Source organism: Rhinolophus hipposideros (assembly GCF_964194185.1).
Source record: "Rhinolophus hipposideros genome assembly, chromosome: 6".
NCBI lineage: Eukaryota > Metazoa > Chordata > Mammalia > Chiroptera > Rhinolophidae > Rhinolophus > Rhinolophus hipposideros.
This window is the reverse complement of record NC_138052.1, coordinates 70,900,304-71,004,726: the sequence shown is the minus strand read 5'-3', so window position 1 is coordinate 71,004,726 and position 104,423 is coordinate 70,900,304. Positions and strand designations below refer to the sequence as shown.

Genomic DNA, 104,423 nt, shown 5'->3' with positions numbered 1-104,423 from the left:
AAAATACCCAGGCAAATGGAAAAAACCAGGACAAGGACGGAGCCTCATCCAAGTCCAGCACTTAAAGGTTATTAACAAACAACAACCAGTGCAAGCTACTGCTTTTCTCTTTACATTAACAAGGAGTCTCATGAAATTTTATTCAATATCAAGGGTACAGACAAGAAACAAGTTTCAGTTAAACAGAAATACTGCAGTAATTACTGGCTTGGATGGCTGTACTTGAGGTTGTTCAGAGTGCCAAGAACTATCTGGGTTATCAGCTAGCCAGTTTTCTCCGTTCTTCAACTGTTTGCCATGCCAAGATCCATTACTCCTAACTAACATAGAATGAGTGTGAACAAAGAAAATATTTTATTCTTAAGATGCCAGAGAATGTAGAACATCTTTTAGAAGTAACAGAAGTTTCAGTCTATAAATGGCTTACTTATTTCCACAACAGGTTTACCTCCAACTCAACTTTTAAGCCTTCAGGATTTTAGCTTTAAAACAATGATTTAAACAATTTTCATTTTAAAATGCAAATTCCCTGAAATGGAACAGCTCAATTGTATTTGATAACTCTGTAGCACCCCAAATTCATTATATACATTTAATGCATAGGTCCCAAAGCTGCACCAATATGATATACATTCTAATCACATCAGTTTAGTGAGATACTGGTCCCTCTAGATAGTCTACAAAACAATGATTCAGCAGGTTTTTTTGGTTTTTTTTTTAAACCACAGTCTGCTTTAGGGCGCTATAGTAGGCACCACAAACAGTTGAGTTTTTAATTTAACCAAGGTTCTTATTAAGAGTTATTAAATTGACAGTGATTGAGTATATTTGTAAAGTATCCTCATCCTTTTTTCAATTCATTAGGAGGTGTGACTGTAATCAGAATAACAATAAAAGGACTGTTAAGTGCCCTGGAAAATTAAAATGATTGGATTTGATATGGCTGCTAATTGCCCATAGTTAAATAGGGGAGAAAAGTGGGGAGGGGAAAGGCCGTTGGGAAGCCTTTCTGATCCACACCAAGTTTCATACAATTATACATACAATTGTGTTTAGGTACAAATTCACAAAAACAAATTCAAGTTTTTGGACAGAAGCCAATTATAAATTATTTTGAAGTCAAAAGTAGTTATCACATCTTCTAGATTCCTCTTAAAGCCTACTGAAAAACTTCATTTCTTAATTATATTTTAAACCTTTAGGCCTTAGTAGGCTGGTGAATAGCTATATTTCTATCAATACTAGAGAACTGATACATTACATGAAAAATCATAGCAAGTCATTTACCAGAATTCTCAGAGAAATGCTTACCCTATTTTACACGGCACCTGTATGGAACATCTGAGGAAAATTTCTACAAAGGTAATTCAGTAGCCTAAGTAATAACATACACTATTACATTTAAACCCCAATAGTTCCTGCAAGCAGCCTATGAGTATGACAATGGATTCATTAGTAAAATTTCAATTATCACTTATTATCAGTGTTATGCCCAACAACTTTAATTAAATCACTCACCTAGAACTTTGATTTTTAGGATCTGAAAGAATCCAAATAACTGTATTTGATACACTTATGAGCAAGTAAGACTCTTAAAATCTCCAAAATTAATGGGAAATACTTGTCTGATGCTTATGGTGGGCTAAGGTATAAAGCACAACTTGTTAAAAGATGGTGATTGGCAGAAAACAATTTCCTCTATTTTCTAGTGATCCTGGAAGAAAAAAATACTGCTTCAGAATATGGATCCACATGAAGATATATCTGCCAATTCAAATGTCTATCTCTAAGTCCCCTCCTCCTTCAAAAAAAAGATGGATTAGGGCATGCATTCTCAGTAGGGGCGATATTCCCCCCAAGTGGGACCAAAAAAACCCTCACTTTTTTTGTGTATAAAGCAGATACAATACACATACAGTATATCTATATTAAAATTTATTGGGGTGCTATTAGAAAAGTCTAAAAAGGCTTCCTGGGGAAGGGTGATAATGCGCTTTGAGAAACAGAAGTAGATCTTAATCACATGCATTTCCTCTCACCATCATCATTATGCTATGTCAAAATATCCTGTGGCATTTTTGGTATTTGGAGTTTTCATAAGAACAACATAATAAGTATCTTAAGACAATACTCCCAGAAATAATTAAGATTAAGAAACTTATGATCAGCTCTAAACACATATTTAATTATGGCATCTAAGAGGAGACTTATCTTTAGAAACGACACCAAGTTAGGAAAATCAATAAACATATATCCAATCATAATTACAAGTACAATTTTAACATCTGTATTAAGAATTACATATTTGAGACATTATAAGTTGGCACTGGCAGCTGAGTTCCAAAATTACCACTTAAAATTCAAAATGAAAATCTGTAGTCTTTTCAGAAAGCATTCCCTTTCTTTATACTGTCACAGGTGACTTACCCATTTACTGTAATATTGTAGTTAGTAAACTACTTTGTCATTATGAAAAAAACTATGATCAAAGATCATAATGTAGTTCTGGAAGACTACACACTCTTTCACTATACACAGTATATAATAAAACAGGGTACACTCTGAATGGCAGTAACATGCAATGATTTGTAGAAATGTTAATGTAGTTTCTGCTACATCGGGTTTCTGTGTAGGTGTTTACAGTTTGGGAGTTATAAGGACGAAAAGAGCAATTATTGAATGCGTACATAGTAAAGACACTTGAATGCATAACATAGTTACCACTGGGCATTAACATGGAATTTACAAAAAATAAAAAATTAATAAGATCGACCTATATAAACTGATAAGGATGGGCTTTATTTTTTAAAAAAATTCTTTTGAGGACTACAAATTACAAAGTAAAAGCAGATCACTATGTAGAAACCTACTGAATACATTTTGCCTGTGCATAAAAACTTTCATTTAACAATTTCACCCTATTCACAATGTTATCAGTAATAATGCTCTTCTTCATAAGATTACTATATACCGTTATTTCAAATTATGCTACATGTTACTCCTTCCAGGTGAACTAAACACCAAATTCTTGGCTCATAAAAATGGCACCTTTGAAAGGGGCAATTTCCACTCAGTCTCTGGTGGCATTATTCCAGGCTAATTTCTTTCAATGATCAAAAAAAAAAAATACTTTCAAAATGTTCACTTTTAACATTAACTCTGTCCACCAAAAGTGTGGTCACATTTTGTTTTCCACTGACTACATATATAGATGGGTGACAGCAAGAAAAGAAAGACAAAACTTAAAAGGCAACCATTAAAATAAATGGATCAATTGTATAGAACTGGTATTTGGCTCATGGCAATTAAAGAAAAAGGCAACTAGGGTTAATAGCCAGACGCTTGAGTCATTAGTGAATGTGTTAAGAGAAAGAAGCTGGTCCTATGTGACCAAGTAGGAATGTATCATTATCATTGTACTCCATTCTTTACATCAAATACCCTAAGCCAGTAGGAAATACGATTTATATTTGGAGTCCCAATTAGAACATGCTGATCACTTAACATTTTCAACAATATACTGGGTTTAGTACAGTATTTCCTTTCCTCACACTATTTCATGAGTCCTTTCCTATCAATCTAAATGTATGACAGTGTTAAATTCGTTAAGTGACAAGACTTTTCTAAGGTACAGAGAAAATGCTATGCAAAGAATACCCATTTGTTTTGCCTGGAAACATATAAACTTAATGCAGAAGTTTCTCAATGGGAAAAAGCTCAACTTCCTTCTTCCCACTACTTCTGCCACATACAATTTCCCAAAGACCTCACTTCCAAGCTATTATCCATGGCTTCACTAAGGAATGAAAACCACAGAGCAAACAATTGAGGTCAAGGACATCTGGGGTTAAAAATGCAAAAAAATATTAACATGTAAGCAATGGTCCACATACTCAAGATTAATGTTAATGAATTCAATTACTGTATATGAGAGTTTCATTGATAAGGAGGGCTTTGGGTATACCAAATTATCACACAAATCATTGCCTTTTGAGAGTTTGGATACTTTTACAGTTTAATTTGCAAACAGAATTTTTATAACAAATTATTTTTAACCAAATCATATCTTGAAAACTGTTTATATAGAAAACCCAGGGAAAACTGTTCATTGTGGAAGGCCTTAAATTACATTATTACAGTAGAAAATACAGGAGGTAGAAGATAACTGAAAAGACTAATGCAACATTAGATTCAAATCTATAGCTCCTGTAGCTACTTAAAACATGGTTTTAGAAACTAAACCCAACATTTCCAGTAACCATAGAAACAGTTAAAATAAAATTTGCCATGAAAGCCCTTATATCATGCTTGATATAGGGAGGTAGGAAGATGTAAGAACCAGGACACATGAGACATGACATTTTATCTACAACTCCTGTTTGCTTTACTGAGGGTGTAGTTTCAAGATTCAGTCACCTTCTTCAGCTTCAGACTCAGATTCTAGAAAAGGGGAAAAATGCAGTCAAGCATTATATCATATCAGAAAGCAAAAGTTCCCATTTATAACTTTGAAGCTTTTTATTATAATTAAGAAATATTATTAATAATGTCTTACTTATATGAGGGAGCTATTCAAAAGTCTTCATTTATAAGTCTCAAAATTCATCAATATTTACTAGATATTCTCAAAATTTTCAAATTTCCTCCTAAGAATGTTTAGTATTATGGCCATCAAAATACTTCAATAATTAAAGTCTAGTTTTTCTCACCTGCCTTAAAGTAAACAAGTATCTGCAGGTCTGTCATAAATGAACAAAACTCTGTAGTCTAGGTACTAACTGGTATCTGAATGAAAGAAGGCAGCGTGTGTGGACACACTGTATGGCCAAACTAAAACTATTTCTCAGGTTTACCAAACAAACTGCATAAAGGAAAAAAGACTTACCTTCTTCAGCATTTTTGAGCCACTCAACAAACTTCTTCATTTGCTCAAGGAAGACACTTTTCCCCTTTGCAACATGTGCATCTTTATACCACTTCAGAATGGGCTCTTCACTCAGGACTTCAGCTATAAAGAAGAGAGAACAATCATTACATTCAGGGGGTTTTCATAGACTTCTCTAACTCAGCAGAGAAGGTGCAAATACCTGCAAGGCAAAAACAGATCCTACTGAAAAATTAAGTAAAACCAATTATTTTTGTTGCTTAAAAAATAAATCTTTAAAACTCTCTCTTAACTGGTTCTTCAAAAATTAATTTATAAAGAAAAACAGAAAAGATAAAATGAGAGCCATACATTAAAAAACTTTTATCAACTTGTTAAGTATGAACCTACTACTAGAAAAAAACTTAAGTTAGTGATTCTCTCAACTGAAGGCCATTTTACCCCCCTCGGGACATCTGACAATGTTTAGAGACATTCTTGGTTGTTTAAACTGGGGAAAGGTGCTACTGGCATCTATTGGGCAGATGTCAGGGATGCTGACAAACACTGCAATGCACAGGACAGTGACCTGCAAAAGAGTTATCTGGGGACCGGCCCGGTGGCGCAGGCGGTTAGAGCTCCGTGCTCCTAACGCCGAAGGCTGCCGGTTCGATTCCCATGTGGGCCAGTGGGCTCTCAGCCACAAGGTTGCCAGTTCAATTCCTCAAATCCCGCAAGGGATGGTGGGCTCTGCCCCCTGCAAGTAACAATGGCAACTGGACCTGGAATTGAGCTGTGCCCTCCACAACTAAGACTGAAAAGACAAGAACTTGACTTGGAAAAAAGGCCTGGAAGTACACACTGTTCCCCGCCCCAAAAAGTTACCTGGCCCAAAGTAACAGTAGTATCAATGGGCCCCAAATAACAGTAATATCAATGTTGAGCACTGTTGAGAAACCTTGTGACAAATGACCAGAGATATTTGATAAGATAATTCATTACTTTTTTCAGGTATTAAAATGGTCCTGTGGCTTTATTAAAAAGAAAAAAAAAAATCCATGTGCTTTACGGCTCCATACTGGAAAAATTAGGAATTAAAGATTTCTAGGATTTATTTCTAAATAACTTGAGTGGGAGGAAGTAGGGGTTGAAATACTTTCAAGAAACCTAACCATAAGCTGATAATCACCGACGCACAGGGTACTTGGGAATATATTACCCCATTCTTTCTTTTAAAAAAATTCTGGAATGGGAGTAGACCTCTGTTCTCAGTTTAGAATATAGGAAGCAACAAAATCATTTATGAAAACTAGGTGATAGAAGTAATACATGTGTATACAAACTACAATTACTGGGATCGAGGTTGGTTTGATATATGCAGGAAAAAAGCATACTCACCAACCATAGTAAATTACTGCAATGGGCTCTCTCCCAACAGAAGTCTTATCTGTGTTAACCACTTCAGAGCAGTGTTTTGTTTTGTTTTGTTTTTGAAATTGGAAATCATAGAAAAGGGAACATTAACTGAAATAGAGTGTTTTACAGAAGCATTTTGAACTGGTCTTAATAGACAAGTAAAACTCCACCACATTGGGTAGTGGGGTAGGTGAAGGGATGTCGACTTCTCACAGGCCAGACTACATACAGAGATGGAGCAGTGTGGGGAAGAGAAATGGTAGAATACAGGAGGCGAAGTTTGAAGCTGCATTAAAAAAGCTTTAGATTTTAACTTATAAAGTTTACAAGTGTTGTGATATTCATGCACTAAAAAGCACCCAATTCATAAGAGACAACTCAGTTCTGTATTAGAGTAAAATATTTCAGGGAGCTGATGTTCAGACAGCTACTCGTTGAAGTTATTTTTAGTATTCTAGGACTTTTATTAAATGTATTCACAAAATTGAAATTTAAAATTACCTTTATAAAAAAGCACCACTATTTTCTGGAAGGCTTTCATGAAATGAATGTTGTCATAGCAATACTCCTGAATCTTCAGTAACAGAGTCAGCTCAGACTGACCTTGAGTAGTGAAGGCAGCAAGTAGAGGGCTGTATTGCTTTTGAAGGGAAGAAGAGATTTAGTTATTCATTCTGATGAACATTCATTACAAAATTCCTAAAATACAGAATATAACTCATTTTTTACAATCACTGTGAATTATATTCTAATTAGTGGAAATGAAAAAAATAGTAAAGCAGAGAAATCTAAGCATCTAAATCAAATAAGCAATATTGCCTACATCAAGAATTCCAGAGATAACTGTCAGTAGAATGTTAATATTTTAGAGGGAAAAAAAAGAATGCTCCTATTTTCCAATATTCCCTCAAAAGCAAACACCAAATCGTAGGCTCAGGCTACTTTTAAACATGTATTCGTTTTTAACCTATAAACCAAAGAAAGCCCAAGTCAGGCTTTTTAAAAGGTTATGCCAATATTAATATGTTGTTTATTTACTGATGGGTTATCCCCAGGAACCACAGATGTTAAAAACCCTCTTAGAAAATTACAGTCACAGTTCCCTTATCCCCATTTAAAAGCACAATGATGTTTCGTCAAGGCACAGTTCTAATACCTTCAAGTGCTTGATGGCTTGCTCTGCTACAAGCTCCTCCTTTTTGTTCCATTCCACAGTGCTCATTACACTGGACCAGATTATTCCAATGACAACAGGTTCTGGGATGTTGTTTTTTTTCATCTCCTCCTTGACATACAAAATTATCTGCAAAAGAATCCAAATTTAATAAAACAAATCAGTTTTGATATGTACATACTCCATACATCAAACTTAGATGTTAAAGTATAAAAACACCTTTCCATGAAATCGTCAATGAGCACGTTGTCCCACACATAATCAGAGTTTTTAGAACTGGGAGGACAGACCTCTACTTCAAACCTTATTTTACGCATAGTTAAACCAGCTAGGAAAGGACTGAGATGGAAACAGAAGGTCTGTAGACTTGCACCCTATAAAATCACCAAGTGTTAACTCACTCTGGTGAAATACTTTAAAGTTTCTCAAATGAGTAAAAATTTTCTTTGCCAGAAACTCAGCCATATAAAAATGGTTTAAACAAAAATATCTTACATCCTTAAATGGATCACCACGAGACATCTGTTCTTGAAGTTCTTTCTGGAGTTCCTTACGAGCTCCTATGGTTTGCTGATTCCGAACATATTCTGAAAGCTCTTTCAAGCCTGCCTCAGTAAAATACTTTGTGAAGTGTTCAACGCTTTGTTTATTGGCAGGGAAAAGTTCCTGAAAGGAGAATTTACTCTGGTTAAATGGTCTTTAAATCAGATTAACAAAAACACTTTCCCTCTCTTCACAGATTGAAAATGACAAAGTTCCCCTATTACACTTTCCTTAAGCACAAGAATGGAAAAAGAATGAGTTTACAAACCATCAGTCTGTTATCCATGCTGACTTTCCGAAGACTTGAAGCTACTGCATTGATATCTTTTTCATTTATCCATGATTTAAAGAGCTTTACAGCAAAAGCTGCTGAAACCCCTGAAGAAGAAAAGAGCATACTTAACAGAAGTTCCTTCCTGGATTTCAACCACTGCATCTCCCCATTTCCTCCCTCCACAGTTCAACCACATAGGATTACTCACTTTACCTCCACACTTACCCCTCAACTTCCTCTGCCACTGCTTATAATTTCACTCCAATTTCTCTATTCTACCATTTGCTAGTTGTGTATTCTTGACTAGTCAAGTTATTTAAACTGTTTTCTAATATGTAAAAGGAGGGTAACAGTTCTTACACTTGACAGGGTTGTATTAAAGTAATGCATGTTAACTAGTCAGTACTCTACGTAGCAAACAGCTTTCTTTTATTATTGTAAAGAATAATTTAACTATGAAAATCATAACAAGGAGGGGTTAGCCCCATGGCTCAGGTAGCTGGAGTTCCGAGCTCCTAACAGGCTCCTAACGCAGAGGTCATCGGTTCGATTCCCACATAGCCCAGTGAGCTGCGCCCTCTACAGCTAAGACTGTGAACAGCTCTCCCTGGAGCTGTGAGGGGCCCTGTGCCAGCATGAGTGGACGGCAGCCACCGTGAGCTGCTGTGAGTGGCCGACTGGCCGACCTGATTGGTGACTGACTGCCTCAGCCAGGGGAGCACAAGGCTCGTAATACCAGCCTGGGCCAGGGAGCTGTGTCCTATACAACTAGACTGAGAAACAACGGCTTGAACCAGAGTGGGGGGAGGAGGTGGAAGGGGGAAAAAAAAGAAAATCATAACAAGGAAATTATTTTCCTTTTCAGCTTGACATTTTCCCCAATGTCACTTTCTTTATTAAAGATGTTCCCAAGTCTCCCAATTGGAATTAATCTCTTTCTGGGTTACCATGGAATTTTTTTACTTTATAGTCACGTTGCATCTGGACCCTGAATATTTGCTATATGCCTAAAAAAAACCATTAACCCTGGATGCCAAAGATATACATTAAGCGTCTAATGAATTTAAATGAACCTATTAAATTTAAGGATAGTTAAAAAGGCTATTACGAGTCAAATCTAGATAAACTATGACTTTTCTATCAGTTCAGCTTTCATGCTCTCATCCACCCCACCCTCAGCCAACTAAAGACCATCCTTTACTAAAGGTTAATTACCTTCTTTAACCAAATTCTCATTATAAAGGCTATTAAGAATGGATGCATTGAGTGTTCCATTAGCCAGAAGAACACCAGTCAACATAGCCAGCTTGTTCCTCTCCGACTCTGAAAAACCCTTTAAGAACAGCAGCAACTATAAAAATAAATAGTTAAGGGTTAAAAGAGCAATTGCACTGCATAAAGAGAAGCAGTAAAATATACTTTAATTGGTTAAAAGTGTTGGCTCTGGGGTACCATCCAAGTTTGTATCTCACTTACAATACCCACAAGCTGAATGATCTCGGGAAAATTAACCTCTGTGCCTCAGTTTCCTCTCATATAAAATGTGGATAATAAATCTTGCTTCACAGGGTTTTTCTGAGTATTAAATGAGTTAATAATTAGAATAGTGCCAGATAGTTGATGTTACTATAAACATTACCAGATTTTCTGTGCACCTATATATAGAATATCTAAGACTCAAAAAGCAAGTATGTTAAATTTCTTTTTCACTGTATTTAGCTCTGATCCTCATACATTAAAACCCCACTTGATTTTTACAGCCTTCTGCCACTTGTTCAGACACAGAACTAAGGAATTGTATACAACAAATTCCACTAAATGATTTACCCCAAGACTATGTTTCAAAGACAGTCTAACTAAATATTTAAATGCATCAAATCTAAACAGTATGGACATTCCACAAAAAATTAAAAATACAACTACTGTATGACCCAGTGATACCACTTCTGGGTATATATCTCAAAAAATTCAAAACACTAATTCAAAAAGATGGACACATCCCTATGTTCACTGCAGCATTATTTACAATAGCTAAGATATGGAAGCAACCAAAGCAGCCATCAATAGACAAATGGATAAAGATGTAGGTGCACTGATGTTCATGGCAATGTTATTCGCGGTGGCCAAAACATGAAAACAAATGTCCTTTGGTTGATGATTGGATAAATAAGATGTGGTACACATATATAAACAATGAAATATTACTCAGCCATAAGAAAACGAAAAAATAATGCCATTTGCGACAACATGGATTGATCTTGAGATTATCATACTAAGCAAAATAAGTCAGAAAAAGTCAAGAACCGTATGACTTCACTCATATGTGGGATATAAACTAAAAGCAACAAATGAATAAGACAAACAAACAAAAATTCACAAACACAGACAACAGTTTAGTGGTTACCAGAGAGTAAGGGGGGAGGGAGTGGTAGAAGAGGGTAAAGGGGGTCAAATATATGGTAATGGAAACACTGACTCTGGGTGGTGAACACACAATGCAATATATAGATGATGTATTACAGAAATATACAGTTGAAACCTACATAATTTTACTAACCGATGTCACCCCAATAAATGAAAGAAAGGGAGAGGAAGGAAAGTAGATGTGGTACATATAGATAATGGAATATTGGCCATATACAAGAATGAAATCTTACCACTTGTACAGTATCGATTGACCTAGAGGATATTATGCTAACTGAAGTAAATCAGACAAAGAGACAAATACCGTATGATCTCACTTATATGTGGAATCTAAAACAAAATAAATGAACAAACAGAGCAGAAACAAAGTCATGGATACAGAGAACAAATTGATGGTTGCCAAATGGGAGAGGGGTTGGGATGAGTGAAAAAGAGGAAGGGATTAAGAAATACAAATCAGCAGTTATAAAACAGTCATGGGTGTAAAGCACAGCATAAGGGATATAGTCAATAATATTGTAGTAACTATGTATGGTGCCTGGTAGTACTAAACCTATCGGAGGATCACTCTGTAAGTTATTTAAATATCTAACCACTATGCTACACACCTGAAACTAATACTGAATGTCAACTGTAGTCGTACAACAGCCTAGCCAACTGTCCCTTCGTGTCTTTCCTTAAGGAAATAAGAGTTTGTGAGATTGTGCCTTTCTGGGACTCTGTTCCATCCTTGTGTTTACACCTTATGTCTGTCTGGTCCCCAAAAGATGGTTTGCAGCCAAAGACGGGTAAGATATCTCACGGGAGATACAACCTAAGCCAGGCGGAACCGAGTGGGGACCCCAAACGAGCTGCCTTGGACAGGTATGGCAAGGGGCCTTGCCTCCCCTTCCCCCTGCTTGGGAAAGTCTATTGCCCGCTCTGGCTTTCCCTTTGCACTTCTCTCAGCAGAGTTGTTACAATGTGAAAGACTTGATACTGAAAAGGTACATACTTTAGGTACAAAACATCCTGGGACCTTGTGCTTCAGCTGTTTACAAAGGGTGATTGAAATAAACATTTTCTGTTATGAAGTCTGAGCCTCACAGACCGTGTAAGAAACAAGTTGCTTTCTTGTAGTTGCAGACCTATCAATAAATAAAAACCTCCAGCCGGCTTTATTCTGGGCTCCAGTCCTCTGAGACTGAGAGACCCCTGGCCTTCGGAGAGATTTAACTGCATTAAGTCTGTTTCTTGCTTAAAAACTTAACCCAAACTGCCCCTTCTCGCACCCTCACTGTCCTTGTTGCACGGGACGTGCCAGTCAACTGTAATTGAAAAATAAAAAAATTTAAATTATTTCAAATCTGTGGCAGAATTTGGATTTAACTCTCCCTGCTTTGACCTCAAACTTTTGTTCTCCACAAGGCATATTGCTCTTCATACCTTTTTTACTTCATCTTCAAAACCTTTCTCCAGGTATTTGTAGCGCCTGATTAACTTGTTAAAAACCTATGAATAGTAAAGAAATTTAATTACTTCATATGTACAGATGCAGAGTCCTAAAAAAGGATCTAGGTCAGGGCCACTGAGATCTTTCCTATAGTATCTCTAGAACAGGAAGAAGTGAACCTTCCACTAGACATTAACAGTTTACAAGCTGTTTTAACCAGCTTGGGAAGAGTCTGTCAACTCCCAAACCCAATAGGTTTTTATTGACAAATGTTAAAGCAAAAAAACTAATTATTGCTCAAATACAGGTCATTTACCCATTTGTAGGATATTAACAGAATAAGATCATAAAATATAGTTCTACTTTCCTAATAACATAGACAACGATATCTAGGTTTGCTGCACTTGAAGAATTCTTTGCTTGACAGTAACACAAACATAACTGTGAAACCTTCAAATGAAATTTTGATTGGTAAGTTAATCATCCTATAACTCATTCACCTTTTAAAAAGTTATATGCAAAAGAACTCAACAATGGAAATCACGAAAAGGAACTGATTTTCCTTTTCGGCTTGATGTTTTTTCTTAAAAATGGATTAATTTCAGAGTGACAAATAGGAAAAGAAGAGCAAATTCAATTTTTTTCACTTTGTTTTCCTCAACACATTTGAGATTTCCAGTTCATCATATTGCACCAAGAACGTCATCTCTAAACCTTCAGTTCAATTTCTTCAATCTTCTACCTGCAACTTCTTAAAAGTAGACTGACTACTCCTTAAACATTAGTCAGATCGATAGTCTAGCTAACTGAAATAAATATATAGTTTCATTACCTGTGCAAATGCTTGCATGGTCTCCAGGTCTTCTTGTGCTGCGAACACACAGACATCTGTACGCATCATGTCATCTGCCAGTGTACCACCTGGGGCTAAGGCATATTTTACAAAAAATTTGCAGTGACCTTCGTTTAAAATAATCATTTCAATCTTACTTTCTGTGAGGATTCTCATTATAAAATAAAATGATAAAAAATTCTAAAAGATGGTTTGAAAGCAAAGTTAATTTCTCAGCAGGAATATGGCCAGTAGGTTCAATATGTGTGAATAAAGCGATACAATTTACAGGAATAACATAATCCACTTTAGCAACTCAATAAAACTCCATGCATTAACGATTCAATCAATAATGCCAAATCCATTACTGCAGTGTAGATGTTCAGAGTTGGTTTTGATATATAACTTTCCACACAGAAAACAAAACACCCCTTCAAGCTTCCAAAGAGGAGTATAAAAATCCACAAGTTAGAGACTTATCTTTTAGATATGTTTATAAGTATGGGTAAAATGATGTCTGATGTATACTTTAAAATATGGGTGGGATGAGGTGGAAGGAAGTTGGTAGGGGCACAGACAGACAAAGATTCTTTTTTTTGTTTTTGTTTTTTTTTGTAATTGTTTGACTCTGCAAAAATCAGAAGGCACTAATGGACAGCCAACCCATCTCCACGGTGCTCTGAGTGAAGACGAGTCAGCTTAGATATGTGATGGACTAAAATCCCACTACCTAAGGCTCCAAGCAGTGAGAGGAACAGCCATCAAATAAGATTCTTAATAACTGTTGAAGTTGGGTAACAGACCATTTATTATACCATTCTCTCTAGGATATATTTGAAAATTTCCTTAGTAAATGTTTTAAAAAGGATTTTAAAAACAGGCTTATTGATAACAGGATTATGAACAGTAAATAGATATCTTTCATATTTCTTACTATAAACTGATAGTACAATGAAAGAAATACTCATCTGACTAAGCATTAGAATGTATGAACATAAGTTCCTGGTTCCACCACTGAGCAATTGTTTGACTGCATGCAAATCACTGAAGCCTTTCTAAGCCTCCATTCTGCACGTACACAAATGGAGTTCTAATTCTCTTAGCTTGGCTATGAGGGTCAGTACAATATTATCATCATTTGTATATAACTAAGTAGTACACTGTTAAGATATTCTGACCTGTTGAGGATGAGAGTAAGAGTACCTTACAGCAGCACTGTGCAACACAGAAATATGTGAGCCATATAATGTAATTTCAAATCTTCTAGTAGCCATATTAAACATAAAAGGTGAAATTAGTTTTAATATACTTTAACCCAACATATCAAAATATTATGCTTTTAACATTTCAGTATTCAAATTATTATTGAGATGTCTTTTTTTTTTTTTACATTGTCTTTAAAACCCAATGTGTATTTTATACTGATAGCACATCTCAATTTGTTTGAGACACATTTCCAAGTGATTAACAGCCACACATATCTAGTGGCTAATGTATGGAAGAGTGCAGAACTAGAGTCTTCAGGTATACAGAAGTATTTCATAAGACAGGACAAGAGGTAGGGGTTTCTCCATTAACTAAGACTATTCAAACATAAGTTGTGGGAAAAAACACCACACCATTGTTTGGGGATGTTGTACAGATTTAGGTTATCAGGAAAAAAAGTCATCTCCAAATGTTATGATTCTGTAACAGACTTTAAATATAAAGCTGGACAGGGCAAGGCAATCTGCTTACTATGATTTGGGAGGGGAAAAAATGGAAAAATCCTAAGGGGGTAAAAATAAAAAGCAAAACAAAAAGAAAGTTACCCCAATTTGATAGAATCCAGAATATGAACTATTTGACAAATTCTAACAGTCTTCTCCATACCGCACATCTCTCACAAAACCCAGACACTTACCCAGCATTCCACCGGCCACCAGAATGTCAAAGAGTGTTTCTGCATATCGGCGGTAATCAAGTTTTGCTCCAGAAGCATCAAGAAACTTTGCTACTGCTTCCAAATCAGTACCAGTTTCAGTTAAGCCTTGAATAATACAGTCTTGAAACTGAGTAGGGTCAAACCTCTCTTTTTCATCTGGAGGGGAAACCCCCCAAAACAGTTAGTTTTAAAAGGCTTACCAAAATGCCAAAAAACCACCACCTTACAAAGTTATAACTACCCGGTAAGTTAACCATATTCATCACAATTTCATTTATTTCAATAGCTGGAAAAACCAAACACAAGCTAGATTACCCAAGACTTGGAACACTAGCAAATACAACAGGAGACTAAACACATATCTTTTGCAAGTTTCCCCTCTGCTAGTGCAAGGCAGGAATGCCTAGTCACAAGAACTGCACAGCTTTACTTCCACTATTTTTTCACGTAAGTCTTATAAGTGAGCTAAATAAGTTAGTGTGTTCCTATTGCCAGGAGACAATTTCTATCTGGAAAACTCTTCCACTGCCTCTGGGCTTTTCTGAAATTTAGGACATCCTCTAAACCTCAGGTCAATTTTATTCCTGAGTGAAATTTTGTCCAAACATTGGAGCTCTTGATTCTTTTCTTTAAATGACCGTTAACACTGTGATTTTTGTTTTTAATCACTCCTTTGGTACCATTAACATCATCTTTAGAAAGTATATTTATTGGGTATCCAATATATGACAGAAACTGCAGTAAATGCTTTGTTTGGATCCTTATAACGACTATGTGAGGAAATTTTTTTGTTCCCATTATTTAGAAGGAAAATTGAAAGCCAGAGAAATTAGAGAGACTATATTGTGTATCGTGTAGCAGCTAAGAGCAAGGGCTCTGGAGCCAAACTGCCCGATCCAAATCCTGGTCACCATTTAACTGTCTGAGCAAGCAGTCTCATTCTTTATGCATGAAATTTTCCTACTGTAAAATGGTGATTAAGAGTAGTACCTATTTCATACAGCTGTTGTTAATTTTAAACGACATAATCAGAACAGTGCCTACATACTCATTTTATTGAGTTGCCATCCCACACACTATGATAGGGTTTGATTTCTCTATCTAGGTTAGATGCTATCTTAATTTTCACACAGCACTAGGGTGACCAACTCCTCCCTGCTGCCCAGGACTTTGTTTTTGGCACTGAAAGGCCTATGTCCTGGGAACTCTCTGCAGTCCCAGATAAGTCGGGATGGTTGTTCACCCTACTCAAGACCCAATCATCAAAAATTAGGAGGATGTGAGTGATCTCAATCTCTGGAAGCAGGGATGTGATAGCTCTTCCTGATGCTAATAATAACAAAAGCGTGTTTCCCTGAAAATAAGACTGGGTCTTATATTAAGTTTTGCTCCAAAAGGCGCATTAGGTCTTATGTTCAGGGGATGTCCTCCCAAAAAATCATCTAGGGCTTATTTTCCGGTTAGGTCTTATTTTTGGTGAAATGTGGAACTACTTGATACTGTATTTATATAAAGGTGATGCCAGTAATACACATATTCAAGAGGATACAGACTTCTCCCCATTACTACTAAATTGCTCTGGTTTCCAACTTCTGTTCCTCTTGAGAAAATCTACTCGCTTAAATGTAAATGTATCTGCAAAGGCTAGAATCAAATCACTCTGGTCTCCCAACTACAAGGTGACAAGACTATAAATAGAGATTACAAAAGCTTCTGTAATATATATCTTGAAGTGTCTACTCAGGTTGGAAAAACAGTTTGTAACCAGTAGCTGACCCAGTTCTGTATTTCCTCAAAATCTCCTATAAGGTAAGGTCAATATGTACTTTTGAGCAATAACAAATGTTTTGGGGAAAATATCAAGCCCAATATAAAATATATCTGAGACCACATCTCATTTAACTTTGTATCACTAGTGCAGTGCCCTGCTGCAGAATTCGATATTCATCTAAGTGCCTACTACTACAGAGAAGTAGTTCATAAAATTCCAGTACTTTTCTTACTTTTCTTACTAAGCCTGTGAGAAATATTTAATTTCAAAAAATTACAATGTTTCATAATTAACATTCATGGGTGAAGTCTGACTTTTCTATCACAAATCTTCAATTTGGGTGAAGTTAGTGATCACTTTAGGAGCTCTTTATTTTTTACAAACTAACCTTTTCCCTCAAGCAAAAATTTGCTGAATAAAATTTAGCTACTGAAATTGCAGCCCATACTTAAAAGTACTTAGAAATATTAAGGGTGTGTCTGAAACAGTAGTCAACAAGAAATTCAAGTTCCTTCCTGATATTTTTCTCTTAAAAGTTTTAGTACTGAGCAATTGGCCAGCCAGAGGAACCAAGATGTAAAAGTTATCCTGCAGGTCTGGAGAGATGTAATTAAAACAAATTATTTACCTCTTTTTCTGGTTTTAAAACGCTGGCCTGATAGCGTTGGCTTTTGCTGCTTTTGATTATTCATAAAAGACACCCTAGGAAAATAAAAGTAAGACCTTAAAAACATCAGTGCCATAACATTCATTTTAAAAATAAAGCATCAAACCTTGGTCTAGTCCCGTATAAATCAAATTGCACACACCCTCAGCCTGACAATACACATGGGCAGGTAAAAACAATTACCTTCACTTGAATGAAATATTCAAAACCTGCATTCCTCCCTACAAAAAACCCTTTCAAGATGCATGGTGCAGGACACTGTTAGGTGACTTGACAGCACCAGTGACTGGTGGCAGGCAAATCACCCATCACGGACAGCTGTGTGGTCTCTTCCTCGTTCCTCTTCAAATTCGCCAACATCTTGCACTACTTCTAAGCCGCACAGAGGCTAACAGAGATGACCACCACAGTCAAACGCGTATGTCAATTTTAAGGCACTGTCAAAAGGCGAATCCCTTCTTCTGAACGGCCTGGTTCTGACCACCACCCTACCCTCCACGTCGTGCGGGTGACCGACTTCACTACTCCCGCCTGCAAAATGAAGTGGCAGCAGGCCTGGGCTCCGCTGCCCCGTACCCTACAATCCCGGCCTCCCGCAAGGGCACGTGTCTCCTTACCCACACCCTTCCCGTGCCTCCGGCACTAGCCACAGATAACCCGCCCCCGCCCGGGCTCCCCTCGGTCAAGGCAGGGCGCCTAGGGGCTGCTCCTCGGCCCTCCTTCACTGACCCCGTCGCCGGCGGTGGCGGCCGCCGCGATGAGCGGACCACAGGAGCCGAGGGGCTTCGCGCCGGGGGCCCCGCCGCCCCGTACATCCGCCCGCCCTCCAGCGAAGACAGCGGCGGTGGAGGCGGCCGCAGAGCTGGTGGCGGCTCCTCCGCCCCGCCCGCCGGAACCCCCCACGCGTACATCACCCAACAGAGGCCACGGCGGCTTTGTTACCCAGGCCGGGCAGGGCCGGAGGGGGGGCAGGCTCGGCCACTGCCTCCGCCTGGCGCCGCCGCACATCCCGGGGCACCACGTTCCGGCCCGGGCCACCCCCGCTCGGTCTCCCTGCTGAAGCGGCGGCCCGGGCCCTACAAGCCAGGCTCCGGATCTGGCTCGGCCTCATGCGGCGGCCTCCGCTGGGGCCCATCCAAGCCCGGCCGCCCAGGACCTGCCGCCTCCCTCGCCGTCTGCCCCGCAGACAAGGGGCCGCAACCTCGGCCGAGAGGAGCGGGCGCCGCGCCTTACCGAATTTAAGGCGAAGAGAAAAGAGCCAGAAATTCCCGATGCGGCGACAACTGCGGCGGTATCTCCTCTTCACCGGAACTAACGCGAGCAGGAGGAGGAGGGAAGAGATGCCACCTCCGCCCCGGCGGGTATCCTATCGCGAGACTTCTCCCCCTGGCGCCCTGCCCAGCCGCTCCCAGGCCGTGGACCTGAGCCTCCGCCTTTTCCATTCCTCGGGGCTCGGGGTGGGAAAGTGGGAAACGGGAGGAAGCAGGAGTTTCAGTCCTTCTGTATGCCCTTATTGAGATCCAGGTTTCCCGGACACTTCTCCTCGACTAGCCTGTCATTCTTTCGCCGCCCCGTTATCGGGCCTCTTAGCACATGGAGGGGTTAGAGGAACGGAAGGCGCCGCTCACCCCCGCCAGTCTCGAGGAAGTTGGACACGGCTGCCCCACTCCCTTCCCCACCGATTCCCTCCTCTGGCGCCGGAAGTGGAAGCTGGAGGGCGGGGTGGGGAGGAGGGAGGCTCGGGCCTTCAGTGGGTAAAAGCTGCGTTTGGGTAAGGGGATTCGGCCTGGCCTGGCCTGCGTTCCGAGCTGGGTTGGTAGAAGTCGCGCAGACTGAGTCCCACGTGGGGCGCCATTGCGGTGCGGGCTGGGTGGCGTCGGGCGCTCCTCTCTTAGGAGCGAGGGAGATCCAGGTAGAGGGTTCTGGAGGAAATTCTGCCCTCCGACTGTGGCCACCGCTCCTTGCAGTCGTTCTCTCCTGAGTATGGTGGTCGTGGGAACTTGGAGAACTGAATCCCCGGGAGAGCTTTTAAAAACGCTGATTGCTGGACCTCACCCGCAGAGATTATGAAGATCTGGTGTGGGACTCAAGAATCAGCATTTCTCACAAGTTCCCGGGGATCCCTGTGCTGCTGACCTAGGGACCACACTTTTGAGAACCGCTGACTTGGAGGACGGATCATCAGAGAGCTGGGAGACAATAGGAGAATGTGTGTGAAAAGCACTGGATGTGATAGTACAAATAGAGATGCACGGTGTCTCCAGGATACAGCCTCTTGTTTTTATTCTGTTTCTACTTCAGTCATTTGCTTCCTTACTCTTCTCCTACCAGAGAAAAATCCCAAACGGTTGTCCCTAAAAATCATCTTCCAAATGGATCCTGCTTCTCGTTTATCAAACATTTTGGTAAATTAGTCTATATAAGTTGACTTGTTTTCCTTAGTTATCTAACCTCTGCCCCCTGCCTCTCCTAACTTGATGGAATATTATTTTCTCAGTCCTTTCCTGAAATTATCGCCAAATCCAGTGATTCTCTCAGTCCTCACCCTCTTGCCTCCTCTGAGCATTTAAGGTGTTGGTACCCATCTCCTTAAAACTGCTCCAACTGCCCTGGTTACCTCTCCCAACGCTCCTTTAGATTTGCTTTCTCCTCTCTTCTGTATTCAGACCTTTTATCTTCTTCCATAATGCTTTCTTACATGTATCAATTTCAGAAATGTTCAGTCCTGTAGAGAATTTTTGTTAAGAGTTTATTTGAGCCAAACTGAGGATAAGCAAGGTTTCAAATGCTCCTGAGAATGACAGTTTTGCAGTCTTTTATATTTTTGGAATTGAGGCAACGTAAGAAAGATTACATGAAGGTGGGAGAACGCAGGGTGGGGACTGGATTGCTGGATAGTTAACAAGATTATGTGCTCTCTTGAGGGTGGTTATACCTTTGAGGGGTCTGGAAACAGGACTACTGGCATTCAAGGGTGTGTTAACCTAGACACGAAAACAATGGACAGGACTTGCTTAAAAAACCTTTTACTAAAGAGGCCTGGGGCATGACTACCCGCTGTGATTTGACCAGTTAGGAATTTACAATCAGATCACCCTGTGAGGTGAGGTTACTTTTGGTTAGATTTATTACCTCTTTTTTGTCCACACAAGGTAGTCTCATACATTCCTAGAGATTTAACTTTTATTTCCATTTAAAAGATTCCACATTTATCTAATTAAATACTTGTTGAGTACTGATTCTGTGTGCTTCCAGGCTGAACAGACATGTTGGAGGAACCCAAAGAGGGTAGTGTGACTGGAGCTTGATGGGAGATGAGAAGGATGTGAGGAGCAGAGGGAAGTGGCCAGAGTCAGATCTTTTAAGTCTAGCCTTTTCCCCAAATTCCTACTCCACATTATCTGGTATCTACACTGAACGCCAAACTAAAAACTCTTAGTACTGTTGATTCCTCTTCCCCAAAACTGTTTTTCTCACTCCTGAAGTTCTGTTAAGGATATAATGTTTCACTAATAAAAATACTAACTACTTTTATGTACCAGCTATATGGGTCGTGCATTCTTCTAAGCACTTTATATATTAATCTTATTGCTCAGAATTACCCTGTAATCTAGAAACAATTATGGATGAAAAGAGGTTCTACGGAAAGTAACCTCACAGGGTGAGCTGATCATAAATTCCTAACTGGGCAGGTCAAAGATAAGGTATATCTTTGCCTTAAGAGCCCTGTCCATTGTTTTTGTGCATCTAGGTTAACACGCTTTTGAAATAAACTAACGACCCTCAAGAAAGCACATAATCCAACTATTTTATAATTCAATCCCTACCTTGATTTCTCCTACCTCCCTGTAATCTTCCTTATATTTCTCCTTAATTTTAAATGCATAAAAGAAACTGCAAAATTGTTACTCTGTGGAGCATTTGAGATGGTGCTTCCCAGCAACTGTCATCAGTTTTGGCTCACATAAACTCTTACAAATAAAATTCTCTACAGGTTGGGATTTTGCCTATGTCCAGACTATTATGAACTCCATTTTATAGATGGGAAAACTAAGGAATAGAGAAGTCAAGTAACTTACCCAAGGTCATAGAGCTAGTAAATGGAGGAGCTTGATTCAAATCACGTAATCTTGTTCCACCATTACGATACACTTGCCACCGAGATCTTATTTATCTATTCAACAGATATTTATTGAGGTAAAAGGCCACTAGAGCTATAGAGCTGACAAGTTAGATCTGTGCCCTCACAAAGCTTATCTTCTATATTTGTTGCATTTCTCAATTCTATCATCTTTTTTCAGTACCATTTTGATTTAGGCTTCTATTACCCTTAACTAACTGGGACTTTTGCAATAACTTTCTAAGTGTGCTATTCCTTTCTCCACACTTCCAGAGTAATCTTTCTAAATGCAGCCTGAGTCACTTCTCTTCAATGTTTAACTGTCTTGGTTTGTACTTGAGACCACCCAGGGATAGCTCTGACCAATGTTTTCCACCTTTACTTCCCATCACATTACTGGTTCTTAACCAATGATTACCATCCATTGTGGGGTATGCAGCAAGCAATGTTGAATGAAAACTATATTTTAGTTAGCAGTTTATTTCCTTTAAAAATTAAAGCAGATTGAAGATTATTAAGTTCATTCTTACTTATTTGCATATATGTTCTTGGAAGTGAGAGAGGGAGTGGAGTTACTGGGAATTGTACATGGCAGGCAGCCTAGCTTATCTATGCTTTTGGTGTGCCCACAGGAGTAGGTGCAGTGGGCTGGCATGGGAAATGTAAGGGTGAAATTCAGGGAATCAATAACGCAGCTGGATTTAGCTAGTTTGCAGTTGAACTCACTGCATAGCTCGCTATCTAACCACCCATAGTTAGTTTGTTTGCAGTTTGATCCATCCTGACATTCATCTGTTTTCTCTTTGTTTCTCCCCTCACTGATTAATTGAAGAACTCTGCTCCCTTTCTCAAGCAAACCCATACCTCGTTAATTAACAACATCTTAACCTGGGAAAGAGCAATTTCTTAATCCTCAGGCGCCCACACACTGGAATCCAATTTACAACTTCTTGCAGTTTTTACTGGTGACACATTAAAGTCCCAGGCTGCTATGGCCAAGTCCGAGTCTGGAGTCGAGATAACATCGTCTTCAAACAGAACAGACCTCAGGAAGGGATGTCAGCCCCCAAACCTGTCTAACCAACTCCGTCTTTCCTATATAAGAAAAAGCTAACCTGAAGTTAGTGCAGCTATCAGACTACCCTGGCATAGAAATCTGCCAATAATTCTCTCTTACCCTTCTGTCTCAGCAGCTGTCCACTCTCAGACTGGACTCTGCCCCAGCGACCCCACCCCCACCCCCCACACACCACCCCTGGTGTTTCTCTCCTTACTACCCGCAGCAGCCCTCATCTTTGGACACTGCCATGGGCATTCTCTCTCTGCCGTAACTTGAATAAAACCTTTCTTCACTATCCCACTTTATAGAGTCTTATGTGAATGCTTTCATCTTTTGTGAATGACTAGGGGTTAATTCCATGCCACAACAGGAAATGTTTGTAAACTGTATCATGGCAGTAAAGATTCCACACAACTGAATTCTAAGCTTTAGTCTGACTGGACACACTGTGTCTGTTCTCTCCTTGAGAAGTCCTTCCCTCATTTTTTACTGTTGAAATCCTACTTATTATTTCAAGCCTTATCTCAAATACTACCCTTTCCCTTAAGCCTTTCTTACCGTGTTTTGCTGAAAATAAGACCTAGCCAGATAATCAGCTCTAATGCATCTTTTAGAGCAAAAATTAACATAAGACCCGGTCTTATTTTAATATAATAGTAAGACCCAGTCTTATATAATATAATACCATGTTAGATAAGACTGGGTCTTATAATACCAGGTATAATAATAATAAATATAATATAATACCGGGTCTTATATTAATTTTTGCTCCAAAAGACACATTAGAGCTGATGGTCCAGCTAGGACTTATTTTGGGGGAAACACGGTAGTCTTAACTATCTTGTTATTCAATTCCCGCCTTGTTTTCTCCCACCTTCTTGTCATCTTCCTTACATTTCCCTCCTTAATCTCAAATGCATTAAAGAAACTCCAAACTGTTATTCTCTGAAGCATTTTTCTCAATCTGTTGAGATCTTGCTTCTGGGCATAAGCATGATCAGCTTCAGCGTCCATTTGACTTAAATTTTTATAAAACCTCTCTACAGGTGTCGATATTCTTACACAGACATATATCTTTTTGTTGGTACCCTTGAACTGATTGGATTTCCCGGAAATGTATTGTATGCCTACCTGATAAATACCTTACTAGTGTAAATGATGAGCTTATGGAGCAGAGGGGTAAATCAGATCTTTGGGGGAACTTCTGATAAAATAAGGCCCAAGACTACATCAAATTTGCTTTTGTTTTGTTAGTGCTATGCAAAATTTCATCATTTAGACTTCAGATCTTAGTTAAGAATTCTGTAATTTGTAGTCCTTGCAAAATCCAGCATGTAAGTATAAAGTTTGGGTAAAATATTAGCAACATCCAAGGGAATCTCTTATGATGAAAGTATGTTGGAACTTTTCTTCATCATCGATAGGCCAGATTGGCTTCCCTACTTTGAATTAAGATTGACTTGAGAAATGAAAATATTTCCTTAATCATTCTTGGCAGTCTTCATAACACGTGTGTAGGATTGATATTATTTCTTTTTGAAATATTTGACAGAATTAATCGATGAAGCTATTCATGCCTGGGCATTCCTTTGTGGGAAGATTTTAAATTAATAATTCAATTACTTGTTATAGATATATTCAGATTTTCTATTTCTTTTTTTTTAAATTAGATTTATTGGGGTGACAATTGTTAGTAAATTTACATAGATTTCAGGTGTACAATTCTGTATTATATCATCTATAAATCCCATTGTGTGTTCACCACCCAGAGTCAGTTCTCCTTCCATCACCATATATTTGATCCCCTTACCCTCATCACCCACCCCCCACCCCCTTACCCTCTGGTAACCACTAAATTACTGTCTGTGTCTATGAGTTTTTGTTTCTCATTTGTTTGTCTTGCTCTTTTGTTGTTTTTGGTTTATATACCACATATCAGTGAAATCATAGGGTTCTCTGCTTTTTCTGTCTGACTTATTTCACTTAGCATTATACTCTCAAGATCCATCCATGTTGTCACAAATGCTCCTATATCATCTTTCCTTAACGCTGAATAGTATTCCATTGTGTATTTGTACCACAACTTCTTTATCCATTCATCTATCGAAGGACATTTTGGTTGTTTCCATGTCTTGGCCACCGTAAACAAAGCTGCAATGCAGATTTTCTATTTCTTTGTGAGTCAGCTTTGGTAATTTGTGTCTTTCTAGGAATTTGTCATTTCATCTAAGTTGTCTAATTTGTTGGCATAAAGTTCATAATATTCTCTTACAATACTTTTAATATCTTAAAGTTGGTAATGATGTCCCTTCTTTCATTCCAGATTTTGGTAATTTGTGTCTTCTCTTTTATTTTCTTGTCAGTATAGCTAAAGTTTGATCAATTTTGTTGATTTTTTTCAAAGAAACAAAATCTTTTGGTTTCATTAATCTCTCTCTCTCTATATATATGTATGTATGTTTTTATTTCATTGATTTCCACTCTGCTCTTTATTATTTCCTTCCAGAGAATAGTGCCACAGACCTCCCCTGCTCCTGTTTTCACCTAAAGTTTAGCAGTTTTTCATGAATAAACACTTCTCAATTTGTTGTTGACATTTGGTTGATTTCTGGATTCTTGAAATGGTAGTTTTGGATTACTTTGCCCAGTTTTGTAGTATTTTTGGAGAGGATTTGCTGACCTCTTCACTCTGCCATTGCTGTAAATTCCCCATACCGTGTTTCCCCGAAAATAAGACGTAGCCAGACCATGAGCTCTAATGCGTCTTTTGGAGCAAAAATTAATATAAGATCCGGCCTTATTTTAACATAATATAATGCCGGGTCTAATATAATATAGTATAAGACAGGGTATAATATAATATATAATATAATTAATATAATACTAGGTATAATATAATATAATATAATATAATATAATATAATATAATATAATATGATATAACACCAGGTCTTATATTAATTTTTGCTTCAAAGACTCATTAGAGCTGATGGTCCTGCTAGGTTTTATTTTCGGAGAAGCATGGTAGTATTTTTAGATATAAAATTTCCACCTATTTAGATGAAGGTGCTTGTTATTGTGAGCTTGTTTTTGCTTTGGTGGTGGAAATAGATAAATTTTTTTTTTCTAGGACAAGTAACAATAGGTCTTTATTCCAGCAACTAGGAAGATGCCAAGGGTTTGTTTTTGTTTTTTCTTTTTCTTTCTTTTTTTTTTTTTTTAAGGAGGGCGCAACTCCCAGTGGCCCATGCAGGGATCAAACTGGTAACCTTGGTGTTATTAGCACCACACTCTAAACAACTGAGCTAACGGGTCACCTGCCAAAGGCTTGTTTTGAAAAACACACTGCTTCCCTTGGAAAATGGTCTGGGAAAAGTATTTATGTGCTTTGGATAGATGATTGTAGAATACCTCACGAACCTGGCTTAAATATTGTATCATATATATAATGCACATATATATGCATTATGTGTGCATGGTGTGCACACATAATGGTGTGCACACGTATGTGTGCATGGCTACAAGCATTTTCATAAGCTCCACAAAATTTTTACAATGAAAAGGGTTTGAGGTGCAGTGAGCTTTCAAATAATTACATTTTAGATGAAAATGTGTTAAATATGTCATGTATGTATGTATTCACTTGCTGCATAGAATAATTTTAATAGTTATTTGTCCATTAATGCTATTTGTTACAATCAACATAATGAAAAATAAAAAATTAGCATTGCTAATTACCTGAACATTTTACTAAAATTTGCTAAATAAGTTATTCTTTTAAGAGGATTGTTTCTCCCCTTTTAAACAAACACACGCTATTATTTATATTTTTAAAACTTAGAGATTCAAGAAAACTGGTATTCTATCTCTCATGGTAGGTTAAGATAAAAACTTTTTGATCCTGTAAAGAGGTTTTTTTAGAAAATATACACTGTTTATTTAGAAAATATGCACTGAGGTGACTTGTCAAGTAAGTAATATTTTGGATGACCGTAATATCTACATTCTAAGTTATGTAATATTCAAGACATTTATTAAAAAATAAAACCCCCAATGAAACCAACAAAGTTAACTGTCATAGCATATGGTATAATTGTTAGCTATAGAATTGTTTGAGACAGACTGTTTATTGCTTATTAATTCATATCTCTTAGTGTATTTAAATGCAACTAAAGAACAAGAAATCTTACTGGTGACCTGTATCTAAACATTTCTGTGTTAGAAAATTATCTCAAATGTATGTTCAACTGTTGCCTGGCATATTAAGGTGGCCATCTCTCTTTGATGTTTTTTTATAACTCCAAATTTCATTTTTTGGAGGGGCCTCTGTGTGATATAAAGTTATTTACCCAAAATGAAAAAGCAACTAAACTAAATAGAACTTAGTCACTGCTTTATTAGTAGTAGTAGTAATAGTAGTAGTATTAGTAGCAGCAGCAGCAGCGGTAGCAGTAATACTACTACTACTGCTAGTACTACTACTACCATGCTTGGTGTGTACTGTTACTACTAGTAGTAATAGACTAGTCATAGTAGACCTTATATTTATAGAGGATGTTACTGTTTAAAAAATATTTGCACATGCATTTTATAATTCTTGATAGAAACTTTGTGAGTAAGTAGGGCTGTCTTACTTTCAAAGTAAGCTAACTATAATATAATTGATGGTGAGTGAGTATTCTTCCAAAAGAAGGCTGGACTGCCATTAAGTGAATTTAATGTCAATTTATCAGATGAGAAAAAATAGAACCTTTTTCTTATGATGCATTTCAGGTTCCACTCTTAAAATGCAGTATTAAATCTGTTTTAAAGAATTTCCCAGGTCTTTCTGGGATAAAAATAGTTTTCTTTTAAAAGGTAGCTTCTTTTTTTAGAATCTGACCAGTTATGAAGTTTGTACCCTTAGAGGACATTATACAATAAAGCTTGCCCACAAAAGAGGTGCTCAGCACCAGGTGACTCATTTGAGGAAGTGCTAATGTGAAATTCTCCATTAGTTTTCTACATCTATTACTTGAATTCAACTCACATTTTTAAATACATAAGTTCCATGAAGAACTTTTAGAACCCAGGTAAAAAGGTATTTTTTTGTATGTACATGAAATCTCATCAATGTTTATGGATTGTGAGCAACTTGAAAATACGATGTGGAAATTGAAATGATAAGCTCCTAAACTTTGATTCATCTAGTTTTTGGTTCAAAGTATAAATAAACTATTGTCACAGTGGTGTTTCAAAGGCCTGGGGAGGAAAAATATCAAGTACTCTGCATTTTCAATGTACTGTGTGCTTCGATAAGCCTTGGAGAGCATTTATATTCCAGAAATTTCTTGAGCACAAGGAACAAAGAGACCAAACAGGTGGGAAAAGATCTTATTTAAATTGGCAAAGGCTCTGCTCTTGTTATATTTTCCTTAAAAAAGGAAGAAGTTCATCCTTAGTTATACATTTAATGTTAATTACATTAGGCTGTTTATTCAAAGTTAAGACAAAATTCTTTATATCTTCTTCCTGGAATGTAATCATCTATGGGTTACATTGAGTTAATAAGTTATATTTGTTGTAGGATATGAAATTTATTCACTTAAATTGTAAATGAACTATGTTCATCAGATTCACCACCATAAAAATTGTGTAAGCACTTCTGACGTAGAGTCCCGTGTCTGCCTGTTTTTCCTTGATAGCTGCATGTCAGCATCTAACTTTAAAAATATTAAACCATGACTCTTGTACAATATATAGTGAGCAAGTTCAAAGATATAGTATAGTCAATGAAAGAGCCAAGATGATAACACAAATTTAAAGGAAGATACGAGAAACTGTTATGGAAAAAGAATGTCAGAATAAGATTACAGAGTTAGGCCAAAAAAAACCCAAAACCTGAAAACCAAAGCAAAACTGGTTAATGTCCTACAGGGCAAAACAATTGATACCCTTGGGGTATTTTTTTCAACTATACAGAAATCATTTGCAATTTGTTAATGTCCTACAAGTTTAACACCTGTATTAGTTTCCTATTGTTGCCATAACAAATTACCACAAACTTGGTGGCTTAAAACAACACAGATTTATTATCTTACAGTTATAGATGCCAGATGTCCAAAATGGGTCACGTGGGCTAAAATCAAAGTATCCTGGGTTAAAATCAAAGTGTTAGCAGGGTTGTTCCTTCTGGAGACTCTAGGGGAAAATTCATTTCATTGTCTTTTCCAGCTTCTAGAGACTGCCTCTCTCAAGACCAAATTTTTCAGATTCTGAACCCTAATAAACAGTAAATACATTTCCCTAGAACAGTACTGTCCAATATAACTTTCGAGGATGATGAACATGGCACCGTTCAACATTGTACCCACTAGCCACAGGTGACTATTGAGTACTTGAAAGGTGGCTAGGACAGCCAAGGGAACTGAATTTTTTGTTTCATTGATTAAAATGAAAATTTAGATAGCTGCCTGTGGCCACCAAACTGAACAGGGCAGCCCTAAAACATCAGATTCCTTATTAGTGCTGGAGTATGACATTGAAAGAGCCCATAGTATTTTTCCCCCTTATTTGCAAGTTTTGGAAAATTTTTCTCAACATGTACAAGTGAAATAAAGAGAGACTCCAACAGATTAAAATCCAATAACAACATAAAGCCTGATTTCTTTGTCAAAGAGCTTTAGCTTCTTTCTTTTTATCTTCATTACATCTCAGCTCATGGGTATCTGCGTTACAAAGTATAGGTTTCATAAACAGTTTCTGTTTGAATAGAGAACATTAGTTTGTTCTTCCTTCATACATGTATAAGTATCAGTCTGAGATACACCGTGTGGTAAAGGATGAGTAAAATACAGTCTCTGCCACCATCAGTGGGTCTATAGTCTAGAAAGGGAGGTCACACATGTAGATAGATGGTGTGATGGAAGAACCAGGTACAATAGGGGTACGAGGGAGGACAGGTCACTTCCAACTAAAAACTGTCTGTCAGCCTCAGAAAGGTTTACTGGCATAGTGGGTGGAATAGTGTCCCCCCCCCCCAACTCCCAGTTCATGTCTACCTGGAACTTCAGAATGTGGCTTTGTTTGGAAAGAGGGTCTTTGCAGATGTCATTAATTAAGAGGAGATCACACTGGAATAGGGTGGGCCCTAAATCTAGTAATTGGTGTTTTTATAAGAGAAAGGAGAGGAAGAGTTGGACATAGACACGCAGGGGAGATGGCCATGTGATGATGGAGGCAGAGATTGGATGATGCAGATACAAGCCAAGGAACACCAAAGAACCATCAGAAGAGGAAAGGGGGGATTCTTCCCTAGAACCCATGAACCTGCCAATACCTTGATTTCAGACTTCCAGTGTCCAGAAGTGTGAGAGAATAAATATTTAAGCCACCCACTTTGGGGTTATTTGTTACAGCAGCAGTAGGAAACTAATACAATTGGAGACAGTGGGTAGCTCACAGAATTGAGGGAAGAGCTAAAGAAGCAGGCGTTGAGGTGCCCCGGGCCAGGGGCACCTCTAGGATATCAGCAGCAGAGCTGGTAGACTTACTCTGCACGGCCTGGCCATCAGGCAATCTGCCCCAGTGGCCTTTTAATCTTGTGTGTCTTCCTCAAGAGTAATTCTCAAGAGTGAGACTCAGACCGAGCTTATCCTGTGCCTTTCCCAGCAGCCCTCCTGGGACACATGGAGTCGACTACAGGTCGACTTCCTTTTTCCCAAAGGAAAAGACCCCATGCAGATAAGAACAACAGGTAGCTACTACACAAATGATAGTACAATCCTTTTCAGAAGAAGAAACTGTCCTGTTGAATGCTACTCTTTTACCCAGTGAGGGTGGGTAGTTACGCATGTTGAGAAAGATTAACCTGACAGCTACGTGCAGAATGGTTTGGAGCAAGACCTGCTAGACCACTGGTGACATCATCTAAACGTGACGTTAAGGGAGGATGGGGGTGTCTGTCCTGCCTTTGTGGCTGTGCCAAAGAAAAAACAGTCTTGTTTTGCACTCAGTGATATCTTGATCTCAACTCATTCAACATTGTGTAGGGAGACTGCAAAAAAGTCTTTATTTTCTGTCTCCAACTATTTCTGCCTAATTTTTTACTTCTCTTTCGCATCTTGAATCAGAAAGCATACATTTTTGCTATTTGTCTACCCAATTATGTGAGACTGAGCAAGTGTTAATTTTCACTGTTCCTGTTCCTGGGGTAGAGCTAGGAGTAAGTTGTTTTTCCTTTACAGGAGAGAAAACCCACTCAGAGTGCCGAGGCTCAGAAGGCAAGAGTACAAATGCCTCTTGTGCACCCAAGACCCTGCGGGAAGAAATAGGAGGATCCACAGAGCCATGATGAGCGTTTAGGGTCATAGTTCCTCACGATTGTGGGCACCTGGGTACTGCTGACATGGGGTAAGGGGTGGAATTGTTTAGACAGAGAAAAGGGGAACAACATCTCACTTAGTAGGTCCAGCTAGTGTAACAGGGGCAGGAACCAGGTGCCTTAGACTTCTCCTAACACAACATCCCAACTTTTGGCCTTTGTGTCCCATCCATGTGTTGGACCAGCGGAGAATAGCTCAAATTTTGACAACAGTGGCTGGGCATTCTGGGACCAGCTATTCTGAAGGGAAAATAAATAAATAAATAAATAAATAAATAAATAAATAAATAGTAGCTAATGAAAGTGGTTACACTATGCTTGTATGAGAATTGGCTGGATGGCGATGGTCTGAAAGTAAGTCTTCGCACTATATACCGTTTCATATTTTTGAACCATGTGACTGTATTAATTAGTCAAAAAATCTAGTAAAGTTTAATCCTTTAACAATGCTTATTGAGCCCAAAGAACTGGCTTAAAGCATCTGGCTTCCAATGTGTCTTTCAAAAAAAGTATTTTATTCATATCCATGCCATCCAGATTTTAGTGCACCAACTCACTCAAACAATTTTTATTCAGATCCCTCTATTTTTAATGTTTTCTAGTTCTCAGTGATGACAAATGGGAAATGGCCCGCAGCCATCCATAGCTCTAACAGACCAAATTAAAAAAATGACAAGTTATAGTCACCATCATTTAAAATGATAAAACACATTTCTCACATTCATATTAAGTTATGCAGTTAAGGATTTTATTTTCAAGAGCCAACATTGTTTTTATTACTTTCAGCTTATTTCACCCTAACTACTCCTTCTAAATTCCCCAGCTCTTCTGCTCAAGGGTGCAAAAATCTTGTGTAATTTTTGTCCTGTCCACGACCCTCTGCTCCTGTCTCCTTTCTCTTTGTGCCCCTGTCCCACTTCCTCCCTTGGCCTCCTGTGGTCCTAGTGGAGCCTACAAGACAGCGAACGGATGGGCCTTGGACAGCTATATCCCAGTCCCTTCAATCAGACGGGCTCTGTGCCTCCTGTGACCTTTACCTCCTGCAGCCTGTACGGAATGCCTAATCTTTACCTTGTCTCACTGATCACCAAGCCTCGCAGCTCAGCCTCTCCTCCATTTACTTCAGGAGTCAATGCCGACAAAGCCTTGGTGAGCCTGGTCATGTGAATTCTGGCTGATAGAGGATCAGTTTACCCCCTATCTTTCTGATCAAATAAGGCCTAATTCGTTTCTCCTCTGAAGACCTCTAAAACTCAGAGTAATGGAATTTGGTGGATCCTGCATGTTTTCAACTACAACATGGGCATGATTACAATTTAGAATTCTTTTGCTCTGTGTTACCCACTTCGCTATACGGGCAAGTGAGCAATGAAGTATTTCCGAAACTCTGATACCAGATCGCATGTGTTTCATAAACAAATTTTTTTAAAAAAGGGTTTTGTGATATATTGAAAATGTTTTTACATTGTTTTTTCCCCCCCAAATTCCAAAGGATTGTTAACCAGTTGAATAGCTGATCTACACGAGGAAAATACCAATCCTTTGCTGTCAAATGCACATACACAGACACATAGCTAATCCACAGTAAAAACCAAACCAAACCTTGTAGAACTCTTCTGGTGTCCCTACCTGTGGCCACTGCATCAAACACATCCCTAGAAAAAGTAATCACATGTTTATCTACTGAGAAGTGTCTTTCATTCTAGGATTGTAACTGCTATTACCAGTCCAGTTAGATTGGATGGACACACAAAGGAAAATTTTGTTTTTACAGCAATATTTACATATCTTCAGAAACAAATCAGCATTCAACTTGATTGCTGGGACTATTGCAGTGGTTTGTTTGGTGGCCTCTAAGCTAGAAAGTCTAAGTAAATAATTTGCAAATAATGATTCATCTTGTTAATGTAATTAGGTTTGAATAATATTTCTAAATTTTGTGTAATTTTTTTCACAACAGTATAAGAATATCAGTGTGGATTCCAATTAGGATTAACAAGTAATCTTTTCACTTCTGAAAAATTGAAACACCTGGGAAAAAAGAAAAGAGAATAATTATAAAATTGTGCAAATTCCTCAACTTTCGTATGTGAGAACAATAAATAGCTGAAAAATTGGATTGGTAAACTTTACAGACATGAATAAGTACATTGAGGTAGTTATTTATTCTCCCTTACCTCCATATCTTCATTTTTAAAATAAGAAGCTGGATGAGATCAGAGATTTTCACACATTTTAACAGTGGTTTAAAATGTTATGGGGAACACACACACACACATATGATTTTAGTGTGGTATAAATTTAATAAGGTCAATTTAACACTTGCTTATCAGACAAATATGAGAATACTTATGTTACTCTGAAGAATGTAAAAATTTGAAACTGTAGACAAATGATGACAGTTAAAGATTCAGAATACAATTTATATATACATTTTGTTTTAATTGTTCAACATGGGAAAAATTCTGCACACAGAAATAGTTGTAAGTAGTAAAGTGGCAAGAGGTTTTTTTGTTTTGTTTTTGTTTTTTAAATTTGACTTGCTATCTGAGGATGGTCTTTATTTTAAAATCTGTATGAAACCTTGACAACCCAGTTCATTCATTGGTGATCTCTAATTTGTTAAAATTTGGCATTTAACATATGTGTGTGTGTGCAGCTATCCTTTATTGAGTACTAATGTCAGAGTGCTATACACTTTACATACCATGTTTTTGCATAGGAATTAGAGTGGATTTGCCATCATAGTCACATTTAACTTTAATACTTAGAGAGTGATGGAAAGAGAGAGAATAACTAAAGAATTCAGGTATTCTGCCCTCCATACCTGGGTGTTTGTTTTAAATTACTATTTTATAATAATTTACAATACAATTTTAAATATTGCCTATTTTGATTTTTGTTGTTATTGTGAAAGAATAAACAAAGATCTCATCAATTATTGAGTCTACTTTAGCAAATCCATCAATGTAAACTCTTGTCTGACAAAGTACGATGCAATTAAACATATATATGTTAATACTTGTGGGTTTTTTTAGACTTTTAATCAGAAGATTAGAATTTGATGAAAAAAACTTTGTTTTCTCTGAATCCATGATGTAGTTCTCTTCTGTTTTCAGTTTTTTTTTTAATGTTGCCCATTAAGTGTGCCGAAGAGCAGAAGTTTAATTTTCTAATAATGAAAATCTGTTTCTTTTATCAGCATCTATTTCCCAGGCAGTTTCAGGGTAGGTTAACTCTCCAAAGCCTTTAGTGTTCTGCATTTTGTGTTAAACAGCAGTCCAAAATCATAGCAGTTGAATTCAAGGAATACAAATAGGTAACTCTTTCAAATAGCACTGGCTAATTATAAATGTAATAATCAATAGATTTTAATGTGGTGTTTTGCATTCAAGTTGTGATTCTCAAAGGAATCGGGGAGTAGGATCTTTAAAATATCTTAATCCACAGCATTGTCATTTTAAATTTTATTTTAAAATAAAAACTTATTTCGGGTTAAACACCCTGACTTTCCTTTGTCAGCATCCAAAACCATGCTTGTTTACTGTTAAAGAATTAAAATACTGGATAAGATTTAAAAATTAAAGTACACTTGCGCAATCCTGAATTTCCATAAAACACAGTTTGAAAGTCACTGGGCTGGCTGATACATTTTTTTCTTTCTGAGTAATTATCTTCAGCTTTTTGATCTTACCTTTTAAGGAAATGATAGCAGTGTTATGCTATAGGGATAGACCAAGGTTTAAATGTCTTAGGGTCATCTCTTGGGATCTAAGAAAGAAAGCAAATACAATATTTAATATCATAATACCATTGCAATATTTCATCAGGAAAATCATATCAAATCTGTAAGTTTTGCAAAAAATTTCTGATGGAAGGAGGCATAATTTTTTGGAGGGAATGGGACTGTACCATTCCTTTCAAGTGACAATCCTTAAAAGACAGTGAGTCAGTATTGTGATTTCTGCTACACTTAATGTTGCTAAATAAGAGGGTACTTGGATTAGTTACCTATCTTCTTTGCTTCCAAGATGTGAATCCCAAAGGCAATTACATATTCTATGAAAACATTTGTGGGGTAGGGGTGGGGGATGGAAAAGGGAAGTGGTTAGGCTGAGTTGTTTGCTTTGGAGTCCGTAGACCTGGACACCTGTGCAGTGACTGAGAACAGCCCGTCTACACCTTCAGCCAAATAGTTGGAGTTGTACCGAACCTTTGCTAGTTAAACCCCGAGATCATTTCAATATCCTGGGCTACAAAGTCCCAAGATTCAACTTGTTTATTTTTTGTTCTTGTGGTTCCCAATTTCTGTTTCCTCTGCTGGGAATTCTCCCCCTTAGGTTTGGCCCAAAAGCAGAACATATATTCCTCACCTCTGTTGTTGTCATGTTTTTGTTTGAAGAGTTGACTTTTAGTTACAAATGTATTAAAAACACAAATTTTCCATAACTAATGGAACGTTACAAAGATTCTGAAAAGCTTTTCTCCTAATATTTATTTCAGAAAAATACAAAAAGAAGACAAAACCCAAAGTAAACAGAAGCAACAACCCAACTCCTAACTCCTGTCAGTATATCTTTCATTCTTATTGTTTACTCTTAATCTGTATTGAAATATAAATGGGGGCTATGTTTGCCTTTTTAAAGGGCTTCCTTGATTCTCTATGTAGCTGCTGCTATGGGAGTTGCTTGGCTATCTTACTTAGAATCAGCTTGTTTCACTTGGGCTGAGCTGGACACTGGACAAAGCTCCTCAGTCTAGTCTGAGGTAAATTCAGGTCAACTCTTTTGCTAAAGGTGGATGAGAATTTTTAGTCTCTTCCAAAAATCTGCTTCCTATTCTTTTCACCAGACCTGAGTTCCTGGAACACCCTCTGCTTTGGGATTTAGATCAATACTCATTTTCTTGACTACCCCAGCTTTCTTGGATATCACCTACTCTCTAGCTCCTGGAGTGAGGACATAACTTTCTTTTGTGGTCTCAAAGATCCAGACCTGGGATTTAAGCTGCTCTTTGTTGGCCTTTGGTGATCTTCCCTTTATCTTCTCTTTGTTTAGTGCCATCAACCCCTTCCTCCCTCCTCTTCTTTCACCCGGTTGGTTCTTGATAGCTATAATGAAGGCGATATATTCATGATGGCCATCAAGACAGAGTCCTCTTTTAGTGAAATCACAGCTTCTGAGATAGGTCTGTGCCCAATCTCACTGGTGTGGAGGCCTAGTGTCAGTGGTAGTTGCCATCAATCCAGGATTCTTCATCATCATTATTGTGTGGTGAAGGATTAACTCAGCAGGCCTGGGCTGTCCAAACAACGCACATTCTAAAGAAAGGTTTAGCCCTTGACCAGCTCCTGAGAGCTAACACCTATACCCTTGAAATATCCTGCTTGATAAGAGTGTCTTTGTTTATCTGAGGCCTTTGGCCATATAGTATCATTTGACCTCTGGAAGGGCTGGACACTGAGTAACTAAGGTCAGCTATGCAGGTGACCTATATGCCTATTCAACTGAGCCCTAACAATAAGAACCCTGAACGCTAAGCCTCATGTGAGCCTCCTAAGGCTCACATGATAAACCATAACTATAATAAACCATAACTATGAATGTAACAGCATTTGAAGTTCTGTGAGTCCCAATAGTCACAGAAATTTGAAGGGGCTCTTGGCGAATGCTGACTCATCACCATCATCATCGCTTCCTATATGTGACAACTGCTAAATGTTTTTCACGTGTTATCTTATTCAAACCTTACAACCACCGTGTAATTAGAATTATTCTCTCCACATACTTTCCTCTCTATTTTATAGATAAGGAAACTGAGTGATCAGAAACGTTAAATACATCATTAAAGGTAGATCTGGGATTCCAACCCAGGTCCCTCTGACTCCAGGGCCATGACTTAACTAAGTTGAAACAGTGCACTGTTACTCTTTTCTCTGACCGGATCAGGTGGCTGCCTTTTTCCTGTTTTACATTCTGCATTGCTCATTCCCTCTCTTATTCTGAGGAATGCCTCCAGATTTGCCCTCTTCCTTTTTAGGTGCTTCCCTTCCCTTGATTCTCCCACCTGAAGAAGTAACCTTCCAGAGACCAGGTAGGGGAGTTTTTAGATACAAAAACACACTTAATAATAGTATCAGATAATCCCCTTTCGATAGTAAGAAAGGCCACTGTGTGACATGTCACCAAGCATTGAAGAGAACAGATTCAGTCCCTGCAACCTGGGACAAGCATGTTCAACTTGGAATCAGTGAACCTCTTCCAAGAGAGTGTGACAGGAAGGGAGGAGAAGAATGTGGTGAAGAATGAGTACACGCCTGTCTGAATGTGTGCGCACTGTGTGTTTGTGGGTGTGTATGCACATCTCATTGGAACAGGATGACCGGCTCAGCATTGTGAGGAAGAAAGGCACCATGGGCGCCTCCCCTCTGAGTTGCTCCTGAGTCGTGTAGTCTGGCTCTGTGTTCCATCTCACAGAATCCGTGTGACTGGGTGTGTTTGTGCAGCTTGAAGGCTCTGCCAGTTGTCTGTGGCTTAGCGTTCAGCAGCATAGATAGGAGACAGACAACATGCTTCTACGGGTTGTGGGGGTAGGTTCCAGAACCATAGGAAATAGAATGCAGTCTCCCAGCTCAGAGACATGCAAGGCTGTGCATAGGATATGGGGTTGAAGACTAGTATTTGGGGGTGAACCAGCTGAGGGTAGTGTAGGTAAACCAGGCTGCCTGCAGTGCAGGAAATGTTTATATGCTTCTCTTCCTATATCTGGCAGGAAGGGTTTCCTTTACTGAACTAAACAGGTGGTACTTTTCATGCTGCCAACTCTCACTGAGTCTGGGCATCCAGAAATGAGAAAGAAGCAGGAAGAGAAAATGAAACACTCGGGTGGTGAGGGCGGTAGTGGTGGAGAGGGAAGAGAGTGGGTGGACGGAGGTTGGAGCAGGGTTTGCAGAGCGGGGAAGGTACAGGCCTTTGGAGACTGGACACTTGCCAACCTGATAGAATAACAGGGGCAGGACAGGTATGGCCATTTTGAATGGGTACTGGGCTAGAATGAAAGGACTTTTTCCCATTACCATAAAATCAGGGCTCAGCCTAACACATGACATAACCATTTATCCTGGTTGCAAGGATTCCTTATGAGTCAGCATTATGAAACTGCTTCTTCAAAATTTTGGGTGAGTGTTTACAAACTTGTTTCTAAGCTGAGTTGCCTGATTTTAGCTCCCAGGAGAGGGAAAAGGAATCTGATAATTGGCTTTACATGGCCTCCCACTATGACAGCCCACACATACCCGTTTCTGTAGTTACTTTAATAAATAATTTTTGCGGCTAGTGATAACAAAGTAACAAGGTTTTTTGTATTTGCCCTACTACTGCCAATATTGCTAAGGCAGTATTTTTCTAATTTTTAAGGCTGGGGAACTCTTCATGTCTCTGAATCCTAAAGATAAAACAAACAAACAAACAAACAAACAAGAAACCCACAAAAAAACCCCAAATCCCTGTTTCTAAGGAAAAGTCCTAATTTGAAAGAATTAATTATGTATTTTCTATATATCTTTAAGGGAAATTTCCTTTTTTGAGGGTGGAATTTAAATGACTACACAAAACACATTTCCCAAGAAATACATTTTTCTTTCTTCTCTCATCCCCTCAAAGGAAATAATATATAGATATTTTTTTTTTGGCCATGTCTGGCTGAGCCAGACTGCTCTGCTGGGCTCAGAGAAGAAACCATCACCAGCAGCACAGCTCTGACCAGGAGTTAACCATCTGAGCAAGGGCCCAGGGATGAAAGCCACAATCAACAACTGTGAGCAAGGTAACCAAAGCCACACAGGTAAAAAAGTTTTGATATAGTAAATGCTTGCTCAAATAGTAGAACTTTTTGTAACAAAAGTGCTCTAGCCTTCTTACCAATGCCTGCTCTTTGTTGAAGCTTGAAGCTAATTATCCATGAAAATGAGGCTGCAAGTTTTAATTAAGAGTTGTTTTTTCTGCCCTCAGCAAGTCAACTTGATTTAATATGGAAGCTCTTTGGGAGGGACACATTTTGAAGAAGATCTTTAATAGTTATGGACATGTGAGGGGGACCTTAGCTCCAATATTTACAGGGTGACTTGTATTTACATAGTATTGTTACATGCATTTCAATTTATATTTTATTTAATCCCAAAAGGAGAAGTATTGAGTGTTCGACTGTTATTTCTATTAAGGAAATAGATACAGGCAGGCTGTTATGGACCTTACGGTTATAAGGAGGTTATTAAAAGAGAAGGTTTTGGACTTTCTAATGCTCATGTTCTAGTACATTCATCTTTTCACATGAACAAATTATTTTGACAACAGTATTCGAAGGTCAAATATAAAGAGTGTTAACATCTGTATTTGTCAAAAAATTTTTTTTGGCATAATACAGCATTGTACACCAGTGTGAATTATTATATATTTCAGTTAGAAAACCATGTTGTAGTTCCATCAAATGTAAATTCTCATACAGGCTCAGATTTGTTCCAAGATGCTTTAAAGAGACTGGTCTGAATAGGGAGTCGGGTTATAAGAACTTCAGGAGTCCTGCTGTGTGAATAAACTATAATTTCTAAAGATCTGAAGAAGTAGACCTGGATTGTGATAGAGGCTAGTTGCCAGGAAAGCTGCAGAGTGGAAGTACTATCTCTGAAGATAGTACCTCAGAGAAGAAGATAAGTGGTGCAGCCACAGATTTCTATTTCTTTTATCTCTCTGCCAGGGAGAACAACAATTGTAACCTTTCAGTTACAAGTTTTTCTACCATAGAGGCAAGATCAAAAATTTAAGAAGAAGGCCATTTATTTATTTATTTATTTATTTATTTTTAATTTATTGGGGTGACATTTGTTAGTAAAATTACATAGATTTCAGGTGTACAATTCTGTATTACATTATCTATAAATCCCATTGTGTGTTCATCACCCAGAGGCCATTTATTTTTGAGGGTTATTTAGTCTTAGGCTACTTTGAATCCATTGAAACTGCCTCAGGGCCTTTGCACTAGCTAGGCTCTGCCTTGAACACACCATTATCAGCTGGATACTTGCTCGTTCGCTTTCTGTTTGCTATTTCACTTCATTCAGGCCTCGGCTGAAATGTGAACATGCAGAGAAAACTTCTCTAATAAACTATCTAACATAATCTAAAATCTCTCCCATTACATTCTAGCCCCCTACTCTTCTATTTTGCTTCACAGTATTTATCACCACCTGAAATTATATATTGTGTTTGTTTACTTGTTTACTATCTGGTTTCCCAAATAAAATGTAAGCTCCATGCAATCAAAGATTGACTGGCTCACTATTTCTTTACTTCCCTAGTGGTACCTGGCACATGGAAGGGGCTGAATAAATGTTAGATGAATGAATGACTATATGATGAATGATCAAAGCTGGGGCCATATCCATGATCCCTTTGACTCTAAGAAAAGGTTAGGCTAAGATAGAAAAATTTTGTTCTGTTGACACAAAGGGGAACCCAGAGTCAGCTCAGCACTTAAAATTTACAGTAATTGTTTGTCTTTCTCCTCTGCTACACTGTAAACAACTTGAGAGCAGGGACCTCTGTCTGGTTCACCACTGTACTCCTGGTATACCTCAAACTCTGCAAGAAGGAAAGTATCAAATGAATTTCTTGAATATGATTAAAACATGAAAGGTGAGTAGGGGTTAGCCAGGTGAGGAAAAGAAAGAAGATGGTTCCAAGCAGAGGGAGGAGCACGACAGAGGCCTCTGTCCTTGATACAAGGAACAGACAGAAGAAGGCAAGGGTGGCTGGAGAGAGACAGTGGGGTCAGGGGGCCACGTGTGGCTGGAGCAGTAGGTAGGGGCCTGCCATGCTGGATTTTGCAGGTTATAGGCCTGGCAGGGCAAATGTAAAAGTTTTATCTTTAACACAAGAGCAATGGGAACCTTTTCGCCTTGTGTATGTGCTAGTGGCATGATCATATTTGTCACACCACAAATCTCTGGCTGCAGTGGGTGTAGGGAGACCACTAAGCGGCTGCTCTGACCAAGGCTAGAGAGATGGTTGTTAGACTTAGGGTCTCTAGGGACGAAGTTGAGATAGCTCTCTTTCATTTACTGCTCTATTCCCAGCACCCAGAACAATGCCTGGCACGTTTTAGATACTCAACAAATGTTTGTTTAATGAATGAATAACACAGTGGTTAGAAACGGAGGACATAAACTGGTGCAAGAGATTGTCAGGGGTTAAAATGAACAGGACATGGTGAAGGGCTGGCTACTGAGAATGAGAGAGAGAAACGTCAGGCCACTCCTAGGTTTCTGGTTTGCGTTACTACATGAATGGAGGAGTATTGCCATTTCCTGTGACAGGAAGCAGCAGAAGAATCTATACTTTGTGAGTTTCTGGCCCTCTTTGTTAAGCCAAGAGTCAGGACTTCCTCCTCTCTGCTTCCCTGGGGAGGCCGCACTCAAGGCTGGCTTCTGGTTATCCTCTTTGTTAGTGTCCAACTGAGGAGAGGGGGTCTGGAGGCCAGAACAGAGTAACTCTTGGATCTCTGAATTCTCCTCAAGGATTCGAAGGGCCTATGCTCTCATCGTTTCAGATATATATGAGGTCAGTGGAATGGCTATGAATATTTCGGTTCAGAATAAGTCTGAAGGACAACGGTCACTCTCAACATGGTCTAAGTGGTCTTACTAACAAGGGGCTTATTACTGAGATGTTAAACATTCTGCCCTGCCCTCACCTCCAAAACTCATTCCAGTGGCTATAAATAAAGATTATGAGTTTGTGGGATAGAGGACATGGGTTAGCTAATTTCCTTTTGGGTTTAAGCTATTATTTTTTGAGTAATCTTGCATGAACAAGTATCTTTTCAATCCAAATTTCCTGTGAATGGAGGCTCATCAGAGTCACTCCCAATTAAATTTCAAACATTTATGTCAGAGGTATCTTGATTTTGTAAAATAAGTATATTAATAAGGTATATTTTACGTATAAACATACATGAATTCAAAGATGGTTAAAAGTACATGTGTGGTTTCTGGTTAGTGGGATTCTAACTTTCATTTAATAATTTGATTAGGCACAGATTAGGGTATAAATTTACTTAAGAGGTCTAAGAAGCAAGAAATAGAAAAATCACCTAGTAGGAAAATAAGCAATAATTCCATACCATCTCTGTGAACCGATCTGCACAGGCCATTCGAACCCATTCTGGTGTTGCCGGGCTCTTCACTGTGAAGTCCTCGGCTATGTCCCTCTCTCTGCGTGCTGTGGCCACAGCATCAGCGATGGCAAAGAAGACAGCCGACCCCAGGAACATCCCGGACTCACCCAGGCCCTTCAAGAAAGCACATTTGTTTTAGAAGCCTCTACACTAGACTACAAGCCACTAAAACTCAGTGGCCAGACCTTGGTCACCATGGTATCCTCACCCCCTAGCGCAGGGCCTTGCACACAACAGGTTCTCAATAAATGTTTGCTGACTGACTTACTAACTGCATGAAGCTTGAGTGCTCTGAAAAATCCCAGTATCATATGAACTTACCATATCTTTAATCCTGTTTGAATTAAATCTTTGTTCTACAGGACAGAGAGGTAGGGGTGTGTGTGTGTGTGTGTGTGTGTGTGTGTGTGTGTGTATGTGTGTGTGTGTGTGGTGATAGGAGGGTACCCTATGTAGAAAAACACATTCAGTAGATTGGATTGGCCAGCTTTATGAGCAAAGAGAAAAAGCCTCATTATGACTCCAAGGTTAGGAAGGCAGGGTTAAAAGAGAGTACACAACTTCAGTAGCAGATGATGGGTGCAAGCCGATCATGTGCAAGGAATGGTCAGGTAATATAAATGAGTGAAGTGAGCAAATGAAAGACCATCAGGAATAGTTACTCTTGGTGGCCTGAAAGCTGCTCTCTGTGGGTTTTGAGCTTCCTTTTGCCTTTTCCCCATTGGAATAATTTCCAGCCCAGTGAGAATCCAATGGCCCTTGTGATTGTCCTTCCTTTCAAATTTGCCCCACCTCATATGCCCAGAGGAAGTTCCTGGGCTGAAAGTGAGATCCAGTTTGGAAACAATAAAATTCCAGCAGATACAGGTGGACTCATTTATCTATTGATTTATTTTTGGTATTAATTTGCTACCCCTATAAGAAGTCTCCCAAAAGATTTTAAAGAAAATTTTAGCAGTACATTTCAAACCACTCTGAGGATGGTTTTCACATAATCTATACACAACAATGCAAATGCATGCTGACCTTTATTTTAATTTGCAATTTCATGACTTTAGCAATTACTGAGGGTGGGTGTCTTTGCTCCTGACACTGTTGACACCTGAGTCAGATAATTCTTTGTGGTGGGGGCTGTCTTGTGGATTAAAGTCTGTTTAGCAGCATCTCTGGCCTCTACCCACTAGAAGTAACATCTTCCCTTCTAGCTGGGACAAACAGAAATGTCTGCAGACATTGTCAAATGTTCCCAGGTGGGGGCGCAATTCCCTCCCTGCCGCCCCCCATCCCACCCCATTAGGAATATTGCTTTAGGCCATTTGTGGGTATGGCTGAGGCCCCGGAGTCCCCTCTGAGATGAGTGACTTGCCTAACAGCATAGGGTATTGGTGGGGCTGGGGCAGGAATCCGGGTCTTCTGAGGCCTAGTCCAGAATTCCGTCCAAGCTGCCACTGCTTTCTAAGATTTCAGTAGCATTATGCCTTCAATCCCATTTAATACTTTAGTCTTGTGGTTCTTAAGTGAAAATGTCCTAGATAAAAATATTATTCTAGCAAATCAAAGCTTCTTGCTGAATTTTAGAGTTCTCTTGAAAGAGGATTTAATAAATAAACTTCTTGGCCCCAGATTGCCATTGGGTGGATCATTTATCTTCTCTGAATCTCTGAATTTCTCTAGATGAATCCTCTCCAGATTCTAATAGTCTATCTTGATTTGGTCCCGATAACGGTTGCCATTTATTATTATTATTTTTTTATTATTTTTTATTTTTTCATTTATTTTTTATTTTGTCCACCTGCTTTCATTTACTATGCTGCCTGATCCTTTACATTGTACAGTAGTAGATTTGGTTGCTTACCTTGGATGAGTAGATGGTTAGTGGGGTGTGTGATGAGGACAACAAGGAGACATTGAACTCCACTGGGACATCAGTGATGGTTGGAATTTTGTAGTCATCTGGGCCCCGAGAGTACAGGACACCTTCTGGGGAATATTTTAGCTCCTCGGTGGTATAAAGTCCCATTCCCTGAATAAACGAACCTTCAATCTGAAGGGGGAAAATGTCAAGCTCTGTGATACTGTATGCGTTTCAGAAGGCCGTTACCTACATCCTGGTGACTGTCAGGAAGCAGCATGCGTCTCAGTGGGCCAGCACCTACCTGCCCAATGTCAATGGCTGGATTTAGGCTGCAACATGCATCCATGACGATATCCGCTCTGATTTTCTGCCAACAATAAAATTCCCTCAGCATAAACATGTCAAATAAAGGTCTGTCACTTAAAATTTATTCAAATTGTCCTAAGTTATTACAGAGCTCCTGCTGGGTAGTTAACACTATATTGAACTCCATCAACATTAGAGGTGATAAGACGTGTGCGACATTCTCCAAATTTAGTGCTAGGACGGTTGATGACTCCAAACGGTCCTTTGCATTCGTGGTTTTGATTCCTGTTAAGTGACTCTACAAGTCCATGGCATGTTGGTATGTTGGAGTGTCACTTAGTAAATAACTGAGCCTGGTTGTTCATCTGATTCTCAACCTGCATTTGTTGTTCTCATATAATGCATGAGCTTATCTAGTCCTCAAGGTTTGATGTAAGTGGTAATTTTTTTTATTAGTTTCAGGTGTACAAAACAGTGTAATAGTTAGACATTTATCATTTATATCCCTCACACTGTGTCAATCCCCCTCCCCCCATCCACTACCCCTCTGACATCGCGTACAGTCGTTACATTTCCACTGTCTCTATTCGTTATGCTGTGCTCTGCTTCTTGTAACCATATATGTATATATATATACAAAATTGTAGTTGACATTCATTATTGCTCAGCTTCAGCTTCAGGTGTACAGTGCAGTGATCAGGCATCTACATCATCCCTGAGGTGGTCTCCCTAACGAGGTGGTAAATTTTTGCGTTTTGCCGAGGAACTCACATGTATGAATTGGGGGATTTCCAAGCTATTAGAACATATTACGAGCAAGTGTTGATACTTACCACCTTTGATTTTGCTAATCTACTTCCTTCCCTGAGAAATGCCACATTAAATCTAGCCCTTCTATTTTAGCACTGGACATGTGCATGCAGATTGTTAAGGAGACGCAGAAAGCCCGTAAGGGTTGTGGGCTATCTCAGGAGTATCTGAGTAGGCTTTCCTTTTGCCCACATCTGGTGCATCATCATTCTCTGTTTAGGCCCATTTTGATAAGATTTACAAGTCAGTATTTGCTAAGTCCTCTCTATTTTGTGTGAATTGACCGTTTTTACACATATTTCAGGGCAAGATAGTTCAAGATGACGTTGGAATAATTTGTGTATGGAATTTAGATGTGTCATTAGTCCATCCTGTAAATTTCTAACAATTTACTATACTTTAGAGTATACTATATTCTATTTAAGGTTTCTGTAATCTTTGTTCTCAGAATGGTATGTGGGGTATATTCATGGGTTTGTCTTTTATAATGGGAGGTGTTAACTTTTGCTTAAATATGACTCCCTGTCTTCAATAGGTGGTTTCTTGGATGCCCAATTAAGTAACAAACTCAAAATTATTTTCTCTCTCCTCCCCTCCCTCCCTCTCTCCCCAATCGATTTTTTTAGAGGCTGGTAGTACCCTTGGGATAACTGACTGTGGAGAAAGAGTATCACATTGCTATGTGCTTTTAAAATGTTTACTCAGGAGAATTTGCTAAATTACCTACACCTTCAGATTAGATAATTTGACCTTCCTTTAGAAACGGAACCCTTTTTTTGCAAAAACTTTGGAAAGTGATTTCGTCTAAAATGGAATAAGAAACAATGCATTTTAGGCTGTCCTGAGCAATTTCCTTCTTAAGGATAAAGCTGTATCTCTAGACATTCGCATAGGACTGAAAGAAGCTTATTCTTATTGTACAAGTAATACATAATGAAATTTGGGCTATTAATGTACAATGCAATTTAGTAGTGGTTTTAACTTACCAAGAAGAAAGTTATATTGGACTTACCTTGTGAGCTCCTGTCAGGCAGTCAATTTCAACCTCAGAACAGGCTGCTCCATAGACATAGTATGGAAATGGGTCACCCTCCCCCTTCTCCCAGTCCATGAAGGCCTTGTAGCCCCTGGTAGAAGAAATAAAGCCTTTTATTAAGTTTGGGAGTGGGGATAGGGAGGGTGCAAACAATGTTGATTCATTTTAAAACTTTGAAAGTTTTATGATAGTGTTTCTTTTGATTGATGTTGTTTTTCAACTGCCTTTTCAACTCTTTAAAACTGCTACATCAACACCTCCCTCGCCTCCCTTTTAAAGAGGATACTCTTTGTGCTGCAGTTAGGATGCCAAAAAACAGAACTCACAGGTCTGTATCTTGATGGTTTAGTCTTGAGATTTAGCTCTGCCTGTTGAGAAGCTCAATTGATTTTATCAGCATTCCCAGAAGGACCCCCCTACCTGGTATAAAAGGACTGGTAATTCAATGCATTAATTTATAATGGAAGATGTACACAGCTAAAGGGCTGATTTGCTCTCTTCCTGGGTAACTGAACTCAGGAATTTAGAACTCATTATGTACAGGGCACTGGGCTGGGCCTTTACCTTGGCTTTCCTTCTCTCTTCATGAGGATTTGCTTTATTGCTTTCTCTCTGTCTCTCTCTGTCTGTCTGTCTGTCTGTCTGTCTGTCTCTCTCTCTGTAATTTGGTGGTTTGTTTCATTATATTGTTAAGCTAATGTCACATTCGTCCTGAATTTGACAATCAGCTCTCCTCTTTGGACTTCATTCAATTAATTCGAATTTACGGAGGGCCTCCCACTGACAGACACTGCACAATTGATAAATGGTGATGACCATCCTATCCATCTCCTCTTGCCCAGCAAGGAGCTTCAACATAGAAAGATTTTATGGTAAAGGGAGGGAGATTTGTAAAATTAAGTTGCAAGTTATTTCTAATGATATTTTTTTACTATTCACAGTAAAGAATGTTATTCTTTATATTTCCACAATGAAGAAAAGTAAATGATGATTAGATGTAAGTCACATTAAAACAAACTTTTTCTTTTACCCAAGAGGGGTATTTTTATTATTTCATATTTCTTTGGACGTAGCTTAAAGGCCTATTGAAGTCATAGAATTTGGGGCCTAGAAGGGACTTCAGAGATCACATAATAAAAGCTTATTTTACAAATGAGGGAACTGAGGCCCAGAGTGATTGGGTTACCTCATATTGTCTCAGCTAAGTCAACACATTATTGTAATTTTTACCTGAAGTATCCAGTGGCTGAAAGACTGATTCTTTGTTCAAAAGCAGCTTCTATCTGTAGAATAGGCACATTTAGTTAAAATAAAATAAATATATCATCTGATAGGTGAAAATGAAAATATTCTATGTATAAAAATTGACATCTGATCATTGCTTATGGTGCTTTGTTACCAACAATAGAACTCAGCATAATATTTTTTCCCTCAGCTGGTATACTAACAATATCCTACTGATTGAGTTCAGAAGTCTGAATTAAATAAATAAAATAGAATCCTTCTCCCCATCCCTGATGTAGACTCATTTCACAGGGTATTTGGGACTTCATTTCTAAATGTTAGAACTCTAGTAAGTGTGTGTGCAAGTGTGTGCTAATTGTACCAATGAAATAATATATAGGGTATTGTAAAGTTGGATTAAACGAGTCATTTCCCTTGAGACTTACTCAATAGCCTTTTCCTCCCCCCTACTCAAAATATCAATTTTTTTTTTTTTTTTTTTTTTTTTTGTGGCTTAGGAAGTCTCAGTCGTGTTTCCTTTTTTCTTATTTAAGCAAGGTGAGTAAGGCCTTCTGGGAATCCTTCATACACCTCCATTCTTCCTCTCAGTGATGCTGTTCCCTGCATGCTCTCTCCATACATACCCGATATGCATCACAGACCAGCCATCTCACCCTTTGGTGATCTTGCCCCTTGGCAGAAATCCACTCTTAAAAGAACTGTTGCTATGTGGTGCAGATGTATACAGCCATGGTGCTCTCAGCATTGGTTTGGGTTGTTTTCTCATTTGTGGTAAAACAGAGTAGAACACTTACCCAGTCTTCCCATGTACCTTCTGGATTTTTCTTAATGATGGGCTCAAGACGTTTCAGAAGGATCTGACAAGCATTCTTGAAGGAGAAAAGAAGTGAATTCCCATCAGAGAAGAGCCCACTCACTGGTTAAGATTTGTGTGAAAGAATATTAATTGATAATTGATTAGGTCAGTGAATGCTTATGAAGTGCCTGATACCGACACACTGGGAACACCAAGACAATAATAGCACAGCCTCTGACCTTGAGAATAGTGTCGATTACTGGAGGGAAACTTCCTGCTTTACTTCCTGTGAAAATATAGGCTCAGTTGAACTTCTACTCTCAGATCCCTCTTCTAAGAATATTCATGTTAATTCCTTTTCTCTTTTCCTACATTTTTGATTCATACTTTTTTGGGGGGTTGCCAGCCAGTAAAATAAATGGAATAAAATATTTTATTTTCATTCAAATTTGTGCTTTCCAATCTGCAACAAAGACATGCTGACATCCTTCTGGGTTTGAAACATTATTCAACTCTGTCCTTCCCTTCATCTGTTCATCCATCCACCTTCAAACTACTGCAATGATGGCCTTTGCTTTGGGTGTGAAAAGAAAAAATAATTAAGTTTGTTTTTATAATAACCTGAATCTACAAAGTTTCTGATACTCAGAATAGAAACCTAAAACTCAATGTCCTATAAGATGGATTAACAGTTAAACTAACTGTTACAACTAAGAGTTGTATGGGGCTGACAACTCCCATACACACTGAGCTATTCCTACCTTATGTTTGATCCTACCCAAAATTGGATCTCATGAATTTGAGGTTTCCCACACATTTGTTTTGAGTGAAAGATGTCTCTGGTTTTTGAGACCCCAAGGTGTGTCCTCACAAAGATAAGATGGATTTGAAAGTATTTTCTCTTGGTAGCTTTAGTGCAATGTCCTGGGAATGAGGGAATATGCCTTCCCACCACGTCCCAATGGAAAAAGTGGACAGTTTATAACAGAAGCATCATAAATACATATTACTTCAAAAGTACATGCAATCAGATATTTGAATTAAGAAATATGAAGTCATGGTTCTCTTCTGAAAAAGTAGAAATTTAGCAGGTTTTGCTTTTGTTTTTAACATCAGTTAGAAATTTATAAAGAAAAAGGATGAGTATGCTAGTAAAACTCTATTGACACAGACACTTTAATTACATCTTATCTACCTGGCTGGGGCTCTGTCTGTCTACTTGCCTGCAGGAATTTGTTTGTGTCAGGGGAAACTTGCACAATTCTGCATTACTTTGTGTCCAGTTTTCTTCTTTCTATGTCTCCCAGGGACAGAGATTGCCTGTATACCAAAATCCATTCTGCTCTTCCATAGTTGCTGGACATATGGTTACTCATTACTCTATATTTCCACAACCTCCCCTGTGGTCAGCTGTGGCCTCAGACTGGTTCTGCTAATGGATGATGAGTGGAAGTGATTTGCTTCACTTCCAGGTCTGGCCTCTATGCTCTCTCCTTTCCCTGGTTCACTGGAATAATGATGTTCAAGGCAATCTTGAAAGCCACATGTTGAAGATGGAGGAATTACCATTAATTTCGGTGCTTAAATGACTGAACATTCCCTCTGGACTGTTACATGTACAACAAAAGGACTTTTGTTTTGTTTCGGCCATTATGTTCTGGGTTTGTTTGTCACCTCAGTTTAGCCTACTCCAACTAATATACTCTCCCAGCATTTTGGTTATCACAAGCCTATGTTCAGTGACATAGATGACTTCTCTGAAGCCACCCACTTGTGCCTGTATCCAGCTAAGAAAACCAGAGATGTGGTAAAAGTACCCGAGGAAAGACAGACAGAAGGAAGCACCTGCACAGCTCTGCCATTGACATCTGACCCGATGGATGCTGCTGTAGCAATTGTATTAGGCACTGTAGCTGTACTTGTTTCACAGATGTGCATATAAGACATGGGTATTTTTAATTCACGGCTGGCCACCTATAAGAAAAATAAACATTTTCAAGTTTAGCAAAGAGTTCTGTAAAGATTTGAGTCATGATTGTTCTTAACAAAAAAAATTACTATTTTTATTATGTTCATAATGTCCTTTAAAGCGTAAAATAATGTCTTATAAAAATTAAAAACACTTTTTAGTAGAACCTCATGCTGATTTTTAAAATGTTTTCTCTGTAATATTACACAGTGTTTTTTTCATTCAAATTTAGTTAATTTAGGATGCTAAGGATTTCCTTTTTTCTAAGTTTTACATGTATAGAGGGTAGGACAAGTTGAGAGTATTCGTATTTATTTCATGGCAGTGGCAGGAAGAGAGACAGGGATTAGATTGACTGACTCAGAGTTTGGTTTTAAATATGTTGGAATCAGTATCAGATAAACTTGGAATGACCCTGAGAGCCTGTCTTTTTTCTTGCCCTCATTCCGTCCTAACTTTAGCTTCTTTCCCCTTTTCTTCTATTTGTTCCCATTTGTTTATATTCCTCTAGTTACTGTTTACTTTTTTCTTTTCTGTTCTTTTCCTTCCAGTTTCTCTAGCAGACACGTTAAGATATTTAATCAAGAAGAAATTTAAAAAAAAAGAAAGAAAAAGGAAGGGAGGTAAGGAAGGAAAAGAAAATAGCATTATTTTGGCTGATGTATATATATATATATATATATATATATATATATATTTTTTTTTTTTTTTTGCAAAAACGCTTTCTCTAGATGTCTGCAGCTATGTATCTGTTCTCAGATGTCTTCAGATTAATGCCATTCAATGATTAAATTTCCCCAGAAAGAAGAAAAAAAGAAAAAAAGAAAAAAAAGGAAAGGACAATTTTATTGGTTCTTGGTGATGAAAATCCAAAGGGAATTTATTGGTTCATATAACTGGGAAGGACAGATGGAGCTGGTGTCATGTACGTCTGTATTTATGGGCTTTATGATCTCAGCAGGGTCCTCTCAGAGCCTGTCATGTTTGCTTTTCTTTCTGATGGCCCTGTTATTTTCAACAGTAGATAGGCTTCCTCCATGGCACAAGAGAATTGCCTCTGACAACTCCTGGTCTCTAGCATAGTAGCTAAATAACCACAGAAGAACAATAGTTCCTTTCTCCCAGAATCTACATATCAACCCCAGGAAAAGACTGATTGACCTTGCTTGGTCATGTGCCTTCTTTCTGGACCAATCCCTGCATCCAGTGAGATCCAGGAACCATAACTGGCCAGACCTGGGTCTTATGCATATATCTGTGGCCGTGCTTGGGGCAAGGAGGGTGATGGGGCCAGAATTGAGGTACCAGAATTGAGGAGTCCTTCAGAACTATGTGGAACATAGGAAGTGTATTCCAAAGGAGCTGAGGGGCTGGATAGTCAAAGCTGTAGATTGTGCACTATAACAACCTAGTAAATTAGTCATAAAGTTAAATTTGTTCAACTTAAAGTATTATTTTTATCTCTGGGATTGTGTCTTCCTACATTGTGTGTGTATTAAAATATCCTTTAAAAATTATAGGATGATGACAGTTGATGAAATACTTGTGCTTAAATACATTAGCAACCAAATTGTCCAAAATTTAAAAATTATACATACTGGTCTCAAAATAGACAAGTTAAGAAACTCCTACTGTAGGTAAGCCTGCATGCTACACCTCCCACAGCACTGTAGGGGCTCATTACTGGTGTTTTCACTAACAGACATCTCCATCCATGAAACCTGACCAAGCTCTAGGAGTAGTTGCACATGCATGTGATTTCTGTCACTTCAGCCATTCAAAGATGTTTTTCAACTAGTCAAAATATCAGGATTTGAGTACAGGGAGTTGTTATTTATTTTAAAATTAGTGCCAAATGTCAGTCATGTCAATAATAATGTATAGAGATTAATGACTTAATTTTATTTATCTTACCTGTAGCATTTTGGTGTGAATACCTTGTCCCAGTTCATTGCCTCCATGTGTGACCAATACAGACCCATCTGTGTAGATATGAACGAGTGCGGCTGCCTAGTAAAACACCCAGAAGGCACAGCTCAGTGCAAGGTTAGTGAGGGTCAACATAAAACATGAGGTAATACAACACCAGTCTTATAGAGTGTGGAGGGTCAGAGAGACAAGCTTTCCTGGTAGGATTCTGAGGCTTACTTCTGTTTTGTACAAAATTTACATGTAAAGAACATTCCTACATAGGAAACAGATTTTAGTAGAAGTCCTTTGGGATACTCAGGAGTTGTAGGTATCAGTTCCAACTATTTGAAAGTTGGTCCCCTGCTTAAAATCTCTGGCAAACCACTCAACTAGAGAATTAAACATTTTTAAGTATTTGCACATATTATGTGCCGACCTGGGCTCAGCTCTAGATGTGTAAGAGATGAGCAAGACGTGCTTCTTCCTCAAGTAGCTCACAGTGCAGTAGGGGGCCAGGCTGCAAAGCTACTCATTAGAATACAGAATGATTTGTGAGATAAATGGGTGTGGCATTAGGGGCCCTGGAGACTTGGGAGGACAGATCCAACTGCTTCTGCAAAGCTCAGGGAAGGGTTTCCCAAAGTGACAATTGAATGGAATCATGAAGGGAAGCAGGGTTTTCCACTGAGCAAGGTGGGTAAAAACTCCCCATTGTATGTCAGGGAGAGCCCTGCTCCTTATTATAATATGAGGCCCTTCTGGATTAGGTCTCTTGTACTTTTCCAGTTTCATCCCTGTCTTTTCCTGCCTTGCTTCTAAGTCTGGCCTTCCCGCTGTTCCTTCCTGATCTGTGCTTTTGCTTATGCTGTTCTCTCCTCCACATCTGCTCCCCAGTCTTCAGACCCACACCCCATGGTCTCTATTCTGTTCAAACTCCTCAACACCTCTCCTTCCCCTCTGGGAAGGATCATTGACCCCTTCTCTGCACTTATTTTCAGAGGGGTGTACTGGGTTGAATAGTATCTCTCCACCAAATTCCTGTCCACCTGGAACCTCAGAATGTAACCTTATTTGGAAATAGTCTTTGTAGATGAGGTCATACTGGATTAAAATGGGCCCTAAAATTCAATGAGCATTGTCCTTATAAGAGGCCATGGGAAGACACACAGGGGAGAAAGCCATGTGAAGATGGAGGCAGAGACTGGAGTCATGTTACCACAAACCAAGGAACAGCAGAAGCCACCAGGAGCTGGCAAAGGCAAGGAAAAATTCTTCCCTGGAAACTTCTGAAGTAGCATGGCCCTGCTGACATCTTAACTTTGAACTTCTAGCCTCTAGAACTGTGACAGAAAGGATTTATTGCTTTAAGCCACTCAATTTGTGATGCTTTGTTTCGGCAGCCACAGGAAATGAATACAGGGAGTGACAAGTTCTTTCATGAGAGTCTCTTGGAGGAAAGGCACCTGGTCTCATTCATCTTTGTGTCCTAAAGAGAACTTTGAGCAGTCTGAATCATAGAGACACTAAATAAATGTTTGTTAAACTGGAAAAATGGAAATGTGGTATTTTTCCTTCCAGGAGAAGGAGGAGGAATTAGGACTTCAGTCTATTCTGTCTGGAGATGCCTGGAGGCCCAGGGTGGCTTGGAGGGGCTCCAGGGCATCAAGGCTTAGAGGTGCTAATAATAGTATTTATTCATTGTGTGCCTTTTGAGTCCCTCTGAGGACAGTGCTTCTCATACCTAGTTTAGGGAGTAGGTGTTCCAGCTTTGTGAGTCATCAGCTGTCCTGGAATAACATGCCTCAGCTCCTAGCCTGGTGATTCTTTTTTTAAATTTTTTTACTAAAATTTGGCTCACATACAACATTATATTAGTTTTGGGTATATTCAATTATTGTATTCTTCATTTCTGACTGGTTCTTTTTTCTGTTTTCTATCTCCATTTTTATGTGTCCTATCACTTTGTTGCAGTCCTCACTGAGATCAGTGAGCACCCTTATAATCAGTGTTTTGAACTCTGCATCTGGTAGTTGCCTGTCTCCATTTTGTTTAGTTGTTTTTCTGGAGCTTTGTTCTGTTCTTTGATTTGGGACATGTTCCTTTGTCTCCCCATTTTGGCTGCCTCCCTGTGTTTGTTTATATATATTAGTCAGAGCTGCTATGTCTCCCAGTCTTAGTAGAGTGGCCTTATGCAGTAAGTGTCCTGTGGGGCCCAGTAGTGCAGTCTCCCTGGTCACCTGAGCCCCTGTGGAGCAGGATTCTCTTTAGCAGGGCTCTGGTGCTTGCCAGTGTGCCCTTTGGGTGTGTTATCCTTGGAAGCACTTGGGTGATGCTCCAGCTTGATTTGAAGCTGACCATTGGGTGTGCCAGCCCCAGGGATACCTGGGAAGGGCCCCACTGCAGGCCAAGTTCAGCCGCAGCCTGCATGAGCCACAAAGTAATCTGCAGATGGCTACTGCCTGTGCTGTGCTTCGAGGTGCCTTGAAAGGCCAAGCTGCAAACCAAAGCCAGCTGCCTCTAGTGCTGGGCTTAGGGCTGCTCAGCCAGAGGCATGGGACATGCTGAAGCCAGATGCTGCTTGTCTGGGTTTTGTGAACCTTTGTGAAGCCTTTGGAAAATCTGCAGCATGAGCCAAGGCAGACAGTTTGTACAAAAAAACCACCGGAAGTGGCTTGGGTGTGCCTGAAAGCTGGGTGGAGCGTGGTCTCAGAATAACCAGGGCCAGGTGAATGAATGGCTTTAACCAGGTTGATGGAGACTCCGGTATGGCCTCCACTGTGTCTGCACGCAGAGAAGGGGTGGGCTCAAAAAAACCCCAAAACAATGGCTTCCACTACCTCCTCCGTCCAGGAGAAAGCTGCCCCTCCAGCCCTCCTAAAGCCAGAAACTCAGTTTCTCTCTCTAAGTCCCGTTAGCCTTTTGAGCTACTGTCCCAGTACTGGAGTTCAGAGCAAGTGAGCCATCAATGAGTAAGTCTGTGTGTGGGCCCTGCAAGAGGAGAGCTTGGGAGTGCAGTCGCCCTCTGGCTCACTCAGCCACAATCTCTGCTGGTTTTCTCAACCAGAATTTATGGGGACTCCTCTCCCCGCACCGGAACCCTGGGCTGGGGAGACTGGTGCTGCGCTGGGACCCCTTGCTTTTCCCTGGGGGGATCTCCACAGCCAAGATATCCCTCCGACTTTTTTTTTTTAATTTATTGGGGTGACAATTGTTAATAAACCCTCCGACTTTTAATGGTCACAGGTGGGTATAGGACCAGCCTATTTTGCCTCTGTCCCCCTCCTATTAGTCTTGACGTGGCTTCTGCTGTATGTCCTCAGTTGTAGGGCTGTAGTTCAGCAAGACTTCAGGCGATTCTCAGTGATGGTTGTTTTGTGGTTTAGTTGTAATTTTGATGTGATCGTGAGAGAAGGTAAGCACGGTGTTTACCTACTCCCCCATCTTGACCATAAAAAACAGGTCCTGGTTTTTACAGAGTCCTCTCCTTGGTAATTTTGTGTAGTCCCAGGAATGATTACATCTGGAACAAATTCATCCTAAGTACCTGTTAGTTATCTCTTGCTTGACGCTCCTACTCTGAGCTTCTCTGATGATCACCTTTCACTCTTTTAAAACCATTTCTCCAGGGAGTGACCTTGTGCACATATCATTATATGACAAGCAAAGTCATACCTTGAATCCTCCCTAGCCTGGTGATTTTTGAACGCATCAATTTGGAACTCTGTGGGAAAGCTGCTGGCCTTTCAAATGGAGACTTCAAGTCATTGATTGATTTAAAAATTTTTTGTGGTGAGATGAGAAATTGGCAGGAAGTAGGTTGTGGTATAGGTGAGGGGCATTCGGGCAGGTGAGGGGAGGTGTGTTATAATACAAAACAAATATGTGGTCTCTGCCCTGGTTTTGGGCACAGAGTTCCTAGAACTCTTGGAATTTACTGTCTTTTGTATGCTAATGAGATGACTGTTGTGGGGAACCTAGAGTGCTTGGGGAGGTGGGGAATGGTTGCCAGAAAACCTACCACTGGTTAGAGAGTCCTATCTTACAGCCCTACTCCCTGACCTCCAGGGAGGTGTTAGAGACTAGAGATTGAGTTCAATCACCAATGGCCAATGATTTAATCAATTGTGCCTATGTAATGAAATGTGCCTATGTCATGTAAAAACCCTGAAACAACAAGATTCTGAGAGCTTCTGGGTTGGTGAATACATCCACAAGCTGGAGGGCAGTGTTACTGGATGGAGATGGAATGATAGCCACATGCCCCTCTCCCATACCTTGCCCTCTGCATCTCTTCCATTTGGCTGTTCTTGGCTTGTATCCTTTATAATAAACTGGAAATAATCATAGGTAAAGTGCTTTCCTGAGTTCTACGAGTTGTTCTAGGGAATTATCAAACCTAAGGGGGTAAGTAATGGAAACACCCAAATTTGTAATCGGCTGGGCAGAAGTTCGAGTAAACTGGACACCCCATTTATGCTGGTATCTAAAATGAGGTCAGTGTTGTGGGACTTAGCCCTTGACCTATGGTGTCTGTGTTAACGCTGGATAGTTAGTGTGTGTCTGAGATCTCCTGGGGCAAGGGATGGGCTGTGCTGGTGTTCTAGGAACACAGCCAAGTGCTTTACAGTCATTATCTTATTGAATCCTCATCAATCCTAAGGGAGAGGATTATTATTCTCATTCATAATTGAGCAAGCTGAGGCTCAGAGAGGTTAAATAACTTGCTTAATATCACACAGCTAGCAAGTGGCAGGGCCAAGAATTTCTCAGGCCTGACTCCAGTTGATTAGGGATTTGAGACAACTGCTTTATTCCCTAAGAAAGATTTCCTTTGACAGGGCAGCTTTTGTGGTGTGTGTGTGTGTGTATGTGTGTATGTGTGTATGTGTGTGTGTGTGTGTGTGTGTGTGTGTGTGTCTATTGACTGCCAGTAGTTGGGTATAAGTGGAAGAATGCTTTCAATGGTATACACACAAGGGAGATCTAATGCATTTTTAGATTTAGATTTTAGATTTAGATTTAGATCTAATGCATGCAAGATTTTTCCAGTTGCTTTGTTTCTGCTTTTGGTGAACAATCATGGGGAGGCAACAACCTTTCCCAGTTTTCTAAACAGCTTTTCTGTATATGATGCATTGGAATTGCTGGGGAGACTCATTTGTACAAGTCCTTGTGCCATTTAATGGACTCATCTCTCTGACGTCCTTCCTCCTCTCTTCTGGGTAGGGCTTCTGAATGACTTGCGTCTTCCTTTAGCAAATCTAACTGGGAGGATTTGGGGGCTTCCCTACCCCCATTTCCCCAACAGAATTGATGCAGATTCCTGGGAGAGGTGGCTTGAAACAGCCAGCTTGTCAGGGCAAAATGGAATGACTTCTCTGCCTAAGACTTAGGGTGCACTGAGGAGTGTGGTGGGGGACTGAGGCACAGACCTATTTCCGCCCAAGCCATGAGACCCTTGAGCTCAGAAAGCACAGCACCACAGGCCTCATGGGCTCCTGCTACCCCCCCCCTTTTTTTTTTAAGGAAGGCGCAGCTCACAATGGCCCTGTGGGAACAGAACCGACAACCTTGGTGTTATTAGCACCACACTCTAATGAACTTAGCTAACCGGTGACCCCTCCTGTTCCCTTTATGACTAGGTGATTTGGTGTGTGTGTTGGGGGGGAGAGTGGGGGAAGGTATCAATGCTCCATCTTGGCTGTTATGCTGTGGCAGATCTCATGCTTGCTGATGCTCTTTTCTGCCCTTTAGGTATTATTTTTCTGCTGTACTGTGAAGAAAGTGCTTGCAGATGGGGGAACTGCTCAGGAAAATTCTGTACATTTCTACCAGTGGTGGTGGTGATGGGGAAGGGCTCAGTGCCCTGGGAAATATGACTCTCTCCCAAAGTCAGTTATTTACCACGTATAGGATCTTACCTGATGATAGCTTGTTGCAGCAAAGCCAACTGTAAACTTCATGGGGATAATAGCAATGCCTTTCTTCTTCCAATAATTCTTCTTATTAAACTCTTCCACTTGCATTCTTCTACTATGAAAGGAAGATTTGTCCAGACATTCGTTCCAACATCTTATCAGGGTCTCAGGGCTGAACGCTTGTTTGTAGATGGTTTTATCAACAGTTTTGTACATGTTTTTCTCCCTAATCTGAAATGGGTAGAAAATTGAGTCATAAGTTATGGGAAGACAGAAACTGACTGCAAAATTGAGATTTGACAAGCCTCCCATTACAGTACAAACGTTAGTGGGGAGAAGACAGGATCTTTTTTCTTTTTCTTTTAACCATGTGTGTGCTTTTTCAAAAATGGTGGAGGTCATTTTTCTTCTCTTCTTCAAAACATCAATCAGGGTCTTTCCCGACTGGAAGTGGAGGGTAGTAGTAGTGACCGGTCTCTGGGGAGAAGTAGAATCCAGGAGCCTTGGGAGGCAGAATTGTTCCTCCCCCCTCACAAGATTCAGAGATGGAGCAGACTTGGTAGATAGCATGTAAAAGCAAGGATTTATTGTCATAACAGAAGATTTGTTCTGCTAGAGAAGAACAGCACTACAGCTAATGACAAATAGCAGATCTTCTCTAAGCCTTCCAGTTGCCTTTGGAATGTGTGGTCAAATCTTTTAAAAAATGTATTGGAATATGTGTGTGTCTTCTGTCCTGGAAGCCTGCAACACTTGACAAAGAAGGAGAACCTACTGAGATATGCTTAGGAGTTTTTTCATTATCCACATCTCATTCTAATAACAAATACAATAATTACTAGTATGAGTAGCAGCATTGGAATAATACTATCCCACTTATAAAAACAAATATTTTAACAAATGTTAACTCATTTGATTCTTGCAGGAACTCTGTGAGTAAGTCATAATTGTCCTCATTTTATCAAGGAAACTGAGCTGCAAAGAGTTTGCCTCTCCTTGTTCAAGCTGTTCCACCTGCCTTGATTACCTTTCCATTAGACAATGCCTATCTTTCTTTAAGGCCTATCTTAAGTGCCATCTTCTCCAGAAAGTTCTTCCTGACTTCCCTCCCTCCAAGCCAATGTGATGTTGTCCTTCTTTGTACCCATAGACACTTGATGTGACTTCTCTTAGTACAACTACTGCCTTCCTTATGCTATATTTAGGTGTTCCCTTGTGTATAGGAATACCCTGACAAGCACAAATCACAAGGAATTTAGGGACAACGGGGCTCAAAGGACAATACATAGAGAGTCTTTGCTGGAGCAGAGGGTCTGTATTGAGGAAACAGGATAGAAGTGTAAAAAGTAGGCTGGGGTCTGATTGGAATCTATGAGGAGCAGAAAGGTGTTATCAACAACTATCTCAATTGCCAATGGCTACCTCTTTCTGGCCTATACCTACTGTGCACCTTCTAGGCTATTGCACAAAATAATATTTTTGGATGGTATTCTTTTGGCAGTATCTCTCAAAAGTTTTGAAGTGCACCAGCAATTTCACTCTGTAAATTTATCCTGAAGATATACACAATAGTGCAAAGATATACCCTTGGAACATCTGTACCAAGATGTTTATTGTACCATCATTGTAGTAGCCTAAATGAGTAACAACCTGAATATGTAACAACAGTGGAGTGGCTAAATAAGTTACGGCACATCCATATTACATAGTGCTGTTCAGTTATGAAAAAGAATGAAGTAGATCATTCTACTGACACAGGAAGATGGCCATGGCCTATTGTCAAGTAGAGAAAGTAAGGCGCAGAATAATGTGTTTATGACGGTTTCATTTCGGTAAATAACTGTAATGTGTACATGTAAACATACATCAATGTTTATGTATGTGTGTATGAGTACAGATAGGTGGATACACTTAGAGAAAAAGCCCGAAAAATAAACATGGAACTGTTAACAGTGGTTATCCTCAACCAATAGGAACGAGGGGATAAAAAAAGGGATATTCACTTTTTACTTTAATCACTTCAGTGGGGTTTGAATTTTAAAAAGACTAATTATTTTTGTACAAATTTAAAAAAGAAAGAAAGAAATCTTTCCACAAGGAAGGTGGAAGGTAAGGGGAGGGAGATGAGTTCTTTTAGATAGTGCTGAATTTATCTTGAATCCTAAGCTGGAGCTAATTTGAGTGGTTCTTGGAGGGTATTTCCCTGGGTAGCTCGTTCTCCACCTTGTCTGATTCTTCAGCAACTTTGGTTGCGACCTTACCTTTTCTGGCAGAAGGCCACATTTGGCTGCCACAGCTGTGATGCAGGATTCTGTTACCAGGGTTCCTTGCGGAAAGCCAAATCCACGAAAGGCTGTATTGGATGGTAAATTTGTCTTGCATGCACGGCCTCGGAACCTGAGGTTTTGGATTTTATACGCATTTTCCAGCCTTAGTACAAGAAATTCTATAACCTAAAGTAAAAAGAGATATTCACATATATTGGACAACACCTTTTTTTCTTCTCTCTAAAAGTCAAGTACAGAGTTGAGCTGCTTGTGGAACTTGGTAAGTTCTTAAAGAAACATTCTGCATTCTCTTCATGATCAAGGACACTGGTTTGTGAATGCACATACCTGCTCTGAGTCGTCCAGTGTGCACCCTCCGTTAATGAAGCACTCAATGTCTAGAGCTTTGATTCGCCCGTTGTTCATGAATCCCACCTGTCACCAAATGATGGACGTTTTATGATATGTTTAAAATTTACATGTCAAGTTGGAACCACAGCCCACCTCCACTATTGGGGGGACGGAATAAAGACAGACTCTTCTCTCGTTTGCTTGGGAGTGTCCCACACCTGGTTAGTCCCTTATTTTACAGGGCTTGGCTGACAAAGACCTCCTCTGACCTGAATTTTGCTGAGCCTTTTCCTTTCAACATGTAATTTTCTGGCTTCATAGTCAGTATGGAATTCTAAAGTCCTTGATTATCTTCTGACATATAATTGCTACCCTCTTTTTTCCTTATTCTTGGAAGACTCCCCGTCACTTTTTACTGGTCTTCCTTCTAATTTAGTTTGTGGTAAAGCTCTGGAATTCCAAAGTGCATTGGAATGAATCATAGTGCATCCTTACAAGAAAGCCTTGGAAGCCAAGGAGTGGAATGGACCTGGGGGTGACAGTTCTCAGGATACTGAGCTGGTGAAGCGCTTTATAATTGGTTATGGATTTAGCAAATGTGAACCAGTGCTGCTGTTTTTACTGGGACTCACAGAAGGCACCTTATATTTTTCTGAAGTTGCCACATGCCTTCCACACACCTAGACCAGTTTGTCTGTATAGCCCAGACTGAAAAGAAAAATTTCCACTTTCTGTTGTAGTTCTACCAAAAATAATTGGCTCTGGTCCCTTGCCTTTCTGAAAATGGGGATAAATACAACTGATGTAACCATACAACTATATGGCTATCATCATCTACTCCAAAGAAAAGGTTGGATAATAAATCAGAGCAGTTAGGACATGTAGGAAAATCCACAAATTCAGAATTTATGGTAAATTTGAAAAATGCTAGGTTGAAGTTTACCTTTGACTTTTAATGAATAAAGGATTGCTAAGCAAAGGTAGCAGAGAGAATTCTTAAACTGTTTAATATAACTTTTTCAAGAATTTTGGAAGAACCTATTCACACATAAACATCTATTATGCTATTTTGGTTCTAATCTAATATGCTAAATGGTTCTGAATAACCAAGCAGAACTTTGTTAGCTATGTTTGAATAAGGATCTACACATACATATATATACACACATTATTATATTGGAAGTAAAATTATGTTTCTTTGAAAATAAAATTTGGATTTTTCCAAAAAGTCTGATTACTTTCCCTCTTTTTAATTATATTTTATATTACTATAATTACCAAAATATTTACACTCTATAATCTTCTTAGTAAGTCCCTTATTTTAAAATAGTCTCATAACTATAATATAGATAAAGCCTGATTTGTAATCTAGGCCAAAACCAAAGAACACAATAACCACCATAACACCAATTGCCACAGTCCCAGAGTGTGCCTCTACATTGCTCTTGGTACAAGGAGATAATAATATCTGTGAGTACTAATTTCTGTGCATTCAAAGGAAAATAAAAAGTTTAATGCCACCTAGGGTTCATTCCTCTCTAATCAAAAAAAAAATACTAATGCCAATGGAAGATATAAAATTTTGCTGTACTATGGAAAGCTGTGGCTTTAGTAACACAGGGAACATATCAATTTAATAATACAAGGCAATGACAAAAGCAGATAGAAAATCTAGCTGTATGTATGCTATAAGCAAGTCCAAAATAAATCATATATGATCGGAAAATATGACATTAGAACTATACTAACAACTCAGTCACAAATTTTAAACGTAGTATTATTGTTTGATTTTGGAATTTAGCAAAATCAAAATAATAGAAAAGACTAAAACCATTCAAATACAATAAGATATTTTAATATTTCATCTTTAATACTCACTTTATATTTTCCAAATAATGGGTGTCTTCCCCCAGTTATCAACATATCGTCTTCACGATCAAGAACAAGACGAATGGGATGACCAGTTCTAAGGAAAACAAATCTTACATTATCCACCCAACACACTCATCCATCCATCTACTCATGTAGCATCCATTCACTTGTTTATCCATCTCATTTAACTATCTACCCAACCATCTGTCTGTTTACCTTTCTACCCCTCTCACCCCCATCCATTTTCCCAGCCATTTATCCAACTATTCATTAACCATCATTGCATATATATTCATTGAATACATACAATGCTAGACATTGATCTGAATTAATGTATGAAAAAATTGCTAAATTACTATTGTCTCTGTGGTCCATAATTCAGTAGTTGGAGATCTAGCTAAAGTGGTTAATGTCACATGCCAGTTAACTTGTGTTGTTATGGCTTCAAATTTGACCCTCACCCAGATCTAGCCATTTTGCATATCCCACCACCAGTTACAAAGGAAAAAGAATGTGAACAGATTAATGCAAACTTAAGAACAAAACAAGGTCAACACTTGTCTTAGGACATCTGGGTTAGCGTCTTCATTTTCTCCCATGATTGCTACTATGTTGGCCAAGTTGGGTCCTTAGATAGCTAGGAGCTTCAGCTTTTCTATCTCTAGGGCAAATGTTCCCAGACTTTGGAGTGCAGAAGAATCATCTGGAATGCTGGTGAAAAATGCAGATTCCTGAGCCTCAACACTAAGACTCTGATTCAACAGGTTGAGGAGGGGCCCTAGAATTTACATTTTTCTCAGCGATTCTGATGCAGGTGTCTTCAGATACACATTGAAAACCACAACAGCCCAGGGTTTCCTCGTCTTCTTTAATGGTGGGGACCACCTGAAGCATCAGTTAAATGTACAGTTTCTGGGTACGTGCCCTGGTAATTTTCATTCTGTGGGCCTGGTATGTGAAAGCAGGAATAGCTATGAGCCTGGAAAATTTGTTATCAGCAGTTTGGGAACACTGCTCTGGGCACCACTTATTGTGTGGCAGGTGTGTGATATGGCAAGCTGTAGTTTAAGACACAGATTCCCACACTTGGCTGTACAATGGAACCATTGGGGAAGTTTTAAAGTATGCTGATGGTTGGGTCAGTATGGGGCAGTCTAGGCCCTGGGATGGAAATCCTCCCCAGGAGATTCTAATGTGCAGTCATGTTTGAGAAGTCTTAATGCCACAGAGCCTGGTGGGAATATGAACTGATTATCTCTTGCTGGACGCCTGGTGGGTGTGAATAGAGAAAGGTTCATTATGGAAAGAATTGGAGATAGGATCCAGATCCTGTCTTTACCTACCTATCATTGTGGAAGGAGACACATATCTAAGTGCCTTGGGACCTAGCTCTGAACTACACAAAAGTTGTGAAAGGAAGCAGGACCTTAGAACTTTGCAGGCTGAGTGGGGTTCTGAAAAAGTACCAAAGAAATAGCCATAGAAAATGAACAAGGAACAGAAAAGCCAGGATCATGCCTAGCATGAACAGTGAAGGAGCGAACCTCTGGGTTGAGGTTAGCCGGAAAGCTCTCTTTGAGGACACCATTGAGCACACATTGCAGAACCAGCGCTTCCCAGGGGCAGGGAGGCAGAGGGTAGGAAGGAAAAGTGGGGGAGCGCCTCCCCCATGGCACTCCATTGCGCAGGTTACTTGCCGCACCCCTAAATGGGTCACCTTTCCTAAAGCTCAGGGACAGAACAGCCTCAGCTCTGGAGGTGTTCAACAAATAATACCACTTTTCCTTTTTAGAGCAAATTAGCCTGTTCAAAGTCCTATCTGTATGTGACTTTTCTAATAACTCTAAGAGTGTGGGTATTATATCTACAATTATAAAGAAAAAGAGGCAGGAGGCTGAGTTGCCCAAGGACACACAGGTGGTTATGACAGCAGTCCAAGTGACTCTCAGACTGAGACGGATTTGCCCTCAGTTCTGTCCATTTTACACCCTCGCGCCTCCCCAGGCACACTTACTTGGTAGCACCTACTGCTGCAATAGCCCCGAGTACAGCAGGTCTTGCTACCTTCCCGCCGAAACCTCCACCCACTCGTTTTACATGACAGGTGATCCTGTTGATGGGGATGTTTAAAGTCGAGGACACTGTTTTCTGTAAAAGTTAGGTATTGGGAAAGTTTTACAGAGTGAAACAGCAAAGAAGACTTTTGTTTCCTGAAATACAACATCACAGCAAAATCCATCCACATCTACTTGTCAGTGAAAAGAAGACCAAGGTAATCTGAAATGTGTCTTGCGGAGCCCTATTGAATTCATAACCATGGGTCATTGTCACAGAACAGCCTTTCTAGCAGAAAAATGGTATTTTTCCAGAAGGGAAACTGTCAGCATCCTGGAGTCTGGTCAGAAGCTGGAATCCTAGCCAAATGCCTAGACCTAATGTCCCAACAAGGTGAAAAACTTGTCACGAGCAAATCCGTGACAACCTACTAAAGAAGATATATTAGCAGCTGAAGCCTGGAGCACTTCATGACTGGGTAGGTGAACATGTGCTCTAAAATGACACGTTTACTCCAAAGGTTATCTGTAATGATAATTTCAGAGAAAAATCAAGTTTCAGAACTCAAAAATCAAGTTTCAGAAGTTACAGAAACAACTTAGTGTTTTCATCCAATCACAGAGTTCGTTTAAGCATGGTGCAAATGTAGTCTCGAAATCTAAAGTGACTGTGGCTGTTCTTTTGTTTACCTGACAAGACCAGAAAAAAATAAATGGGTTCTGGAGTTTTAGCTCTTTATTGATGTCCAATACTTGGATTCTAAGTTTCTGCAGGTAAATGACTGCCCACTGTGAGGCTGTGGTGTTTGAAGGCCATGATGGACTTAGGAAGTTGCTGAGTTGGGGCATTTCTGGACCTCACCTGCACGTGGGCTGGATCCTGTGTTGACACATAAATGTCCAGTTCTTTGTCCTCTGTCTTTGGAATAACAAGCACTGTTTGTGTTTCCATGTAAAAGTGTTCCTGTCCTCCAACATGGACTTCTCCTGTTAAGTGCAAGCACAGGGAAGTTCTAGAAGGTGTGTGCTGGTTGAAAACTGCCATTTGGGGAAATTCAAAAGCAAGTTAAGACGTAGACTGGCAAGTCTGGATTTGTCCTAACCAAGGAACGGATGGGTGTGGCATTTGTCCTTTAGCAACTGAGGGCAATCTGTTTCAGAGACTACAGTTCTGGATAACAAGTTGAAAGTGTCTGGTTCTGTTCCTCACTCTGCCTTTGACTTATCAAAATTGTAGGAGTTTTTCTTCTATTTATTCAGTTGCTCCCTACCTCCAACCCCCAAAGTCTCTCTCTCCCTGTCATCTTTAGAAAGAAAAGCTAAAAGAGAAATTTGGCAAAAAGCCAAGACTTTAGAGGATGGACTTTCTGAGAGAAAATCATATGCTCGCAATACCTGTTTCAGAATAGAATCCTGCAAATATTCTATCAAATATCCTGAGTCTCTTACCTTCAACAACTTGATCGACTTTTTCAAATGCCTCCTCAATGTTTCCTTGTTCCAGTTTTTTTTCAGGGCATAGGAATGAGTTGTGTTTTATGGCATCCTGAATGACAGCAAAACAACCCCAGGAAAGTCAATTCTTTTTATTTTTTCTTCTACCGACAGTTTTTTCTTAATCAAAAGCCCGCAAACTCCTGAAAAATCTACTAGGACACATGAAAGGAGTCATGCAAGCATGGGAATACTAGAGTAGTGGACTCACCGCAGAGACGGGATGTCAGAGAGCATTTCTTCTGTATTTCAGAGGAAACCAACAATTATTAGAGAAATGTTAAGGATTGAGATCTGGAGACACTAGGATGGTCCAGGTGATAACTACTCATTTCTCATTTTCAATGTGGTTCTCCAGGGAACAGGTGATAAGTCCAAATGCAGTGTGGGTGAGGCTCTGGGCCCTTCATTTATACCCTCTACTTGAAGAAAAATACTTAGGGAGTTCACATACGAGAACCTCTAAGTCAGGGATCTGAAAGAACTGAGGCTCTGTTGAAGAACAAGACGCAAGTCCTGACATATCTCTGGGCAAGAAAGCCCGATAGAAACTGTAGGAAGTTTGTTCATTTCTTTGAATATTTGGCATATCCCACAGGCCTTTCTAGCTCTTTGTTCTATGTTTTCTTTCTGGTATTAATATGAACTGACTCACACATGAGGACGGGGAGCCACCTCATTCTGAGATTTGGTAGATCAACCTACTGACAGGCTCTCCTTGCTTTCCTTCAGACCCAAGGTGGTTTCCCATACTTGAGAAGAGCACCTGTCTTCTGAATTCTTAGTCTCCAGTAGCTTTAAAGTCATTGCCTTTCTTGCTAATGATGATAATGAGAGTAGCTAATATTTGAGTGCTTGCTTTGTGTCAAGCCCTGTACAACATACAGTGTATTTACATGCATTTTCACATAAATTCTATTATGATCTCCATTTTCCAGATGAAGAAACTGGGCTTAGTGAAGTTATAACTTTCTCAAAGTCATGCTTTCAAGCTCAGGCTTAGTTTTCAGAAGCATTTTGCCTAACAATGAATACTTGATTTCTCAAAGCAGCAGAAAATGAACAATATAGTAACCATTTTCATTTTCTGCTATACCAAGCTCTCAATAAGTCACTCTAGGACATGTGGACGTAGGTTTATTGCCATACTGCAATATGTCATAAAATAATATAATGTTATTATAATATATGCCCTATTTATTGAGCACTAACTACGCCATACACTATTCTAAGTGCTTTACTCATTTAGTCTTAGGGCAACCTGATGAGGTAGGTATTATTATATATTATTATATAAAACCCCTGCTTTACCGATGAGGAAACAATGGCACAGAGAAGTCAAGTAATTTGTCTAAGGTCACACAGTTAATAATTAGTTTGACTAGGATTCAAACCTGGAAGTTTAGTTCTAGAACCTATACTTTTAATCACTATTTTACACTGCTTCTTATATATGCGTAGTCATATAAATGAATGGATGAATGGATGGATGGATATTGGTATATATGACTATTTTGTTACCTTGTTTTGTTCATAAAAGAATTTTTTTGCTGACTCTGGACAGTCCAATTCTGTGGGAATTCTAGATCTCTAACCATTCTGAGACCCAGTATATTTCACGGGGTGTGTCCTCTGGGTGTGACATTTTCTCCTTGAGGAAATGGGATTAGAATTGAAAATTTCAAAACCCATATTAGGATCTTAGTACAACCCTAGGAAGGGGGTGAGCCAAGAAAAGTGGCCTGGACGACTTGCAAACTCGGCAAAATGGGAATTAGAATTAGAGTTGATTTGACCTTTTAAACATTTGAATATAGAGCAAGTAGTTTTAAACATTTTAAAAATGTTTAAATGGCTCAATAGGGCCTTTGAAAAACTTTTATTTTCTGTCACAAGTATACAAGTAAGCTTTCCCAAATTCAATTACTCTGAATTTGTCCTTCATTGAATTAGAACCTGCAAATCCCAGTCCACATTGGATTTTTCTATTCTAACTTCATTATTTTTGCTGAAAATAGCATTTGCATTCCATTGTCTAGATCCAGAAATGAGAGTGAAATTTGTGTGAATTCCATCATGAAAGTCCCACTGATTTTGAGCTCCACCTTGAAAACATGATTGTTCTCAATATCCAGTCTTATCATTTCCCGTAAGTAATAGAGTCCCTGATTTTTAGTGTAAACCTGGCCACCTGGAAAATCTGTTTCCTAGCTCCCCTGTAGATATGGCATGTGACTAGGTTCTAACCAATGAGATGTAGGAAGGTGTGTGCAACTTCTTGGAGTACCCTTAAAGGGAGGGCTGAGCCCTTCTTCCTCACCTCACTGTCTCTACTGTGTGGAATGTGTACTTAATGGCCAGAGCTTTAGTAGCCATTGTGGGCCAAACTGTGACCTGGAGAATGGGAACCATGCATGATAAGAAACTAGATATAAGTAATCCAGATCCCTGATGGACAGAACCCCAGATAAGCTCTGGAGTGACCATATCTAGACCTTCAGAATGTAAGAGAGAAGGAAATTTATATCATTATTTTTTTTCCTGTTTCTTGGAGCCAAAGCTAATTTCAGTTCATAAAAATAATATCTTCCAGAGAAAGCTGAATTTTTCAGAGCAAGCCAGTGACAAGAAAAAATGTTAGAGACCTGAATTAATCTTGCCTTACGATATTTACATTACAAAAGTACTTTTAATTCTACAGCTTTAAAGGAAAGACTGGGTAGCTCTGCTTACCTCGATGGTGAAGATTACAGGTTCCAGATCTTCATAGGTGATTTTTATCGTTTTAATCGCTCGCTTCGCCTGTACATCTGTCTCTGCAACCACAGCACAGATGATCTGGCCCACGCAGAGTACCTGCAGAGAGTGCATGCATGAAGCAGGTAGAAAATTCTACATGGGACTGGGCTTAGCTCACCTTAAGTGGCTGGTGTCTTACTAGTGGCTGAGCAATAATAACCACATTAGAGTCACATTCAACTGCATGTGCTTGGCTAAAATTGTTTTTCTAAATTTTAATTTAATAATTTAAATAACACAGGAAGTTTTATTGGCCATTTTACTCCAGTGAATGTGAATCCTAGAGTGGATGTGAGATTGGCTGTGACCTGAAAGTACTATGTCCTGTGTCAAGCTTGGTTTACATATGTCATCTTCATGGTGTCATTTTAAAGTTTAAAGATAAAAAAAATATTTTTTGTAAAACATGTTCTGACTCTCAATTCATGTGTTGAGCCCTAACCCCCAAGGGAACGATATTTGGAGATAGGGCCTTGAAAGAGGTGATTAAGGTTAAGTGAGGTTGTAAGGATGGAGCTCTAATCCAATCGGACTGATGTCTTTATAAGAAAAAGAAGAGGTTCACACACAGAGAACCTCACACACAGAGGCTGGCTCACACACAGAGAAAAGGCCATGTGAGGACACAGGAAGAAGATGTCTATCTGCAAGCCAGGAAGAGGGGCCTTAGGAGAAACCAAACCTGTCAATACCTTGGTCTTGGACTTTCTAACCTCCAGAACTGTGGAAAAATAAATGTCTGTTTTTATAAGCCACTCTGTGGCTTATAAGTCTGTGGCATTTTGTTATGTTAGGCTGAGCAGATAATATAGCTCCTAAGTGACAACCAACCTCTTTATCTGGAATCCAACCAAAAGAACAGTGATTCATTCCACGGCTGGAGGAGAAACACTCCATTTGGGACTCATTGAAATGTGACAATAATAGCTAATGCTCACGTGCCAAGCACTGTTGTAAATACTTCACACATGTATCCACTCATTTAAATCTCACAACAACACAGCGAGGTAGGGGCTATGATTATTTCTGTTTTAAATGTGCTGACACGCAAGGACACACAGCTAGAGAGAGGCAGGGCTGGAACATGAACTAAAGTAGCCTCGCTCCAAAAGCAATTGCTCAGTGAATGGTTGTAGAATTGAATTAAAAGATGGCAAGAACAACTTTATTAAAAATGGAATATGTGAGGTAGGTGGGAGGTTGGGGGGGGTTGGTGGGTCTAGGAAGGGAGGGAGTCCGGTGTAAATACTATAACAGGGAGTGGTTTTTTTTTTTTTTGTATTCTCATCTCTAGATCTTTCTGGGATATTCTATCTTGATACAGGTCAGTTTTGGCATTTATTCGTCAGATAAATTGACTCAAGAGCACACAGTGGGAAAACTAGGATTTGTTGTTTTTCTGGAATAAGTTTCTTTTTTACTGTGTTATTTCCTGACTCCAGAAGAGTAGGTCTGTCTGAATAAAGACATTAGGTAGAAAGAAGCTAGCAGAACTGGTACTCCTACTCCTGGTGGCAGAGAGGGATGGGAGGCAATGGGAAGCGGGCTGGGAAGGTGGCACCTGGTGAATATCTGCAGAAAGTCACCTGGGAAGGCATATTCCATACCTCATCTACAGGCAACAATTTGTCATCTTCAGCACCATTGGTGCCTGGAATGTCTTTAGCTGTTATCACATCAAGCACCCCGGGTAGTTCAAGGGCCTCAGACAAATCAATTGATCTGGAAAAAAAAAGAAATATTTAAGTAGAAATCAGCAATCTTTGAGGGCCCCAAATCTGAGGGAGGGATAGAATATGGTTAAAAATCAAAATATATAACTGGTTAAACCCTGACCAATCACAGCTGACTTGCCATAGGTAGAGTCCAGGAGGCCCCCTGCTGGGCCAGGAGGGTAACACTTAGCTGCTGGGAGGGGAGCTGAAGGAGGGACCAGAGTGGCAGTGGCAAGGGATGTCCTTAGGAAGCTTAGGACAGTGGTCATTTACCATTCAGTGAGGAAGTATTTCAGTATCACCAGCTGAATATCAGCCCTACTCAGAGTTATTCCTTTGAGCCCTGCCTGAGGCTACAGCAGGGAGTTGAGGTGCTGTGAGGTTAGAATGGAACCAAGGGGCCTATAACTATGATTTTTGTTCTTTCCTTCACGATGGTCATTTCTGGATACTCTCCCTTCCTCCTTCTGGGGCTGGTGAATTTTTCTTTATTCTTTCCACTTTAGGTTCTTTGGGTTTGCAGGAGAATAGGCATATTCATCCAAGGGAATCCTCACATGTGCTTTTAAAAGCCTTTTTGAAAACTTTTCTTTTACTTACATGATTTTTGCATGGGCTCTGGTACTGGTCACCAATGCCATGAAAAGTTCTTTATCCACCCTGGGGATGTCATCACAAAATATGGCTTCACCTGTGGCATGTTTAAGACCTGACAAGTGCATGATGGGACGTCCAACTGGATCTTGGAGGGGTTGGTGAGAATCTACACTCTGTAGAGGAATACTAGAGTTAACATGGAAAACTTTAATCTTCAGAAGTGTCCTGGCTAATTACCAACACTCCTGATTCAGGATTGAGAAATGAGACAGTCATCCTCGGGCAACAAATACTGGAGTGGGTCAGATGATGAGTGTTGCAACTTAATGATGTAACTAGACTGGGAAATAATCATTTGAGTTATGTGGCAATACCGTAGACAGTGCCAAGTTTTTGGCAAAATTGTGAAGTAGGTAAAGGGATACCCTGGCTTCTCCTTTTGGCATCTTCTTTTCCTAAGTGGTGCTCTTGTACCCCTTTCTTCTGGAATTCAGAGGGTCTCCCTGTCCTGCTTTTGTAACTTTCCAGTAATCACCTGTTTACATTAAAGTGATTATGATGATGAGGGCTACAGTGATATAATTCCCGAGAGTGGGGGACCAAAATCTATGTTGAAAGCCTGCTTATTACTTGAGTAGGATCTCTGGTGGGGGATGAAGTAGCAAATGGCAATGGAGTCCATTCAGATCCAGACTAAGGTAACGTGGCTGCCCTTTTAAGGGCATAAAGACATCACTGGGAGTATAAGGAAATGGAGAAAATGTTTACTCTGGAACTCTTCTCAAGGAAGATCTGTGTGTGGTGTGTGTATGGAGATGGGGTGGCAGGAGGGGTTGTGCTCTAGCCATAAGAATAGATACTTTCTAAGTTGTCTTTCTAGAAGGGTGAGTTCAGTTGTTTGCAGGACTCTTGTTTTCCTGACTGGAGGTTAAATATTTGTCATCAGGGCTGGAGGCTGAACTTTGCTACTCTCCTGCTCTGTCCTTCCCCCACAGCGGGCTCAGCTGCTCTTCAAACAAATGCCCAAAGAACACCAGTTTCCTAGTTTGAAGAGACTATCAATTATTAGTCAGTCTGTCAAACCACTCTAGGTTGGTTTAGGTTTGAGTATATCTAGCGGCAGCTCAGGCCTGATTGTAGAGCCAGCATCTCCCTGACATAGCCTAAACAAAGGGCCAACGTGCTAGCAAAAACTGCAGAGTCAGAACTAAAAATCTCAGCTCTGAAGTGCTTTCTTGTTCGCACAGCTATCGCTTATCTCTTAGTTTCTAAGTTTCCGTTAAATTAAACTTACTGACCTGGTACCTTTGGACTCCCTGGGGTACTGTGACCGGGAAATCTTCTAGAGCACTTAGGTCTGAAATTTCAGGATAATGAAGGCAGTCCTGAGAGAGGATTCAAAACAAGGAAGGTAAACTGATTAGTCTGTGATTAAGCTGGGCTTTGATTTATGTGAAAACGGCTTGGCTAAAGTAACCACGAAACTGCAAGGCCGGGGTAGACTGGATAACCAAAATCCACATCACCTCCCAGGATTTCATTTTTTTAAAGAAAGTTTATTGCCCTCCTTCCATTTGTACATAATGACGAACTGGACTGACTGGTTTGAATCTGATCCTCAGTCACCTGGAGAAGGGAGAGGCCTATTAGTGAGCTGGCTGGCAGACAGGTGGAAAAGCAAGAAAACTTGGGGCTGGATAAGCCATCTCAGAATGAACTGGAGTTCACTGTACACAAAAGAGTCCAAATCCTGATTATTTTTCTCATCCACCCAGCTTTTCTGGGAGGGCAGTAAAATTGGGAAAGCTCTCTGTGTGTCACTGAAACATATCAAATATCTTGATTCAGAAATTAAAGAGCAGCAAGGATTATCCTGCTGAATGTGGTTGGTGAGGGTCTTCATCTGAGTAAATGAAAATCAGACACTTTAGTAGCCCTGGACTTTGGGGTGGGGTGTGGGAAGCAAGGGGTACAAGGTAAGGCCAGAGTTATAATCATGGTCAGGAAAGGGGAGAGAGAGAAAGAGAGAGAGAGGGAGAGAGAGATTTGCTTTACTCAACTTACTTCAGAGTTTATACTCAGAAAATCCTGAAAGAAGCTACTTATATATTAGCATACAAATAAGTTTTAGTATTTTTGAAAAATAAAAGTTTATTTTACATTTTATATTGAAACAGAAATTTGGCTGCCTGAGCGCAGGGGTGAGAGGATTGCCTGCAAGAGGGCCAGAGGGTACTTTCTGGGGTGATGGAAATGTTCTGTATTTTGTTTGAGGTTGTGGCTACATGGGTTTACACATTTGTCAAAACTCACTGAATTTAAGTAAGGTGCATTTTCTTATATGTAAATGTACTTCAATAAAGTTGATTTTAAAAGAAAAAAAAATTGCACATCAGAGGCGGGGCACACAGTAGACATCTATGAACTGAAGGCAGTCTGGCATCCTAAGCCTCATGAATCCTGGAAGGAGGGATTCTGGAAGGAAGGATGGCTGGGAACTGACAAGGCCTGACCCAGAACAGGTGACAGATAATGACACAGGTCGCCCACACAGACAGTTTGCAAAAGTAGTGGGAAAGCTGGGAGCTATGGCTGCAATGAGCACGTACAAGCCAGAGCACTTACAGGCACAGAGACCAGCTTCATTAGCTTCTTCAGTTCCTGTAGAACTTCTAGGTAGAATTTGAAGAGGAAGCTGACCACCAGAGTTCTCTTGAATTCCACCCTCCCCCCTGGAGCTGAGCCTGGGAGGGAGACTTCATCCAGAAGTAGTCTGCAAGCCTCATCTAGCATCAGTTCATCCCAGCGCCTGGTAGGGTTGGAGGCAGGAAGGAACCAGTTAAAGGCAGTCTGAATCATGTGGCATGTGCCAGGTATTGGATGGTGATTGTTCAGAGACCCAGAGTCCTTTTTTATGAGTTGGAAGGGAACTTAGAAATCACGTAAGCAAGCCCTTCAGGAAAACTGAGGCCTGGGAGGCTGCACCAAGTGGCTGACGGTTATGGCATGGTGAGGGTGGGAGCCGTTCCATGGCAATATGAACCAAGCATGTTCAAGAGCCAGAACGTGCTGGGACCTGGCATTAAATACATAGATTACTAGGGTCAATTCCAGTATGAACAGTACAAGGCTCAGACTTAGCTACTGCTTTTCCTGAGGAAGCAATAGAGTGCCCTCGAGAGGCAGGAGTGGCAGGTGCCGCCTGGGTGCTGCTCGCTGTGGATTGCTGGGTGTTGGTGCACAAAAGAACTGAGGCTGGTTGCAGTCCTGGGCGGTTTCTGTTGTCTCCCTCACCCAAAGAGTGCCACCTAATTAATCACCATCAAATAAGGTTTGATTCATTTAGGAAAATTACGGACAGAACAAGTAGCAATTCTACACATAGGAGTTTCCATCTTCCCAGGGCATTACCAACACTTGCTGGAGTCAAATTTCCACTGATTGGCTTTGACATTGTTTCACCTCAAAGTGTAGGGTTCGCTGCTCACCTCCCCAGGAGCTGCTGGCAGGATTTGTGTGCACTGATGGTGGTCACCCCAACCCCGCCATAGGCGATGCTCAGATCTTCAATGGTGTCTGTGCCTTCTTTGAGGAGGACTCGCATGCCAGCATTCACGTCGGCCAAGGCGTTTTGCTGGCACTGAGCCTGACGGAAGGCTGACACAAATTCCCACTGTGGAAACAAAAAAACATTTAGGGTTATTTGATATGTCAAAACTAACAGCATGTTTTCTACTTCTTGGTGCCACTAAGTAACCACTTTTGACTCAATCTAAAGGGACACAGAGGGCACTTGGCATGATTAGAGGGCAACTTGGCTGCCTTCTTGTTCAAAGTGAGAACGGTGTCCTCCCAAAGGCCTCTCCCAATGCCCGATCTCCTCAAGGAACATGGATCACTGTGCACGTTTCCCTGAGGTCAGGAAGACTCCGCACACAATGCCGAGCTCATTTCCATGTGCTCTTATTGCCAGGTGCCATGCCCTCTAGGCTGCAGACACCTTCGTGCCCTGTGAGGATGGAGGGGCCCTCCCAACACTGGAGCTTTTAGATGTGATTTGCTTAAAGTGCCAACGAAACCCACCATATTCTTGGTTTACAGAAACAATCACTTTCCATTTTGTGGAACTCCTAAAGGAGTAGTTATAATGAACTTTCCAACAGTGGACTAAGGAATCCTGTGTCAGGAACAGGAGTCAGGAGGGTGGTGGCTGCCCCACTGGCCCTTTGGCAACATGGCCGTTGCCTGTGCCTCAAGTGTGTTTGCATCTGTGTGGCCACCCAGGGTGCTGTGTTTGACTTGGCTTGTTTTTCTGTTTGGTGCCTTTACATAGATGCACATTTGACTGGGAACACATTTCAGAGTTTCCGTTTCACAGGAAAAATAAATGAAGAGCATATATGGCTGAAAGCATGACTTAATTTAGGATTTCCTGCATAACCTGGCTTTTGATGAATGTGTATGTGTGTGTGTGTGTGTGTGTGTGTGTGTATTGCCTCTCTCTAGGAAGACTGTCCTGTTGGATTCAGGTACAGTTTTGAAGAGGCACAGGGAACAGAGAGTGTGGACAGAGAGCCCCTTCCAGAGCCGGCTGGGTGGCCTCTCACCCCGGGGATCCTGTGTTAGCAGATATCCGCGACCCTCATGTTTTTAGGAACTATTGGGGTTAGCTAGAGTGGAGAGTGGGGAGGCCTGGCCCCAGCTTTGTGGGTCAGGCAGCGAAGCTCATTCCATAGCCAGAGCTTTAATTTCCGCCCCCCAGGGTTGATCTGTGGAAACAAGGAAGCAGGACCGCAGGCCCTCAGCAGGCCCCACCCCACAGCTGAAACAACACCCCAAATACACACCCCAGAGCTGCTTGCTCGAGGGTATCTGTGGGCGTTGGTGCTGGGCCAGTCCACAGTGGACAGGAAGTTATTATTTTATGGGCAGAGTTATTTTCCTTCCATCTGTTTTCAGATTTCTAAAGATGACTGGACTCAGTTATGAAAAGAGAAAAACAACTCTCAAAAGCAACCAGTGGAATTCTTACCTTTTGAGAGTGAGGGATATATACAGATTCCAAAATTTCCTCTGGCTTAAGGTCTGCACTTGCCAACCCCGCAAGGAAATGTTCGTTTAGAGGAATCTGCCGTGTACCTTCTGTTGAAGAAAATGACATTTCTACACATGGTAACAAGGAATGTGAGATTATTCTGTACTCTTAAATGTCAGCAGCAAAGAAGAAAAGGTCACTTCCCTCTGCACCAAGTGATGCAAAGATCTGAATATGTGACCATCAGGGCTCCCCTGTTCCCTCCACAGGGAAGGGTGGCGGCAGCTTCATGACATTTACTCTTATCTGTGCTCGTGCTATGTCAACCGGTCTCCTCCCTCCTCCAGGGCCTGGCAGGCCTGTTCCGTTTTCATCTTTCAGCAGAGGCTGATTAACTAACTTGTTCAGTTCTGTGATCACAGTAAGGGCGTAACTTAAGTTGAGAGAGGGTTTGTTTCCACGATTAACAAAGTTTAAACCATTAGATTTGTGTTTTGTTCTTGCTGCTGCTGGTGGCTCCCAAGCAAGGTATCTCCACCTTTAAAGCAAAGGGAAAAATTCACAAAACCTCCTTTCAGTCCAATTGTTACCAGAGTGGTCAGAGCAGTACCTCCAGCTTTAAAAAATGGTTTGTGGCTCCACAGGATGTGTGGTGAGCAGCTCAAACTACAGCCTACAGATTCTGACACGGGTACTATTCCTGGCACAAGCAGCAATATGCTGATTGGAAAGTAGGTGTAGTTGAGAGGGGAGGAGCATCCCCAAAAGAGCCCCTGTTGACCTTTGCTGGCTTGCCCAGCTGCTGGTCAGTGAGCTCATCTACTGGCCTAGCTGGAGCAGAGCCTCACTCAGGTTGGAGATACTTTGGCAGAGCTGGGAAAACAGAGACCTCAGGTAGAGGGCAACAACCAATGGTCCAGTAGAAAAACACGTCTACTGCTTCTAGTGTAGTATGGGACTGGCATTCGAGCCAAACTACCCTTGCTATCCTGATGCCCCAAAGTCTTGGCTTCTTCTCTCCTGGTCTGTGGGGGTTGAGCTGCGGGGTGGTCCTCCGGGATCACAGGCCTGGAGGCCTCAGCAAAATGGCTGATGAAGCCAGGCAGGGGTGAGGGCTTTCCTCTCCTCCCTCCTGGGTGGGCCCCATGCAAAGCTGAATAGAGGCAGGGCTGCTTTTCCTGTACTACCAAGTCTCTCCCAACATGCCGAGTACCCACCAATCAGGGATGGGATTGTGTTGGCTAACAAACCCCTTGGGAGGCTTAGGATGCCTGTGATATAATTTCTGGTCAGACACATGTGGGACAGACTGTATTGATCCCCCTGCACTCCAGTGCCTGGGCCTGTGTCAGCCCATGGAGGGGTAAATGATGGACCAGTTTTGTGGGATGGACAGCAGGAGTGGATATTTGATGGGTTGTGGGTGAAGGAGAGGGAGAAGCAATGGGAAGGAGGAGTTAGAGGCCCTGGGGAAGCGGTCTGATGGAGAAGAGGCAAACACACCCAAATCAGACTGGCTGGAGCTCCCATCCCACGTCTGCCTCTGCAAATGGCCTCCACTGGGTGGCAACATGGATTAGACTTGCTATGTGTAAAGTGTCCAACACAGCCTGACACATAGTTAACACCCACTAAAGGGAGTGTCAGCAACTTTGGAGCAGCCAGAGGCAGTGTGTGAGCTGAGCACTGCTGGGGTAGTTTAGCCGGAGCAGCCCCAAGGGAATGTCCCTCAGCTAGCGTGCAAAATTAGTCATTGCCTTCCTCCTGCCCCCAGAGGGTCCTCAGTGTCTGCAGTGTGTCCTCATCAGACTGCGGCTTCTCACCCAGTAACTGGGAAAGAGTGAGAGGCAAGAAGAGGAAGAGGGAGCAGTCCTCAGGCTATAGAGAGCTTCAGCTTCAGCCTCAGCCTCGCTTGCTGGCACGTGGCCTGACTGAGCTGTGGTCCAGGGTGGCTGTCATGTGCATAGGGGCGTGGTGTCAGAAGGAAGCACTAGCCACCCCCTTGCATCAACATGCCTTCCTCCGGGAGCCTGAGCTCCCCATGGTGCATTAAGAGCCAGAGACCTGGGCTCTGACTCAAAGCAATTCCTTAAAAAAATGAACACAAGACACAAATGTCTTTAGGTGATGTTCAGAGTGTTCTGAGGTAGCTTACCTTCCGATGTCAGATTGAGGGTAGCGTTGCCCACAGCCAGAATTGGATTCATATCCGAATTATAATGCCGGCTTATGATATGTCCTCCTAAGGACTAAGGAGAGAGAGTTACAGACTGCGTCATTCTATAGCTCCAATCCTGTGCCCCAAAGGCACTTGCTTGTGGTACTTCCTCTCTGGTAGTGAAAGGATCCAGAGAAGTCTGGGTCTCCTTTGCAGAGGGCACGCAGTTCACACTGTCCCGGAGTTCATTCTGTCTGAGAGGGTCCCGTCCTACCTGCTACTTTGGATAGAGAGGAATTGATGGTAACTAATACCACACAGCATTTGATATATCCCCCGGCTGTCAAGCCCTTCACACTTATCCTCACAACAACCCAGTTTGATTGATGCCATTTGTCCATTCTACAGATGAAGACACTAGCGCGCAGAGAAATTATGAAACTTGACAAAGGTCTTCCAGCTATGAAGGGGAAGGAGTGGGGTTCATACTCAAGTAGTGAGGCTCAGCGGCCAGTTCTGAACTACCCCCAACTTAGCCTTGGCCACAGCACAGGTGGCCACGATGCTGGCTACAGAGATGCTGTTCTGCCTTGAGTACGCAGGATCTCAGCCTCATCTCACATAGCCTCAGAAATGGCCCGACTTCACGTGGGCCATGCAGGGGTTCTGGCCATCCACACCATTGAGGGCGGGGTGGCTTTTTCTTCTTGCAAGATTCCACTTGGATCTGGTTGAGCCTGTAGCATCTCAGAACTTGAGAGGACAATGACTAGCCATTCATCTCAATACCCTCCTCCCCACGTAGTGATGAGGTCCACAGGGAGCACCTGGGTTGTTGTGGTCTGGGCCGGAACATGGTTTAGGACAGGGAATCCCCATTCCTCTATGTACGGCTTGATTTTCAAGTTCTTGTTTCCAGTGAGCTGAAATGTACCTCCCTGGACTCTCACCTATCAGTCGTCCTTCTGCCCTTTGTGATCATAGGAAATAAATCACACGTGTCCTCAGGAGTCTATAAATGTTTGAAGGCAGCTATTACGATCCCTCTGACTATCCCCTCCCGCCATTCCTCTTACTGATGTGGTTTCCAACCCCTCGCTCTCCTGGCACATCTCCTAGCCAGGCTCCAGGGTGTCAGTCAGAGGTCTTGACAGGGGGAGAGAACATTTTTGAATCACTGGAAGAGCTTTTTCAAAGGAAACATGTCCTCCTTTGATTCCCCATATCCCAAGGATTTCTAAGACACCATTTGGGGTATGTAGGAGAGGAAGCACGTATATTTTGAAAACCTAACTATGTTTCTTGTACTTTCTTCTGAGGTCGGGAGTAACCAGACCTTAAAGTGTGCCTCTCAGATGTGAGCATTATTCCTTAGCTGTGGTCTAAACAGACTGGAGTAGAGAAGGCTACCCTCCTTATGTTAGGTTTTATACTTTTGTTAATGCAGCCTAAGACTAAATTAGGTTCTTTGACAGTCTTGTTATAAAATTAGCAAAAGCATGAAGTCTTTTCCCACTTATATTGCTACTTGGCCCTTCTATTAAACTTGACTTAGAATCCTCCTTTAAATATGTTATTAAATAATGTTTTTAAAATATTAAATATTTATTTATTGTGCCCATCGTTTGAATCTGCTGAGACCCTTTTGCACGTGAATTCTGCCAAGGCCTATTTCAACATTTTGGTGAGATTAAGAAATAGGTACAATGTGCCCAATGATAGGCCCAGAGAACATACGGCCATATTCCGGATCTGCTGGCCCGCCAGGCTCTTCAGGTGCTTCAGGAGGGCTCGGTATGTCTGAGTTTTCTCCTCTGGAAGCTCGGAAATCCTCTCAGCCAAGATGTCCTTCACCTGGGCCAGACTGCAGCCAGCACCTATTGTCAGTCCTGGAAAGCGAATTGTTTATAGAGGGGACATAGAAGGAGCAGTTGAATTGTCATCATGGCACCAGGGCCTTAGTGTTTGACGAGGCTTTGCGCACTGGCTGCATAGAAGATCACCAGGTACCTGAAAACAGCACAGATATCTGCCTCCCAGATCAATTAAATCGGAATCTCGGCATAGGGCTTTTTCAATGGTCCTGAAGGTAGTTCTCCTGTGCAGCCAGGGTTGGGAACCCCTGGGCTGGTCTACACTTTGAACAAACGCATTCTTTCTCTCTAGAGAGAAAGAATGATAGTAACAACTAGCAGATTGCAGACCCTACTAGAACTTTCCATGACCTCCTCCTGACTGACCACAGTGAAGCATGCAAAGATGTTTCGTAATTAAGGGGGAGAAATTTGATGGCATTAAAATAATGGCAAAGGTCTTGTAATTGCCTACATCATTGTCTAAAATCAATAATACTTCGACCGCTGATATATATATCTACCAGTAGTCTTGATACTCAAATTCATCAACAACCAGTTCCATGAAAGTCTTGCCAATCAGAATGAACGCAGCCCATTCGAGGAGCTGCCGTAGGTATTATGCTGGGTGAGGTGGGGTGTGGGGACTTTGGGGGTCCCAGAGGGACGCCAGGGAAGCAGGAGCAATGTGAGCGCATCCAGGAAGACTGGGGTGATGCTATTTGCTACCTAGCAAGGAAGTAATTCAAAATTTTAACAACCATTGCAGCCATAGTTGTGATAATTGGCATGATATTAGCACTGGCTTTGGAGTTTCTCTATAGCAGGGATACAAAAGGTTCAAGTCAATCTTTGAAAGCGAGGAAGTCAACCAAACCATCAGGAGATAACTTAGTCGGCTATTTAAAATTAATACTTTACTGTCAGGTTCAGAATGTTTCCTTATATTCCTAATTTGCTCTGAATTTATATTATAAATGGGTGTTGAATTTCTATTAAATGCTTTTTATCCAGCTATTTAGGTGATCACAAGATTTTTCTTTTACTATGTTAATGTGATAAAGTAAATGATTTTCTAATGTAAAATCTTTATATTCCTGAAAGTCTAGTTGGTCATAAAACATAAAATATTAATCCTTCATCTCTCTGGGGCTTGTAGGATGAATCACTAACACGTAGAGTCTGATTTGATCACTTCCAGGGCTGAGTTCTAACTGCAGTTAGTCTCTTTTTATCGGGTTGCAAGCTGGGTCTTTGATTTTTCTCTTGTGGATTAATCTTTGAGAGCATTTCACCCTCGCACATAGCTTTATTTTTAATCAACATTAAAAATGTACTTGGAACAATACTTCCCCCATCTCTGCCAACATACCCACATAACGCCCTCCCATGCCCACTTCAATACTCTCAGCTAACCCAATTGATAATTGATTACGGAAACCAGTAGCTGCCCCTTATTATCCTTACTCTATGCAAATGTTGCCAAAAAGCAACTAAACTGCTCCTCCTCCTTGGAATGTCTCCACTGAGAGGCGTTACCCTGTTTCTCTTTCAGCATCTCATAAAAGGTACTCCTCTGGAACAGGGTACCCCACCCCAGACCCATCAGTCATGGTCTGTTCACCACAGGTCCTATCACCACAGGTTCCACTGGAGGTTGGCCTTAAACTTTTGGAAAAATCCTAGCCTTATCTTTGCCCAAAGGAGACTGAGTAGACCAAGTTTACTTCATACAATTCTTCCTACCCTACAGACCCAGCATCTTAGTAGGGAAGAATTCAGAAACAAAAAGATTATCATTATTATTATTATTATTTAAGGTCAGAAGCATCACATAGATCAACAGGCCCATCTCTTATTTGACGTAAATAGAAAAGGGCAGTTCAGACCCCAGGGGAAGGTAAAATGTCAGCTGTCTGCTTTATTGTCTGACTCCTCATAAGTACAGATTTCAAACTCAGGTTGAGGCCAGACAATCCATTTGGGGGCTTTCATTGGGCTATTGCCATTGCTCACATTACCCCCTCACTTTGTGTTAGCTATGATACCAACGTACTGAGAAAATTCTTTTTAGGGTACTTCTATTCATGTTTTATTCCATCTTTGGTCACAAAATCTATTCCAATGGAATTCAAAAGAGCTTTAACTTAGTTTGATTCTCAGAACATGGATTTTGTTTTAATTCCATGCTTCTCAGGATTCATGAGTCTATGGGATAAACCTATGGGATAAGTCCAGTAGTAACTTCCTGGAGCACTTACGAAAGGCTTTAAGGAAAAACAATATACTGAGCTAAACATGTATGTGGTATGGATTAGCATGCAAAATATAAAGAAACATAAGTCGTCACAGAAATTTCTTTCCTGGAGGTTGCTTGTGGGTTGGGTGCACATTCGGCTCCTCCAGTGTACCTTTGCCCCACCAGTTTCCTTCACTTTTTTGGGCCTTAGCAAGTTTGAGAATACTGGGAAACGCCCCTGGAGGCCACTAGAGGGCACTCACACCTTAGTTTTAAGAAGCCAGGCGGAAGGCACATGGTTTATTTCCTCACATTTCAGAATCTGGCTCTACTTTGCCTGCAGAGTCCAAAATGAACAGTGAACAGTGCATTTAAACAGCCAATTGGATAGGCCTTGGGGTGGGCCTAGGGGACACAGAATGGCAATAACAAAGGAGCTGTGGGAGATTTGTGGCTTGGTGACGGCCACCAGCCAATTTAGAGACCTTGGACAAGTCCACTTTCCTTTTGCCTCTTGGCCTCCTCATCTATAAAATGAGGGACTGGAAATTACATTGAGGATTTGGATTGTGTCCTGAGAAGCCCTCTCAGGGGCAGATATAGGGAGCTCAGTGATAGGGGGAGCTGAAAAGTCTTCCCCTCCTTCAAAGAGAGCAGCTTATTTTCATTTACTTCTTCAACTTAAGATTTGAGGACAGTGTTGTCATGCCAAAGAGAAGTTTAAAAACCCTGGGCTAAATGATGCTGGGGGCAAAGATTAGGGGAATGGCTTTCGTGTCTTAACCTTCTGCTTAAACCAGTTGTCTATACTTCCAATCCACCCATTTTGCTCTTTCCTCTCCCTCTTCTCTCCTTTCTGTAAGTACCAAGATTTCAGGGAAATCTAAGCACATTCCCCTCATTTTCTGAGTGTCATTCAGGTGTACCACCTGAATTGTCCCAAGAAGAGTCCCTTCCCTTGCAAATGGGTGGGGTGTGGCCAGGGAAGGGCAGGCTTGTTGGTCTGCAGCACAAGCTAGGTTTGGCTGATGATAGTAAAAGGCGAGGAAAGTGTGACTCCTGGATGGTGGTGATACAGCTCACCACTGAGCCCTGCCCACCACTGACCCCCACAAACACGTAGTGGCCTATAAGTCAGTCTTGACTAAAGCTTTCAGTTCAGTCAGTCTCTGTTGGCTAAGTTAAGAAAGTCATTATTACCACTGCATCCCAAATCCCAGTTTTGGACCAAGATTTTCATTTGTTTTTTTCCATTGAGTCATTGAGCACTTACATGCATGTACAGTACTCATTTACATGTATTTATGTGCTAGAAGCTCTGGGGGATAAGAAAGGAGTAAAACAATGTTCCTTTTGTCAAAGGATTGCCATACCTCTTGAAGGCAAAGTCTTGCATGTTTCCTTGGTACTTTGTGAGTGCCATCTTGCCTGATGATATCTGCACATGGTGTGCTCTTAAGGATGTTGTAAGTGACTGGGGGGTGCTTGTCGAGGCAGGTGTTTCCCCACACTTGGCCTCTTGCTATTGTCCCCATGAGACAAATAGTAGTTGAATGCCAGAAAATATTTCTCCTACTTTCCCCCTGCAAATATCCTCAGTCCCTGGAATTGACCATTCAACCCATGGATAGCACCAGTTCTCTCTTGCTGTCTTCCCATCAATGTGACACTGCAAATTTATTGTTTCCGGGTCACCATGGCATTTCACTGGCAAGAATCCTGCAGGTGACTGTAAGGTCTTGAATGATATCACCTGGATACCTCGTATTCTGTGCAGAGGTTTTGATAGTAAAGTTTCATGGCGGGGATATATATCACATCAGAGAAATGATAATGAGTTAGAAATAGGCCAGACTAGACAAATGTATGAGGAGTTTCCAAACTATTTGGCAAGTGGAAGTTTAGGACAGGGATTAATTCATTGATATTTTATAAGAACACCATGAACTCACCTTCACTTGTTTTAGACACCACACTCAGCTCAGAAATCCTAGCAGGATAGAGGAGAATTGGGTGAAAATGTCCTTGAGATTTCATTGCAGGCCCTGAAAAGTAAATATATATTTTAGAGGGAGTTAGGAAAGAGAAAATGGCTTTTTCCTTTTTTTTTTTTGGCATTAAAAGCTTTTCATGAAAATGTTCAGATACTAATTTTAAAAACTGACAATAATTGTACATAGATATGAAAGCAGTGGCCAAATACCCAGCCAATTGAATTTATAATGCATGCTATCCCAGTATATGTATTTGTGTTATACACTCACTGCGTGCATATAAAACTAGGAATAAAATGGATGAGAGGTTCTTAGAAAACGCTTGCATAGGCACCAGGAGACATATATTAGAATATATGTAATAGTCCAAACTGGGAAAGCACTCCATGTCCTTTTACAACAGAATGAACAAATTGGGCCATCATCATACCATGGAACCCAGCACAGTTACATGCAAAAATGTGAGTGAATCTTAGCTTCAGAATGTTGAGTGAGCAAAAACTAAGTCTGCAGAAGAATAATGCCATGTCAGTCTATTTATATGAAATTAAAAAATATGCAAAACTAAATGACGTATTGCTTAGGGATTCAGATATAGGTAGTAAAACTGTAAAAACAAGGAAGAGACTGACCAGCACCATATTCAGGCTAATGAGTACCTCTGAGAAGAAGGGAAGGAAAGGGGATGTGGTTTGGGAGGGGCCACAGGCCCTTCAAAGTTCTTGGTAAGGTTCTCGTTCTTAAATTGAGTGGGGATGATACCTGGGTGTGCATTGCTAATGTACCCATACATATTTTATACAATTCTATTATATCTACTCGCTATTTAACAAAAACAATATAAAAAAGGACAGGATAAAGTAAATAATTAAAAAAAAATCTCTAACACTTTTTTCCCATACAAGGGGTTACCCTGCATACTCCCAGGGTCTCCAACTTTGGAGACCATTTTAATATGATATGATAATGTTTGTATTATACTTTTTATATTATTGTTCTAATATATACAATTTATATATATCATATATTAGGTTGGTGCAAAAGTAATTGCAGGTTAAAAGGTTAAAAACAATTGCAAAAAGCACAATTACTTTTGCACCAACATAATATAAAGTTATATAAATAACTATGTGTAATTATTGTATTAACATATAATATAATAGTATATTTTTATAATGTACTATCATAATATTTTTATTATAAAGGATGAGGTTTTTATTCTTAAAAAGAAGTGTTTGTAGACCGAGAGCAGAGTAGGGAACAGTACGTCCAACTTGTCGTTAATGGAGGCATGAGAACCTTTGTAATCACTCACCCAGTGAGGTGTTGCCCAGGATGAGAGGGGCTTCGGGGTGTTTCACTTTCAGCTCCAGGAGATCCTTGAGGGTCCCAGGGGAGATCCAGGTAACCCTCTCTCCATGAAAGGTCAGGGTTCTTTTTTCTGGGTTCTCTGCCATTCTCTAAGTGCAAATGACAAGTGTGTGTGCACATGCGCACATGATCTCTCTTCCTGGGTTATGCAAGATCCCAGGTGGAGGTGTGTTCCCCTAGACAGATTTTAGGAGTCCTGTGGTCTACTTAACCAGATACTCACTACATACATTGGCTAATGTCTGAATTTCCATAATTAGATATTTACAATTTTAGCTTAAGACTTGTTTACATGTAGCTTTTTGGAGATAAGAGACAATAGGAACTTGCACCTGTAATTGGCTTTTCAGTATAGATTATAATAATATAATTTAGTATCATGCCTTAAAAATCAGAATTATACTAATGCTCCCTAAGCTGATATGTTCAGCCTCGACTTTTCTTTTAAAATCCAAACTCATATATCTGAATGAGTATTCAATGTCTCCTCTTAGACGTATAACAGGCATCTCAAACTTAACATGTCCAAAACCAAGCTCCTCATATCCCATCCCCTTCCAAACCCCTGCAAAGGATCCCCACAAAGGAAACATAGCCTGCTCCTCGGAAGGTCTTCCCTTTCTCCATTAATGGCCACTTCCCTTTCCAGCTACCTAAAGTCCAGAGTGAGCTCCCTCTCTCTCTCCCACACTCCACATCACATCCATCAGCAAATCTTGTTGGCGCTTCCAAAATACATCCGGACTCTACTCGCTACTCACTATCTGTAGCCTGGCAGCCTGGTCCAGCACCACCACTTCTTAGGATGGCATTAGTGCCCTGACTGGGCTCCCTGCTTCTTCCCTTGCCCCTGTGCAGGCTACTCCCATCTCAGCAGCTAGCATGACCCCATATCCCATTACAACATTGATAGGAGCATACGCCTCCTCTGTTCAGCTTCCCTGAGAACTTCTCATCTCACACAGAGCTAAAGCCTTAAGTGTGGCATGGTCTGCCTGCTCACTCCTCCCTTCCAGCCACACTGGGCCCTGCTCTCTCCCCTAATCATGGCATTCGCCCACCCCTTGCAACCTTTGCACTTGGTCGTGCCCACTGCCTGCATTGCTCTTCCCCCACATATCTTCATGGTCTGCTCCCTCACTTCCCTTAGGACTTCCTTCAACTGTTACCTTCTCAGAGAAGTCTTCCTGGGCTGGATATTTAAAATTGCACCCCCTGCATCCTTTCCCCTTTATCTATTTTATTTTTCTCTTTCTCACTTCCTGACACACTATATATCTCATCCATTATCCTGCTGATTGTTGGTCTCTTCCCCCAGATTACAACCTCCTTGAGGTCTTTGTGTTAGTTTTGTTCGCTGTTGTATATTCAGTACCTAGAACAGTACCTGGCATGTTGCCTGATGAATAAGTTGCTGGACTTACTGAATGCATGGGTAAACATATCAGAACCCCTTTCAGAATTAGATATTTTATAGAGTGGGATCACTGGATGCCTGAGAAGGAAGATAGAAATGCAGGTAGAGAGAAGGGTGAGAAATGGGGGGTGGGGAGTGGGGCTAGAAGTGCTCCTTGGGGTAAATGTACTGGTGTGGCTGGAAAAACCAAGTTAGAAGCTGAACAAAGCTGTTATCACTTGGGACAGTCCACAGGGACACATTCTAGATGACAATGATGAGAGTAAGGGTGATGTCGTTTAAAGACTAGCCTCAGCTGAGGCTTTGGGGAATGTGTCCAGGGCATCAGCCGAGACTTGGTGAGCCGGGCAGTGAAAAGCATCTTGACATGATCAAACATTTCCATAATTTGACAATTTCACAGGAAGGAAAGAGTGGTTTCAGAAAACTGAGTTTATAACCAGTGACATTTAAATAAGCACATAAAACACCCAATTCATCTTACCAAGAGTTCTGGGGGAAATATGAGCTCCTGGGTAGGGTCCAAGGGCTGGAACTCGTCTTTCATAAATAATTCTGTGGAAATCTTTATAAAGAGCAGAAAAAGACGGCCCTGTCAGCCCAGCTGAACTGGAAACAGCAGTATAATTATTTACATTAATTAGACAAAATGAACATAGTTATAATTCTCCCATTCTCCTTGTACAGGGAAATAGTTTAAACCAAATTGTTTTAAGTAACAATTTTGTTGTGAAAGAAATACTGATTTTTCCATTAATACATCTGATACTAAAGGAAAGCGTATCCTGTGAGAGACTTTAAACAGTACCCTGTGAAATATAAAGACAGTCTATGAAAACTATCAGAGGTCAAATAAGTTTGGGACATCCTCTCCACTGTGCTCCAAATACTATTTTCTCATTTGTCAAATCGAGATTCAAATTGCTAAAAGCTCTGACAAGTCCTGTAGCTTAAGTAAAAATGACTAAACATATATGCCCATGTGTAAACACACATATATACCCCACTAAATTTAATAACAGTAGTTAACATTGATGGAGCGCTTACTTTCAAAGTGCTTTTATTTATATTAAAAGTTTATTTAATTCTCACAACTGTAAAAAGAAGGTAAATTATTATCTCCATTTACTGAGTAGGAAACTAAGACACAGGGAAAAGCTACTCAAATTGTAATTTTGTCTGAATCAAATATGTTTTAGCTTTGGACACACTTATTCCCTGAAAACATTCCTGAAGAGGTAGGGGAAATTGGGATAGAACTGTGGGTAGCAGGGTTAGAAGTCTGTGTGATAGAAAAGGGCGTGGAAATACTCTCCTGGGGGCAGAAAGATCGGGGTTCATTCTCAGCTCTGCCACTACTCTGACCCTTCCTATGGAAAGGTACTTCACCTTTCTAAAGGTTAAATGGAAATATGCATGTTTTGAAGGGAAATTGTGACAATTAGGTGAAATGGCCTGACATATGTCGAATACTCATCTTTTTCTATCTCTCTGAGGTCTTCCCGGGATCTATAATAGAAAGAAAACTTGCAACCTTTCCTTGCAAAAGTTCTTAGTAAGACTCTAGATTGAAGCATTGCAGGCCAACATCCGAATGACCAGTTTTTTGTGTTAGCTGGGAATTAGAAGTGTTGGCAGTACCTGGGAGCAATAATGTAGTATATCTCTAAAACCTAGAAATAAAATGTGTCTGAGAATTAAAATGTAAAACAAACACAATGAGGAAGTAAAAGTTCCCCTTAACAAGCATTAGGCCAAGGTGTAACAGTTATCCAATGGAAGATATGAACATAGCTTAAAGAGAAGGGGAGGTCTGGGGACAGACACCTGCCAGCCAGCAGGTCTACCCTGGCAGAAAAAGGGGATATCTATGATGTCATCCTTAAGATTATTCAACTGGTCTGCATCCATGCTCACCAAGCAACCTTCTCATATTGTGGCTTCCTATGTGTATTTTCCTATAGGCAAAGGACATGTGTTCAGTGATCAAAAGATCTACTTTATAATTGTGTTTCTCTTTATAAAAGAATATCTGGGCACATTCCTATTTAAATATCATGTTCTTTTGAGTTTGGTTCAAGTGAGTCAAGTGGTTTCCCGAGCCCAGTCTCTGCCCAGATTGAATTTCTGTGGCCACAAAATTGAGACTCAGGCTTTACAAAGTATTGATTGCTCCAAGGCACTGATCCTCTGTGAAATGGTCATAGGGGTGCAGCCCATTTTCCTTTGCAACAATCTTCTTTTCTATTGCATGCCTTCTTCAGACCAAAATATGGTGACAGTGGGAGACCAAGAACGGGAACAAGGTAGGGCTGAGGGATAGAAATAGGAGGGATAGAAATACAGAAGGGAGGTGATGGACTCAGTTTTCTCTAAGGCCAACTCTATTCTCTCGGATTTCCTTGGCTATGGGGAGCTGACTCTATTTTATCCTGTATTCCAGCTTCTCTAAATAATTCATTTAAGAACTTGACAGTGTGTCTTTTTTGGAAACTAGTGTCTCTGAGAGAGCGAAGCCAGAGATTGGAATGTTTCAGGCTGGATTTCCCAGCTGTAGAGCCATGAACTTGCCACGTGACTTTGGATGGGCTCCTCAGCCTTCCTGAGGTTGCAGTGCCCTCTCTCTAACAAAGGAGGAAACACAGTGATAGAGGACAACTCTGTGTGAGTAGGCCCGGCACAGAAACCCATTTCCACCTGAGGACAGGACTTATCATTGCTGGCATAGGTCTTTTTTTCTCTTGTCTGAACAGGTTTTTGTTTTGTTGTTCCAGCCTTCCAAGAGAATGAAGGGGAAACTAAGAGCTCAGGCTTTGAATCACCACTGTACCCAGCTCCCAAATGAAAAGTGGTTTATTTGTGCAGGCGCTTTGGACCCTTGTAGGTAAAGCAGAGAATGACCATCAGAACTAACAAGCATAGTTCCAACACTAGGCCAGCATTTAGTATTACTCTCAGGGAGAAGACAAAACAAACAAAGGGACTCACGTCACTGCTTTTGCCATGTGAGAAAGAATCATTTTCTCCCAGATCCAAGCAGCATTTTCCTGTTCCTTTCTGTTGACAGCCATTTGACTCCTAGGAAGGTGAAACGCTTTAAGATGGAAAACTTTTTGATAGGTAAATGAGTGTGTGCCTTGAAGGCCTTGGCAATTTAAATGAGACTCCAGATGTTTTTAGCCACTTTAGTTACTCCAGATGTTTTAGTCACCAGGTAGGTGGTTTCTGTCGCAACACGGATAATTATAAGCTCATTTTTCTTTTGCTTTATTTTTAAAGTAAAATGATACATATGGAGTTAAAAATGATATAATCTTATATGTAACATATACAAAATATATAATTTAATATAAAACAATAATATAGAATATAGAGAAGCATAAAAGAAACTATCATTACCCTATTCCCATATTTTGTTATAACATATATTTATAATACAGTATCCTTTTTATTTTGCCTATTTGTTCACTTATATTGTCTTTTTCTATATCATTAAAACATCTTTAAAATATAATTTTGATGATTGGATAATAATGCAACTTCTGGATAAATCTATATCTATATATATCTATATATTTGTAAAATTTGCTGTTGATGTATACATAGGTTTTTTTCCTACATTATAACTATAAACAACATTATAATAAACGTTTCTGTTAATTACATGTATAGCTTTGTGTACATCTCTGAGTTTTTTCTTAGCTGGATTCCTAGTGGTAGAATTGATTGATAAATGCTTTTTAGGCAATAACAATTTATCCATTCTTTAGCATATATAAGACTCAACAGCATTGAATATTATCATTTATATAAGGACCTTAAAAAATAGAAAAAGGAAAGAAATAAAGAAAGATGAAAATCTAATTTTGGTAATCAGACGTTTGGGATCTATGTAGGACTGACTGGGAATTGATGGGCAATTAATTTTAAAGCAGATTTCCATTTGCCAGCTCTTTTATTTCCCATTTCCTCCAAACTCACCTCTTGTATTTCCTTCCTTATATATTTTTTCCTAATAATTTAGCAAAACACTTTCTTCTAGATACCCCAGTTCTCTGTTTCTGTCCAAATGTTTCAGGCTGCCATCTTCCTAATTCTGTCCAAGAAGCAAAACAGGTAGGCCAAGCTAACAGCATTTTCTTTCTTACTCAAAGCTCTGAGAGCTTCCTGGATGGGCCATGAGTCCATGATAACAGAAAAACCCAGTCTTCCTTTGGTCTAGTAGGTAGGAGCCTCAGGTATCCCTGCTGGGGTGCCTGGTTCCTTAAAGTTACGGGGGCCTGCTGACTGCAGGGTGGGTCTCTGACCATATTTTTGCCTTTATTCCCAGAGTCTGTGCCTAGGAAGGTAGATTACACCTACATTCCAGAGGGAGAGAGGTTACCTTTAACTTGCTTTATTTGTATTTCACAAGTGCTTTTCCTTTTACACCAGCAGTTTGATGGGTTTACAAGCTATTCATTTTATTTCTCAGCTTGTCAACTTGGCTCCCCCGTGTGGCAGAAGTCTGGGACGTGCGTGCCAGGGGGACCAGCCTGGCTCTAGGGAATGGGATATGCTTCCCCACCTTTCCTATTTGTAGACCTGGGGCCCCCTTCTGCCCTTCTCGCCCCACCTGGGCTCTGTCCTGTGAGGGGCCTCCAACACTAGTGAGCACCCCAGCCAGAATGTCCAAGCTCTGTCCATCCCTCCACAAACAGGCAGTGGTTGCCCATCCTTTTCCTAGAGGTGCACACACTGGCTGTTATGCGTTAGATAGATGGACTTGGGAAGAGGCTTGTGTCTGGCCTGGGAATGGGATGAAGGCTGTATCTGAAGACTGGTCTAGAAAGAGGTGAAGGCTCCAGATGAACAAGTCACTTTGGCCCCATGGCCTCCTAAGAAAGGGTGGAGGATGACCAGCGAGGGGCCCTTCAAAGTGTGAGGGTCCCCCTTGCTTGGGTCTAAGGTGGTACTGCCTACATTGTCCCACCCTCAGCAGAAAGCGATCAGATGTGCCTGTTTGGTCCCCCATCAAATGATATTTATAGCATCAATAGTGTCCTCGGTAACGGTAGTAACCAGTTGTTGAGTTCTCACTAAGTGCCAAGCAAGACTTTGCTACATGCTTGGCCATAGTGCTCGTTTGATCTTCACAGCCCCGCCCCCCAGTGAGGTCTTCCCATTTTGTAGAGGAAACTCCCTGTGCTCTTGTACTTGGAGTGAATTTTGGATTCCAGTCTGCCTGTTTGGCTTCTTTATCTGCTCACATTTTCTGGATGTTCTGGATTCTTGGGTCAAGCCTTGCCTCCTCAAAGCTAACTCCAGGCCTTTGCTTGTCTTCTTGGGTTTGCTGGAGTCCTGGTACCTGACCTGTCCTGATGCCTTGCTTAACTGGTCATAGAAGATGTCTGGATGGCTGGTTAGATCACCTGACTTCCCTCTGTGGTGGGACATGGAACATCAGAAAAGGTGTCACGTTCACCCTATTCTCAACCAATAGCTACAACTCCTGTGAGTCAATAGGGCCAATCCACTTGGTCTCCCTTATAGTCTGTTTAGATGGTCTAAAAAAAATTAAACTCCTATAGTGCCAGCCTTGACCAGCTGTCACTGTCACTTTTGCTCTGTAGGGTGTCTCCATAGTCACCTACTCACCACACAGAATGTCCTTCCACTCTCGAGAATTGGCCGATACCCAGTGCAACGGCAAAGATTACCTAATCAGAAAAGAAGCATGATTCTCAGCAGGATTTATTTTCCCTGGTTTCTTTTGAAGGTTAAAACAGACCCAGGTTTGCTTTTTTTTCCAGTTTTTTTTTAGAGTATTTAAATATCTTCCAGACTGTTCAATGCTTTTTTTTCTCTTCTTAGAATATTATCTTTTCCACCACCTCAATTTCAGTTTTATTCTTTGTCCTAAAGAGATGATAGTCTATCTGATGAGCTCATTCATTCAACATGTTTCTACTGACAACAACTATATTTCAGACACTACGTAAGATACAGGGCACCCTATAACACCGAAAATATAGGCCATTTCTGAGGCATTATGTGAGCAAAATATCATGCTCTGGGCAGTTTGTTAGTAGTGCTTGTTGGTGGCTTTTAGATCACTACATCAGAATTTGCTAAGATACTGCTAAGAATGCAGATCTCTGGCCCTTCTTCAATTCTCCTGAATCAGAATGTCTGGGGACAGGCTCAGGAATCTGCATTTAAGGGACTGTAGGTAATTCCATTGCATGGTAAAATTTGAGAACCTCAGGTTTCCAAGGATGAAGGCATAAGGGTGGGGATAGAGGAGGGTCAGGGTGCAACAGAGTGCATTCAGGAAGGCCTCACAAAGAAGCCTGGGCTTGAAGGATGAGCAAACAATGGGCTGGTGGAGAGCAGAAGAGGGGCATTCAGGATTCACAGAACAGCGTGAGCAAAGGGGCAGAACTGGGAACGTGCAGAGGAATTGCAAGTTGAGAGGGGACTGGCCAGCAGGGAGCCACGTAGCAGAGGAGGAAGCATGGGTTAGTGAGGCCAGTTGGACTTCTCTGAATGCTTGGTGAAGGAGAGTAGGCTTGGCCGTGTTTGAGGGGTAAGGAGCTGTTGAAGGACGTCACATATGGGAGAAACTAAGGAAAATGGAGATTTTAGATGACTTGATCTGATTTTCTGTAATGGAGCAGAGAGAGTAAAGGAAGTCCACTAGCAACTGGTAGATCAGGAGAGTATCTGTGCTCACCCTTCAGGCCTCGGTCTAAGAATTTGTGTATCTAACAGATGACTTGTTTAAAGATTATTGACACCTGAAAACAATGTTTATTAATCTTGAAAAAGGGATATTTAAGAATTCCTCTTTAGTAACTTAAACCCACTGCAAAATTTAAAGGATCCTTTCAATATGTGCAGGGTGCTGTTATGGGTTGAAATGTGTCCTCCCGAAAGATATGTTGGGGTCCTAAACTCGGGAGCCTGTGAGTGTGACTTTATTTGGAAATAGCATCTCTGTAGATGTCCTCAAGTTAAATTGAGGTCATACTGAATGAGAGTGGGTCCTAATCTAGTAACTGGTGCCCTTATAAAAAGAGGGACAGGAGAGGAGACCATGAGAAGATGGAGGTAGAGATTGGAGTGATGAATGTATAAGACGAGGAATGCCAGGACAGCTGTCAACCACCAGAAGCTAAAGAGGCAAGGAAAAATCCTCTAGAGCCTTCAGAGGGAACATGACCCTGCTGACACCTTGATTTCAGACTTCTAGCCTCCAAAACTGAAAGAATAAATTCCTGTTGTTTTAGCCCACCCAGTTTGTGGTACTTTGTTACAATAACCCTAGTGAAGGCAGCCAAATAAGTCACTGGATAGAGAAGTGGGGTGTCAAGATGGGGGTGTGGTCCACGTGCACTGTGTTAGTTCTGTGCAGGTTGCTCCAGGAAGTGCTCTGATCAGCAGGGTACAGCTTGATATTCTCTCTCCTGGGTGAACTGTAGCTACTTTAGAAATAACCGAGGGGTGTGGTGTCTCTGAGTGGGGCTGGGATGGAGGATGTGGGTGGCGTGAGGCAGCCTGCGGCACACTTCCCACCTGGCCTAGGGGAGATGGTGGGTTTTCCCCATGTCAGACCTACCTCCCAGGGCTTCCATGAGCTGATCCTCTGAGGGCTGCGGGTGGTTCCTGAGCAGCGTGTAGATGGACATTACCATCCCGGGGGTGCAGAACCCACACTGGGTGCCGTGGCTCTTGGCGATCCTTTCCTGGAAGGACACATGCATGGTCACCGGCCCTGCGTTCTCTCTGCTGCCTCTCATCAGGGTTTTTGCCCTGCATCTGCCTTGTCAGGGGTGAAGTCACTCCCTGAGCAGTGCGCTCCTTTTCTCAATCAGAGATGGCCAGTGTCCCCTTTGCTACTCTGCTCCTGGAAGAGGTGACTCAGAGCCCTTTGCTGTCATTATAATCACTTCTTAAGCTCAAATGCCCAGGTCCTTCTAATTAGGAATGAACGGCACGCAGTCTCCCTTTCCAGAGTGAAAAGAATTCTCCAGAAATCAGTGATTATAAGGAAAGTGCTGTAAGTTTTCAAAAACAATTTTCTGGAACACCTCCAGATCCTAGCTTAGTTCTGATCATAGGGCCATCTCTTTGATTCACTTGGAGACTATGTACTATTGACCTCATGTTACTTCTTTAAATTCTTTTGTGTTGGCTCAAAAGGAGGTCTACTCTCAAAGGTCCAAGAGTTTGGTCTGTGTTCCAGATTCTTGCTATTATATTTAAAATGTGGTCCATGGACCAGTATTGTCAGTTTCACCTTGGAGCTTGTAGGAAATGCAGGTCCTCAGGCCTCTGCTCCAAACCTGACTCAGACCCTGCATTGTACATAAGCTCCCAGCTGCCTCTTAGGCACATTGAAGTTTGGGGAACCTGCTCTAGATTTCACAATGTAATATAGTTCTAGAGGCTGTGTTTATTGACCTTGGTGTGAACATCCTCTCTGACCTTCTCGAAGACTCTACTGAACTCTGTTGGGTCCTTTGCTTTGGCTGACCTTCCTGGAATTGGTTCTCATGGGGTTAAACCCAGACTCTTTCTGCTTGGAAGGACTTGCAGTGTTGGTGGATCTGGGCCTATGGCTTTCCAAACCCCTGCAGCAATGACAAAGGGATCAATGTGTTTCTGCCAACACGTGTCACAGCACTCCTAAAACCAGCCTCTGTGTTCCAGCTTCACGTCAAGCTTTGGAGAAATGATTGTCCTCATGCTCTGGTGTGGGGAGCCATGATTTCTTGTTTCTCAGAAATCCTGTGAGCTGGTTAGTATATAGTTAACTTGTTTCAGCTCCTAAGGCATTATCTCTGCAAAGAACCTTGAGAATGTTTGCAAGTTGCTGAGGAATGAGATGGGACTGGCCAGTTTCCCGGACACAGATAACTGGTGGCTATCAGGACATTTGGTAGTCTCTTTCATATGATAATTATGTCTGGGGAACTTTGTGATGATTCTGTAGTTTCTGTGTAAAAGTTAAAAATTTATTTTCTGTGAGGTAATGCACCCATGTGATTGTTAAACTGCACGTACCCATAGGGTATATATTGGTAAAGGTGATTAAATCAGGCGCTTCGGCTTCAGCATCCCTGAAGACCGACCGCATCATCATGAGTGTGTCTGTCTCTTTTTTCATTCCCACTCCCCCTTTCAGGTACTGTTCGACTCGTGGCGGCTGGCTCGCCACACTCTGGTGCAGTCACCCTCAATTCTGATTTTACTTTGAAGACTTTGCCACAGGGAAAATTCCTGGCTTGTATTCTGTTAGTGTCAGAGACATTTATTTATTCTGTGCTATAGTCCAATAGGTATTAATGTTTTGATAATCCTATTTACCATTCAAGTAGAAAAAGTAGGAAAAAGATGATCATTCAATAAAATGTGGATGCATTTCCAGCTTTCTTTTAAATCACTTAACAGCTATTATCTTGGTCAGTATGCAGCCAAAACTTCCGCTTATCTGACCACAGCCTAGAAGCCTCAGGTAGTGCCGTCAACGCAACACTTGTTTAAAAGATAAGGTTAAGAAGTGAGAATATTAGCATGTGCTCTTACCTGCACAGGGTGAAGCTTGGTTTTGATGCTTCCAACTCCTTCCACAGTGGTGACAGCAGCTCCATATAGAGAGCAGATGGGCACCAGGCACGCGGTGATGGAGAAGTGGCTTTGTATGAAAAGCACAGGGAAGTCAAAGGGAATAACACAGACCTGACTCATGGGGAACTTGGGAACCAAGAAGGGCAGCAGAAACCCCCCCAAGCCTATCATTCAGCCTGGGAGACGGGGAACTGGAGGGGTGACAGGGAGAAATACTTTAATTAGAGTCCTGTCTCCTGACTCTGCAATATCTGTAAGAAATGGTGATCCTTGGAGGGCATTCTGAACTTCAGAAAAATGTTCCAAGCCCAGAACAGAATCACCTGGGTCTGGATTCAATGGGAATGGACTCGTGACACCAGGAATAGGGTTGGACCTCAATGGGTATTCATTAGGACACTGACCCATAACAGGTAAAAAGCACACCTACGTCTTTAACCCATATTCATGAACTTTTTTTATGCTTGTTAATTTCAAACTCCCTGTATAAGGTCACCTAACAGTGTTGGATGGCTTGTGTTCTGAGGCGATTTCTTGATTTCTTGGGCCAGTGGATTTCGGTGCAGCCTAAGTCCTGGAATCTTGCCCTTAATTTAAGGATAGAAACATGGCCCAGGACCCAGCTCTGCAGGATTGGTTCAGCCCAACTGTAGACAGAACATTAGTGTTAGAGCCAGAAACAGCGCGTTCAAGTCCTTTTTCTGTGGCTTACTAGTTGTATGACCTTGAGCAAGTCACTACATATTTTTGAGCCTCAGTTTCCTCATCTGTAAAATGAAAGTTGGCCTAAATTGGAGTTTCTTAACCTGGAATGCCTTGGAAGATCCATGATCTACCTTGCAACTGCGTGCCACATGCAATTAGTTTCTGCATTGTTTGAATAGAGGGCTCATAACTTTTATCAGATTTTCAGAGGTGTCTGAGATCCAGAGATAGTGAGAATCAGGAGACTGGGAGGTCCTTAGAGATCTTCAGCTGTGAGATGAGAATACAAGCCTGGCAAAGAAACAAAGCCCTCCTCTGGCCTCTGGGCTTCTGGGCAGGATACCTTATCTTCTTGGACATGGGGTCATGCTTAGACACCATCACAGTGCAGGCACCACAGCTTCCTCTTCCGCATGCGTACTTGGTTCCTGTGAGGCGTACTGGAAGGGGGTGGTCAAGGAACAGATGCCAAGGTGGACATGTTGCCTCCATTACAGCTGCCTCCCTGGAGTGTCACCAGTAAGGGAAGTCTTCTTAGGGCGCGAGGTGCACGTCTGAGAAGTCATTTGCCTGCCTCTAGCTCTTAGTAAAAGCCATTCCACATCTTATCAACTGTGTGACCCTGATTGTATTAAACTCTCCCTGCCTGTTTTCTCACTTGCAAAGATGGAAAGTAATAATGACTTTATCTTCACAGGCTTATCATAAGTATTTTGTCAGATAATGGGTGTCAGATAAAAGCTCTTTGAAAAACCTTATGTCGTTATAGGTATTCTCCTGGGTTCCAATCATGTAATTGGAAGAGAAGAACTTATTTTTAGTAGTTCAATGTATGGCTAGCTTTGCCAGTAATCTGCATTGCATTTGAATGCAAGTGAGGCCTTTGGAGAAAACTCCCAGCCTTATTTTCATATCCCACCTTGAGTGTTCCTCTACTTCTGCTTGACCCAGGTTCAATCCCAAATCAACGCTCAGCTTTTGCCCCCTCTCTTGAGTCATTTCTCTCCCTAATTGTGGTCCATTTCCACAAAATTTAGGGGATTGGATGTACTTAATTAGACTGGCTAAGAAGATTTTGGAATCATTGACTTTTTTTTTTTTTTAAAGCCATAGAGCTTATTCATTTAAGTATAACCTCAAATGCTTATCAGAGAGGTTATGTAAATAAGTGGAGTGGGCTGGGTATAACTGGAAGCTCACACCCCACTTTGCTCAGGTGACTAGGGACAGTCCTTACTCAGCTCTGAGCAAGCCTGTAGCCATGCAGGAATGCCCATTTCATGAGAAGTTGAATAAAATCTCAATTTTAAAAATATGAGATTTCTTCAAACTCATAAATACAGAGAACATTTTGATGGTTGCCAGATTGGGGGTGGGAGTGGGGGGTTGTGGGGATGGGTGAAAAAAGGGGAAGTGATTAAGAAGCACAAATTGGTAGTTACAAAATAGTCATGGGGATGTTAACTATAGCATAGGGAATATAGTCAATAATATTTTAATAACTATGTATGGTGTCCGCTGGGTGCTAGATTTATTGGGGTGATCACTTCACAAGTCATATAAGTATCTAATCACTATGAGAAGCTAATATAATATTGTATGTCAGCTATAATTGAAAAGTAAAAAATTATTAAAAAATAGAACTGTTAAAAGGTTTTTAAAAATACCAAATTTCCCAATTTTTAAACATTGACAACTAAGTAAAAACCATGTGGGCTTTTAACCAAAATTTGTCCAGGGGCCAATCTCTCTATTTTTAATTTCTGTCTTTTTTTTTTTTTTTTTTGGTCTCTTTGAGAACTCCATTAGATTTATAAATTAAAATATGTTTAATAAATTAAAATAATATAAATTAAAACATGCCATTATAAAATATGTTTGCCATCAATATATAAAATGGCGGCGGGGGGGGAAGTCTACTGTAAGAAAACAGATGTAGGGAAAGGCAATCTTTTCCTATGACACATGTCCTTCCTGAATCTGGAGAATCTGGTTTCGCTTCAGGGCAGGGTACGTGCAACATAAGCTTCTATTACATAACTACCCTCCTGGGATCTGGAAGGTCCTTACAGGAGTAAATAGTGCTGAAGAGCTTAGCTTCTATTTCACTGCTATTAAATCAAGATATAAGAAACTCTGGGGAAATTTCATCCTCTCTAAATAGCCCAGTTAACATCCTTTAAGCCATTGCCAAGAGCAAAGAGAGAGCGAGGGCCAAGGGGGCTGACTGGGGCCGGAGAGTTTGATTAGTTTTCATAATCACAGCTGGCCTAAGTTTTAAAGCAAACATATACACGGCAAAGACTTGAATCAAAAGGATTCAGTTCTTTCGTAAGAAGGTCAGCAGAGTGATTTCCGGGTCCGCATTCCTTTCTATCACCTGTGTTGGAAACAAAAAAGAGAGTATTATGGGGACTGAATCAGTGACCCAGTGGAACGACTGTCATGGCCTACTGGATTTAGGGATTGGGGTATAATAGTAGGTCCAATTTCATCTGCCTCTGCTTTTTTGTGATCTGAGGGCAAACAGTCTTTACATACATATATAGAATAGGAGACTCATCAAATAAGTGTGGCAATAGTGGTCTTCTATGTGATGTGATGAGAGCTAGAACTACTGCTATATAAAGGTACACTGGAAGCTATATTCTTCATGTTTGCTCCATTATTTATTTCTGTGGAATCTTCCAACCCAATCTTGTGTGCTCTTGAAATATTTTGAATTGGGAAGAGACCTGGAGAGTGTGTGTGTGTGTGTGTGTGTGTGTGTGTGTGTGAGAGAGAGAGAGAGAGAGAGAGAGAGAGAGAGAGAGAGAGAGAGAGAGAGAGAGAGAGAGAGAGTTTCTATTCTGGTACCCCTGAGACACCTCTAGTAGGAAGTACATGTGATAACATTGGGGATCTTAAGAGTTGGTGGCGAAAAGGGGAGAGTTGCTGGTTGCCGTCATTCTGGACATTCTCAGGACACCAGGTGGAACACTAGAATTCCTGCCTCCCTCACCTTGAATAGTGGAGGATTTAGCACTGAAAGCCATGGAGGGACCTTCTTGGGTGCTTCTTTCCCATTTGCTTATTTGAGGATATTTCCTTTGACTTTAACTTGGGGTGTCCTGCAAACACTTCCAGTAATTCTCTTGCATCAGAGGAAAGAAAGATACAATGGCTACTCATGTTAGGTTCTTCCTTTCTCCCCAGAAGAAAAATATGAACTTGTGTAGACCTCAAAGAATAAAAAAGAACAGGAAGATGCTTCCAAGTTTAAATTCAACTGCTTTCTGGATCTCTAGGGGGCTCCTATTTAACAAAAGAAGACCCCTCCTCTGCCTGCCCTTACTCTCCCATCCCAGGTCCTTTAAAAACATTTACTGAGAATGTGGTTGGATGATATTTTTATTATCTAGCTGACTCCTACCCCCACAACACACACAGCTGTATTTCCTTCAACCCTTGACTTATTCCCTCTTCTGGATCTAGCTACTTCATTCTGGACTCATGACTCAGAAGGGACATGGAATAGAAAACAGAGGAAATAACTTTCCAAGTCTACAGCAATGGAACAAAGGAGTAAGGGCTCAGCTCATAGGTGATAGTCTTGGAAGCTAGTATGGTGGCTGCTGGCCAGGGAGACTGGATACAGCAGAGAGAGTTAGAAGGGAAATAATGAGAACTTAGAGGCTCTATGTTCTATCTCCTTTCTTGAGTCAAGCTCTGGGGCAGGCGTTGAGGTGGATAGGACCAAATCCCAATTTGGTTTGTTGTGGAATCGGAGGGCTGAGGGGCCCTGGAGGAAAGGTAATGAGACCCCAGAGAAACCATCTGTCTTGGGAGTTATAGAATGGTTCCCTTGAGTGACAGATAGGGACTCAGGAGCTGAGGGGAGCTGGGAGAGAACACAGAAGCTTAATTAGTGGCCTGTTGGTGAGGACTGGAGGGGAGGACACCAGGGAAAAGTGGCAATGAAAGAGCCCCTTCTCTTTGTCACATAAATTCCTCCTAGAATGTAGCTGTAACCCAGGGAAAGAAGGGACTCAAAACTGACTGCAATTATATTTCAACCAATTCTGTGTAATGGAGACTCAACAGAAAAATTAAGTTGATAAATAGAAAAATAAAGAAAGCTCTGTTTCTTGTCCTCCTGAGTTTAAGGATCAAAATATGTTACCAGGTAAAGTGCTCCTGATATATCAGCCTCAGTGCTAGTCAGTGATTTATAAACATTTAGGGGCTTTCTAATCTGAGAGGTCTCTCCCTTTTAATCTTGGCAATCACTTTAGGAAGTGGATTTTAAGATGGGTACTCTGAGGCTCAGGGAGAAGTAACTTGTGTAAGTTTATACAGTAAATACCAGAACTGTATTGGAACAAAGACTGACACCAAGGCACATGCCATTAACCTCAATGCTTTACCACGTCCCCATATTCCCAGAGGGTGTGCCCTGGCTGAGTGGGCAACAATTAGTATGGGTTCCCAATCCTTGGCTTCTTGTCCCTGGCTGCAGGGGTTTTAACCCAAATGGGCCACAAGCACTCCTCTCAAGCTAGTAGTTTCCTGCTGTCTCTGCAAACCATCGTAGCAATACCCAACACTTACCTTCCTCCCGTTCACGAAGAAAATCAGCTCATCTGATCTTGATGGGTAAGGCATTGCACTTGTAAATAGGTTTTGCCTTACAACTTTAGGTGGGAATGTACTTTGGCACCAGCCACGGAATTGAGCTCAAAGCATTTAGGTCCAAGCACTGAAATCCTTCCTTGTGTGGAAGCTGGCAGCTGAGAGTCCCAGAGAGCAGGGCAGGAGGTGGAGTCTCTGGTTTCCTGGCTTTTTAAGTCTAGGGCACCTGTGTGGCCCAGCCTCTTACCCGATACCTCACTCTGCCTCCCACCAATCCTGGCTTCGAAGCCTGCTCCATGCATGGTCCACCCCTCTTCTTGCTCTCTCTGAAGTTGGAGGATCTCAGTGTGAAAACCATAAACAACCATCTACGCTTAAACCCACTCTGCACACTGCCTCAGCCCCAGGAATATATCGTGGATGGGTTTCCTTCTTCTCAAGGAGAGATAGAAGTGTGCTTTCTGACACATCCCACTTTTCCCAACTTTTATTTTATTTGAAGAAATGTCTCCTCATAGGAAATCATTTGAACAAGTTCATTCTGTGCCCTAAATTGGAGGTGTGAGGTGTTGTATTCACTCAGTGCTTCTCTACCCTTCCTACATTCTCCCCAACTACACGTTGGAAAATAGTGATCTAGTCAAGGCAACCACTTTACAGATAAATAGAGGCCTAGAGAGGTAAGATAAGTAGCTCAGGGCCATGCAGAAAGTAAGTGGCAAAGCATAAATTAAAACCAAGAGCTCTTGGATTAAAGCACTTGCAAGCGTATAGACAGATTCCTTGATAAAAAGGAAAATATCATTTGATCTTTCTGAATATCTCTAGGTAGCTATCTGTAGATAAAATTAAACAGTTCTTATTCTTTCAACTAAAGTAATGCGCAGGACTTAGCCTCACATAGGGGTGAAACAGGTAGCTGCTCAAGTGGTCTGATTTCAGGAGAGGAGGCAAGAACCCTCTGTTACCCAACACTTTCTTCATGAGTGTGTGGAGTCCTGTCATGCTATCGTTGGAGTCAACCCATTACCTTAAGGCAAGCTCACTGTGTGACAGTGCCTCTGTCCAGAGACAGCAGGTACCTGACATCACCCAGACCTGGTTAACTGAGGAAGATCCTCTTCCCCACTTCATCTAGATGTGCTTTCAGAACCCTTCCCGCCATAGCTAGTCCAGAAACATTTCTAATTAAATGCAGCTGGCAGCTTTCAACTTTCATTTTCTTTTTCTGATGGGGTTATTTATTTATTTATTTATTTATTTATTTCAGTTACAGTTGACGTTCAATATTATTTTACATTTATTTCAGGTGTACAGCATAGTGGTTAGACACTTATATAATTTATGCAGTGATGTCCTCATTAATCTAGTACCCAGCTGGCACTACACATACTTGTGGCAACATTTCTGACTATATTCCCTATGCTGTACTTTGCATGACTAATCTGTAACTACCAATTTGTATTTTTTAATCCCTTCGCTTCTTTTACTCAGCCCTCCAACCCCTTTCATATCTGGCAATGATCGGTTCTTTGTATGAGTCTGTTTCTGTTTTATTTTTTAATTCTGTTCTTTAGATTTCACATGTAAGTGAGATCATACGGTATTTGTCTTTCTCAGCCTGACTTATTTCACTCAGCATAATATCTTCTGGGTCTATCTAAGTTGTTGCAAATGGTAAGATTTCATTCTTTTTTTTATAGCAGAGTAAAATTACATTGTACATATGTACCACATCTTCTTTATCCAGTCATCTACTGATGGACACAGGTTGGTTTCATATCTTGGCTATCATAAATAATGCTGCAGTGAACCCAGGGGTGCATATATCTTTTCAAATTAGCGTTTTGGATTTCTTTGGATAAATACCCAGAAGTGGAATTGCTGGGTCATAAGGTAGTTCTATTTTCAAATTTTTAAGGAAACTCCAAAATATTTTCCATGGTGGCTGAATCAATTTGCAATCCCACCAACACTCCACAAGGGTTGCCTTTTCTCCACATCCTCACCAATACTTGTTGTTTGTTGATTTATTGATGATAGCCATTCTGACAGGTGTGAGGTGGTATCTCATTGTGGTTTTATTGTGCCTTCCTCTGATGATTGGTGCCATTGAACATCTTTTCATATGTCTATCGGCCATCTGTATGTCCTCTTTGGAAATGTCTATACAGGTCCTCTGCCCATTTTTAAATTGAATAGTTTGTTTTTTTTTGGTGTTGAGTTGTATGAGTTCTTTATAAAGTTTGGATATTAGCCCCTTATCAGATGTATCATTGGCAATTATCTCTCCCATCTTTTCATTTTGTTTACGGTTTCCTTTGCAGTGCAAAAAACTTTT

At 40.6% G+C, this 104,423-nt stretch overlaps 2 protein-coding genes across 3 annotated transcripts; both read right to left on the bottom strand.

The window, feature by feature from the left end:
• Positions 1–335: 335 nt before the first annotated feature.
• BZW1 (basic leucine zipper and W2 domains 1) lies at positions 336–19,510 on the bottom strand. Of its 2 annotated transcripts, none has more exons than XM_081050882.1 (12): positions 18,555–19,510; positions 17,283–17,356; positions 14,863–15,039; positions 12,960–13,054; positions 12,121–12,186; positions 9,487–9,622; positions 8,266–8,375; positions 7,950–8,120; positions 7,437–7,583; positions 6,782–6,920; positions 4,886–5,008; positions 336–4,440 (listed from the first exon to the last, which is right to left on the bottom strand). In XM_081050882.1, exons 2-12 carry the CDS (start codon positions 17,344–17,346, stop codon positions 4,409–4,411), a joined length of 1,260 nt encoding a protein of 419 aa, XP_080907008.1. In that variant the 5' UTR covers positions 17,347–17,356; positions 18,555–19,510; the 3' UTR covers positions 336–4,408. The 2 variants fall into 2 exon arrangements, with proteins under 2 accessions (XP_080907008.1, XP_080907009.1); XM_081050883.1 differs by lacking the exon at positions 18,555–19,510 and adding an exon at positions 18,051–18,151.
• An 11,841-nt stretch (positions 19,511–31,351) lies between these two features.
• LOC308498561 (aldehyde oxidase 2) lies at positions 31,352–102,450 on the bottom strand (the record flags this gene model as incomplete). The annotated part of the gene is made up of 35 exons (XM_081050783.1): positions 31,352–32,894; positions 34,558–34,634; positions 42,039–42,206; positions 43,948–44,136; positions 44,249–44,314; positions 46,076–46,190; positions 47,330–47,382; positions 48,139–48,213; positions 49,986–50,114; positions 52,024–52,119; positions 57,942–58,169; positions 60,200–60,391; positions 60,554–60,640; positions 62,435–62,522; positions 64,443–64,576; positions 65,345–65,469; positions 65,932–66,028; positions 68,710–68,832; positions 70,383–70,497; positions 71,091–71,260; positions 72,386–72,472; positions 73,713–73,896; positions 74,576–74,760; positions 76,120–76,229; positions 78,278–78,371; positions 80,018–80,169; positions 84,325–84,417; positions 85,682–85,826; positions 87,639–87,719; positions 90,143–90,232; positions 92,792–92,853; positions 94,755–94,881; positions 96,725–96,833; positions 97,815–97,911; positions 102,330–102,450. The coding sequence occupies 34 exons, from the start codon at positions 102,448–102,450 to the stop codon at positions 34,581–34,583; spliced, it is 4,041 nt and encodes a 1,346-aa protein (XP_080906909.1). The 3' UTR covers positions 31,352–32,894; positions 34,558–34,580.
• Between the last annotated feature and the right edge of the window lie 1,973 nt (positions 102,451–104,423).

Excerpts from the sequence above, each read along its gene's own strand:
- BZW1 (XM_081050883.1), bottom strand. The coding sequence starts at position 18,136 with ATGTACGGGGCGGCGGGGCCCCCGGCGCGAAGCCCCTCGGCTCCTGTG. Across the intron at positions 13,055-14,862 it reads GGTGGCCGGTGGAATGCTGG|CCCCAGGTGGTACACTGGCA; the intron begins GTAAGTGTCTGG and ends AATATGCCTTAG. Across the intron at positions 9,623-12,120 it reads TTGAAGATGAAGTAAAAAAG|TTGCTGCTGTTCTTAAAGGG; the intron begins GTATGAAGAGCA and ends TTATTTTTATAG.